Source organism: Hyla sarda, chromosome 4 (genome assembly GCF_029499605.1).
Source record: "Hyla sarda isolate aHylSar1 chromosome 4, aHylSar1.hap1, whole genome shotgun sequence".
Lineage (NCBI taxonomy): Eukaryota > Metazoa > Chordata > Amphibia > Anura > Hylidae > Hyla > Hyla sarda.
The window spans coordinates 57232350-57376528 of record NC_079192.1 but is presented as its reverse complement, the minus strand read 5'-3'; the positions used below and the strand labels follow the sequence as shown (position 1 = coordinate 57376528).

Here is a 144179-nt window from a genome sequence, read left to right as displayed (position 1 = left end):
ATCAGGCGCCTTCTCACCACGAGGAGACTCAGAGGAACGCCACTGCAGCGGAGCTTGTCTGTTTGCCAGCAGACTTCTCCGTGGAACACCAGCCCGACGGTGCAAAGAGGACATCAGGACCCGAACCACCGGCTTGCCGCGGTCAGCAAACCAGCAGGACCATCTCAGGGCAGACCCTTCTGACACCAGAGTGGGTGAGTGGACTTCTACACCATACAGGCCACATAGGCAACATTCAGTGCAGCCCAATAATATGCAATCTGTGTTCCAGATAACTGTATCTGGGCTGGCATATTACATGTGTAGATAGGACTGTATCCACTCATGCCTGCTATATGTGTATTGCAACGTCTTCTCTTATTTTACTATACTGAGTGTGGTCATCGCATTATAATGCCAGATGTAAGAGTAATCGCTATATTCATAACTGCACATTGCTCTCCATGGAACAATAACTACACTACTTCTAGTAAAGCTCAACCTCTGGGGAAACATTACATTACTTAATAATAATGATCTGCTGAACTGTGTCACTTCCTTATCACCCAGAGGCATAGCTTGAAGCTCATGAACCCATATACATAACATATGCAGGACAAACATGTTAGACTCCGCAATTTTCCAGTGAGTGCTGTCCCCTCCTCTACACAATCTTCCCATCTATAGGCCCCTAACTGTTATAAAGCCTTCTTTGGTGTCCTGCACAGTAAAAGGGCAAGTAGGTTGGTAGCCAGGTAGGTAGGTAACTAGGTAGATAGATCAGGAAGCCAGATATGTAGATAGGTGACTAGCCAAGTAGGTAGGTAGGTAGCTAGGCATATAGGTAGTTGGCTAGCTAGGTAGGCAGCCAGGTATGTACATAATTAGCTAGTTAGGTAGCCAGTAAATCCCCCAGATAGCTGCCCCCTATATGAAAACCCCCTATGTAGGAAGTAGGTAGCCCCCTTATTAGTTTGGTAGTTTGTCCCCTTAATAGCTAGGCAGGAACATAGTAGATAGTCCCCCACAGTAGGTACAGGCAGCAGTGTTCCCCCACAGAAGGTACAGGCAGCAGTGTTCCCCCACAGAAGGTACAGGCAGCAGCGTTAGTCCCCCCCCCCCCCCCCCCCCCACAGTAGTTACAAGCAGCAGCATTTACCTCCATTAGGTACAGGCAGCAGCGTTCCTCCACAGTAGGTACAGGCAGCAGCATTCCCCCACAGAAGGTGCAGGCAGCAATGTTCCCCCACATTAGATACAGGCAGCAGAGTTCCCCCACATTAGCTACAGGCAGCAGAGTTCCCCCACATTAGCTACAGGCAGCAGAGTTCCCCCACATTAGCTACAGGCAGCAGAGTTTCCCCACATTAGCTACAGGCAGCAGAGTTCCCCCACATTAGCTACAGGCAGCAGAGTTCCCCCACATTAGCTACAGGCAGCAGAGTTCCCCCACATTAGCTACAGGCAGCAGAGTTCCCCCACATTAGCTACAGGCAGCAGAGTTCCCCCACATTAGCTACAGGCAGCAGAGTTCCCCCACATTAGCTACAGGCAGCAGAGTTTCCCCACATTAGCTACAGGCAGCAGAGTTCCCCCACATTAGCTACAGGCAGCAGAGTTTCCCCACATTAGCTACAGGCAGCAGAGTTCCCCCACATTAGCTACAGGCAGCAGAGTTCCCCCACATTAGCTACAGGCAGCAGAGTTCCCCCCATTGGCTACAGGCAGCAGAGTTCCCCCCATTGGCTACAGGCATCAGAGTTCCCCCACATTAGCTACATGCCACCAATGCACAGCAAATACTTCAGGATGCATCTATTATGCATATAAATGTATTCATAAGGTCATACTGACCACAAACAAGAGATAGAGATATACTGAAGTCCAGTGAGAAATATAAATGAAGAGGACTAAACCCCAAAAGTTAAAAGGTGGCATAAGGTTGGGAGATGGAAAGAATCACACAGTGTTTGTGACAAATATATGGGCTGTAAGACAAAGATAATAGGAGAGAGACAGAGAGTAAAAGAGAGACATATATAGAATGTTTGAGGAAAAAAAAGAGATAGAAAGAGACTAACTGAGCAAGGCAAAGCAATGTGGGGTCCAAAATCCAAATAAACTGAAGGAGCAACAGAGAGAGCTCAAAAATTATCAATGGAAATCAAATTTATCAACCCATGGAGGTCTGGATATGGAGTCACACTCAAAATCAAAGTGGAAAACCACACTACAGGATGATCCTACTTTGATGTAATGTCCCTAAAACAAGTCAAAATGAGGCTCAGTAGTGTGTGTGGCCTCCACATGCCCGTATGACCTCCCTACAATGCCTGGGCATGCTCCTGATGAGGCGGCGGATGGTCTCCTGAGGGATGTCATCCCAGACTTGGACTAAAGCATCCGCCAACTCCTGGACAGTTTGTGGTGCAACGTGGCATTGGTGGATGGAGCGAGACATGATGTCCCAGATGTGCACAATCGGATTCAGGTCTGGGGAATGGGCGGGCCAGTCCATAGCATCAATGCCTTCCTCTTGCAGGAATTGCTGACACACTCCAGCCACATAAGGTCTAGCATTGTCTTGCATTAAGAGGAACCCAGGGCCAACCGCACCAGCATTTGGTCTCACAAGGTGTCTGAGGATCTCCTCTCGGTAGCTAATGGCAGTCAGGCTACCTCTGGCATGCACATAGAGGGCTGTGCGGCCCCCCAAAGAAATGCCACCCCACACCATTACTGACCCACCGCCAAACCGGTCATGCTGGAGGATGTTGCAGACAGCAGAACGTTCTCCACACCGTCTTCAGACTCTATCACGTCTGTCACATGTGCTCAGTGTGAACCTGCTTTCATCTGTGAAGAGCACAGGATGCCAGTGGAAAATTTGCCAATCTTGGTGTTTTCTGGCAAATGCCAAATGTCCTGCAAGGTGTTGGGCTGTAAGCACAACCCCCACCTGTGGACGTCGGGCCTTCATACCACCCTCATGGAGTCTGTTTCTGACCATTTGAGTGGACACATGCACATTTCTGGCCTGCTGGAGGTCATTTTGAAGGGCTCTGGCAGTGCTCCTCCTTGCACAAAGAGGGAGGTAGCGGTCCTGCTACTGGGTTGTTGCCCTCCTACGGCCTCCTCCACGTCTCCTGATGTATTGGCCTGTCGTCTGGTAGCTCCTCCATGCTCTGGACACTACGCTGACAGACACAGCAAATCTTCTTGCCACAGCTCGCATTGATGTGCCATCCTGGATGAGCTGCACCACCTGTGCCACTTGTGTGGGTTGTAGACTCTTTCTCATGCTACCACTAGAGTGAAAGCACCTCCAGCATTCAAATGTGACCAAAACATCAGCCAGGAAGCATAGGAACTGAGAAGTGGTCTGTGGTCACCACCTGCAGAACCACTCCTTTATTAGGGGTTTATTGATTGTCATTCAGTGTTGCTTCCTGAGTGAACAGTGTGATTTCACAGAAGTGTGACTGACTTGGAGTTACATTGTGTTGTTTAAGTGTTATTTTTTTGAGCAGTGTATTTCAACAGTGTGTAGCCTCATGTTTTGGCCTAAGTTAGCCCTGGTTCTCAAGAGTGCTTCAACAAGTTCTGAAAGTTACGCTGTGCATTGCAAAGCACTTCATCAAATTTTGAACCACTGAAAAGGGGCTACACACTTACAAAGGCTTTCTTCAACCATGCAGGGATGCCTAATGTTATAGGTTTAATAGACTGCACCCATGTGGCCCTTATACCACCAGCCAGAACCGAACGCACGTACAGGAACTGGAAAATGTACAGGTCGATAAATGTACAAGTTGTGGTAATCCCCTATTTTATCTGTACATCTATGATGGACAAGATAATTGCATACAATGACAATTATGTGTGATGTCCTGTTTTGGTGCTTCTTCCCTGTATATTATTACTATTGAGTAATTTAATATATACACGTTCTATTGATGCTCCTCGGTACCATCCAATTGGATTTAACATGTTGTGGAATTTTTGAATAATGATAATTATCATTTTAAGTGTTATCTATTAAAAGTATTAAAAGGGATTTTGTTAGATTTGTTGTTAGCCTGTTTATACCCAAAACCACTATGAGTTAATTTTCTCTGTAAACACTAAGCCCCTATTTAAACCACACCGATGTGGTCACAAACTTCCCAGGATCCTGCCATGATTCCTTTCTTCAGAAAGAGGCTACTATGGAGACTCCCGCTGACAAAACGGACTATGTTCACTTGTCTGTGGACAACGAGACTAAACGCCTTGGCTAAGTGTCTATCCAGTATCACCTTACCACTCTACCCATTTAATTCAACCATTGCCAGGGCCCATGAAATCCAAATTGCTGGAATTTTACTCGATTGGTGTGTCTTGGCTTTGTTACATGTCTAGGATCAGCGCTAAAATCCTGTGCAGCCAAACTGTTGGCTCTCCCTTTCTTGCCGTTGTCAAACTTTGGAATCCAACACTAAACACCTATCATTTAAACGGGATATTGGGTGCTTTTCAGAGTTATTGATGCAAGGGAACCAAGGGAAATATTTTGCCCACTTAGTGCTTTCCTGACACCTGGCCCAGACTTGGAAGAACAGCATATGAAGTCCATAGTGTGGTACTTCACAATACCTTCCTCAACTTTACAATGGAGCAAACCATCCTCTATGCACTGGTCCATAGTGATATGCCCCCACCTCGTCCAGCATATTAATTGTCACTCCTTTGGAAATAACTGAGGCCTGCTGTCCTGGTCAACACTTGCTGCCATAAGACCTAGCCAGAACCCAAAGTACAAATGTACAGTGTACACTGGTTAGCAAAGGGTGAAAGTGTTATTTTAATATTCCAACATATGCAAACTAATGTTAGCTTGGCACTTTTACACACCTGAAGGCTACTGAGGATGAGGAATGTTAGTGTTGAAAACCTTGTCCAGTAAGGTGATTCCGAATGTGTACGTAATAGACCAAAAAGAACACCAAGCTTCTTTTTTGGTTTGGATTTCAAGGCCAATATTTGGCTTGCATTGTTAAGGTAACCTAAAGTCAGATTGTTTTTTGAAATGTCAAGGGTCACTAAAAAGGTGGCAACACTGATTTGCACAAACCCTATAATCATTAATGATGTTCTGTTTTGAAACCTTATAAAGTGACAATGGATATAGATTAATCCCTTCATGACCCGGGGCTTTTCCGTTTTTTCACTTTCATTTTACATTTAAAAAATCATAACTCTTTCAATTTTGCACCTAAAAATCCATATTATGGCTTATTTTTTGCGCCACCAATTCTACCTTGTAAGACATCAGTCATTTTACCCAAAAAATCAACGGCGAAACGATAAAAAAAAATTATAATTGTGTGACAAAATTGAAGAAAAAACACAATTTTGTAAATTTTGGGGGCTTCCGTTTCTACGCAGTACATTTTTCAGTAAAAATGACACCTTCTCTTTATTCTGTAGGTCCATACAATTAAAATGATATCCTACTTATATAGGTTTGCTTTTGTCGTACTTCTGGAAAAAATCATAACTACATGCAGGAAAATGTATATGTTTAAAATTGTGATCTTCTGACCCCTGTAACTTTTTTATTTTTCCGCGTATGGGGCGGTATAGGGGCAAATTTTTTGCACCGCTATCTGAAGTTTTTAGCGACACCATTTTTGTATTGATTGGACTTTTTGATCGCTTTTTATAGATTTTTTTTCATGATATAAAAAGTGACTAAAATACCCTATTTTGGACTTTGACCGTGTGGTTTAATTAACAATATATTTTTATAATACGGACATTTCCGCATGCGGTGATACCACATGTTTATTTTTATTTACACTGTTTTTTTTTTTTTTTTAATGGGAAAGGGGGTGTGATTCAAACTTTTATTAGGGAAGGGGTTAAATGGTCTTTAGTAACTTTTTTTTTTCACAATGTTGTAGCCCCCATAGGGGACTATAACACTGCACACACTGATCTTTTACATTGATCATTGTTATCTCATAGGATTCTGCCACTTGACTGCTCATGCCTGGATCGCAGGCACTGAGCAGTCATTCGGCGATTGGACACGGAGGAGGAAGGTAAGGCACCCTCCTCGTGTCCTCCAGCTGTTCAGAATGCTGCGATTTCGGCGCGGTGGTATTGAACAGCCCACTGAGCTAACCGGCACAGATTAGCTTTCCCTTTAGACGCGGCGATCAACTTTGAATGCTGCGTCTAAAGGGTTAATAGCACGCAGCACAACGATCAGTGCCACGCGCTTAGTCCCTGCTGTTGCTAGGTACATCCTGGGTCGGGAAGGGGTTAAGTCTTTGGCTGCTCACCCCATATTTGAACCAACAAACTCAAGCCGAAAACAAATTTAACTGTGGCCACAAGAAAACACGGTCCATGAACGAGCGTACCTTTGGATTTCTAAAGAGCTGCTTCCGGTGTCTGGATTACACAGAAGGAGCATTACTGTACAAGCCGAAATGCGCTTGCCAGATTATCGTCCCATGTTGCCTGTTTCATAACATTGCAGTTAACCATCATTAAGGCGATGTGGCAGACGATTTACGTGAGGGCATCAATGTAATGATTCCAGCATGGCATCCATTTTTGCAAAGTTAGGACAGTTTCTGGGTTGGAGTTTACCAAATACATGTATGTCACAGTTAAAGATAAGTTCACATGTCTTCATTTTTTACTTTGCTTGGATTGACCAGATTTGTGCCAAACTGTTGTTCATTGGCCTGACAACAAGCAGTACATGAAGGGTTCCTTTAAACAAATAACTTCTAACATGAGTCACACTACCAAAGTTGAATGTTAACCATTTAGGTAAATGGCAACTTTACAGAAGGGGCGGAAAGAATAAATATCTGAAACATCCTAACGTGTTTTGGAGATCAGGTTGGGAGCTTTTTAGGGCTGTGTGCTATGTGTTGGAGAGGGGTCACTTCCATGCGTACTGTCACTTAGGCATTGTTGAGCCACCTCCACATTGCAGCACAATGTCAAAGTTTGAGACCTGTACAGGCGGCTGTAATGTGGACATGAAGTAACTGTTGCCTATCAGCTTTGTTCCTTAAAATATAAATGTCAAAAACTACCTTTAGTATGGTCATCACTGTGACAGAAAGATAAGAAAAAAAAATGAAAACGCCCCCTCCCATAGACTTGCATTGAGGGGGCGGGGTGTGACATCATGAAGGGGTGGGGCTATGACATCACGAGCTCCCGGTGCCGGCTCCAGCATTCAGCACAGTTTGTTCCAAACGCAGAGCAGCAGAGTACCCCTTTAAGTCCCAGAAGCTTCAAGTTACACCTCTTCTTCCATGCAAGCAGACTGAAGAACTACAAGTAAAAGAATCTGCACACGTGTCTAATGTTTATAGGGCATTGACCAGTTCACACACACTGCTCTTCAGTTCCAAATAATTGCCAGTAGTATGTGTAAATAATGGCGCCATCTTCACATGTCACAGCAACTGGATTTCTAAGGACGTGGCTTCTGAAATACAAGATTGGCAGGTGGGCAATTTGTTGTGTGGAAACCTCCGCATTGTGATTGGGACAATGAGGCAATAGACTGCGTTGCATAACTGTTCCACTGTGTGAAAGATCTGCACTGCTTGCTTTCAGCTGCCAAAATATCTCTCTATAGAGAATGACTGCTGTGCCACAACTAGAGGTTTCCAACAAGGTTCAGTGATTGGTTATTTTGCAATTAAATGGCTTACGAGGTTGCTAATGTACTCAGCTCAGATCTCACACGCTACGAGTACACAAGCCATTATGTTATTCCTTGGAATATAGAATACAGCCGCTACAATCATAATGAATAGTACAAAACAAACAACAAACACACAATTGTAAGACACTAGGCAAAAACGTGACTCAGCGTGCACTAAGCTGTCTTATGTACAGTATATTATAAAGGAGGCCATTTTATAGCTGACTGAATATGTGGTAGGCGGGAGCTGAGGGCACTTGAAGGCATTAAGAATAGAAAAATCATGCTGTAATTCAACCAGAGGATTTCGGAGGAGTCAAAGAATGGAGTCTCAGCTCTTGTGGTTGTTTTGTCCTTCAGCAAGGATTTATCATGTCAGGCTACAGAAACAAATTCCCTTCAATATGCTTATCCAAAGCAACTCTACATATATCAACTGGAAAATGGATTTAATTCCCCTGCTGCCTATGTCAACCTATGTGCCATACAGAGGGAACACCCAGGCAGCTCAAAAGTCTAATTTGACTATTATTTCTAAACTTCAATATCTCGGCACTAAAGGGGTAAATTAACTAGGGTATGTATGGGGAGTGAATAAAACTTAGCTTTTAATAATTACTCAAGCATAAGACACAAGTATATAGTGAGTGTTCTATAGATAATGTCAGTTGATGCATTACCATCCAATAAGACACATTCCAAATATAGACAACTGTTAAACATATGAATAATGCTTCTTATCATAGCAAATCAGAGATAGAGTCACTATCCCAAAATGATTGGTCTCCAGGAACATTGGGCAGTTCCTGGAGACCAATAATTTTGGGATAGTGACTCTATCTCTGATTTGCTATGATAAGAAGAATTATTCATATGTTTAACAGTTGTCTATATTTGGAATGTGTCTTATTGGATGGTAATGCATCAACTGACATTATCTATAGAACACTCACTATATACTTGTGTCTTATGCTTGAGTAATTATTAAAAGCATATTTTTATTCACTCCCCATACATACCCTAGTTATTGGACTGGGAGATCTGCCTTATTTTAGGTTGATAGATACCTTACCTTATTAATTATATATATATATATATATATATATATATATATATATATATATATATATATGGGTAAATTAACTATTAAGAGTTATGTACGGATTCAGGTCAAAAGCCCAAGGTCCCCTTTAATGAGCGGAACATTGGGGCTCTGCCCTTTCGACAGGGACCATGCTGGCATACCTGCAGGAGGTGTACATAGGTTAACGCAACTTTGCAAACACCCTTGATTTAACTGTTTACTACTGTCTGCATATCCTATACAGACCTGTGTCTCCAAGGTTACAGACTACAAACAAACCTTGTGAAGTCAGTATACTTATATTGCACATCCATAGAAGGCACACAGGGTGGCTTGATTTATTGCACTTCAGGAAAGCTGGACCTATATGGACAATACTCTGCTGTTACGGTCTGAGCCGTGTAAGCCAAGGCTGGACAAACTTTTATACTTATATTTCATCTGTATATATTACAGATTCATTGAAGAAGTGGGTAGATGAACAGGAGTATGGCTCCAGTATGAGACTATACTGGCTTCGGAGACCGGAGCTGAGTCCTGAGACTGCGGGGGCCGGAACCGATGCTGGACCGGGGGCAGCTTTGTGTGTCGTGTCGGGATGTGCAGGAGAGGCGGTTGGAGCAGGTGTGATAAGTATACATTAGACATGGATTCTTCTACAGGGAAAACAAACTTCATGAAGAAGACAGGTGCAGCTTCTGTAGAGTTTGTTGCAGATTCACAGGCATTAGCCAGTATACTTTCCAACACTGGAGTGACCATTGGAAATTGTGGAAAACTGAGCTTGGCACAGAGGGTCACTGTGCAGGGTAGAAATGTTTCTGTAAAGAGCATCACTACTTCTTCTTCTGTCCCTATTGCAACACAACCTGCAACACCAAAACCTTGCTTTGGGCGCATGTCAACCATTGCTGGGCCACTTAAAGGTAAGCGTTTTGCAATAGATTTTTTATTTTCTATTTTAGCAAATATGTGAGGCTGTAAATTATAATGCATGTGTATTAGAACAACTGAAGTTGTCAGGATTTAACCTCTGGGTGGACTACCCTGCAGGGGCATTTCAGTAATAGAGGAAAGTACCCTCTCTATAGGCAAAAGATTTTACAAAGACCACCAATGTTGAAATTCATAGATAATCAAATAACATTGAAGGGATGCTGTGTCTGGGAAAAAAACTGGGAGGTGATGAAAATTCCAGACTGCCTGTAGTTACTCCTTGTCATTCGCAATATAAGAAGAAAAAAAAAAAAAGCAGTATTGCTAAAGATTGCCTTAAAAGGGGTACTCTGTTGCTAGACATCTTATCCCCTATCCTTTGGATGAGGGATAAGATTGTCTGATCGTGGGGTCCAGCTGCTGGGACCCCCGTGATCTCCTTGCAGACACCCGGTGTGGCTTTACTTGGTGCAGCCTTAGTTGGGACACTTTGCTATTGGAAGTATGCTACTAAGTAAATTGGTCCATATGGGATTTTAGGGATTAACCCTTTGATTGAAATGTTTACATACAGCATGTATAGGCACTTTATGTAGCTGGTCAATATATGCAGTATTACAGTTGACCTCCAGTTGTGTATTTGTAGGATCATCTTTGTATTCTTATTTCTCTCTTTTAAATGGTTTTAAATGTATGTCCTTTACTTCAATTAATAAAGACTAAAGTTTTTTGTTATTATATCCCAGTATACCTTGTTTTGCGTTGTCTTTTGTCTTTGATTTCATATGGTATGGGAACCAATACAGACATTGGTACTTTGTATGCATATATTTGGAATGTGTCTTATTGGATGGTAATGCATCAACTGACATTATCTACAGAACACTCACTATATACTTGTGTTTTATGTTTGAGTAATTATTAAAAGCTAAGTTTTATCACTCCCCATACATACCCTATTTATTGGACTGGGAGATCTGCCTTCTTTTAGGTTGATAGATACCTTACCTTATTTATGATATATATATATATATATATATATATATATATATATATACATATATATATATATATAGATATATATGTAAGAAGGCTAAAAGGTTTAGCCTGAATTTGTGGGAGGGGCATTGGGGGCTTTAAAACCCGCGGAGTCTGCTTCCCTTTACGCCGCGGGTTTTCGCATGTGACGTCACGCGCTGGTGAGTATGCGCCGTGGGTCCCACTGGGATCAGCGGCGGCGCGTGTCCTCCTCCTATCTCCTTCCCGGGGCTCCGTAAGTATTCCAGGCTGGGCGGCGCGGCCCAGCCTGGCGCAACTAGGATACCTGCTGCATGGCATTGCTCACCGGTCCCGGCGGCGCTCCCTGTCTCGGTGATGCTCCGGTCAGCAACGTTTCCGGGAGGGTCCCCGAGTCGGTGAGTCACGTGGCAGGCCCGGTCGTGGCCGCTTCTGGCATAGTCCTGTTCCTCGCTCCAGAGCGGCCGCTGTGGGGCTATCAGCAGCAGCACTTTTTTTATGCGTGTCCTTACGGCTGCTTAACTCTGCATATGTTCGGCACGCTCCTGGCTGCAGGCTCTGCAGATGTTCGGCACGCTCCTGGCTGCAGGCTCTGCAGATGTTCGGCACGCTCCTGGCTGCAGGCTCTGCAGATGTTCGGCACGCTCCTGGCTGCAGGCTCTGCAGATGTTCGGTACGCTTCTAGCTGTAGGCTCTGCATATTTTCAGCACGCTCCTAGCTGCAGGCTCTGCATATTTTCAGCACGCTCCTAGCTGAAGGCTCTGCATATTTTCAGCACGCTCCTAGCTGCAGGCTCTGTATATTTTCAGCACGCTCCTAGCTGCAGGCTCTGTATATTTTCAGCACGTTTCTGGCTGTACAACTCTGCAGGGCAAGGCTATGTCTGTTTGTATTCATTTTACTGTTTATTACTGGCTGCTTCACCACATGATTAGTCACTAGTATTGTGGTGTACTGGATTGTCCGGGCTGCTTGAACTTCAGTTTCATCCGTATTTATTTAATTTGTCATAATCGCTAGGTGTGGATCTGTATATCATGATACATATTTTACATGTCGTCGTATTTCAATTTATTTGATTGCGCATTAGCAGGGGGTCAGTCGCGCCCTGATCATAAAAATGCCTTAGGGCGCATTTTGGTAGCATGTCCCTCCATCTCCATTTAATTACGTCATTATACTTCCAGCTGGATCCGTGGCATTTATTAGCATGCTACCTGTTGTCTAGCTGCATGAGTGTTGGTTGTTATCTTTGCATATTTTCTGCTAGCTTCTGATAGTTTTTTCCGCATATTTTCAGTATGGCCTTGTCTGTTTAACTCTGCATAATTTAGCACGCATCAGGTATCTATTTCTGCATATCTCTGTACATTCCCGATCTTCTACCTGCACCTTTCAGCACACTACCGCTTGTCCAGCTACGCTTATTTTCCGCACGCTTTCGCTAGTTAAGCTCCGCATAATCTAGTATGGCCTCGGCGTTCTAACACTACATACTTAGCACGCTCCCCGGTGTCCATCACTCCCGCATGTCCAGTTCTGCAGATTTTCTGCACAGCTGCGTCTCAGCACGCTTCCCTTTTCTTAGTTCTGCATTCCTCAGCACACTCTCCTGGTCTAGCTCTGTGTATGTTTCGCACGCCTTCGCTTGTTTAGCTCTGCATATTTTCGGTACACTTCCAATGGTTTTGCTCTGCACTCTTCAGCACATTTCTGCTTATTAGCTCTGCGTATTTTCAGTATGCTTCCAATTGTCAACACTACATTTTTAGCACACTTCTGTTTGATTAGTACTGCACGCTCCTGCTATTTAACGCGGTACAGGGGGTACGCCCGAATAATTTTATGTTGGATCATAGCTTGGTTTCTTGTCATTTACGCAGGTTCTTAGCATAGTTGAAGGTATGTTAATTGAGTTGGTGGGACAAGCCAGTCAGCACTCAGGTTGCAGTCTGCATTTCCGTCATAATCCAGAATCAGGTTGCCTGGTTCCATTCTGAGTATACTTAATTAACCTGACGTGGCCATAAGTACAGGTAGGTTACCTCAATCTCATTCACGTTAAATGAGATCAGAGGGAGAGATAATATGTTTATTGTTTTTCAGATTGTGGTCACCCTTCATCAGTTCAAGTTGAGCTTCACCAGTAAGCGGCGGTGGCACAATTTCACTGAACAACAATATCGTATTGTCAGGTAATTAAAACTCTTAAGTCCTTATACCCATCACGTTCTTGGGCAACGGTAGTCATTTCATCCACTGACCCAACTCGTCATTGGGTCCTCGTGTGGGTACTAGGTACCTCGTACGGACAGGTTCTTATGTTGTGTTTCATTTTCAGTTAGGTGCGGTTAGTTCTGCGGCATACGGACAATTTTAGCTTATAGTCACCATAGGACTTGGTAAGTGATGTTCTAGGGGTGGTAGTGGTCTAAACGGTACTCCCAATTTACATCTGTCTCTTGTTTAGTAGCTTGAGCGTGGGCAGTCATCGTCTGGTCGGTGAGGACCTTGTCAGCAGCCGGTGAAGTGCATTAGGGTCAGTGTCCAGGTGAGCAGGGTTGTAGTTAGGGCGAGTTTATTGGATGTATACTGTTTTCTTGATGGTACGCTGATTTCCGATTCTATTGTCGGTGGATTTCAGGAATATCGATCTTCAGGTAGTGTAGTCATTTTGTTATTTTACCCATCACGTCTTTGGGTAATTCATCTTGTTATAACCGATGACCCATCACGTCTTTGGGCCGGCTTCGTAGTTCACAGAGTTGTTTTCACGTGTCACTTAGCCGTCATGTTTAAGCACTAATAGCACTTGTCACTGATCCAGGTCTGTCACGACTTCAGACCTCTCGCTCCAGTCTTGGCCTGTTTCTATTTGGTGGGTTAACTGGTGGTCTTTTCGGTAAAGTATTACGTAAGTGAGCTTGTCAGTTGTCTGTTATTAGTGTCTGGAGATGGTTACTCAGTTTTTCTGTCTGTATTGTTACTAGGATGTCTCATGCATCAGATATCGAAGATGGAGCCTCTATATTGGAGAATGCATCCAGGGCATCTGAACACGGCAGTATACCGTCTCTCCGTAGCTGGACCATCCCTAAGTTAACCGCTGAACTCGTTCGTAAAGGAATTCCGTTTCCTGCTACGGCGAGGAAAGCCGAACTATACCGGCTGTTGATTAGAGACCAGTCCGGGCCTAGTGAGCAGGCGGGTCCTAGCAGCGGGGAAGTGTCGTTACAGACAATCAACACCTCTATCACGCAACTTCACACCTTGGTGACCTCCTTGTGTGCCAGGGTTGATGCCTTGGAAAACAAGGGGTCCGGGGTGCCGGCTCTGGCGCCTGTCTCTGCTGCCCCATCAGTTCCCACACAGACTCTAGTGGCTTCGGCCGGGCCGACCATGGTTATTCCAAACATCACCCCAGCACACTTTATTCCGGCCAATATAAAAAAAGACATCCTTGACGGTAAGGACATCAACCTGGCCTCTCTCCTTATCGCCTCTCATGATTTAGCGGAAAACAAAACGATAGCTTGCGGTGAGGTCTCCGTTATTTTGAAGGCCAAGGATGTCAGGCTGAGCCGCAAGTTATCGTTAGCTGAGTTCAGCATGGCCTTTGCCATTTACAGGGACATCCTATGTTCCGTCAAACCAGAGAGGCGAGAGGAGCTAGATATGTACTTGTATAAACTGACTGAATTTGCACACAAGTATGGGGGATCGGCGTTTTACGACTACCACAAGTCATTCTCTGCCAAGGCAGCTGGGGCATTAGTCCAATACAATTATACCATCAACTGGGCAGTTGTTGACACAGAAGTCTTCTGTAGTCATTTTGCTAATCTCAAAGCCCCTGCCTGTGTGCACTGTCAGTCGTTTACGCATACCTCGGATTGGTGTCATTCATTAAGCAACAGGCCAGAGGAGGCTCCAGGCGCAGCGGCGTCTACCAGTCAGCCTAAGACCATGAAGTCATCAGGGTTAACTGACAAGTTGGGGCGTCCTATAAAATACCTTGGTAAATCCCAAGTTTGCAACAACTTCAACTATGGAGTTTGCAATTACAACCAATGTAGGTTGCTGCACGTTTGCGCAAATTGTTTTAGAGCACACCCCAAGTCGTCTTGTCAACAGAAGTCAAGGGCATGACTATCGATGGTGGACGTGGCTTGCCTGGAGTCCTTTTTGTCTGAGCACCCAGACAAAGCTTTTGTCGAGTTCCTGGTGAGAGGTCTGTCTTCAGGCTTCCACACTGGGTTTGTCACGTTGCCTCATGAGACACATGAATGTGGCAATCTGAGGTCCGCCCTGAATAATCCTAGCATTGTGGATACTCTCGTCAAAGCAGAGGTAGACAAGGGTTTTATGATTGGTCCCTTCGATACTTCACCCTTTGATGTCTGGCGGGTTAGTCCCATAGGTTTAGTTACTGGAAAATTCAATAATAAACACCGTCTGATATACGACCTGTCGGCACCTTACTCTACCACCACGCCTAGCATGAACTCCCTGATTCCCGCGGGAGAGTTTGCATTAAAATACGCCTCCATAGATCAGGCCATAGCGGTAATCTTGAATATGGACCCACAAGCATGGTTATCAAAACTGGATATTTCAGACGCTTTCAAATTACTGCCTATCACGCCCCATCTATGGAAATGGCACGGCGTCAAGTGGCGTAATCAATACTACTTCGCGGTGAAATTGACCTTCGGCTCCAGGAGTAGCCCGTGGCTATTCGACAGATTCGCCCAGGCACTACATTGGCTATTAGAAGAAAGGTTTGATTGTACACACATCATACACTATCTTGACGACTTCCTTTTCATAGAACCAGGTCCTTTACCACCCAAAGACCTTGACGTTTCATTAGCAGTTCTGCAGCAGCTGACGGTCCCAGTCTCGGACAAAAAGGTTGAGGGTCCTTCCAAGTCTCTCACATTCTTGGGCATAGTGCTGGATACACAAAACATGGAGGCCAGACTGCCACTGGACAAGCTTGCCCGCATCAGACTAGTTGTTCGCAATTTGTTGCTCTCTCCTAGGGTAGCGAAAGGTGAGCTGCAGTCCATACTGGGCATGTTTAACTTTGCAATGAGGGTAAACCCCCAGGGGCGGACCTTCATTTCAAGGTTGCTTGATTTAATGACTTCAGTCCCGGGACAGAATAACATGGTAGTTCTGGATGAATATGCAGTGGCTGATCTAGACATGTGGACCACATTTCTGTCAGACTGGAATGGCATTTCTTTCTTCACGCGTGGTGTTGACAATTCTTCTCCCCTTGTTTTTTCTGATGCATCATCATCCATAGGCTTTGCAGCCATTTGGGGCAATCGCTGGCTTGCTGACAAGTGGCCAGCGGAAGTCTCCCAGCTAGCTGGTTTTGATAGATGCTCAGCTTTGTTTGAATTGTACCCTGTGGTAGCCGCCACCAGGGTTTGGAGCCATGAGTGGTCTCGAAAAACTGTGCTTTTCGTGTCTGACAATGAGGCTACGGTTAATATTCTGTTGAAAGGAAGGTCATCATCATCCATGGTGATGTCACTGTTAAGAAGACTAGTGTGGTTGTCCTTAGTGGGTGAATTTCGTTTTTCTAGTGCGCATATCGAAGGTGTCAAAAATGTTGCAGCGGATGCCCTGTCCCGGCTTAATTTTCAACTCTTCTTTCAGATTTGTCCGGAAGCAGATCCGACAGAGTCTCCAGTGCCGACATTCCAGGAGTTAGTGATGGGCTGAAAGCATTTATCGCTATAGCACAGCATCTGATCAACTCTTCCCTATCTCCTAACACCCGGAAAGTGTACCACACTGCATGGAAATGGTTTAGCAAGTTCTGTGCTGCCCATCCACTTGATGACCATCTTTCAGTATCATTCATGTTAGGGTTCAACGCGTTTTGCCATTCTAACCTACATCTTGCGCATAACACCGTTAAGATCTACCTATCAGGCATACAACACATTTTATCATTATCTTACCCCGACAGAAGTTCACTGTTCTCATCCCATGTGGTCAAGGCAGCACTCAAGGGGGTGGCCAAAAGCAAGGTACTTAAATCTCCCACTAGGCAACCCTTGCCAGGAGAGTTGTTTCGGCAACTATTGGATGCATTGGATTAAGCCCCATACGGTTTAATTAACAGTTTGTGTTTGAAGGCAGCTTTATTTCTTGGCTTTTATGGTTTCCTTAGACCTGGGGAGTTCACGGCCCCTAATCGCAAGTCGCCTCATTTGAAGCTGTCTCAGTTATTTTGGGCATCCGATCACTACGTGCTCACACTACTCAGTACCAAGACGTCTCTACCAGGGCACCCATTGGTGTCAGGTACTTTCCCACGGCACACAAATGGTGCCCGGTATCTGTTTTTCACGCATTATTGGCTATTCGCAAGCTTGATAGTTCAGACAGCCCGCTTCTGTCATTCGATAATACGGCTTTGACCACGTCCGTGTTTGTTCGATATTTACGGGCCATCATCAAGTCGCTAGGTCATGACAGTTCCATGTTTTCTGGCCATTCCTTACGCATCGGGGCGGCAGCTTCCGCCTCCAAGCATGGCATACCGGCCCACATGATCAGAAAGCTGGGAAGATGGAAATCGAGTGCATATATGCGTTACATCCCCAACCCAAAAAGTGAAATGAGAAATGCTTTTTCTTCACTTGTGTTGTAAATTGTAATAAAGCTATCTCAAGCACCGAACACAAGTAAGAAGGCTAAAAGGTTTAGCCTGAATTTGTGGGAGGGGCATTGGGGGCTTTAAAACCTGCGGCATCTGCTTCCCTTTACGCCGCGGGTTTTCGCACGTCCCACCCTGCCCTCCCTCTTCTGCTTGCTATAATTATCACAGGTATGCCCTCTAATTTTTCAGGTGTACCCCTACGCGGCAGTATATGGCACAACTCAAACTGCCTAGTTAGATAGAGGTTTGGTTGGTTAGGGTTCCTAGTTAGGCAGGCTCGCTATCTCAAGCACCGAACACAAATATATATATATATATATATATATATATATATATATATATATATGGATAAATTAACTATTAAGAGTTATGTACGAATTCAGGTCAAAAGCCCAATACAGCCATAACTTTATATTACACCCTTAAAACCTGCTGACAGGTCCCCTTTAATGAGCGGAACATTGGGGCTCTGCCCTTTTGACAGGGACCATGCTGGCATAACTGCAGGAGGTGTACATAGGTTAACGCAACTTTGCAAACACCCTTGATTTAACTGTTTACTACTGTCTGCATATCCTATACAGACCTGTGTCTCCAAGGTTACAGACTACAAACAAACCCTGTGAAGTCACTATACTTATATTGCACATCCATAGAAGGCACACAGGGTGGCTTGATTTATTGCACTTCAGGAAAGCTGGACCTATATGGACAATACTCTGCTGTTACGGTCTGAGGTGTTCTACTTCCCATGTAAGCCAAGGCTGGAAGAACTGTTATACTTATATTTCATCTGTATATATTACAGATTCATTGAAGAAGAAGTGGGTAGATGAACAGGAGTATGGCTCCAGTATGAGACTATACTGGCTTAATGTGTAGGCTGTAACCATGGAACATAACCCCAAACAGAAGCCGAAGACCAAAAAATATTTTATAGAGTATTTGGACAGGTTGAAACAGCTTATATATTAGAAAATACCTACTTTAAATTTACTATGGTAGTCCTGAGCACATACTTGAGAGAAGGTGCATGGCACAAATCTCTCCTGGCTTGTTCTAGTGATCAGTGGGGGAGCGAGCACTCAGATCCTGACATATCAAAACTTCTGACATGTCTCTACAACAATTTAAATATTTTTCCTGTTATATCCTCTTAATTGGCAGATGTTCCAAGACTTGCACCCACTGGTGGGGGAAGTGAGTTTACAGGGCCCAATGCTATTATGGGATATAGTGGCGACAAGATAATGTCACTGATCTGTGCATCTGTGTCTCTGGTCACGTGGCAGCAGTATGGTAAGGTGTGGGCCAAGTCAGTGAGTATAGTAAGGGGCAGAGATTTTGCACAAGATAATAATATGAGACTGGAAGGGGTTCTGGAATTTTTGCTAAATTGTGTCAGGATGGGGCCTCTGGTATTGTGGAGCAGTGGCGGGTTGCAGGTAGCTCCTTGGTTGGGTTGATGTAATCAGATCCTTTTTAGTCAGGAGAGCGAATATGGGGTGAAGGAAAGCCGCTGTTCAGAGGGATAGGAGACGTCCTATTTTTTATCAGCTGCTTTGTAGATTGATCTTATCCTGCCTGTTAGTATGTGTGTTTTCCTACGAGCCACCTTTGTTTTGCCCTTTCCTTTTTTGGGGATTTGCGCATGTCAGAGCTCGTCTCTCCCCTCTTCCTCGGCCAGTTTACTTTTTGAGGACATGTTTTTTCCAACGGGTCCCTTATGCTGTGTGTACACAGATTGAAAACTGATACATGGGGGAGGGGGTCGTGGCTAGTTATTAATGGAGTGCCAGGGGCAGTTTGTGTGGTTTTTGAAACTTCAAAAAGATGCCTCTGTTTTTCTTGTTCTCATGAGAATGGCGTTCTACTCCCCTGGTACCAATTTTAGTCTGTTTTTTTGGTAATGCTACGTGGTGGTGGGTGTTGATCACGGGAGATTGGTACTCACTCTTTTGCATAGGAGTCGCAACAGAGGCGACTACTGCGGGTTTGTTGGAGATGGAGATAATTCAGCTTGGCCAGTGCCGTTCTTCCTGTTATGCTAGGTACATCCATCCTGAGCTGCTATTGTGGTTTGAGCTCTCTCCCTTCAGCTCCGGATTGCTCGTTCGTTTCGATCCTCGGCCACTCCTACATCTTCTGGATGTCTGCGAGAAGGAGTGTTCTTCATCCTCTACCTCTCCTTTCCTGCTTGACTCCTCTCCTTTCTCTATTAACCCCTTAATGACGTCCCCTCCCCAATAAAAATGAAAAACGTCTGGTACGCCACTGTTTCCAAAATGGAGCCTCCAGCTGTTGCAAAACAAAAACTCCCAGTATTGCTGGACAACCGTTGACTGTCCAAGCATGCTGGGAGTTTTGCAACAGCTGGAGGCACCCTGTTTGGGAATCACTGGCGTAGAATACCCCTATGTCCACCCATATGCAAATACCTAATTCTGGCCTCAAATGCACATGGCGCTCTCACTTTGGAGCCCTGTCGTATTTCAAGGCAACAGTTTAGGGTTACATATGGGGTATCGCCGTACTCGGGAGAAATTGACTAACAAATTTTGGGGGCTTTTTCTCCTTTCACCCCTTATGAAAAGGTGAAGTTGGGGTCTACACCAGCATGTTAGTGTAAAAAAATAAATTGTTTACACTAACATGCTGGTGTTGCCCTATACTTTTCATTTTGACAAGAGGTAAAAGGGAAAAAAAAGCCCCCCAAAATTTGTAATGCAATTTCTCCCGACTATGGAGATACCCCATATGTGGGCGCAAAGTGCTCTGGGGGTGCACAACAAGGCCCAGAAGAGAGAGTGCACCATGTACATTTGAGGTGATTTGCACAGGGGTGGCTGATTGTTACAGCGGTTTTGACAAACGCAAAAAAAACAAAACCCCACATGTGACCCCATTTCGGAATCTACACCCCTCACAGAATGTAATGAGGGGTGCAGTGAGAATTTACACCCCACTGGTGTCTGACAGATCTTTGGAACAGTGGGCTGTGCAAATTAAAAATTTCGCACAGCCCACTGTTCCAAAGATCTGACAGACACCAGTGGGGGTAAATGCTCACTGTATCCCTTGTTATGTTCCTCAAGGGGTCTAGTTTCCAAAATGGTATGCCATGTGGGGGTTATTTTGCTGTCCTGGCACCATAGGGGCTTCCTAAATGCAAAATTTGCTCTCAAAAAGCCAAATATGACTCCTCTTCTGAGCATTGTAGTTCGCCCATAGTGCACTTCAGGTCAACTTATGGGGTACCTCCATACTCAGAAGAGATGGGGTTTCAAATTTTGGGGGGTATTTTTTGCTATTAACCCTTGCAAAAATGTGAAATTTGGGGGGGAAACACGCATTTTAGTGACATTTTTTTTTTTTTTTACGTAACCAAAAATCGTGAAACCCTTGTGGGGTATTAAGGCTCACTTTATTCCTTGTTACGTTCCTCAAGGGGTCTAGTTTCCAAAATGGTATGCCATGTGGGTTTTTTTTGCTCTCCTTGCACCATAGGGTCTTCCTAAATGTGACACGCCCCCGAGCAAAATTTGCTCTCAAAAAGCCAAATATGACTCCTTCTCTTCTGAGCATTGTAGTTCACCTGTAGTGCACTTCTGGTCAACCACCATACTCAGAAGAGATGGGGTTACAAATTTTGGGGGGTATTTTCTGCTATTAACCCTTGCAAAAATGTGAAATTTGGGGGGAAACACACATTTTAGTGAAATTTTATTTTATTTTTTTACATATGCAAAAGTCGTGAAACACATGTAGGGTATTAAGGCTCACTTAATTCCTTGTTACGTTCCTCAAGGGGTCTTGTTTCCAAAATGGTATGGCATGTGTTTTTTTGTTGCTGTTCTGGCACCATAGGGGCTTCCTAAATGCAACATGCCCCCCAAAAACGTACTCTCCAAAATCCTCTTGTCGCTCCTTCGCTTCTGAGCCCTCTACTGCGCCCGCCGAACACTTTACATAGACATATGAGGTATCTGCTTACTCGAGAGAAATTGGGCTACAAATATAAGTATACATTTTCTCCTTTTACCCCTTGTAAAAATTCAAGAATTGGGTCTACAAGAACATGCAAGTGTAAAAAATGAAGATTGTGAATTTTCTCCTTCACTTTCCTGCTATTCCTGTGAAACACCTAAAGGGTTAAAAGGCTGACCGAATATCATTTTGAATACTTTGGGGGGTGCAGTTTTTATAATGGGGTCATTTGTGGGGTATTTCTAAGATGAAGACCCTTCAAATCCACTTCAAACCTGAACTGGTCCCTGAAAAATAGGGAGTTCTGAAATTTTGTGAAAAACTGGAAAATTGCTGCTGAACTTTGAAGCCCTCTGGTGTCTTCCAAAAGTAAAAACTTGTCAATTTTATGATGCAAACATAAAGTAGACATATTGTATATGTGAATAAAAAAAAAATATTTTGAATATCCATTTTCCTTACAAGCAGAGAGCTTCAAAGTTAGAAAAATGCAAAATTTTCTAATTTTTCATAAAATTTTGGGATTTTTCACCAAGAAAGGATGCAAGTTACCCAAAAATTTTACCACTATGTTAAAGTAGAATATGTCACGAAAAAACTATTTCGGAATCAGAATGATAACTAAAAGCAAACTGCTGTCTGGGCATGCTGAGAGTTTTAGTTTTGCAACATCTGGAGGGCTACAGTTTGAGACCACTTAGTGATCTACAACCTGAACCCCTCTAAATATTGCAAAACTACAAGTCCCAGCATGCCCACACAGCAAACAGCTGTCTGAGCATGCTGGGAGTTGTAGTTTTGCAACATCTGGAGGGCCACAGTTTAGAGACCACTGTAAACTGTGGCCCTCTGGATGTTGCTAGGCAACAACTCACCTAGCAGGACCCGTATGAATTGCTGCCGCCGCCACACATGGGAGATCCCCGCATGGAGGATCGCGCTCCGGGATCCAGGTAAGGTACCTTCGGCGCCGGTCACTGGACAGTTCCCCCGTTTTGCCTGGACACCGATAGGTGGGCAAAGAGGGGGAACCGAACTTTAACCCCTCCTCCCATCGGTCGGTCGCTCTGCCACCAAACTCCTATCCCTTCAGGGGGATCGAGGGTGTCTCTCGGACACCCCCTATCCCTCTTATTTTTCCCTCTTTATTTATCCCTTCCGTATGACCCGGAATTGCGCAGATCGCAGGTCTGAATTGACCTGGGATTTGCGCCCATCGCGGTCATGGGGGCGTCTCAGGACCCCCCTCGGCAATGTGTCGGGACTCCTGCTGTTAGATAACAGCAGTCATCCCGGCCCGATCACCGCTACCGGCGACGCGGAGCTCCCGGAACCCCGCAACGTACATGTACGTCGCCGCGCGCCAAGTGACACTTCGCGGCGCCGTACATGTACGTTGCTCGTCGTGAAGGGGTTAAACATAAAAATGTATAATGCACTGTTCCAAATTATTACGCACAGTAAGTTTCAAAACACTTTATAGGTTGTAAAGAACTTAAAATTGGCATGGATGTAAACTGCCTCCCACCCTCATAGATCTTTTGCTAGTGGATGTTCCAAAGGTTCTCAATAGGACTGAGGAGAGGATGGAGGCCACATTATGATTTTCTCTCCTTTTATCCCTATAGCAGCCATTGATGCAGAAGTGTTCTTTGCAGCATGATGATGATTTTTTTACGGAAAGCATAGTTCTTCCTTCTGTACGAGGGAAGAAAATGGTTAGTCAGAAACTCCACATACTTTTCAGAGGTCATCCTTACACCTTTGGAGACCCTAAAGGGGCTGACCAGCTCTTTTTCCATGATTACGGCCCAAAACATGACTCCACCACCGCCGTGCTGACGTCGTAGCCTTGTTGGAACAGGGTGGTCGTCCATCAACCATCCTCTACTCCACCCATCTGGACCATCCAGGGTACTCATCAGTGAACAGGACTTTTTGAAAATGAGTCCATGTATTTTTCTGCCAAATGTAGCCGTTTCTGCTTGTGAGCATTGGTAAGTGGTGGCCAAATAGAAGTCTTATGCACAGTTGCAAGACTCTGGAGGACTCTACACTTTGATGTTTGTGGGACTTCAGAGGCACCAGCAGCTTAAAATATCTGTTTGCTGCTATGTAATGGTATTTTAGCAATTGCTCTCTTATCCAATGCATGGATCTTGCAGAAATCTTCCTCAATGTGCCTTTATCTGCACAAACCCATCTGTGCTCTGAATCAGCCACAAATCTCTTAATAGTGCAATGACCACGCTTAACCCCTTCATGACCCAGCCCATTTTCACCTTCATGACCTGGGCATTTTTTGAAAATCTGATCACTGTCACTTTAAACATTAATAACTTTGGAATGCTTTTACTTATCATTCTGATTCCGAGATTGTTTTTTCGTGACATATTCTACTTTATTTTATCGGTAAAATTTCACTGATATTTGTATCCTTTCTTGGTAAAAAATCTAAAAATTTCATGAAAATATTGAAAATTTTGCATTTTTCTAACTTTGAAAGTCTCTGCTTGAAAGGAAAATGGATATTCCAAATAAATTACATATTGATTCACATATAAAATATGTCTACTTTGTGTTTGCATTAAAAAATTGACAAGTTTTTACTTTTGGAAGACATCAGAGGGCTTCAAAGTTCCGCAGCAATTTTCCAATTTTTCTCAAGATTTTCAAAATCTTAATTTTTCAGGGCCCAGTTCAGGTTGGAAGTGGATTTTAAGGATCTTCATATTAGAAATACCCCATAAATGACCCCATTATAAAAACTGCACCCCCCAAAGTATTCAAAATGACATTCAGTAAGTGTTTTAACCCTTTAGGTGTTTCACAGGAATAGCAGCAAAGTGAAGGAGAAAATTCTAAATCTTCATTTTTTACACTCGCATTTTCTTGTAGACCCAATTTTTTTATTTTTACAAGGGGTAAAAGGAGAGAAATCACCCTAAAATTTGTAACCCAATTTCTCTCGAGTAAGGAAATACCTCATATGCGTATGTAAAGTGTTCGGCGGGCGCAGTAGAGGGCTCAGAAGGGAAGGAGCGACAATGGGATTTTGGAGAGTGAGTTTTTCTGAAAGGGTTTTTGGGGGGCATGTCCCATTTAGGAAGCCCCTATGGTGCCAGAACAGTGGACCCCCCCACATGTGACCCCATTTTGGAAACTATACCCCTCATGGAATGTAATAAGGGGTGCAGTGAGCATTTACACCCCACTGGCGTTTGACAGATATTTGAAACGGTGGACTGTGCAAATCAAAAATTTTATTTTTCATTTTCACAGACCACTGTTCCAAAAATCTGTCATACGCCAGTGGGGTGTAAATGCTCACTGCACCCCTTATTACATTCCGTGAGGGGTGTAGTTTCCAAAATGGGGTCACATATGGATATTTATTGTTTTGCGTTTGTCAGAACTGCTGTAACAATCAGCCACCCCTGTGCAAATCGCCTCAAATGTACATGGTGCACTCTCCCTTCTGGGCCTTGTTGTGCGCCCCCAGAGCACTTTGCGCCCACATATGGGGTATCTCCGTAGTCGGGAGAAATTGCGTTACAAATTTAGAGGGTCTTTTTTCCCTTTTACCTCTTGTGAAAATGAAAAGTATAGGGCAACACCAGCATGTCAGTGTAAAAAATTTATTTTTTTACACTAACATGCTGGTGTAGACCCCAACTTCACCTTTTCATAAGGGGTTAAAGAAGAAAATACCCCCCAAAATTTGTAAGGCAATTTCTCCCGAGTACGGCGATACCCCATATGTGTCCCAAAACTGTTGCCCTGAAATACGACAGGGCTCCAAAGTGAGAGAGCGCCATGCGCATTTGAGGCCTGAATTAGGGATTTGCATAGGGGTGGACATAGGGGTATTCTACGCCAGTGATTCCCAAACAGGGTGCCTCCAGCTGTTGCAAAACTCCCAGCATGCCTGGACAGTCAATGGCTGTCCGGCAATACTGGGAGTTATTATTTTGCAACAGCTGGAGGCTCCGTTTTGGAAACAGTAACGTACCAGACGTTTTTCATTTTTTGGGGGGAGGGGGGCTGTGTAGGGGTATGTGTATATGTAGTGTTTTTTACTTGTTATTTTAGGTTAGTGTCAGTGTAGTGTAGTGTTTTTAGGGTACAGTCACATGGGCAGAGGTTCACAGCAAGTTTGCCGCTGGAAGTTTGAGCTGCAGCGCAAAATTTGCGCCATCTCAAACTTGCAGCACTCACTGTAAACCTCCGCTCATGTGAGTGTACCCTGTACATTCACATTGGGGGGAGGGGGCAAACATCCAGCTGTTGCAAACTCCGAGCATGCCCTTTGGCTGTCCGTGCATGCTGGGAGTTGTAGTTTTGCAACAGCTGGAGGAACACTGGTTTGGAAACACTAAGTTAAGTAATAAACTTTCAAGTGTTTTGCAACCAAACTTAGTGTTTCCAAACCAGTGTGCCTCCAGCTGTTGCAAAACTACAACTCCCAGCATGCATGGTCTGTCAGTGCATGCTGGGAGTTGTAGTTTTGCAACAATTGCAACAGCTGGAGGCACTGAGGTAGGAAACGGACAATGTTTCCCAACTAGTGTGCCTCCAGTTGTTGCAAAACTACAACTCCCAGCATGCCCAGACTGCCAAGGCATGCTGGAAGTTGTAGTTCGGCAATATCTGAAGGATCAGATGTTGCCGAACTACAACTTCCAGCATGCCTGGGCAGTCTGGGCATGCTGGGAGTTGTAGTTTTGCAACATCTGGAGGTCCACAGTTTGGAGACCACTGTATAATGGTCTCCAATCTGTGCTCTTCCAGATGTTAGAGAACTACAACTCCCAGCATGCCTGGACAGACTGAGCATGCTGAGATTTGTAGTTTTGCAACATCTGGAAGAGCACAGATTGGAGACCATTATACAGTGGTCTCCAAACTGTGGACCTCCAGATGTTGCAAAACTACAACTCCCAGCATGCCCAGAAAGCCAAAGGCTGTCTGGGCATGCTGGGAGTTGCAGTTTTGAAACTCTCAGAGGCAGCAGTGAGATCGCTTTACGGCGATCTCACTGCTGCCAATGAAGATGCCGCCCTGCTGCCGGAAACTCACCTCCGGGACGCAGCGCAGCCGGGACCGCACGGAGGACGCCGTGACCGCACGGAGGACGCCGGGACCGCTCGGGACACCGCTCCGACGGGTAAGTGATGCCGGGGGACGGGACAGGGACACTTAGCAGAGCGGTGTGTGTCCCGATCCCCGTGATCGGGACTCACACACCGCGCTGCTAAGTATTCTGATAGCGAAACGCTGCTATCAGCTAGTCAGATTTGACCAGCTGATAGCAGCGATCGCTGGGGGGGGTGGGGGACGAAACCCCCCGTGGTCGCACGGTAAGATGGCTGGCTATCAGTGATAGCCACCATCTTTCCGGGCGCTGCGGGATGCCGCGAGTAGCGGCAGTAATGTCCATGACGTACCTGTATGTCATGGGTCGGGAACACCTTGCCACCCATGACGTACAGGTATGTCATAGGTCGGGAAGGGGTTAAGTTTTTGTGAAATATCTAATGTTTTTATACCTCGTGAGAGGGAATTGAACAATTTCACTCTTTTCAGCAGCAGAGAGATCCTTTTTCTTCCCCATATTGCTTGAAAATGGTGCTCTGCTTAATAATGTGGAACACCCACCTTTAGTAGTTTTTCCTTAAATTGGGCTAACCTGGCAATCTAATTATCACAGGTGTCCTAGATTGTTTTCAGTGATCAAAAAATCCCTGAGACACAATGCCATCCATGACATAGTAACATAGTAACATAGTTCATGAGGTTGAAAAAAGACCAGAGTCCATCAAGTTCAACATATAACCCTACTGAGTCCCTACTGAGTTGATCCAGAGGAAGGCAAAAAACCCTTATACTAGAGGTAAAAATTCCTTCCCAACTCCAAATATGGCAGTCAGAATAAATCCCTGGATCAACGTTCTGTCCCTATAATCTAGATACATAACCAGCGATGTTATTAGTCTCCAAAAATGCATCCAGACCCGTTTTGAACTCTTTTACAGAGTTCACCATGACCACCTCCTCAGGCAGAGAATTCCACAGTCTCACTGCTCTTACAGTAATGAGTTATGAGTTAAACTGAAAAAAAATTTTGTGACACAAATAGAATTTGCTAAATAATTTGGAACAGAGTGTATATATCCTGTGATTCCTGATATTGGTTATTTATGGCTTTCAGACTTCTCTTCTGGGTTTGCATCTTGGTACTACAACATTTCCTGTTACGCACTTGGCTAGTTGACTTATTTTGTGTTTGTTTAGTATTTTTCTGTTAGTTTGTGTGCCTCCTGACTGCCCCCGACTTGTGTCTGCTTTTTGTAGTTTATTGTGTTGACTGTTACTGCCATCACTTCCGGCACCATGTTACGGACCCGCTGCCTAGGGCAGGTACGTAAGTAGGCAGGGACAGAGGCTGCGGGTGATTTCAGGGCTGCACTCTTTCCCTACCCAGACATCACAAGTTTATAGACAACTTTATTGGTCACGCCTTTTGGCAGGAGGATTTTGTCCTCGTAGAGGCATTAGAGTTGTTTACGGATGCGGCTTGGTCATCAGGTTTTGGGATTGGAGTGCAGAAACATGGCGTAAATATTGGGTTCGGAATAAAGTTTTTGCTTATATTTTAGTTTGAGTTGTTTCCTATAGTTGTTTCTTTAGCATTGTGGGGTTCTTGTTTCAAGGATTAGTGTCTGTTAATTCACATGGATAATATAATAAAGGTGTGCTGTATCCGGTGAACTGCCTTTCTTCTTAGTGCCCCTTAGTTATTTAACTAGTGAGACATTTAGTTTTTCTCTGTTTACGTTCAAGCATTTGGATTAACAGCCCTGGTTCTGTTAATTCGGTGGCAGATGCGCTTTCCCGTTTTCAGTTCAACAGCTTTCAGATGCTGGTTTGTGGGCAGAAGTGACAGGCGAGAAGTGCCTGGATTTTCTATGAAACTTCATATGGTCATGATGACAAATCTGCTGCCACAGTTGATTGCTAGGTCAAAATAGACAGGTTATCTGGCAGCATGGCAGAAATCGGAGAAATGGGCCCTTCATTTTTCTTTTCCTGTATATCAATGCATAGACAGCTCCAGGAGAGTACAGCATGGGAGCGGAGGGGGTCCATGATGGGGCAGATCAGGGGCAGGAGGTGGTTGGAGTAAGGGGGGGGGGTCAGTGTGAAGAGAGCCAGCCCGGACAGCAGTTGTGCAGCTAGAGTATTTTGTCGCTGCTTACTTTTGCCAAGAGGTCTACTGACTTGGAGGAGCTGCTGCAGTCGGTCAGGGATGAAGCCTTGCTCCGGGGGCCGGGCTGGCTGGAAGAACAGCTGCTGGGGGCCCCTCAGGTCGATGTGGCCTGGGTGGGCAAGCGGTCAAGTGGCCAGAGATCTCGGGCACCGGAGAGTCTCAGCCCGGAGGCTGTTCACCGCACCCACCGCCGTGATGATAGCCCCCTCCAGGACTCTCCTGCATCCTCTGCCCGGCCTGTGTCATCTGCTGGCAGCAGGGAGGAATCCACGCAGCTAGCAGCGGGTGGCGGCATCTGCAGACAAGAGTGCAGCCACCCCCAGCCTGGGGAGAAGAGGTGGCGAAGAGGATACTGTGGCCGGGCCCTGCACTGAGGAACCGAGCGCAGGGTGGGCCGATCGGTTGGGACAGAGGCGCAGCGCCTCACCGCTGGCCTGGCAGGGCACACTTTCTTCAGCTGCTGCAACCTGTGGGAGGCAGGCTGGAACTTCCATATGCGCAATGGCCCCTTATGATAAGGGGGTCAGCAGTCTTCATGTCTGCTGCATGAAGGGGGCCTGTGGAGAGGCAGGCTAAAGTCCGAGGGGGGGGGGGGACAGTGGCGGGGCCTGCCCCTGTTGCTGCTGCCAGCTTGTAGGAAGTTTCCAGTGACAAGGAGGATGGAGGGGCTGCCTTGGGGCCTACTATTTCCAGTGACAGCAAGAGTGGAGTCTGTGGTAAGTGGTGTAATGGAGCCGCCTGCTGTGGATGTGGGCTGCGGGTCTTTGAGTCAAGGTGCTACCTCCAGGATTGAAGATGATGTTCTGGAGCATTGCGGATTGCTTGGATCGACAGACGCTGGGCCGCCTGTCCCAGAGAGGTTGGGTGAGTGGGGGCGGTGTGTGGAAGGATTTAAATGCTTTGTTGCGAGATGTTCTGGTGTTGTTGCTGGATAGAGTGACATCTGGGGTTGGGTCTCCGGTGGTGGTATGGGGCACTGGGGGTGTGGGGGGGGGTCAGCCGGGGGGGGGGTCTGCTGATGCAGGTGTCTTCGTGGTTGCGTACCCTAGTAGTGGTGGGAGTGGGGCGCCGGTGGTGCCTGCTGTGGTTTCTAGGGCTAGAGAGCAAGTGCAGTTGGCTGACTCGACACACGGGGAGGTCTATGTGTGCTTTGAGCGCCAGCTGGGGTCACATTTGAAGGCAGATATGTAGAGATCTTTTCCTTGTTGCCACTGGAAACGTTTGATCTGGATAGGGTGAAGCCTGATGAGTCTTAGAAGGAGTCGGATGATCCCTTGCATGTTTGCCAGTTGGCTGCATGCATTTGCTTTATTGGCTAGCGTGATTGGTGAGAAAGTGTTGGAAAATTGTTTGGGCTTGTTTTGTCACTGTTGTCACGCTGCAGGGGGGTGGGCAGTTCTTTCAGGATGGGAACGGTCCTTCTGGATCCGGGTCCGGCCGGCCAGCGGGAGCCTATAAGGGGTGTTGTTGGCAGTTTAATGAGGTGCAGTGCAAGTTTGGCGATGGATGTAGGTTTACACATGAGTGCTCCGGATGTGGGAGCTCCCACAGTTTGTCCCACTGTTTCCGTAAGGGGAAGAGCCGTGAACCAGAAGAGGGGCGACCCCGGTGAGGATGGAAAAGGTGGTGCCATTTCTCAAGCGGTACCCAAATAGGCGGGTGGCGGCTTTGTTGCAGGTCGGATTTGAATTTGGTTTCTGGATTCTGTGTTCCACGGTTCGGCCTGGGGGCGAGGTGCGCAATTTTAGTTCAGCGCTAGGGCATCCTGCGGTGGTGCAAGATAAGTTGCTTAAGGAGGTGAGTCTGGGCCGGATAGCTGGCCTGTTTTCATCCAAACAACCCCCCCCCCCCCCCCCCCTCTTGGCTGATCTGCGCCTTTCTCCCTGGTTACTAAGAAGGAGCCTAATAAGTTCAGGCTGGGCAGGTTCCTATGAAGGAGCCTAAAAAGTTCAGGCTCATTCACCATCTTTCCCATCCGTTGGGGGAGTCGATGAATGATGGTATTGAGCCGGCACATATATATGTCTTTTGATGCATCTTGGGTGCCTGATCCGCTTCTGGCCAAGATTGACATTGAGGTGGCGTTCCGGTTATTGCCTGTGCACCTGGACAGTTTTGCTTTGTTAGGCTCTTGTTGGGGGGGGGGGGGGGTGAGTTTTTTGTTGATAGGTGCCTGCCAATGGGGTGCTCTATTTCTTGTGCGTATTTTTAATATTTCAGCACATTTTTGGAGTGCGTGGTGTGGTCTGAGTCTCAGGTGACCTTGGTTCTGCACTAACTGGAAGATTTTCTGTTTCTCTGTCCGGGGGGTTCGGCAGTGTGTCCTATTTTGATCGAAACCATGCAGAAGGTGGCGGCCTGCTTTGGGTTGCCCTTGGCGCCCAACAGGACAGCGCGTCCTGCTACAGACCTGAAGTTTTTGGGCATTGTAATTGATACAGTGGCTATGGAATGTCGGCTCCCTGCTGACAAGGTAGCAGAGTTGCAGGTGGAGGTGGCTGCTCGGGCGCGGAAGATACAGCTGCGGGATCTGCAGTCTTTGCTGGGCCGCCTCAATTTGACGGGGCAGGTTTTTTGCCGGCAGTTTTGCCATCCTCGCCACTATGTGACGTTGACGGCTGATCTGTTGACGGATTAGGGAGTCTGGCGTGAATTTTTGGAAAAGTACAATGGGCAGTCAGTTGGGGCGGCAGGTTTCCAATTGTGATCTAGAGTTGTTCACGGATGCGTCTGGTAGCCATGGTTTCGAGGATTATTTGCAGGGCCAGCGGTGTGTGGGGGCTTGGCCCGAGTCTTGGAGGTAGGCGGGCTTTCGTAACATGGCGCTCCTGGAGCTTTTCACTATTCTGGTGGCGGTGAAAATATGGGAGGAAGAGACTGCATCACCGGAAGGATTGCTTTCGGTGTGATAATTTGGATGTTGTGCAGGCTATTAATGCGCAGACGGCAAATTCCCCGTGCGGTTATTGCGGCAGTTGGTGTTGCGGATTTGTACCTTAATGCTCAGTTTGTTGCCTTGCATGTGCCTGGGGTACAAAATGAGATCACTGACTCTCTCGTTTCCAGTGGGACAGGTTCCGAGAATTGGTACTGGAAGTGGAGGTCTGCGGAATTCTCTGCCCGGAGGAGCTGTGACGCTTAGTTTATCGGCTGCCTTTGCCTTAACCATAGGTTGGTCTGTGGAAGTACATGGGCCAGTTACAGTAGGTGTTGGCGGTAGTGGGAGTTTTGTTGGGCCTTGGGATTGGGAGGCTGCAGTTTTGTTTTTTGTGGGCCGTTTGTTCGGGGATGGTGTGTCCCCTTCTGGACTTAGCTTAGTGCGTCAGGCGGCTAGGGGTTTTCGGTGGGGGGCAGCTGCGCGGGATGTGCGGAGGCCTGTTTTGTTTGAGTTGCTTGGAGATTTGGGGGGCATTTTGGCGAGTGTGTGTGTTTTGGGTTTTGAAGTGGCCTTTTTCTTTTGCCTTTTTTGGGGGGGCGTTTCGGGTGTCGAAGTTGGTGGGAGGAAAGGTCTGGGCTGGCGAGATGTGTGTGCCGCTCTAAAACTGATGAGTTGGGTAGGGTATTTGTGGTTCGGATGACACCATTGGGTGACTCGGTGGTGTGCCTGGTGGGTTATTTTCGGGCATATATGGCGATTCGCCCCTTGGTGGGGGGGTGGAACCGCTGTTGGTGCATGAGAGGGGTGAATTTTAGTTGCGATTCCAGTTCATTAGGTTATTTTGTTGGTGTTTGGGGGTGTTGGGTCGGTCTCCGGGGAAGTTTAGTTCTCACTCCTTCCGGATTGGGGCAGCCACTGAGGCATCTCGGTAGGGTTTGGGTCTGGAGGATATCCGGAGGATCGGCCGGTGGGAATTTGATAGGTTCCGTATTTATGTGCATCCTCATCTGTTGTGAGTATTGGGCACTGGGTTGGTGTTGTCATACATTATCCTGTGATGTTTTCTTTGTTTTGCAGGAGCTACTCCCTGTCTTGTTTGGATTGTGGGTCATTCCTACGTGTGGCGTGGGGCCTTGAGAGCTGATGTGCGTCCAAATGGGCGACAGTTTTTTTTTTTCAGGATGAGGTGCAGGTACGGTGGTTAGGAAAAGGGGGCTTGTTGTTGGGGGCGGGGGTACTCCCGCTTATACAGTCTTATGTGAAATTGGATCGGGCCCCTGATGTTTTGGTTTTACATGCTGGGGTTAGCGACCTGGGGGGGCGTACCGCTAGGTCTTTCATGCAGGATGTTAAGTTGAATTTGTTGAGACTTTGGTTGCCCTATCCGGGGGTTTTGCTGATTTGGTCTGATGTTGTGGCGCGTTTGGTGTGGCTTTGGGCCAGGTCGGTTCACAGCATGAACAAGGCTAGGGTGAAGGTGAACAGGGTGGTGGGCCACTTTGTGGTGCGGCACCAGGAGTTGGAGGAGGCTTCCTTTGAATTTTTGGGGCCCGATGGGGTGCATTTGAACCCCATCAGTATGGATTGCATTAAAGTGTTTTTAGGTCTGTTTTAAGTTTCTATTAATAAAACACCTCATTCATATACTGTTTTGGTTGAAATTATTTTGCAGAGCAGGATAAGTAGGGCTCCATTTTAGTCCCTTGGACAAGTAGTTGTTTTTTTACATTTCCACACCCTTATATATATATATATATAATGTTCCTGAGTTTACCCCTCATTTTTCTAATCTGATGTCTGCTTTGCCTTTTACTTATTTTAATATTGTGTTTATTTTTTATATATGTTTAATAAAGTTGAATTAATAATGAGTATTATATTCATTGTTATCTTGTGGCCTATTTTTTTTTTTTGGGGGGGGGGGGTGATAAATATGGTGGCCATAGATAACAGACCTAAGAGCCATTTCCTATTTTATTTTATTCATGTTATTACAGGTGCCACAAACATATTCTGGATACAAGTCACATTTGCCAAAAAATAAAGTGTCTTAATTTTTTTGATCCAGACTTGTTTGCATACTGTAGATGTCGGTCAGAATGAGTGTGGACTTACTACAAATTATACAGATTTCTACTTATTTTTTTTTAGTGGTTAGAGGCTTACCATTAAGAAAGCAAGATCCTATACAATGACTTTTAATAAATATACATTACAATACTCAAACAATTGTAACCAAACCAGACATGTGGACTGTTGCTAATCAGAAAAAAAGCGTGTCTAATTTAAATACGCTATTTATATGTAAGGCTGGGTTTCCACGTGGCATTTTTATTTATTTATTATTTTTTTAAAAAAAATTTGAGGGGGGGATGAAAAATATAAAGAAATAATTTTCACTTTTTCTTTCTGCTGGATACACTTCTGGCTTTGTCTTGAAAACTGCAGTGGAAGTTTTCAGAAAAACTGTCAAGTGGAAATGCCAAGTTGATTACTCAGATTCCACACATTAATCCATTCTTCCTTAATTAGGGATTAACTCAGGACAGGAAGCGGATCCACATAATGACATCTGTAGAGATTAAGAGGTTCGAGATCTCTGGTCTCACCCTTCCAATAGGCCCTATAAATTGTCCTTTACCTAACAGCAGATGTTTCGCCCTGATAAGGCGCACCCCCACTTCAACTGTCGACTGACCGTCAATATTCCCTCCGTTTACCCTACACATCACAGTGATCCTAAAATTCTAATGAAGAATGCTGATACATTAAATGTATTTCAAATTAACTCTCAAACCTCCCAGCTTAGTCCATTTGCATTTAAAGATAGAAGTGACCACATTGCTGAATTATTTCATGACTTTAATTTCCAACTCTGTACCCTGCCCCTAAATCTTACAGAGAGGGATGAACAAATCTGCACTTATTTCAAGGCTTGAGGTCTACCCAAAGTGATACCCACTGACCTACAAATATTAAATATTTCCTTAGAGTTACAGAACACATTAAAAGATTTGCCAAATGGGAAATCACCTGGGCCAGACGGCCTATCATGTGCTAGTTACCGCCCAATATCACAACTAAACTTAACATACCTCCAACTAACTAAACTCAACTAACCTTAAAATATTCAAGAAAATATTGGTAAACATCTCTGGGTGATGTTCTCTCTAGCTTTATTCATAAAGACCAAGTAGGCAAATGTCATCTCTGGTCAATTCCTCTCTGCTATCTCAAATCTTCACATATCACCCTCTGCTCAGTTCCATCTCCCCCATGCCACATCGCCTAAATTCCAAATATTGAATGGAACAAGACAAGAGTGTCCTCTGTCTCCCCTTCTCTTCGTTCTTATCATTGAACCCATAGCTGCCTACATTCGTAACAGTCCCGACATACAAGGTGTCACAGTTAATTCACAAGAATTTAAGATATCTCTTCACTGATGACATCCTCTTGACCCTATCCAATCCCCATATATCACTATCTGATCTACATCTAGCCCTGGAAAATTATGCTAATCTTTCAGGCTACAAAATTAACGCCAATGAGACAGAGGCACTACCAATTAATATCCCTGAAACCTAACTATCGGTCTCGAAACAGGAAATAAAAGCCCTTTTAGACAGATGGTCCTCACTACTGCTATCTCTCCTGGGTAGAGTAGCGGCGGTTAAGATGTCTATTCTACCCAAACTCTTATATCTCTTCAAAACCCTATCTATCCCTATACCCAGAAGTGCACTAAAAAAAACTCCAGACCACCATACTTTAAAGGAAAACTGTCACATGTTTTGTCCCGCACTATCCACGTGTACCTGTGGATAGTGCGGGAGACGCTGAACATTTTGAGTCCTACCTTGCTCGGATACGCTGCGCCGTTCGCCCCTTATAGCTCTTTTTCGGTGTACTCAAATTAGCTGCTAACTGGCACAGGCGGGGTTCCAACTCTGTTCCAATTTCCAACTCTGTACCCTGCCCCTAAATCTTACAGAGAGGGATGAACAAATCTGCACTTATTTCAAGGCTTGAGGTCTACCCAAAGTGACACCCACTGACCTACAAATATTAAATATTTCCTTAGAGTTACAGAACACAGGCCAGACGGCCTATCATGTGCTAGTTACCGCCCAATATCACAACTAAACTTAACATACCTCAAACTAACTAAACTCAACTAACCTTAAAATATTCAACAAAATATTGGTAAACACTCAGGATCTCTGGCACAGGCGGGGTTACTGCCTTCAACTGGCACTGTGACGTAACCGCCACCCGGCCCGCAGCACCGCCCGGCTAATAAATATTCATATATTGCCTTACTATCTCCGTCTCATCTCGGCCGAGTCCCGGACGATACTGCGCATGTGCGGGATTTCTCACTACACCCAGAAGCGGTCTCCAGCGTTGCTCCAGACAAATGAAGCAGCGCTGAAGACCGCTTCCGGGTGTAGTGAGAAATCCCGCACATGCGCAGTATCGTCCAGGACTCGGCCGAGATGAGATGGAGATAGGCAATATATGAATATTCATTAGCCGGGCGGTGCTGCGGGCCGGGCGGCGGTTACGTCACAGTGCCAGTTGAAGGCAGTAACCTCGCCCGAGCCAGTTAGCAACTCATTTTAATACACCAAAAAAGAGTTATAACGGGCGAACGGCTCAGCGGATCCGGGCAAGGTAGGACTCAAAATGTTCAGCATCTCCTGCATTATCCACAGGTACCCGTGGATAGTGCGGGACAAAACATGTGACAGTTTTCCTTTAAGTTCATATCTTTCTCAGTCCTAACATCACAAAAGAAAATAAAAGGGCCTGGCAGTCCCTTACTTGTTCAAATATTAGGTTGCGTTCACACGGCCGTCTGTCCCCTTTTAGGTTCCGTTCTTGCAGGCTGTAAACAGATTTAAAACGGTAATAAAAAAAATCCTATTCATGTCAAAGGGATTTTATGACAGACAGGAGGCTCGTATCAGATGCATATTCCTTCTTTAATTTGCCCAGTAGCAGAAATTGCGTGCGATATGCATGCTAGGCAATGCCAATACCGCGATGTCGGCAGAATGCCGCAGATCCATACTGATGCGGTTAGACCCACAACTAACACATCTGGCCAATGAGGAACCGGGCCCATCTGCGGATGGGCTTTTGTTTGGCGAGTCGTTCATAAAGAACATAAACAAATTTTTCGGACTATTCTCTAGCCTCAACAAGGCCCAGACCTCTTTTAAGAAGTCTTCCCAGGGCAAGGTTTTCGGAAAGGCTGGAAGGGGTAGGGGTCACCCTTCCAGCCGCCGACCTTATCATCGACCCTATAACAGAGGGGCTATACAATACGCTCCCGATAGACAGCACTATGCCACAGTACCCACGACACAACATGTCACGCACTTTTTCTGAACAAGGCGACATATCTGATTCTGATGACCAGGATATAGGCAAAATGGTAAGTTTTCAAAACGTATTCAATTTATTATTCTAAACATGTTTTTATTTTTTTTTTAGACTTATTTTTTGGCTATTACAGGAACAAGAGAGTTCAGCAGTCCCAATATGTGGAACTGCAGCAGCCGCCACAGCCTAGAATTTTTTATTTTTTTTCTGTAAAAAAAAATTGTTTAAGGCTCCAGGGCAATCATTAGTCTTTTGATATGCTTTCTACAACATTGTCCTGGACTTCTAAAGCATCTCTTGCACAAACATGTTTGTACTTTATTTGAAACATAGATATTCATTACTAATTTATTAGTAATTTTTTCTCTCCTTCTAGGGCTCTACCAGGGGCAAGATCCAAGAGCATGGACCTGTCCAGGAAAGGATGGTTATAAACTGAGTTGTTGATTGAGATGGTCCATGCTTGTCCTGCACTTTGGGACAAGTCAGTTCCCCAGCACGCAGACCACACAGCCACAAGACGATTGTGGGAGGACAAATACACCCACATCGTCAACCTGGGACCTTACAATTGGGATTAGCTGTCTCATGCCCAGAAATCCAACTTCGGTAAGTATTTTTTAACTTTAAAAAACTATGTGTTCGAGTATTTGCTTCGGATATGTTCACAATGTGCTATATCTGCATACTTTCATTAGGACATTCCACATTCAGAACATATCCTTAATAATCTTTTTTTTATGTACTCAATTTTTTTAGGCAAACAGATCCAATGACGTTGGAATTCGGTCCGCAATAGTTTCATCAGAGCCGCTCCTGAAAAGTCACAATATAAATACTAGGAACAGCTACAGTTTCTACACTGGTGCTCTGATCTCAGACAGTAAGTATCGTTCAAATTTTTGACATTCATTTTTTGGTGATTTTTGTTTAGAATCTTAAAGGGAACCAATCTTCTGATTTTACCCTAGATAATGCATTGCAAAGCGTTATTTAGGATCAAATTGTTATCCATACCATCCCCGGGGGACGTTCCCGACTGCGGGGATGGTGAGTATATGAACTTCTAAACTTCTCAAAGCTGGCCCTGTCTCCTGGGTGCTGAACACCTCTCAACTAGTCTCATGTCTTCAGCTGTCAGCAACGCCCACTAGCCTTGACTGATGGACCCACCTCATTGCTCTGCTCCATAAAAAGACATAGCAGAGCGATGACTAGGTGGACAAGGTGAGAGGAGCTTCCTGCCCAGGGGACAAATTACAGGGCCAGCAGTGAGCAGTTTATAAGTTAATATCCTCAACATCAACGCACTCAAGAACATCCCTTGGGGATGGTGAGGAGTGTTATATAGGGTCAAATCTGAAGAATGTTTAAAAAAAACTTTAAAACAAGTCTAGGGGAAAGCTTTCAATTTTGACCATAGCAACCAATCTCATTGCTTCTTTATTTATTGGTTGATATGGTAAAGTTTGTAAATTCCTTCGCTAGACATTTTTGAAATGTCACCTATTGTTTAATGATGTACATAGACTAATTTGTTTTTGTTTTTTTTGTTTTTTTCCAGAACGGCGTCAAAACATACCACCGCAGACATCAGGTGAGTTGGCCACTGAGACCGGGGAGAAATTGGTTCTCAATCGGACAATGCTCCCCTACTACCATCTCCCTCTGCTGGACCTGTGGGTCAGTGGTCCAACAGGGAAGATCTAGTAGGAGACGTCAGAGCGCCCATGAAGATCTTATCAAGGTGTTGCAAGACGCTCTGATAAGATGAGACCAACAGATGACAGGGTTGAAGGATGAAGTCACCCGACTTGTTGCACGGCAGGAGGGGGCAGTGTCATTAACAGGTCCCCCTTCACCCAGTCGTCTGTTTCTTGATTCATTGGTCGCTCTGATGGAGCAGCTATTGATTGAGAAACAATTTTGGTTCCGAAAAATTTGCACAAATGCCATGAATGAACTCATTGCGAAAAATTCTGCAAACTAGTCTCTCATCTGCATGACTGCTGCAGTTGTTCTCCGTGGAGTGTCTTGCAGTCCAGGCAGCGATGACTCCAGGTCGTGATACTCTATGAGGAGGGGCTCCTTGGTTAACTGAAATTATGAAGAGATTGAAAGACACATCACAAAACCAATGTCAAAGGCAACAACAAAAACGTCTTGCGCGTGTCAGTCTATAGTTGAAAATCCTCTGCCGAAAGTTCAGGCCACAGTTTGCATATGGCTTCAGCAAGTTGCCACACATCTGGAAAGCCTCATCACCCCAACAACAAAGGGCATCACAGGTCTGTCTGTTCCAAGAAAGGGCCTTGCTTCAGCGATCTCCCCATTGCAGAGTTCTTGAAGACCCTGGAGTCGTTTGTGCGGCCAAAGGAGCCAATGTCCACTGCAACAAACTTTTAGTTGACGTCCGCTATCAATCAGGATGATTGAAAATAATTTTTCATGGTTGTAATATTCTGAGCCAATGTTAGATGGCTTTTGGATGTGCTTTCCGTCCACGGCTCCAACGCAGTTTGGAAACTGAGCAGGTTCCCAGAAGCTGTCTGCAATATGGATCCGGTCTTGAGGTGAAGGCTGCGGGAGGCAGTCCCATAAAGCTCCTGGAGGCAGTCCCATAAAGCTTTGCAGGTGTCCCGCACTATCTACGAAATGGTGGACTTCCCCAAGTGGAACTGGAATTGTAGGGAAGCGAAGCTTTCTCCAGGAGCCAAAAACCTGCAAATTAATGGGGAAAAAAATTAGGATGTACTGCAAAATATTTTAAAATTTATTTTAAAATTAACATTGAAACTGTTAAATAAATCACAAACCGTAGGGTGACTATAAGGCGCTCCTCTGGCGAAAATCTTCAGCGACATATCCTGACAAATGCTGGAGGAGCTCACTGAAACTGGCCAAAGAAAGGAGGAGAAAACTGAAGAATTTCTCTGGATGATGGTGCAGTTCTTCAAAGAGTGTGGCATACACTCCATGGGTCGGTCGGATTGATGTGATAGGATGGATCCAGAAATTCTTTTGCTCCGCTTCTTGCCATTTCAACCGCTGGACCCTCCTTAGTAGGAAGTCAAATCTGAAAGTAAAATGAGCAGGAAACATTTTCATTTAAGGGAATGCTCAAGTGCAGCAGCAGAACCATCCGACATATACTCTCCTCCTCAGGGTCTGGTCCAAGATTTAATTCCTCTGTGCTTTCATCCCTTTTTTCATATCCTTTACTAGGTCTGGAAAAGAGCAAGGAGTTAAAACATGGAAAAAAGGTTACTCAAGGGTTACAAAAAAAAAAACTGGCATAAACGGATTAAAAACAGGTAAAAACTGATGTTTACCCGTTTTTTTTAACGGGTCGAAAACGGAAGTGGTCATCCGTTTCTACCCGTTTCACCATCCGTTTGCATCCATTTTTTTAAATCCCTTTTTATACTTTAACAGAGTAGAACGGGACAGACGTCCGTGTGAACGCACCCTTACATAGCAACGCACCTCCATAGAATCCCATCATGGTCTACGTTTCATTTAATAAATGGACTGAGAGTAAGAAGATGTGAATTTCATCATCATCTAGTCTTTTACACCGCCTAAAACCTCAAAAAACTTGTTAGGACCCATGAAAATAATGAAAAACTTATGAGACTGATCCACCTCTAACTTCTCTTTAAAATGGCATAAAAACACTCCTAACACCTCTGCTTTTTAATCATCTTGTCCCTTATAGTAGTGATACTGAAGTAATCTCCCCGTGGATAAAAGCTAAATTATTCCAGGTAGCAGATATAGTTGAAGAGATAAAGCACACCCTCTTACCTTTTCAGACCCTCAAAAATATTTAATCTCCCCAGTACCTGACATCTTTTTTTATCAAGAAATTCGCCAATATCTCTTATACATTCCCTCGGCCACAGTACTCCCCCTTCCAACTCCTTTTGAAATGCTCTGCAGAGGTGTTACTTCCACTAGGGGCATGATCATTAGAATATATGACATACTGGCCTCACTTACAGATATATTCACATGTCAACACCCCTATATGGATAAATGGGATTCCTATCTTGGAAAATCTTTTCTTCCACACCATTGGCAAACGATTTGGACACATGCTTCTAAATCTTCCTCATGCATCACCCATAAAGAAAAACAGTACAAAATCATCATTCACTGGTATTATACACCAGAAAAACTCCAACATTTTTTCCCTCAACTATCTCCTTATTGCTGGCGGTGCAATGTTGTGTTGGGTTCCCTACCTCATATTCTTGGGATTGCTGTTTGTTACAACACTTCTAGCTGGAGGGCCAGTCCTTGTTCAGGAGGACTGTCGGGGTTCAGGTCCCTTTTGACCCGATGACCTACCTTCTAAATCTCCCACCTACAAATCTGACTAATGGCCAAATCAGATTGTTTCTTCCTATTTTGACCACTTCAAAATGTTTAAAAGCACAGTGGTGGAAACGCACTGATGCTCCACTTACCCCAGCGCTACTTAATAGAATCAGTGAAGTATGGTGCATGTAGTATCACTCGGCTGTTACAGAAAACAAATTGCCCCTCATCCAGAAGGTGTGGCAACCATGGGACCTGTTTGACGCTTCTAACATCTTTTACCGCTTTATTATTTTTATTCTTCTAAATACCAGTTTCATCTTAAGATCCAAGACAACTCATAAGGGACCTCAGAAGGGTAATTACTCACGTTGACTGATAGATGAGGCAAACATGTATCTCCATAGATAGAGGAGACTCTAAGATAATCTTTTCTAGCCGACCACTCTTGCTGGCCCTCTCAGTCGTAGACACAAAGCTTCCATTCCAAAGCTATATGCTTTAGAACAAAATTGTCCTATGATACCCACTATGTTCAACAGAACTAATAAGCTCTTTACGTAATATCATGACTGTCCACTACCATAAGAACTCTATTGTTGTGATAACTATGTGATACAATTCCTTTGGTCTATACAACTCGCCAAATTGTTTGGATACACAGGTATGCCTTGGCAACGTATTATCAAATGTTGCGGTACTAATTCCCTCTAATTTTAGTCCCCCACTAGAAGTAAACTGGATCATCTATACTTTGACTGCTGTTACTGCTATTAGTAGTTTCTTGCATATCATACCATTCAAATGCATGCACTTTGCAATAAGCTGACTTTCTTGCAGGACTTATTCCAGCACATTTTTGCCGGTTTTATTTTTAAAAGGGAAAAAAAATGCTTTCATATCTGATCCCACATAAAGTATTACAATACAGTTGTTGTTAATGTATTTTATGTGACATGCTCTACAAAAAATGTTAGTTTTCTATAAGGCTCCTTTCACACTGCCGTATACGCCCAGTAGGTGACGTCCATTAGGAAGATAGCGGGAGAACAATTTGCGCATGACACGTCTTTTTCTCCCATCATCGGCCGCAACAGGAGTTATAACGGACATTAGTGGAATCCCATTTAAATGAATGGGAGTCTCTTTGCCCATTATAACTCCCGTTAGGCTCTGTTACAATAACGGATGTTAATGGCAGACAAAGTAGAAAGAAAAAAAAAAACTAACATCCGTTTGTAAGGGAGCCTCTTCACTAATGTGAAATAAGTGTTATCACCTCCGTATGACTAATAAAAAGACATTTTAGCTTTACTTTCTCCACTTGACAATGTTCTCTTCACATATCCATAAAGAAATGATAAAAATGTGATTACTTGTTGCAAACAATAGGGGGAGTATACTAAACATAGGCTGGGTTCACACCTGTATTTGTTTTCTCTGTCGGCTTTCTGTTTGTTTAATCCGTTCTAGTGGAAAATGGAAATAAACTGATTCCATTGATTTCAGTGGGTCAGTTTTTGTATCCGTTGCCATCTCTGGTCCAACAGATAAAAAAAAAAAAACACTTCTCTTGGGGCATTATTACTGTATGGTGGAACAGTGGGACATAACATGGGGTTTTAGTAATGAGTGGGGTACTATTGGGGCATTAGTGATTGAGGGGGAACGTTGAGGCATTATTGGTGAGGAATTAATTACCATATATTAGTCTAACAGGGGCACCATACTCTGCAGAGATGGGTCGCAAATGAAAGAAGTCATCATGGCAGTCAGATGGAGAAGAAAACACAACAAAAAGATGTCACCTTTAAGTCTATGGATGTAATGGGTGCAGGGCACTGTATGGGAGTAATATTAGTTATATTCGTCTTTGAGGTAAATACCGTATATGTGGTCATGGTGTGGAGAGATTATTTGACCATGTAAAGTTACACAGTTGTATATTGTAACGCCGAGCGCTCCAGGTCCCGCATCCATCCCGGAGCGCTCACGGCGTGTGTCCGCCTGCAGCGCCCCGGTCTGTCCCTCTGACCGGAAGCGCTGCTACAGTTCCGCCGGCGGGGATGCGATCCACGTGGCGGCACAAGTCCGCCCCCGGGCCGCATCCTGTTCCACTTACCTCCCTCTGTCTTCTGTGTCCTCCCGGCGCATGCGGCCCCGCTCTCTAGGGCACGGGCACGCGCACGCCGGCTCTCTTAAATTTAAAGGGCCAGTGCACCATTAATTGGTGCCTGGCCCAATTACTGTAAAACGTATTAAACACCACTTCCTCTTCCTGTCCTTTGCCGGATCTTGTTGCCTAGTGCCTTGAGAAAGCGTTTCCTGAGTGTCCATTGCCTTTGTTCCCAGAACCCTTGCTGTTGCCCCTGACTATGAACCTTGCCACCTGCCCTGACCTTCTGCTACGTCTGACCTTGCCTTGCCTTGTCCTTTTGTACTGCGCCATCTCAGCTGCCAGAGAGATTGAGTAGCTACCGGGTGGAACGACCTGGGGGTTACCGCCGCAGCAAGTCCATCCCGCTTTGCGGCGGGCTCTGGTGAATACCAGTAACCCCTTAGACTCCGTTCCCCTGGTACGGCCCACGCCATCACCTCTCTGGCACAGGGGATCCACCACCAGTGTCCTCACCATCCGCCAGCCCGGATCCTGACATATATACTGTACAAATTATTTGGGGTCATGGCTGACATATAAACAGGTACTGGTTTCTTAATATCCATAAGTAATATCTAGACAGAGGATATTGATAAGGAAGTGTACCTACATCTGTGTTTTACAGCTTGTTTTATAGCAATGCATCCTAAAAATAGTTTCCTTGGGGCTCATGCACCCAGATCATTTTAGATCCTAGCAATGTCCCTGGGTTTAGAATTAAATTAAAGGCTGATGTAGGAGTTAACTATTTCCAAACCAGTTGGAAGCCCTTTGGCCTTGTGAAGTTTCATTTTTAGCTCAGCGCCATAGGCAATATTCCTTTTACCAAACTTATTTCTTTTCTGCTCATCAGTGATACATATGCTTTATATGCCTGTTCCTACATTAGTTTTATGCTGCCATCTTCAGGGGGTTACTGGTCGAGCACTGAATTATTGTCTCATACTTCCAATATTAAAACAAACCTACATGTATTTCAAATATCAGTCATTAAAAATTCTAATTTGGATTAAACCCTTTGGCCTTCACAGCCAGCCTGACATAGCCCCAATTCTCAAATCTGACACGAGCATCCATATGTGGGAATAAAATTATAACATTTTTGCCCAGTTATTGGTCTCCAGCGAGCAGGGGAACCCCACTCCCTAGACTGAATCAAAACCCCCTCTCCATCTTGTTTATGGTCCATTCAGCCACCCCACCTTGGGAGACGCAGAACCTCCTTTTGCTTTCCTTTGGAGCATCTACTGGAGCAGATCCGCCAGAGGACCCAGGAAGAGGGATTGCACTGGCTCTCGAACATGCTGGACCGAGCCACTCCCCCTGCTGCTGCCGCATCCACGTCCGCTGCTCCGCTCAGGTCCACCCGCCCCTCCCGGGCTCCACAGTTCCTGAGCCCAAGCATCCAGCCGGGTAAGAAGAGAAGCCAGCCCCCTGTCTGGCAGCCACTTCAGCCACGCCGCAGTAAGTGCTCCCGCACCAGATGGCGGCAGCTCCTACAACTCCCCATACCCCTCTCCTCCTCGGCTTGCTGCAGATCACTCCCCATTGGCCTTAGCGCACCCCCCGCTTTTCCGGCCGGAGTAGGCCCGAACAAGAACTGGTCCCCACTACAACCCCGGCCCCAACGGAACCATTGTTCCTCCAACCCCCCCTCTCCCTTTACATAGTACTTCACCCCCCCCCCCCACGGGCTGCTTGCCTTCTCCTCCGTCCACTCCACGGAACACAAGGGCTGTGACTGCAACTCCCCCTCCTTCACCCAGCCCTGGCAGTTCCAGCGACAAAGATGCTCCACCAAGCTGGGTACACAGCAGCACCCTCCACACCACCCAGGACAGAGCTACACCCCCCATGATGGCCGGCGCCTCAGCTCCTCCAGTGCCAGGGTTGAGCGTTGCAGCCACACGGCAGACCGCTCCCCTCAGGCGCACGGACCTCCCCAGCGACATCCCATGCATCATCCCAAGACCACCCAGAAGACCTCCCACGCGTGGACACTCCGATTGGTGAGTATGACTGGGGCATGGTTTGGGGAAGGGAACACACATCAGGGGAGACAAGCAAAAACAACATCACACACAATAACTCTCATATTTGATAGGTTGTCAGCCCCTACCGATGTCCAAAACAACTCTCCTTCCTCAGAAGCAATAAATAATATTACAGCCTCCTCACAAGACTCCACCCCCTTCGAATCACAAGTAGGTCCTGCACTAGCTTGCTCCGTATCACTGCTCAGCTGGCATCTGATGGACGAGGCTAAAAAACAGATTTGGTCAGGTGAATACGTTAATGTCTACACTCTAGTTCCCGTGGATAGGGAGTATATAGATAAACACTTTAAACGCCCAGGCGACAACGAGAAAGAAAAACAAAAAACCCTCCCTCGTACCATCAATAATTGGTTACAGGGATTCGCCATCTATGCCAGCACCTTATGTGAACGCTTTCCAGAACTGCCCCCCCTTCGCATATGTGGACATAATATGAGGTGCTTGCAAAACATATGAAGGATCATGTTGGTCACGTTATGACGAACAATTTAGGAAACGCATGCCCTCTAGGCCAAAATTGACTTGGGACAGCCAAGATGTGAATTTATGGCTATTAGTTATGACCCCCAACTGCCCAATACAACAGGCCCCCTTTCTGCACAGGGCCGGTGCCGATTCTGGGTCACTGGCCTCAAACCCCTCCACAGAAACCCCTCCACGGAAAAAGGTACATGCTGGTTATACAAGCCACTGCAGATGGTATTCAGCGTGATGATTTAAGCACGAATGTTCTTACTGCGATGATGCCAACCCATTGAGAAAGGTGTCTTGACGGAACGCATGCTGCTACATAATATTGCTGTATATGCCAAAGAGCCAAGTAAAGAGCATTTAAAAAGCATCACAAGAGTGCCGGGATTTCCTAATTTTTCTATTACTGACCTATCCACGGGCCACCGAGAGTAATACTGCAGTGCCGTTCATTTTTCTCCAACCCAGCAGTACACTGTTTTAAAAAGTCCAAGACAATGAACAGTAGAACACTTCCAGCCAATAATGCCTTCCCTAGGAAAGAGGACTGCAGTGAACAGGCTAAGGATGGACCTGTGGCTCGCCCATTATCCTAGAACACGTGAAGCAGCCATTCTACATGATGGCTTCACGGTGGGTTTATGGATTCCATTCATCCCTAGCGACAGTCCTACCTTTGCAGACTATTTAGGCCAAGAAAATAACTCACAAACTCCAAATGAACAGGGTAGCTGGTCCATTTCAATACCCTATAAAAATCAGTATGTAAGATTATGCATATAAATCAGACCTACAAGGGGTCATATTTCCTCCCAGCATAAAGACAAAAAAGGAACCTCTAAATAAAGTATTTATAAAGGTGTAAGGGGAGTGCTAATTAAGACATAACTTTTATTGTATGCATCCATAAAATACACCCAATGTGCAATGTGAACCTATTCCCAAAATAAGGATAAAATCATGCGACACATGGATGCATACAATAAAAGTTATGTCTTAATTAGCACTTCCATTTCAATACCCCCCTTTAACAATCTCAGAGTCTCCCCACTGGGGGTCATACCCCAAAAAAAGCTGGGAAAGTATCAGCTAATTCACCATCCGTCGTTTCCCAAAGGAACTTCGGTTAACAACGGAATCGAGAGGGATGAATCTAAATTCCAATACACCTCTTTTGATACAGCCCTTTACTGGTTACGGAAATTAGGACATGAAGCCCTTATGCCAAAATCTGATATCCAGTCAGCCTTTAGGCGACTACCAGTGCATCAGGACTGTTTACATTTACTGGGTTTCTCCTTTCAAGGTTCCTATAATTAAGATAAGACACTCCCAATGGGATGTGCAATATCCTGTTGTTATTTTGAATTATTCAGTTCATTCCTGGAATGGGTTGTCACAGAAAAGGCGGGATATAATCCATGCTACACTATCTAGACGACTTCATAGGCCCTCCAACACAGACACGGCCCTACATGCCCTCAGGATTTTCCGTGATACCCTCACTCACTTCAGTGTTCCAATCGCTGAAGAAAAAAACAAAGGTCCATCAAATGTGATACAATTTTTTTGGCATCAAAATAGATACCATCCGCAAGGAATTTCGCCTGCCCCTTAAAAAGATGCAGGAAATAAAATCTAAACTGTTTGATATACAAAAATCCAAAAAGACTACACTTAAACAATTGCAATCGGGCCACTTAGCATTTGCTTCCAGAATCATGCTGATGGGCAGGGCCTTTTGCCGTCGGCTAGGCATGGCTACCAAGGGCATCCATGCACAACACCATTTTATCAGGGTTACCAAGCTTATGAAGGCGGACTTACATGTCTAGTCCTCCTTCCATTCCTGAAATAATGGTTATTCATGTTGGCAGGCAAAGGAGGTATCTAATGTAGATTTCAATGTATTTATTGACGCCTCAGCAGTTTTGGAATGGGTGGTTATTTCCAAGGCCAGTGGTTTTTGCAAAGATGGCCCCCCGAGTGGCAAGGTTCCCCTCTCCGTGGCAACCTTACATGCCTAGAGTTGTTCCCAATTGTTGCAGCAGTGGAGGTATGGGGTGATGATATGAGGGACAAGAGAATCATATTCTGGACAGACAATATTAGTGTAGTCCATGTCATTAACAAATTTACCTCATCCTCCCTTCCTGTGATATCCCTGCTCCGCAACCCGGTACTAGATATCAACATATAGTTTAGGGCAAAACATGTCCCGGGTATTCAAAATGACATAGCAGATTCACTATCCCGTTTACAGATCAACCGTTTCAGAACCTTGGCACCGGAATGCAAAAGCCATAGAAACACGAATCCCTTCCTCATTATGGCTCCTCGTTTCAGACACTTTTTGACACTGCTGGAAAATTCTTTAGCCCCTTTAACCATCAGGGCATTCACCAGAGTCTGGCATCAATGGATATCGATGTTTGGCTGACAGAGAAAGAGGGCTAACAGACCACCATAGAAGCTCACCACAACTCTGGCTTACTTGGAAGCCTCGCGTCTTCAAGGTTGCTCAGCATCATCAGTCACCAAGTCTCTAACAGCCATAACATTTTTATGCCGGCTTATGCAATGGGAGGAAATAGTGCAACAATTTCATATCAAAAGGATAGTACAGGGATGGAGAAGACTTAGATTAAAACAAACTGACATCAGAAAACCCATTTCCCCAGTCATACTACAACAGATAGTTGCCACCCTTCAACACGTGTGTTCCACCACATGCAAAGCAATAATGTTCAGGTCTGCATTTACTTTATGTTTCTTAGGGGCATTCCATATAGGGGAACTGGTCTCTACCAGATCGGACGTTCAAGGGGGTCTTCAACTGGGCTCAGTTTCAATGGGTCCGAAATCCCTTTCCATACTCTTGCCAAAATCAAAAACTGACCAGATGGCAAAAGGAAAATACATATCACCCAGGACCACCGAGGGCCCATGTTGCCCAGTCCAGGCATTACAACATTATTTGCGCATCAGACCTCGCATGGGCAACTCACTTCTTGTACACCAAAACGGGTCAGCACTATCTAAGTACCAGTACAGACATGTACTACGCTTGGTGCTAAAACGCCTAGGCCTGCCAGACCACCTATATACTTTGCACTCATTCAGAATAGGAGCAGCAATCAGGTTTCTCTGGCATGGAAATAAAAAAGATAGGTAGGTGGAAGTCAAAAGGTTACACTACCTATGTGCATCCTAATTTGTTCTAATTCCCCTCCTCCAGGTCCCGTCCCGATACGAGGTTTGCCGCATTGGGGGAGTGGCTATCAGGCACAGGGAGATCGAAAGCGGTGGCAGGGAATTAAAAAGAAGGGATGGCATTCACCTCAATGAAATTGGAGTAGACATCCTCAATTCAGATTTTCAAAATGGCATCGACCAGGCTCTGGCCTTATGGGGCCGCCTCGCTGACTAGGTTTAGCCGGGCGCTAAAATGAAGGCCAGAAGTAGTCCATTGGGAAGTTAGACATAGAGATGGTACCCCAGGGTATTTATAGGCTGTCAAGAAGAAGCTATGTTGTTGCACAGAGACCATGGATGCCATGACTGCCTGCAGCAGAGGCACACATGGCTTCAGAGGTGAACCCCAGGTCAAAAAGGGGTATGTAAAAATATTATAACATTTTTTCCCAGTTATTGGTGTCCAGCGAGCAGGGAGCCCCCTTCCCAGATTGAATCAAAACCGACTCTTCTCCTTGTTTATGGTCCCACACCTTGGGAGAGACAGAATCTCCTTTAGCTTTATAAATGTATTTACTGAGTCCTTGACGTACCAGTACAACCTCTCCCCCAAGAAGTGACCCCATGTCAAAAACTGCACAGTTCAAAGAATTTATCTAGATTCGTAAAGAGAATTATGGTGCTACAGGTGTGTTGCATAACAATAGTTAAACCTTTAAATATTTTATAAGCTGAATTTAAGATTTTAGAAACTCACCCACATGAAGCTCTAATCTTTTGGGTGGAAATATGACTGGCCTCAGAAGTGCGCATATGAGGCCTAATTTTGGTCAATTACAGTGTTACCAACAACTACAGACACTCTGTGAAACATTAAAACAACCTCTAAAAAATTACACCATTTATGACCTAGACATCATTAAGAGTTTAAATAGTAAAAAGCAAATGTTGCAATTGTTCAACAGAGGCACCATTTCAGTGCCAGTTTGCATGCCACTGTTAAAAGTCCCCAGACTTTAGTAACACCATACTTGTGGCACTAAAAAGACAGGGATCAGGAGTTAAAGAGACCTAACTTGTGAATTAAAGCATAGGCCGACACATGCAGAGCCTCTGAGGTGAAATAAAAAGAAACACCTTGGTAGGGCCAACATTTTTTATACTTTACCCCTCAGGGAATGTATCAAGGATTATAGTGGGCATTTTTACCCTACAGATGCTTTTTTTTTTTTTTTTTTTTTTTTTTTAAACAGATGGTGAAATGTGAAAAAAATTTGCAATTATTTCAGCGCCAATATTTTGTGTTTAGTTTGTGCGACTCAGACCCCTAATTATTACAGTGGTGGAAAAAAGTATTTGATCCCAGATGTTTTGTACTTTTTCCACTGACAAGGAAATGATATGTCTACAATATTATACGTAGGTTTAACTTTAACATTAGGCGACTATAAAATCTAAAAATCCAGAAAACCACATTTCAAAAAAGTTCTGAATTGATTTTCATTTTACTTAGTGGAATAAGTATTTGATCCCCTCTCAATCAGCAATATTTCTGTCTCCCAGGTGTCTTTCAATGAGCTGAGACTAGAAGCACTACCTAAAAACCATGGCCAAGACCAAGGATGTTTGGGACAAGATTGTAGAACTACACAAGGCAGCTGGAATGGGCTACAAGACCATCACCAAACAGCTCGGTGTGAAGACAAAATAACTTGCAATCTCCTCAGTCGGAGGCTCCCTAAAAGTTCTGACCTTGTGGAGTTTTAATGATCATATGAATGGTAAGGAATCATCCTAGAACTACATGGGAGGTTCATTTCAATGATCTCAAAGCAACTGGGAACATAGTCACCAAGAAAACAAATAGTAATACACTATGCAGGAAAAGTTTACCGATGAACCTAAGAATGATTCAGAGGTTCATTGGTGAGCTTTGGGAAGGCCTGTACATTTTGTTGTTATTTACACAGTATTAGCCAAACAAGTGCAGATGTGAAATAATATAAAAAAAATAAAAAAAAAACACCCAAGACACAACCCGAATTTTAAAAACGACACGCTTAAGTAATTTATTACGGGGTGTAGTCAGCATTTTGACCCCACTTTTGTCAAAGTATGACTAAAAATATATTGTTGAAAAAAAGTTATCACATTCATCACATTTCAGTATGTGCTTTCTTACATGATATTTTTATGCTGGCATTTTATATTATTTGGACTTTTACCTTCCTTACATTTATATTACCCTATATTAATCGATTACTGTATTCGTTATATTACACTTGTTACAGGTTGACACATCTTTTGTCACCGATCCTGATGTAACTATCTGATTCCTTTGTGCTTGCGTCTCTCAATTTGTCACTTATACAGTATATATATTTACATGTAACATTGTTTCTGTTGCCTACTCAATGGTAACATAGTCACCCATTTGGCCCAGGCGTTTTTAATTAGCAGGAAACTGCATAAGGGTTTCCTCCTACCATTCTCCTAGCCCTCCGGCAGTGAGCACATGGTAGGTTTCATGCTGGTGTGGTTCTCTGTGACGGCCGTTGTTTCTGTGATGCTTTGTCTGTGGGGTGGAGTGGCCCAGAGCCAGGGACTTAGTCGGGCAGCAGTGGGACTGCCTGGCCACTGGGTCGCTCCCCCCGTTGGGCATGGGGTCTCGGAGGCAGTGGTCGCCGCTGGGGGCTACACCAGTGTCAGGTCAGCGACCCACTCTTACAAGGTGGCCTTGACGTGGCGAGTGGGCTTGTACTTTTTGATCAAAATGTATACTAACAACCGGTTCGTTTTTGAAATTATGCTGAGAAGCAAATAGATAAAATTACAAATGGTGGATGTGTGGCTGTCTTTCTCTTTTTGTTTTTTATCACATTATTTGTTTGTACTACACTATATTGCTAACATATATTTGACATCTCAACACCAAGATTTATATGCCCATTTATTATCTTAAAATTTTGCCTTAGGTTTTTGGTATTGATATGCTGTGGGTTGACGAGAATAAGCACTATGTCGGGTCTTATGGCACGTAGACACCGATATATTCCATAGTTTGGATGTGCTAATGCACTTGATTCCTAGAGGCAGATGTTGTGCCAGGGCATTGGTTTATTCCTACTAAGGGTAATTGTGGTCACATGTTAAAGTCACAAGAAAAGTATATTTCAGTTGTGAACACCTGAATTCTCCCGATATACTTCATGTTAGATTCACATGTGTAATTATTTCCCTACTTGTATACTTTACCCGCTTCAATATAGAGGCATTTATAAGGTGTGTTTCATCTGTGCCAAGCCACCCCTAGATAAAGCTGTTAAATTGAAATGTACGTCAGGACGGGTGGATACATAGTGCACTTATCAGGCTAAACTTGTTACGCCGAGCGCTCCGGGTCCCCGCTCCTCCCCGGAGCGCTCGCAACATCCTCGCTACGGCAGCGCCCCGGTCAGATCCACTGACCGGGTGCGCTGCGATACCGCCTCCAGCCGGGATGCGATTCGCGATGCGGGTGGCGCCCGCTCGCGATGCGCACCCCGGTTTCCGTACCTGACTCGCTCTCCCTCGGTCCTGTCCCGGCGCGCGCGGCCCCGCTCCCTAGGGCGCGCGCGCGCCGGGTCTCTGCGATTTAAAGGGCCACTGCGCCACTGATTGGCGCAGTGGTTCCAATTAGTGTCTTCACCTATGCACTCCCTATGTATACCTCACTTCCCCTGCACTCCCTCGCCGGATCTTGTTGCCCTTGTGCCTAGTGAAAGCGTTCCCTTGTGTGTTCCTAGCCTGTGTTCCAGACCTCCTGCCGTTGCCTCTGACTACGATCCTTGCTGCCTGCCCCTACCTTCTGCTACGTCCGACCTTGCTTTTGTCTACTCCCTTGTACCGCGCCTATCTTCAGCAGTCAGAGAGGTTGAGCCGTTGCTAGTGGATACGACCTGGTTACTACCGCCGCAGCAAGACCATCCCGCTTTGCGGCGGGCTCTGGTGAACACCAGTAGTAACTTAGAACCGGTCCACTAGCACGGTCCACGCCAATCCCTCTCTGGCACAGAGGATCCACCTCCTGCCAGCCGGCATCGTGACAGTAGATCCGGCCATGGATCCCGCTGAAGTACCTCTGCCAGTTGTCGCCGACCTCACCACGGTGGTCGCCCAGCAGTCACAACAGATAGCGCAACAAGGCCACCAGCTGTCTCAACTGACCGTGATGCTACAGCAGCTACTACCACAGCTTCAGCAATCATCTCCTCCGCCAGCTCCTGCACCTCCTCCGCAGCGAGTGGCCGCTTCAGGCCTACGACTATCCTTGCCGGATAAATTTGATGGGGACTCTAAGTTTTGCCGTGGCTTTCTTTCACAATGTTCCCTGCACTTGGAGATGATGTCGGACCAGTTTCCTACTGAAAGGTCTAAGGTGGCTTTCGTAGTCAGCCTTCTGTCTGGAAAAGCTCTGTCATGGGCCACACCGCTCTGGGACCGCAATGACCCCGTCACTGCCTCTGTACACTCCTTCTTCTCGGAAATTCGTAGTGTCTTTGAGGAACCTGCCCGAGCCTCTTCTGCTGAGACTGCCCTGCTGAACCTGGTCCAGGGTAATTCTTCCGTTGGCGAGTACGCCATACAATTCCGTACTCTTGCTTCTGAACTATCCTGGAATAATGAGGCCCTCTGCGCGACCTTTAAAAAAGGCCTATCCAGCTACATTAAAGATGTTCTGGCCGCACGAGAAATTCCTGCTAATCTACATGAACTCATTCATCTTGCCACTCGCATTGACATGCGTTTTTCCGAAAGGCGTCAGGAGCTCCGCCAGGATATGGACTTTGTTCGCACGAGGCGTTTTTTCTCCCCGGCTCCTCTCTCCTCTGGTCCTCTGCAATCCGTTCCTGTGCCTCCCGCCGTGGAGGCTATGCAAGTTGACCGGTCTCGCCTGACACCTCAAGAGAGGACACGACGCCGCATGGAGAATCTCTGCCTGTACTGTGCCGGTACCGAACACTTCCTGAAGGATTGTCCTATCCGTCCTCCCCGCCTGGAAAGACGCACGCTGACTCCGCACAAAGGTGAGACAGTCCTTGATGTCAACTCTGCTTCTCCACGTCTTACTGTGCCTGTGCGGATATCTGCATCTACCTTCTCCTTCTCTACTATGGCCTTCTTGGATTCCGGATCTGCAGGAAACTTTATTTTGGCCTCTCTCATCAACAGGTTCAACATCCCGGTAACCAGTCTCGCCAGACCCCTCTACATCAATTGTGTTAACAATGAAAGATTGGACTGTACCATACGTTACCGCACGGAGCCCCTCCTAATGTGCATCGGACCTCATCATGAAAATATTGAGTTTTTGGTCCTCCCCAATTGCACTTCCGAAATTCTCCTTGGACTACCGTGGCTTCAACGCCATTCCCCAACCCTGGATTGGTCCACAGGGGAGATCAAGAGTTGGGGTACCTCTTGTTTCAAGGACTGCCTTAAACCGGTTCCCAGTACTCCCTGCCGTGACCCTGTGGTTCCCCCTGTAACCGGTCTCCCTAAGGCCTATATGGACTATGCTGACGTATTTTGCAAGAAACAAGCTGAGACTCTATCTCCTCACAGGCCTTATGACTGTCCTATTGACCTCCTCCCGGGCACTACTCCACCCCGGGGCAGAATTTATCCTCTGTCCGCCCCAGAGACTCTTGCTATGTCTGAGTACATCCAGGAAAATTTAAAAAAGGGGTTTATCCGCAAATCCTCCTCTCCTGCCGGAGCTGGATTTTTCTTTGTGTCCAAAAAAGATGGCTCCCTACGTCCTTGCATTGACTACCGCGGACTTAATAAAATCACGGTAAAGAACCGCTACCCTCTACCTCTTATCTCTGAACTCTTTGATCGCCTCCAAGGTGCCCACATCTTTACCAAACTGGACTTAAGAGGTGCTTATAATCTCATCCGCATCAGGGAGGGGGACGAATGGAAAACGGCATTTAACACTAGAGATGGACACTTTGAGTATCTGGTCATGCCCTTTGGCCTGTGCAACGCCCCTGCCGTCTTCCAAGACTTTGTTAATGAAATTTTTCGTGATCTCTTATATTCCTGTGTTGTGTATCTGGACGATATTCTGATTTTTTCTGCCAACCTAGAAGAACACCGCCAGCATGTCCGCATGGTTCTTCAGAGACTTCGAGACAATCAACTTTATGCCAAAATGGAGAAATGTCTGTTTGAATGTCAATCTCTTCCTTTCCTAGGATACTTGGTCTCTGGCCAGGGACTACAAATGGACCCAGACAAACTCTCTGCCGTCTTAGATTGGCCACGCCCCTCCGGACTCCGTGCTATCCAACGTTTTTTGGGGTTCGCCAATTATTACAGACAATTTATTCCACATTTTTCCACCATTGTGGCTCCTATCGTGGCTTTAACCAAGAAGAATGCCAATCCTAAATCATGGCCTCCTCAAGCGGAAGACGCCTTTAAACGGCTCAAGTCTGCCTTTTCTTCTGCTCCCGTGCTCTCCAGACCTGACCCATCTAAACCCTTCCTATTGGAGGTTGATGCCTCCTCAGTAGGAGCTGGAGCGGTTCTTCTACAAAAAAATTCTTCTGGGCATGCTGTTACTTGTGGTTTTTTTTCTAGGACCTTCTCTCCGGCGGAGAGGAACTACTCCATCGGGGATCGAGAGCTACTGGCCATTAAATTAGCACTTGAGGAATGGAGGCATCTGCTGGAGGGATCAAAATTTCCAGTTATTATTTACACCGATCACAAGAATCTCTCCTATCTCCAGTCTGCCCAACGGCTGAACCCTCGCCAGGCCAGGTGGTCTCTGTTCTTTGCCCGGTTTAATTTTGAAATTCACTTTCGCCCTGCCGATAAGAACATTAGGGCCGATGCTCTCTCTCGTTCCTCGGATGCCTCGGAAGTAGAGCTTTCTCCGCAACACATCATTCCTCCTGACTGCCTGATCTCCACTTCTCCAGCCTCCATCAGGCAAACTCCTCCAGGGAAGACCTTCGTTTCTCCACGCCAACGCCTCGGAATCCTCAAATGGGGTCACTCCTCCCATCTCGCAGGCCATGCGGGCATCAAGAAATCCTTGCAACTCATCTCTCGTTTCTATTGGTGGCCGACTCTGGAAACGGATGTTGTTGATTTTGTGCGGGCCTGCACTGTCAGTGCCCGGGATAAGACTCCTCGCCAGAAGCCTGCTGGTCTTCTTCATCCTCTGCCTGTCCCCGAACAGCCTTGGTCTCTGATTGGTATGGACTTTATTACAGACTTACCCCCATCCCGTGGCAACACTGTTGTTTGGGTGGTCGTTGATCGATTTTCCAAGATGGCACATTTTATTCCTCTTCCTGGTCTTAGTTCAGCGCCTCAGTTGGCAAAACAATTTTTTGTACACATTTTTCGTCTTCACGGGTTGCCCACGCAGATCGTCTCGGATAGAGGCGTCCAATTCGTGTCAAAATTCTGGAGGGCTCTCTGTAAACAACTCAAGATTAAATTAAACTTTTCTTCTGCTTATCATCCTCAATCCAATGGGCAAGTAGAAAGAATTAACCAGGTCCTGGGTGATTATTTACGGCATTTTGTTTCCTCCCGCCAGGATGACTGGGCAGATCTTCTTCCATGGGCCGAATTCTCGTACAACTTCAGAGTCTCTGAATCTTCTTCCAAATCCCCATTTTTCGTGGTGTACGGCCGTCACCCTCTTCCCCCCCTCCCTACTCCCTTGCCCTCTGGTTTGCCCGCTGTGGATGAAATAACTCGTGATCTTTCCACCATATGGAAAGAGACCCAAAATTCTCTCTTACAGGCTTCATCACGCATGAAGAAGTTTGCTGATAAGAAAAGAAGAGCTCCCCCCATTTTTTCTCCCGGAGACAAGGTATGGCTCTCCGCTAAATATGTCCGCTTCCGTGTTCCCAGCTACAAATTGGGACCACGCTATCTTGGTCCTTTCAAAATCTTGCGCCAAATTAATCATGTCTCTTACAAACTTCTTCTTCCTCCTTCTCTTCGTATTCCTAATGCCTTTCATGTCTCTCTTCTTAAACCACTCATCATCAACCGTTTCTCTCCCAAACTTATTTCTCCTACTCCTGTCTCCGGTTCTTCTGACCAAAAAGGTCAGAGGAAAAAAATTTTTTTTAGTGGACTGGGAGGGCTGTGGTCCTGAAGAGAGATCCTGGGAACCTGAGGACAATATCCTAGATAAAAGTCTGGTCCTCAGGTTCTCAGGCTCTAAGAAGAGGGGGAGACCCAAGGGGGGGGTACTGTTACGCCGAGCGCTCCGGGTCCCCGCTCCTCCCCGGAGCGCTCGCAACATCCTCGCTACGGCAGCGCCCCGGTCAGATCCACTGACCGGGTGCGCTGCGATACCGCCTCCAGCCGGGATGCGATTCGCGATGCGGGTGGCGCCCGCTCGCGATGCGCACCCCGGCTTCCGTACCTGACTCGCTCTCCCTCGGTCCTGTCCCGGCGCGCGCGCCGGGTCTCTGCGATTTAAAGGGCCACTGCGCCACTGATTGGCGCAGTGGTTCCAATTAGTGTCTTCACCTGTGCACTCCCTATGTATACCTCACTTCCCCTGCACTCCCTCGCCGGATCTTGTTGCCCTTGTGCCTAGTGAAAGCGTTCCCTTGTGTGTTCCTAGCCTGTGTTCCAGACCTCCTGCCGTTGCCCCTGACTACGATCCTTGCTGCCTGCCCCGACCTTCTGCTACGTCCGACCTTGCTTTTGTCTACTCCCTTGTACCGCGCCTATCTTCAGCAGTCAGAGAGGTTGAGCCGTTGCTAGTGGATACGACCTGGTTACTACCGCCGCAGCAAGACCATCCCGCTTTGCGGCGGGCTCTGGTGAACACCAGTAGTAACTTAGAACCGGTCCACTAGCACGGTCCACGCCAATCCCTCTCTGGCACAGAGGATCCACCTCCTGCCAGCCGGCATCGTGACAATACTCTTCTCTGGAATGTTGTTTATATGAATGCTCTGTGCAAATTTGACTTATGACAATGTCATTATGACATTGGTTCTGGACCTTTAAATACATATACTTGTGTAATTTATGCCCAACCATTTTTTTTTCATGCATTGAGGCTTTCCAGGACTCCCACTGATTGTCTTGTATTCATTCACTCATATTTTTTTTATTTTTACATTTACTATAATAAATCTTTTAAATCTTTAAGGAGTTTAGCATATTTTAATTATAAGTTATGGACATTCAGCTATTTTTGTATACTGCAGATTTGCTTTAACCCCTTAAGGACTGAGCCCTTTTTCACCTTAAGGACTCGGCCATTTTTTGCAATTCTGACCACTGTCACTTTAAACATTAATAACTCTGGAATGCTTTTAGTTATCATTCTGATTCCGAGATTGTTTTTTCATGACATATTCTACTTTAACATAGTGGTAAAAATTTTTGGTAACTTGCTTCCTTTCTTGGTGAAAAATCCCAAAATTTTATGAAAAATTTGAAAATTTAGCATTTTTCTAACTTTGAAGCTTTATGCTTGTAAGGAAATTGGATATTCCAAATATTTTTTTTTTTTATTCACATATACAATATGTCCACTTTATGTTTGCATCATAAAATTGACGTGTTTTTACTTTTGGAAGACACCAGAGGGCTTCAAAGTTCAGCAGCAATTTTCAACTTTTTCACAAAATTTTGAAACTCACTTTTCTTCAGGGACCAGTTCAGGTTTGAAGTGGATTTGAAGGGTCTTCATATTAGAAATACCCCATAAATTACCCCATTATAAAAACTGCACCCCCAAAAGTATTCAAAATGACAGTCAGCGTTTTAACCCTTTAGGTGTTTCACAGGAATAGCAGCAAAGTGAAGGAGAAAATTCACAATCTTCATTTTTTACACTCGCATGTTTTTGTAGACCCAATTTTTTAATTTTTGCAAGGGGTAAAAAGGAGAAAATTTTTACTTGTATTTGAAACCCAATTTCTCTCGAGTAAGGACATACCTCATATGTCTATGTTAATTGTTCAGCGGGCGAAGTAGAGGGCTCAGAAGGGAAGGAGCGACAAATGGTTTTTGGGGGGCATGTTACCTTTAGGAAGCCCCTATGGTGCCAGAACAGCAAAAAAAAAAACACATGGCATACCATTTTGGAAACTAGACCCCTTGGGGAACATAACAAGGGGTAAAGTGAACCTTAATACCCCACAGGGGTTTCACAACTTTTGCATATGTAAAAAAAAAAATAATTTTACCTAAAATGCTTGGTTTCCCAAAAAATTTACATTTTTACAAAGGGTTAAAGCAGAAAATACCCACCAAAATTTGAAGCCCAATTTCTCCCGATTCAGAAAACACCCGATATGGGGGTGAAAAGTGCTCTGCTGGTGCACTACAGGTCTCAGAAGAGAAGGAGTCACATTTGGCTTTTTGAAAGCAAATTTTGCTCTGGGGGCATGCCGCATTTAGGAAGCCCCTATGGTGCCAGAACAGCAAAAAAAAACACATGGCATACTATTTTGGAAACTAGACCCCTCGGGGAACGTAACAAGGGGTTAAGTGAACCTTAATACCCCACAGGTGTTTCACGACTTTTGCATATGTAAAAAAAAAAAAAATTTTTTACCTAAAATGCTTCTTTTCCCAAAAATTTTACATTTTTAAAAAGGGTAAAAGCAGAAAATACCTCCCAAAATTTGTAACAATTTCTCCCGAGTACGGCGATACCCCATATGTGACCCTAAACTGTTGCCTTGAAATACGACAGGGCTCCAAAGTGAGAGCGCCATGCGCATTTGAGGCCTAAATTAGGGACTTGCATAGGGGTGGACATGGGGGTATTCTACGCCAGTGATTCCCAAACAGGGGGCCTCCAGCTGTTGTAAAACTCCCAGCATGCCTGGACAGTCAGTGGCTGTCTGGTAATACTGGGAGTAGTTGTTTTGCAACAGCTGGAGGCTTCGTTTTGGAAACCGTGGCGTACCAGACGTTTTTCATTTTTCTTGGGGAGGGGAGGGGGGCTGTGTAGGGGTATGTGTATATGTAGTGTTTTTTACTTTTTATTTTATTGTTAGTGTAGTGTAGTGTTTTTAGGGTACAGTCACATGGGCGGGGGTTCACAGTAGTTTCTCGCTGGCAGTTTGAGCTGCGGCAGAAAATTTGCCGAAGCTCAAACTTGCAGCCGGATACTTACTGTAAACCTCCGCCCATGTGAGTGTACCCTGTACATTCACATTGGGGGGGGGGGGGAACATCCAGCTGTTGCAAAACTACAACTCCCAGCATGTACGGTCTATCAGTGCATGCTGGGAGTTGTAGTTTTGCAACAGCTGAAGGCACACTAGTTGTGAAACACCGAGTTTGGTAACAAACTCAGTGTTTTGCAACCAGTGTGCCTTCAGCTGTTGCAAAAGCTACAACCCCCAGCATGTACGGACAGCGGAAGGGCATGCTGGGTCTTGTAGTTATGCAACAGCTGGAGGCATACTACTTTGGCTGGGGATGCTGGGGGTTGTAGTTATGCAACAGCTGGAGACACACTGGTTTGCTACTTAACTCAGTGTGCCTTCAGCTGTTGCAAAACTACAACTCTCAGCAGTCACCGACAGCCAAAGGGCATGCTGGGAGTTGTAGTTATGCAACCAGCAGATGCACCACTACAACTCCCAGCATGCACTTTAGCTGTTTGTGCAAGCTGGGAGTTGTAGTTACACAACAGCTAAAGGTACACTTTTCCATAGAAAAAATGTGCCTCCAGCTGTTGCAAAACTATAAGTCCCAGCATGCCCATAAGGGCATGCTAGGAGTTGTGGTGGTCTACCTCCTGCTGTTGCATAACTACAGCTCCCAGCATGCCCTTTTTGTATGCTGGGAGCTGTTGCTAAACAACTGCAGGAGGCTGTACCATCAGAGACGTCCCCGAACAGCCTGTAATTCCAGGTCATCGGGTCACTGGAGACCCGATTGACCCGGAATCTGCCGCAGATCGCTGGACTGAATTGTCCAGCGATCTGCAGCCATCGCTGACATGGGTGGTCATCATGACCCCCCTGGGCGATATGCCCCGATGCCTGCTGAACGATTTCAGCAGGCATCGGGCACCGGCTCCCCTCCAGCTAGCGGCGGGGGGCCAGGATTTGACAGGACGTACTCAACCGTCCTGAGTCCTTAAGGGGTTAAACTCATTCTTTTCCACTGTATTCACAGTGGAATGTCAGGTAAAATACAGCAGGGAAAGGTAAACTCCCCAAAACGTGGCACCAGTTTAACCAAGAAAGAGCAGTGCTGCCTCAAAATAGACAAATCACCAGGTCCAGATGGCATTCATCCTCGTGAGTAAAGGAAATAAAGAAATGTAATAGACTGACCACATTTTTTTCCTTCCTCTGGATCCACTGGGGGGGAGGTGATCCACTGTGGAGGTAGCCAGAGGGCTTACATCTGCTTCCTTGGTGGTCCCGGCTCTTGCATTGATAAAGCCTGGCAGGACCAGGCTTTATCAATGGAGCGCATATCACATAGATCAATGGGGTTCTATGAACCCCATTGATCTGTATGATGAATCTAATGATTCCTCCTAAAAGTCCCCTAAGGGGTCTAATAAAGTGTAAAAAAAAAAGTTTACTAAAAGTAAAAAAAAAAAAACACATTAACCCCTTCCTTATTAAAAGTTTAAAACACCCCCCTTTTTCCCAAATTCCATATAAAAAATATATATCGCCACGTGCGTGAATGTCAGAACTATAAAAATATAACGTTAATTAAACCGCACGGTGAATGGCATATATGTAAAAAAAAAAAATACCAATTTCCACAATTGCGTATTTTTGGTCACTTTGTATACTCTAAAAAAATGTATCAAAAAGTCCCATTAAAACAAAAATGGTACCGATGAAAACTTCAGATCACGATGCAAAAAATTAGCCCTCATACCGCCCCATATACGGAAAAATTCAAGTTATAGGAGTCAGAACAGGACGATTTTAAACATACTAATTTTGGTGCATGTAGTTATAATTTTTTTCAAAATAGTAAAATAAAGAAAAACCTTTATAAATTGGGTATCCTTGTAACCGTATGGATCTACAGAAGAAATATATGGTGTAATTTTTACCGAAAAGTGCACTGCATAGAATCGGAAGCCCCCAAAATTTACAAAATGGCGTTTTTTTCCAATTTTGTTTCACAAATATGGGGTTTGGGTTCACCGTAAATTTGGTGGTGAAATGATTGATGTCATTAAAAAGCACAATTGGTGGCGCAAAAAAAAAGCCCTCATATAAGTCTGTAGGTGTAAAGTTGAAAGTGTTGTGATTTTTAGAAGGTGACGAGGAAAAAAGGAAAGTGCAAAAATGCAAAAAACCTGTGGTTCTTAAGGGGTTAATTCTATTTTGATTTCCTGGTTATAATTTTTTATTTCGATTTTCAGTACATCATTATCGGGGATGTCGCCTCGTCCAAGTGGTTTTTCAACATTTTGTAACGTTACGAAAACAGTGTATACCTTGAGGGGCTTCACCATTTGTGCAACTATCATTACAGTCAGTGGGCGTTACACAAAATGCTTAACGTTCCCTCTTTGGCTTGTTTCGGATCTCTAGACCCCTTCCTGCGGTCGTAGACATACCAGAGGTGGTCGGAAAAGTAAATTGACGAGCTATGAGGCGATTCCTTGTACTTCAGTTACAGGCATTCATTTTTTGTCTAACATTTGTCCCGGAAGGTTCCAAAGCGAAGTTCAATGAAATCTTCTTGTTTGATACAACTCATTGCTCTCTACTGAGGTCAGAGGGTATCTCATACACTTCTGTATAAAGTTTTGGCTTTTTGGTAGGACTCCCACGATATTATTTTTTGCTGCTATATTATTGGTTACTATATTTTCATATTACGTTTCAAAACATATTTTTTTATGGATAACAAGTATGTTTCACAGTTATTTGCCCATAATGCGTTTTTCCTTAGTCTTGTTCACATACAGAGGGCACCACCGTGAGCACTGCCACCTTTCCCCAGGCCTGGAGCCCTCTCATTACTAACTAGAATGGCCATGGACGTTTCTCTCATAATTCTTCCCTATTGTCCCCTATACCCGGCGGTCCCACATGAGGCCTATCAGAGCTGCGGCGCTCACACTACACACGTCTGCACACAACGCGGTCCAAGCCGCACTGAACTGCTGGAATAGTCCCATCCCACGTGACACGCATAGTACCGCCCCCCATTCTACGGAGCGCCGCAGCGTCCATACACGCACGCTGATTAGGGCCGTCACCATGACGACGCTGTTCACGGCGCGTTCAGCGCTTCCTGACTCTGTGATCTGGGGTCGGCAGGAGGGGGAAGGCAGCGGGCCGCTGAATGGGGACTTAGGGGGGCACTTTCAGGCCGGCACTGCTTTCTCTGTTCCTTCCCATCTTGTGTTGGAGCCCATGTTTTAGAACCATAGTTTAACCCACTGTTTCCCAACATGTCCCTCTCCAACTGTTGTAAAACTACAACTCCTATCATGCAATGACAGCTGAAAAGGAAGTCAGAGCATGATGTGAGTAGCTGGAGAACCACAGGCTAGGGACAATGACTTAGACCAGTATTTCCCAACTTGTGGCTCTTCAGCCGTTTCAAAAACTACAACTTCTGTAATGGCTTGGGGCTGTCAGTGCATGATGGGTGTTGTAGTTTCAAAACGGCTGAAAGGGCCACTGGTTGGGGAGCAGTGGTCTCACACTGTGGAATTCCAGCTGTTGCAAAACTACAACGCCCAGCAGCCTGGACAGCCAAAGGCTGTCCAGGCATGCTGGGAGTTGTAGTTTTGCAACAGCTGGAGGCACCCTGATCTAGGCTTACTGATCTAAACATATGTGCTTTGTGGCTCTCCAGCTATAGTAACCTTACAATTCCCATCATGCCCTTACAGCCGCGTGCAGTTAGGACATGCTGGGAGTTGTAGTTTGGCAACAACTGCAGGGAACACTGTCCTAAGGCATTATTGTGCACAGGCACATCTGTTTTCAGGAGAATTTACGAAGTACTCTATGGCTGGATGCTACATGTGCTTCTGTATGATGCTCTAGTGGGACGTTTCTAGTAGGAAAGGGCACAATGAGGCTCTTATTCACACTGCAGTGTCCGACTAAGGTTCCCCAATGCATACCTCCATGGTATAGCAATGACAGATGCCAGTTAAAGGGTACCATTCATCGAAAAAACTTTTGATATATTATAGATTAATGTGTGCAGAATAACTTTACAATAGCATGTTATTAAAAAATATGCTTCTTTCTAATTAATTTTCCACTTTGAAAAAAATGACCACTGGGGGTCTCTCTACCAGTCCTTTTTTATAGATTTCAGACTCATGCAGGAGTCCTAAATCTCAGACTGCATCCGGGACACAGACAAGCGCAACATTGCTCCCTGGCAGTGAGCAGTGGTGAGTTTTGTCTGTGTTCCGGATACAGTCTGAGATTTAGGACTCCTGCATGAGTCTGAAATCTATACAAAAGGACTGGTAGGGAGACCCCTAGTGGTCACTTTTTCAAAGTGGAAAATTAAATAGAAAGAAGCATATTTTTTAATAACATGCTATTGGAAAGTTATTGTGCATACATTAATCTATAATATATCAAAAGTTTTTTTGATGAAAGGTACCTTTTAAAGTGTAAGTCCAAAGTGATGAGCCCATGTGACTGCACATAGTTCCCTTTTCTGATGAACAAGACTCATGCTCTGAACTTCACTAAGTGTAGTATAGCTGCCTCCGCAACTGGACCATCCTTCATGCCCTGCATCTTCCCATGCTGGAGCTGAAGATCACTCAGGCTTACAACTTTAGACTTACCCTTTAACCCCTTAAGGATCCAGCCCATTTTCACCTTAAAGGGGTACTACCGTCCTGACAACTTATCCCCTATCAAAAGGATAGGGAATAAGTTGCCTTATCGCGCGAGGTCCCGCCGCGATCTCGCACACAGCACCCCGCTCTCATCAGGCACAGACACAGCACCCCGCCCCTCAATGCAAGTCTATGGCAGGGGGCCGAGCTGTCTCGCCCCCTTCCATAGACTTACATTGAGGAGCGGAGCCGTGACGTCACAATACTCCGGCCCCGTGATCGGCAGTCATCAGACCCGGAGCGATGTTCGCTCCGGGGCCTGATGAGAGCAGGGTGCTGCGTGCGAGATCGCGGGGTTCCCCAGCGGTGGGACCCCGCACGATCAGGCAACTTATCCCCTGTCCTTTAGATAGGGGATAAATTGTCAGCACGGTAGTACCCCTTCAAGGACCCGGCCATTTTTTGCACATCTGACCACTGTCACTTTAAGCATTAATAACTCTGAGATTCTTTTACTTTTCATTCATATTCTACTTTTTTGTCGATACTTGCATCATTTCTTGGTGAAAAATTCCAAAATTTGATGAAAAAATTGAAAATTTTGTATTTTTCTAACTTTGAAGCTCTCTGCTTGTAAGGAAAACAGACATTCCAAATAAATTATATCTTGATTCATATATACAATATGTCTACTTTTTTATTGCATCATAAAGTTGACAAGTTTTTACTTTTGGAAGACATCAGAGGGCTTCAAAGTTCAGCAGCAATTTTCCAATTTTTCCAAAAAATTTCAAAATCTGAATTTTTCAAGGACCAGTTCAGTTTTGAAGTGCATTTGAAGGGCCTTCATATTAGAAATACCCCATAAATGACCCCATTATAAAAACTGCACCCCTCAAAGTATCCAAAATGACATTCAGTAAGAGTGTTAACCCTTTAGGTATTTCACAGGAATAGCAGCAAAGTGAAAGAGAAAATTCAAAATCTTCATTTTTTTACACTCGCATGTTCTTGTAGACCCAGTTTTTGAATTTTTACAAAGGGTTATAGGAAAAAAAGCCTCCAAAATTTCTAACCCAATTTCTCTCGAGTAAGGAAATACCTCATATGTGTATGTCAAGTGTTCGGTATGCGCAGTAGAGGGCTCAGAAGAGAAGGAGCAACATTGGGATTTTGGAGAGTGAATTTTCCTGAAATGGTTTTTGGGGGGCATGTCACATTTAGGAAGCCCCTATGGTGCCAGAACAGTAGAAAACCCCCACATGGCATACCATTTTGGATATTACACCCCTCAAGGCACCTATCAAGGGGTCCAGTGAGCCTTAACACCCCACAGGTGTTTGACGACTTTTCGTCAAAGTCGGATGTGTAAATGAAAAAACTAATGTTTTCACTAAAGTGCAGTTTTTTCCCAAATTTACAATTTTTTACAAAGGGCAATGGGAGAAAATGCCCCCCAAAATGTGTAACCCTATCTCTTCTTAGTATGGAAATACCCCATGTTCGGACGTAAAATGCTCTGCGGGCGAACTACAATGCTCAGAAGAGGAGTCACATTTGGCTTTTGGAAAGCAAATTTAACTGAAATGGTTTTTGGGGGGCATGTCGCATTTAGGAAGCCCCTATGGTGCCAGAACAGCAAAAAAAAAAAACACATGGCATACTATTTTGGAAACTACACCCCTCAAGGAATGTATCAGTGGGTACAGTGAGCCTTAACACCTCACAGGTGTTTGACGACTTTGTTAAAGTCGGATGTGTAAATTAATAAAGAAATTTTTTTTTCACTAAAATGCTGGTTTTTCCCCAAATTTTACATTTTTGCAAGGGGTAATAGGAGAAAATGACTCCCAAAATTTGTAACCCCATTTCTTCTGAGTATGGAAATACCCCATGTGTGGACATCAAGTGCTCTGCTGGCGCACTACAATGCTCAGAAGAGTAGCGCCATTGAGCTTTTGGAGAGAGAATGTTTGGAGTGGAAGTCAGGGGCCATGTGCGTTTACAAAGCCCCCCGTGATGCCAGAACAGTGGACCCCCCCCCCCACATGTGACCCCATTTTGGAAACTACACCCCTCACAGAATTTAATAAGGGGTGCAAAGTGTATTTACACCCCACTGGCGTTTGACAGATCTTTGGAACAGGGGGTTGTGCAAATGAAAAATAGCATTTTTCATTTTCACAGAGCACTGTTCAGAAATCTGTTAGACACCTGTGGGGCGAAATGCTCACTGTACCTCTTATTACATTCTGTGAGGGGTGTAGTTTCCAAAATGGGGTCACATGTGGGGGGGGGGGTCCATTGTTCTGGCACTATGAGGGCTTTGTAAACAGACGTGGCCTTCAATTCCGGACAAAATTTCTCTTCAAAAGCCCAATGGCGCTCCTTCTCTTCTGAGCATTGTAGTTCACCAGCAGAGCACTTTACATCCACATATGGGGTATGGTCTTACTCAGAAGAAATGGGGTTACAAATTTTGGGGGACTTTTTCCTATTTTCCCTTGTGAAAATGAAAAATTTAGGCTAACACCAGCATTTTAGTGAAAAAAAATTTTAAAAAATTTTTCATTTTCCCATCCAACTTTAATGAAAATTCTTCAAACACCTCTGGGGTGTTAAGGCTCACTATACCCCTTGTTACGTTCCGTGAGGGGTGTCGTTTCCAAAATGGGTCACATGTGGGTATTTATTTATTTTTTGCGTTTAGGTCAGAACCGTTGTAAAATCAGCCACCCCTGTGCAAATCACCAATTTAGGCCTCAAATGTACATAGTGCGCTCTCACTCCTGAGCCTAGTTGTGTGTCCGCAGAGCATTTTACTCCAACATATGGGTTATTTCCGTGCTCAGGAGAAATTGCGTTACAAATTTTGGGGGTCTTTTTTTTCCTTTTACCGCTTGTGAAAATAAAAAGTATGGGGCAACACAAGCATGTTAGTGTAAAAATTTTACAATTTTTTTACACTAACAGGCTGGTGTAGCCCCCAACCTTTTCCTTTTCATAAGGGGTAAAAGTAGAAAAAGCCCCCACAAATTTGTAGTGCAATTTCTCCCGAGGATGGAAATACCCCATATGTGGCCCTAAACTGTTTCCTTCAAATACGACAGGGCTCCGAAGTGAGAGAGCGCCATGCGCATTTAAGGACTAAATTAGGGATTGCATAGGGTTGGACATAGAGGTATTCTACGCCAGTGATTCCCAAACACGGTGCCTCCAGCTGTTGCTAAACTCCCAGCATGCCTGGACAGTCAGTGGCTGTCCAGAAATGCTGGGAGTTGTTGTTTTGCAACAGCTGGAGGCTCCATTTTGGAAACACTGCCGCACAATACGGTTTTTCATTTTTATTGGGGGGGGGGACAGTGTAAGTGGGTGTATGTGTAGTGTTTTACCCTTTATTATGTGGTAGTGTTTTTAGGGTACATTCACACTGGCGGGCGTTTATGGTGAGTTTCCCGCTAGGAGTTTGCGCTGCGGCAAAAAATTTGCCACAGCTCAAACTTTGAAGCAGAAGACTTACTGTAAACCCGCCAGTGTGAATTTACCCTGTACATCACATGGGGGGGCAAACCTCCAGCTGTTTCAAAACTCCAACTCCCAGCATGTACTGACAGACTGTGCATGCTGGTAGTTGTACTTTTGCAACAGCTGGAGGCACATTGGTTGGAAAACCTTCAGTTAGGTTCTGTTACCTAACTCAGTATTTTCAAACCAGTGTGCCTCCAGCTGTTGCAAAACTACAACTACCAGCATGTACTGATCGCTGAAGGGCATGCTGGAAGATGTAGTTATGCAACAGCTGGAGGTACGCAATTAAAACTCCCAGCATGCCGAGACAGCTGTTTGCTGTTTAGGCATGCTGGGATTTGCAGTTTTGCAACATCTGGAGGTCTACAGTTTAGAGACCACTGCACAGTGATCTCCAAACTGTGGCCCTCCAGATGTTGCAAAACTACAAATCCCAGCATGTCCAGACAGCAAACTGCTGTTTGGGCATGCTAGGAGTTGTAGTTTTGCAAGATCTAGAGGGCCACAGTTTAGAGATCACTGCACAGTCATCTCCAAACTGTGGCCCTCCAGCTGTTGCAAAACTACAAATCCCAGCATGCCCAAACAGCTGTCTGGGCATGCTGGGAGTTGTAGTTTTGCAACATCTGGAGGGCTACAGTTTAGAGACCACTGTATAGTGGTCTCAAACTGTAGCCCTCCAGATGTTGCTAGGCAACTCACCGGCTTCTGTAGTCTGCAGCAGGGAGCCAGCCGCACGTCATCGCCGATCGTCGCCTCCGCCGCCGCCAATGGGTAAGTGACCTCCGCCGCCGATCACAGGACAATTCCCCCGTTCTGCCCCCACCATTGTGGGTGGACAGAACAGGGGAACCGAACACTAACTCCCTCCCCCCGCCCCCGATCTGCTATTGGTCGTTGCTTCTTGACGAGCAGGGATAGGAGGGGTGGCACCCCTGCCACCTCACTCCTATCCCTTCAGGGGGATCGTGGGTTTCTTGGACAACCGCGACCCCCCTTATATTCCGGGTCACCATAGACCCGTATGACCCGGAATCGGCGCAAATCGCCGGTGTGATCGCTGACATGGGGGGTTTGCACGGGTTTGCTGACCTGGGCATTTGCACGGGATGCCTGCTGCGTGTGGCAGGGACCGGAATTCCCTCAGGCGTACAATTACACCCTGGGTCCTAAACGATCAAAAACCCAGGGCGTACGCCCTGGGTCCTTAAGGGGTTAAAGGGCGAAAAGTTCTTTCTACAAATATACTGTTACGCCGAGCGCTCCGGGTCCCCGCTCCTCCCCGGAGCGCTCGCTACACTCTCGCTACTGCAGCGCTCCGGTCAGATCCTCTGACCCGGTGCGCTGCGATACCGCCTCCAGCCGGGATGCGATTCGCGATGCGGGTGGCGCCCGCTCGCGATGCGCACCCCGGCTCCCGTACCTGACTCGCTCTCCGTCGGTCCTGTCTCGGCGCGCGCGGCCCCGCTCCCTAGGACGCGCGCGCGCCGGGTCTCTGCGATTTAAAGGGCCACTGCGCCGCTGATTGGCGCAGTGGTTCTAATTAGTGTGTTCACCTGTGCACTCCCTATTTATACCTCACTTCCCCTGCACTCCCTCGCCGGATCTTGTTGCCATTGTGCCAGTGAAAGCGTTCCTTGTGTGTTCCTAGCCTGTGTTCCAGACCTCCTGCCGTTGCCCCTGACTACGATCCTTGCTGCCTGCCCCGACCTTCTGCTACGTCCGAACTTGCTTCTGTCTACTCCCTTGTACCGCGCCTATCTTCAGCAGTCAGAGAGGTTGAGCCGTTGCTAGTGGATACGACCTGGTCACTACCGCCGCAGCAAGACCATCCCGCTTTGCGGCGGGCTCTGGTGAAAACCAGTAGTGACTTAGAACCGGTCCACTAGCACGGTCCACGCCAATCCCTCTCTGGCACAGAGGATCCACCTCCTGCCAGCCGGCATCGTGACAGTAGATCCGGCCATGGATCCCGCTGAAGTTCCTCTGCCAGTTGTCGCCGACCTCACCACGGTGGTCGCCCAGCAGTCACAACAGATAGCGCAACAAGGCCACCAGCTGTCTCAACTGACCGTGATGCTTCAGCAGCTACTACCACAGCTTCAGCAATCATCTCCTCCGCCAGCTCCTGCACCTCCTCCGCAGCGAGTGGCCGCTCCAGGCCTACGACTATCCTTGCCGGATAAATTTGATGGGGACTCTAAATTTTGCCGTGGCTTTCTTTCCCAATGTTCCCTGCACTTGGAGATGATGTCGGACCAGTTTCCTACTGAAAGGTCTAAGGTGGCTTTCGTAGTCAGCCTTCTGTCTGGAAAAGCTCTGTCATGGGCCACACCGCTCTGGGACCGCAATGACCCCGTCACTGCCTCTGTACACTCCTTCTTCTCAGAAATTCGAAGTGTCTTTGAGGAACCTGCCCGAGCCTCTTCTGCTGAGACTGCCCTGTTGAACCTGGTCCAGGGTAATTCTTCCGTTGGCGAGTACGCCGTACAATTCCGTACTCTTGCTTCAGAACTATCCTGGAATAACGAGGCCCTCTGCGCGACCTTTAAAAAAGGCCTATCCAGCAACATTAAAGATGTTCTGGCCGCACGAGAAATCCCTGCTAACCTACATGAACTCATTCATCTAGCCACTCGCATTGACATGCGTTTTTCCGAAAGGCGTCAGGAGCTCCGCCAGGATATGGACTTTGTTCGCACAAGGCGTTTTCTCTCCCCGGCTCCTCTCTCCTCTGGTCCCCTGCAATCCGTTCCTGTGCCTCCCGCCGTGGAGGCTATGCAGGTCGACCGGTCTCGCCTGACACCTCAAGAGAGGACACGACGCCGCATGGAGAATCTCTGCCTGTACTGTGCCGGTACCGAACACTTCCTGAAGGATTGTCCTATCCGTCCTCCCCGCCTGGAAAGACGTACGCTGACTCCGCACAAAGGTGAGACAGTCCTTGATGTCAACTCTGCTTCTCCACGTCTTACTGTGCCTGTGCGGATATCTGCCTCTACCTTCTCCTTCTCTACTATGGCCTTCTTGGATTCCGGATCTGCAGGAAATTTTATTCTGGCCTCTCTCAACAGGTTCAACATCCCGGTGACCAGTCTCGCCAGACCCCTCTACATCAATTGTGTTAACAATGAAAGATTGGACTATACCATACGTCTCCGCACGGAGCCCCTCCTAATGTGCATCGGACCTCATCACGAGAAAATTGAGTTTTTGGTCCTCCCCAATTGCACTTCCGAAATTCTCCTTGGACTACCCTGGCTTCAACACCATTCCCCAACCCTGGATTGGTCCACTGGAGAGATCAAGAGTTGGGGCCCCTCTTGTTTCAAGGACTGCCTTAAACCGGTTCCCAGTACTCCTTGCCGTGACTCTGTGGTTCCCCCTGTAACCGGTCTCCCTAAGGCCTATATGGACTTTGCGGATGTTTTTTGCAAAAAACAAGCTGAGACTCTACCTCCTCACAGGCCTTATGACTGTCCTATTGACCTCCTCCCGGGCACTACTCCACCCCGGGGCAGAATTTATCCTCTCTCTGCCCCAGAGACTCTTGCTATGTCTGAGTACATCCAGGAAAATTTAAAAAAGGGCTTTATCCGCAAATCCTCCTCTCCTGCCGGAGCCGGATTTTTCTTTGTGTCCAAAAAAGATGGCTCCCTACGTCCTTGCATTGACTACCGCGGTCTTAATAAAATCACGGTAAAGAACCGCTACCCCCTACCTCTCATCTCTGAACTCTTTGATCGCCTCCAAGATGCCCACATCTTTACCAAACTGGACTTAAGAGGTGCTTATAATCTCATCCGCATCAGAGAGGGGGATGAATGGAAAACGGCATTTAACACTAGAGATGGACACTTTGAGTATCTGGTCATGCCCTTTGGCCTGTGCAACGCCCCTGCCGTCTTCCAAGACTTTGTTAATGAAATTTTTCGTGACCTCTTATACTCCTGTGTTGTTGTATATCTGGACGATATCCTGATTTTTTCTGCCAATCTAGAAGAACACCGCCAGCATGTCCGTATGGTTCTTCAGAGACTTCGTGACAATCAACTTTATGCCAAGATGGAGAAATGTCTGTTTGAATGCCAATCTCTTCCTTTCCTAGGATACTTGGTCTCTGGCCAGGGACTACGAATGGATCCAGACAAACTCTCTGCCGTCTTAGATTGGCCACGCCCCTCCGGACTCCGTGCTATCCAACGTTTTTTGGGGTTCGCCAATTATTACAGACAATTTATTCCACATTTTTCTACCATTGTGGCTCCTATCATGGCTTTAACCAAAAAGAATGCCAATCCTAAGTCATGGCCTCCTCAAGCGGAAGACGCCTTTAAACAGCTCAAGTCTGCCTTTTCTTCGGCTCCCGTGCTCTCCAGACCTGACCCATCTAAACCCTTCCTATTGGAGGTTGATGCCTCCTCAGTAGGAGCTGGAGCGGTCCTTCTACAAAAAAATTCTTCCGGGCATGCTGTTACTTGTGGTTTTTTTTCTAGGACCTTCTCTCCGGCAGAGAGGAACTACTCCATCGGGGATCGAGAGCTTCTAGCCATTAAATTAGCACTTGAGGAATGGAGGCATCTGCTGGAGGGATCAAGATTTCCAGTTATTATTTACACCGATCACGAGAACCTCTCCTATCTCCAGTCTGCCCAACGGCTGAATCCTCGCCAGGCCAGGTGGTCTCTGTTCTTTGCCCGATTTAATTTTGAAATTCACTTTCGGCCTGCCGATAAGAACATTAGGGCCGATGCTCTCTCTCGTTCCTCGGATGCCTCGGAAGTAGAGCTCTCTCCGCAACACATCATTCCTCCTGACTGCCTGATCTCCACTTCTCCAGCCTCCATCAGGCAAACTCCTCCAGGGAAGACCTTCGTCTCTCCACGCCAACGCCTCGGAATCCTCAAATGGGGTCACTCCTCCCATCTCGCAGGTCATGCGGGCATCAAGAAATCCGTGCAACTCATCTCTCGTTTCTATTGGTGGCCGACTCTGGAGACGGATGTCGTGGATTTTGTGCGAGCCTGCACTGTCTGTGCCCGGGATAAGACTCCTCGCCAGAAGCCCGCTGGTCTTCTTCATCCTCTGCCTGTCCCCGAACAGCCTTGGTCTCTGATTGGTATGGACTTTATTACAGACTTACCCCCATCCCGTGGCAACACTGTTGTTTGGGTGGTCGTTGATCGATTCTCCAAAATGGCACATTTCATCCCTCTTCCTGGTCTTCCTTCAGCGCCTCAGTTGGCAAAACAATTTTTTGTACACATTTTTCGTCTTCACGGGTTGCCCACGCAGATCGTCTCGGATAGAGGCGTCCAATTCGTGTCAAAATTCTGGAGGGCTCTCTGTAAACAACTCAAGATTAAATTAAACTTTTCTTCTGCATATCATCCTCAATCCAATGGGCAAGTAGAAAGAATTAACCAGGTCTTGGGTGATTATTTACGGCATTTTGTTTCCTCCCGCCAGGATGACTGGGCAGATCTTCTACCATGGGCCGAATTCTCGTATAACTTCAGAATCTCTGAATCTTCCTCCAAATCCCCATTTTTCGTGGTGTACGGCCGTCACCCTCTTCCCCCCCTCCCTACTCCCTTGCCCTCTGGTTTGCCCGCTGTGGATGAAATATCTCGTGATCTTTCCACCATATGGAAAGAGACCCAAAATTCTCTCTTACAGGCTTCATCACGCATGAAGAAGTTTGCTGATAAAAAAAGAAGAGCTCCCCCCATTTTTTCTCCTGGAGACAAGGTATGGCTCTCCGCCAAATATGTCCGCTTCCGTGTCCCTAGCTACAAATTGGGACCACGCTATCTTGGTCCTTTCAAAATTTTGTGCCAGATTAATCCTGTCTCTTACAAACTTCTTCTTCCTCCTTCTCTTCGTATTCCTAATGCCTTTCACGTTTCTCTTCTTAAACCACTCATCATCAACCGTTTCTCTCCCAAACTTGTTTCTCCCACTCCTGTTTCCGGCTCCTCGGACATCTTCTCCGTAAAGGAGATACTGGCCTCCAAGAAGGTCAGAGGGAAAACTTTTTTTTTAGTTGATTGGGAGGGTTGTGGTCCTGAAGAGAGATCCTGGGAACCTGAGGACAATATCCTAGACAAAAGTCTGCTCCTCAGGTTCTCAGGCTCTAAGAAGAGGGGGAGACCCAAGGGGGGAGGTACTGTTACGCCGAGCGCTCCGGGTCCCCGCTCCTCCCCGGAGCGCTCGCTACACTCTCGCTACTGCAGCGCTCCGGTCAGATCCTCTGACCCGGTGCGCTGCGATACCGCCTCCAGCCGGGATGCGATTCGCGATGCGGGTGGCGCCCGCTCGCGATGTTCACCCCGGCTCCCGTACCTGACTCGCTCTCCGTCGGTCCTGTCTCGGCGCGCGCGGCCCCGCTCCCTAGGGCGCGCGCGCGCCGGGTCTCTGCGATTTAAAGGGCCACTGCGCCGCTGATTGGCGCAGTGGTTCTAATTAGTGTGTTCACCTGTGCACTCCCTATTTATACCTCACTTCCCCTGCACTCCCTCGCCGGATCTTGTTGCCATTGTGCCAGTGAAAGCGTTCCTTGTGTGTTCCTAGCCTGTGTTCCAGACCTCCTGCCGTTGACCCTGACTACGATCCTTGCTGCCTGCCCCGACCTTCTGCTACGTCCGACCTTGCTTCTGTCTACTCCCTTGTACCGCGCCTATCTTCAGCAGTCAGAGAGGTTGAGCCGTTGCTAGTGGATACGACCTGGTCACTACCGCCGCAGCAAGACCATTCCGCTTTGCGGCGGGCTCTGGTGAAAACCAGTAGTGACTTAGAACCGGTCCACTAGCACGGTCCACGCCAATCCCTCTCTGGCACAGAGGATCCACCTCCTGCCAGCCGGCATCGTGACATATACCTGCTTAAATGGATATTCTGTGATTTTATTTTTTATTTGACTATGCTACAGGTGGTGTAATGTTAGTGTAGTTCATAATATAGTGTATGTACCTGTGTTTCATGGTGGTTTCACAGTTCTGTGATTTTTGCCCCAACGTTTATTTTTAACAGCATACAAAATTAGTGTCCTCTCAGGTTTTCCTAGGTTGCAGTGCGGCCCAAGATTTTACATCACTAGTCAGATGTTCAGAGGGAGACTCTTTGCTTCAGTGGGTTGAGCTTGAGTGACCACTTGGGGGGGAGAATTGCAAGAATTGTAGTTATGTAGCAGCTGGAGGCACCCTGGTCAGAAAACACTGGTCTGGTGCATTGAAGAGATCACTTAAAAACAAGGAATCATGGGATTTGTAGTTTGAGGGAATGAAATCCAACAGCAAATAGCCAGTTCACAAAAAGATAGCCTCAGCATTAGGGTAATCTCACAACACAGCCATTCAGCACAAGACAAGGGTGGATCCTTCCTAAGAATGGCCATTACTGTCTGACAGGTAAGTACTAAAATCTCCTTATGGTGGATAACCCCTTTAAACAAAAAACTAATTGTACTTTATTCCTAAGTCCCCTGTAGCTTTGGTATCGCTGCTTCCATGGTCCACCTCTTAATTTTAGAGGTCAATACATGAGAAGAGAAGCTCGGCCAAGGACTCTGGACACAGTAGCGGCCAGTGAACTTCACCTCCTGGTGCTGGGGCCCAATAAGTCACACTGCCGCTCAGGCAATTGCAGTTAGTGATTACCTGAGCGGCACTCTGACGTATTGACTCCCAGCACCAGGAAGTGGAGCGCAGTAGAGTCTGGGAGCAGTGATACCAGAGGCTACTGGGACCAAGTGAGAGGTAAGTATAATTATATATAATTTATGGTCAGGCACACAGCCTGTGCATGTTTATAGAAAAACTATATTCATCAGACAACCCAGTAAAGACCCTTTTACACAGACCAATTATTAGCTTATTCCCTACAGCTGGCCTGTATAAAAGGGTCAGCGTTCAGCTCCTTTGTCAGCTGATTGGATATTTTGTGCCTCCAATAAAATCTTTTTGTGTCGAGGTTTCCACTTGGTGTTTTCAGGCATTTTTTGAACATGAAAATAAAAAAACACCACAAATAACTGCCATGTCATTTTTCACTTCCAAGATGCAGTTCGTGTGGCCTTTTTTTATTTTTTATTTTTAGTGGGTTTTAGTCTTTTTCCCTGCGTTTTTATCATGAAAAGTTAAATGATTATTTTATTATGTGACTAGGATTTCTGTTGAAGAAATGGGGTGAAAAAACAGTACTAAACACACAGAAGAGAAACACCGAAATTTTGTCAAAAAAAACCCAATAGTCTCAACATGCTGTGATTTTGGAAAACTACCAGTGAGCCCAAAACTGCAAAAGAAAAAAAAAGGCCAAAGATGAGTGAAAAAAATTCAAAAGAAAAAAAATGTACATTTTTGTGTAGAATTCCACAGAAGAGTTCCACATAGACATTCCGCTGCAGCAGAGTCCCATTGTCCCATTGTCGACATTCCATTGTGTGAACATAGCCTTAGTTGCTAGACGCAGCCACTAGGGCCTATGATTCATGGCTGGGAATCTCACAGTTAAATTATTCTCCCACTGGGTAAAGTGCCAATACACATACTATAGAATTAAAAGGGAGCCTTTCACCAGGTTTTACCCTATAAGACCGCTCACACTTTGCTATGAGTTCTTAAAGGACAAGTATCATGTAAAAAAAAAAAACTTATCTCCTATCCAAAGGATAGGGGATACGTTTTACATCTTGGGGCCCCCTGCGATCTCCTTCCTGTTCGGAGCCCTGGCTCTCCTATACAGCAGCATGTCAGGGGATTCAAGGGGATTATTAACTAAATCGGTGATTTGTATGTTGGATATTGGCAATGTTCTCTAATTAATAACACATATCTTAAGGTGTGATAAGAGGGAACATTAAACAAATTCAGGGTCCTGTAGTAACACAACATATTTCTGGGTGTGTCAAAGATTATCACTATTATCACTATATTGTTCATACAGGATATAAGACTTTTGCTTTTGTGTTCCTTGTTTAAGGGTAACTTTATATTGCATTAGTGATTTGTCACTGTTAATCAATAGCATTGCTCTTATAGGTAATGGTTGGTTGTATTGCATACATGATAGTTATTAGACACAGATTGTAAAGCATATTGTAAGTCTCCTGTTGTACATGTGTTGTTAGATTGTGATTGTACCTTTAGTTGTGTGTGCTATAACTCTCCACTATATTCTCTAGTGTGGGAGGGCATACACACAAGTGTTTGTACGAGATACCCCAGTGTAGCCTGTTTGTGTATGTGTTAGTGATTGTCCTGCCACCAGATACTGTACTTGAGATTCTGTTGTTCAGAATGAGTTTCCTAAGAAAGAAGTTGAATGCATTGATGAGGATAGAAGGCCCAAATTTGGGGCTGTACAAAATTGGGTTACCACTATGGGAAAATGGAGTGTTATAGCAGAATAGCTTGTACGTTATTGTGCACCGATGTACCCAGTGATGGGGGAAGAGATAGGAGGTATGGCATTATAGTTGGATTTAGGGTTCATCCCAAAAATGAGAGCCGAGCTGCGGCTGAGGTTGGTTGGAGTCTTTAACAAGCCCTAAAATGTGAGGTGCAGAGAAATGAGGCACTTGAGAAAGAGTTGCAGACAAAAACCCAGAGTATCCTTGTTAGAGATGGGCAGATACGCATGCTGGAATCAGAGTTACTGGAATGGGAAAACCAATGTATAGATACTGATGAAAAACTGGCTCAGTCTTATGCTGAGATCCAGGAGCTGAGGAATAAACTTGCTACAAGGTCACAATTAGAGACTGGTATGAAAAGTGAGTTTCCCAAAATGGTATCTGGTGTGGCCTCTTCCCATTATTCACAGCCACATTCCACAGCAGATTTACCCTCTGAAAAGGTCTGTGTTTCATCAAGCGCAAATAAGGGGGCGCTAGAGAGTGAGATTGTAGAAGTTCCCAGTGCTGGTTTTGAATTACAGAAATTGAATAGCAACAATGTAAAGTACAAAGCGAATTGGAGCAGATTAGGAGATGTTAGAAATGTCTTTAGCAGTGAAGCGGTATAGATCATCTATGAGGGATTACACCAAGAAAGCATATACAGCTAAAATGGTAAAGACTTGTCTTGCATGTGGTGTTGTAGGCCATATTGCTAGATACTGTAAAGCCACATAGTAACAAAACTCAAAGTAAATACTGTTCAGCTAAATGTAATAGATGTGGTCTTAGTGGCCATATCTCCACAAGTTGCTATTCTACTGGAAACATGATGCAGAGGGAACCAGGTAAATCCAGAAATATACATTCTCCCTCCAAGCAACGTTTTCCAGAGAAACCACTCAGCTTGCCCAATAAACCTCACTTGTCTATTCCCATGAAAGATGACATTACAAAATACATTTTCCTACAAAAGGTTAAAGGTAAGCTTATGGAGTTATGTGCACAAGTAGCCATACTCTTACAGAAACCGTATATACAGGCGGAAACCTCCATGCCCCCTGTTGATCAGGCAAAAGTCACCCAAGCTATTCCATTAGATACTTAGGTATCTGCACGGTTAGCAAACGGGGGAAGGGAGACTAACGAGTACAAAATTGCCACCTACCTTTTGCATGTAAATAATGTTTCACTTGTTTTGTCTTTCAGGAAAAAATGGAGGCACATAAGATACTGACTGTATGCAGCTAAACTTTCTTTTCTGGCCACTAGGGCCATACCATAGGCTTACATGTAAATATGGCAATACTTTTGTTAGTTTAGTTTGACATTTATAGGAGCCTACCCAAATTTGTGGGGAAAACAAATTAGCAATAAACTAACTAACTACTTTGATTTTTCAAGAGGTGGGGGAGGTTTAGCAAAAGCTAGTCCTTCCACTAGAAGGCAATATGCCTAGAGCGACTGAGGTAACACTCACACTCATAAATTAGTTAGCAATGGTTGGAATAATGCTGGGAAAGTGAGTATGGATATGCAGAGTGGAGTACAACTATGGCTAGTGTGTGGGTTTACCCAAGGTCCATTGATCAGCACAAGCAGAAGGGAGAGAAAGAAACTCTGATTGGCCTGGTGATACTAAAATTGTATTGTTGGAAAGTGACTCTAAACCTGTTTATTTTCCATTTAGCAGATTAGTGGCAGTGTAACCCCACTCAACCCATGGACCTCCAATCATCCATATGAATCCAAGCTCACCACAAAGAGATGACCAGATGACCAACGCTTCTAATGGTGTGAAGAAGGCTACCCATTCCTCAGCATCCCGTGGTTGGAAGATGACAAGGATCAAATCTTCAAGACTGGGTTTGGATGACATCGCGAGACAGGAGAACCCAGAACCAAAGGATTCCCTCCAACATATTTTGGAAAAGGCTTTTGGACACCAAAAAGGATGCTATAAATAAACTGTCTCAAGAGAAGCTACAAATGAGGACAGTAGCTCCATCAATCGCCTAAGCCCTAGACTATCCCTTTACTGCCAACAGTAGAGTCTGTGCTACAGCTACATAGTAAACAATGAGGGCGACATAAACCATGATCTATTTAAGCTGACAGCAAGAATCTAGGGCTACCTGTTGTTTATTTAATAGACTTATGAATACTGAACTTGGTGGAGTACAATCCGGCAGGCAACTCTAATGTGGTTTTGTGGTATAGGACCAAGAGGTGGAATGTTATGGCAGTCTATTTTATTGTCCTCTACCAGAAAGCCACATGGATTTAGTTAGACAAAGGCAAGAGGTAGGATTTTCTTTGAGAGGGTCTCCTTAGGAGTAATTATTTCAGAAGACTTAAAGGTAGGAAGACAATGTAATAGAGAAGCAGGAATCGCTAGCAGAATGCTTGGATGTATAGGGAGAGGTATAAGCAGTAGAAAGAGAGAAGTGCTCATGCCGCTGTACAGAAAACTGGTGAGACCTCAATTGGAGTATTGTGTGCAGTACTGGAGGCCGTATCTCCAGAAGGATATAGATACTCTAGAGAGAGTTCAAAGAAGAGCTACTAAACTAGTACATGGATTGCAGGATAAAACGTACCAGGAAAGGTTAAAGGACCTTAACATGTATAGCTTGGAAGAAAGAAGAGACAGAGGGGATATGATAGAGACTTTTAAATACGTAAAGGGAATCAACATGGTAAAGGAGGAGAGCATATTTAAAAGAAGAAAAACTACCACAAGAGGACATAGTTTTAAATTAGAGGGGCAAAGGTTTCTGCAGTAATATCAGGAAGTATTACTTTACTGAGAGAGTAGTGGATGCATGGAATAGCCTTCCTGCAGAAGTGGTCGCTGCAAATACAGTGAAGGAGTTTAAACATGCATGGGATAAGCATAAGGCTATCCTTCATATAAGATAGGGCCCGGGACTATTCATAGTATTCAGATTATTGGGCAGACTAGATGGGCCAAATGGTTCTTATCTGCTGACACATTCTATGTTTCTATGTATGTTTCTCCTAGGCATATAAACAGGGGCCTTTTGTAAAATTAGTCAAAGACCACCTGTGGGCTGTATAAGGGGCGGAGAAGACAACATAAAAGGCTTTGGAAATAGAATGAAGGTCTCTTTTTCTTCTGGGCCAGCAACGATAACACCTTCCATTCAACTTCCTGTTTGGGCCTGATCCTTAGACAAAGGACTGCAGCCTTTTCCATGCCTGTTTTTGTTGCTTATACTTACCGTAAAGGTTCCCCGAAGCTAAGTATTTTCAGTTATATTCTTTTGTGTGTTTTATATATATAATAGTTGTACAGATTAAGGAAATTCCACCCAAATAATTGTTGTATATGTGTTTCCTTACAATGCAGATTTAAGTTTCTAGCTATTGGTATTATCTTTTTTCTCTCTCTTAGTTAGTTGTATATTAAACATCTTTATTTCTGCCAGTATTTGGGTGTGTAGTGTTAATTTGTGCATTGGATATTAGGATATAACGCTTCCAAAATTCCTAACTAATAGGTTGGTCTTTGGGGTGCTATGAATGCATTTGGTCTCCAGTAATACTGCTAGCCTTTGGAGACAAATCCAATTCTACCCTAGAGCCACGAACCGCAACACCTATCAATTACTCCTGCCAACGTGTGATCACAGGCAAACGTCAGTGACTAGTTACTGTTACTTAGTAGTCATGAGTATACAGTGCTTTTTCTATGGATTGCAAGAATGGCCTAATATAACACAGACATGATAGGAATGAGGATTTATACACCTATAACACAGTGGGATCGGTCCTTATGGTCCCTATCATAGTTCAGAGACTGAAATCTTACGTAGTTTATTCTAAAATTGCAATTAAATAAGCCAAGTCCCTGTGAGAGGTATTTCTGCGTAAACATCCCCAGATATCCCTGTGGTAGATCTCAAGCTTATTTCCTTTCATTTCCTTGCAGCTAACCACGCCATAATGACATCCTGGCCTACCGCCACACCGAATGTTACAATGTTAAAGGAGAATGAACAGGATTAGGAGCAATTAGGAACAGTACATTGTATTTTATTATGGCGACACTAACCTCATTCTATGGGTCTGGAAACCATTGTCTATCTTATTTGTTAAGTACTTTATGACTTCTGTGGATTTTTAGGGATAATGGTGTTTTTTTGCCTCAAAAATGTATAAAGCAGTTGTGATCCAAGTGTTCCACTTAGAAAGAGACATAGTTGCAGAAATCCCTAGAGAACTGTTTCCTTTTTTTTTTTTTTTTTTTGTATTACTAAGAATGTAACCGTAAAGGAGTTATCTGGTGGGAGGATTAACTATGCCCATTGTGTGGGATATAAAAAATAAACCTCTACTTACCTCCAGCACTGCTCCGGTCTCCCCGATGCTGCCATCTTTCTCAGCTGCTTTCGGGCTCGGGAAGCACCCAGGCCCAATGTGTCATACTGCCGCTCAGCAATGTGCTGGCTGCAGCGATGTCCTGCCTCAGCCTGTGATTCCCTGAGCGGCAGTATGACATGTATGACACACTGGGCCTAACAGTCACGCTGCAGTTCAGAAAGATGATGGCATCGGGGGACCGGAGCATCACAGGAGCGTTGGAGGTAAGTAGAGGTTTATTTTTATTTTTTTATATCTAACATAATGGACATAGGTAGAAACCCCACCCCCTCATGCCAGATCATAATAAATTAGCTGGTCGATTTTTCTCCTGAAAGGAGATCTCGGGAGTACAAACATATGACCTATCCTAAGGATCACAGGGAAGCCAACCGATGGGACCTCCCCCTCGATCTCCTGTGAGAGACCCGGAGATTGCCGAGTTCAGCGCTCCGGCTCTCCTATAGAGCTGCATTGAGGGGGGGCGTGTCAGCCGCCGTTTCCTGCGGTGGTCATCATGCCCCATTCAAGAGGAGAGCCAGGGCCCTGTATAGGAGATCAGGAGGGTCCTTAGGATAGGGGATAGGGTTTTATCCCGTAGTTCTTTAAGCCCCTGCACATGGCAGCGGCATAGCAGACTCTGTACAGAGGTGATTTGAGAACAGTATGGTGCCTCTATTCCATAGCCAAATTTATGAGGTGGGAAAAGGGTAAGTAACAAACAAGTACATAATCATAAATGCCTAAAGCTACCTACACTACCATAAAACTTCCATATGAAACCTAAGTCAGCCTAGACTACCAGGGATGTTACTATTGAAGCCTAACCCACCCCCAACCCAATAGGGTTGTTCCCATTCTTCCCATAGCCATGTGACATGAATACTACCCAAGAATACCAGTAAAGTTTCCAGAAATACTAGTGCGAGTGGCTCTTAACCCCTAAGCTAACATAAATAATTACAATCATAAATAAATTACCCTAGGGCAGTGGTCTGCCGTTGGCTGTCCGGGCGTGCTACAAGTTTTAGTTTTGCAACATATGGTGATCCACAGTTTAGAGACCACTGTCCAAGATTTAAAAAAATCTTCTTTCTGCTAATGATGCAAACATATATGGGGTTTTTCTTTTTCCCATTTCTTGGTTTGCCCTCTACATACTTTGTTATACCTTACTGCTATCGTTCTTCACATGCTAGAAGCACTGGGGCCTTTGTACTGAGGAATGACTCACTTATGTAGCAGTATACCAATAAATATAAAAGCCACAAAAGGCCTCCGTGAATTAATTCAGTCATTTCACCAGTGACATTTCCAACAAAGCACCAAATATCATGTATATAATATAAAAAGCTTTGAAACGCTACAACGCATTTTGATGAATCACCATGCCCTGATGTCTAACCTGTCTCCTCATTATGTAGCTGATTCATTGAATTTACTTTTGACAAGGGTATAAATAAAAAGAAATATATATATGAAAAAAAAATATCCCTCTAAATGCATAAAAAACACCAGCAGAGAGCTCAGGACATGTGTCATGACCAGGGGGACATGGAGAGTGAGCCCTAAACTGACCCTAAAAACACTCTCCCTGCTACTTGCACATCCACCCTAAATGGTGGATCGACAACTTGGAGCCAGTCCCTCCCTCCCTCCCTGCGCTAAAGTGCAGTGGCGTAAAAACAAATAATATAAATAGTCGGTCACAGGCCAGAAACAGCATAACTACCAAAAAACCAGACCTAATATAATTATACAAACAGGGCAAAATATAGTGTACTAACAAACAGTTCATAAACCCAAATCCAAATAAACGTCAGATATGATACAATGAACTAGACTATGTATGCAACAAGTGTACAGAAGAATCCAAGAGATGAAGGTGTTGAAGGGAAGAACTGAATGCAAAAACTCCAAACTGATAAGGAACATAGAACACTGTTCACACTGGGACACAGAGCAGAAACAAACTGGACACCCACTCCACAAAAGGAGTAAACAGCATAATAAAGCCAAATAGACTACTAGCCGGCGGGCACACTCCACACCGTGTAATCAGGATACTGACACATTGTGCACATGGTCCACGTTCTGCACAAGGCACTAATTCTGCACATGGTCCACCTGCACAAGGCACTAATTCTGCACACGGTCCACCTTCTGCACAGGGCACTAATTCTGCACATGGTCCACATTCTTCACAAAGCACTATATAGGGAGAGCTAATTACCTTTATTGGATTATCTTCCAGACTTACTGTCACCTGTATGGTCTTTACTGCACCTCCCCCTGTGATGTCCTTCTTATAAAAGGAGACACTGGTTCCCCAATAAAGAGAGATTGATTTTTATACCTAAAGAATGGTGTTGCCTGGTTCTTTGGGGAACCAGTTCTTTGGATAAGGGAGGAGATGAGGATTACAGTTTCAATGCGGAACCCACCCACCCCAGGACCCGATATGACTACCTTCCTGAAGCGTTTGGTGAAGGATCACACCAACATCCTGGACGGAAATGGTTTTTGGACTGGCAAGTGGTCCGTGATTGTGCGCCTGAACAAGGACTCTTCATCCCCAGATGGGGTTCAACACCTGCCCCAGTCCTTTTCTTTGGGGAACTCTTCAGGCCTGATTTTCTACCCGGACATGTCGCAGGCCTGCAGGCGATGTGGCAAGAAGGGCCATGAGAATAAGGACTGCAAGGAAGATGCCTGCAGGTTCTGTCGAGTGACAGGACATTTGACCAAGGACTGCCCAAATACCAAGACCTGCAACCTTTGCGGAAAAGCAGCCCATACCTACAAGGACTGCCCTCAGAGGAAAAGAACTTGGGCATCTGTTGCAGCAAAAGCCCCAAAGCCAGCCCCAGCTCTGGAGCCAGCAGCACAGAAGGCCAAGAACAAACCGGCTAAGAAGGAGGGTAAGAAGGCGAAAGCCGTCACCGCACCAGCCCCTACCCATCCCACCCCTGCCCAGGCCCTTCCCACCACTGCCACCGCGGCCCTTCCTGTCCTCAGCCCTTCTGCCCTGGCCCCTCCCACCGAGGGCACAGCATTCCACTATCCCCTCGTGAATTCAGGGCCGCCGTCTCCCGCCCCCTGCCCCACCGTGCCTGCTTTCTCTCCTGGCCCAGCAGCACCTAACCCACCTCCAGCTGCTGGTGCCCCGTCTTTGGAGGAATATCCTCTGCTTCCTCCCCTGGTATCAAGCAGAGGAAAAGAAAAGGAAACGACAATGCAGAAATTGAGTCCTACAAAAAGAAGATCATTGAGGCCTGCGAGACTCCACTGCATTTAGATGTTGAGGAAGAGGAGATGGAGCAGGCCATGGCACAGAAGGTGGAGCAGTTGTTTGCTGACCAAGAGGTCCACCAGCTGTTGGATGTGCCACAGAACCCTGTCTATACACTAAAATGTGAATGGGCTCAGCACCATTTGATCCACAGGGGGTGCTGCTATACTTATCAAGTACAACATAACATCCTAAAAGAAAAAGAAATACTCAACACAGCCCACACCCACAATCTTTATATCTCAAAAAGTCTTTATTTGTACATGCAATCCATATAAGAAAGCAGACAATACAGTTAAAACCATTAAAAAAGGCCAAAAATGGCCACCTACACAAACAGGGGGAGTCCCCTAACGGAGGGGAACCCCACCCAGGGCACCTGGCTATTGCAATATATGAATATCCGTCACAATGGTAATAATAAACAGTACCACATCAATGCATAATTCACCCCAAGACACATAACCCATATAATAATAGCATGCAGTAATAATGTGGGGTAGATAACACAGGACGGCTGATGGAGGAATGACCTGGCAGGTGCCCCCCTAGGACCCCACGTGTTCCGTTGCCCATCTCAGAAAGTTGCCGACGGGAAACTGAACACGTGGAGTCCTAGGGGGGCACCTGCTTGGTCATTCCTCCATCAGCCGTCCTGTGTTATCTACCCCACATTATTACTGCATGCTATTACAGATTGTATATGGGTTATGTGTCTTGGGGTGAATTATGCATTGATGTGGTACTGTTTATAATTACCATTGTGACGGATATTAATATATTGAAATAGGCAGGTGCCCTGGGTGGGGTTCCCCTCGGTTAGGGTGCTCCCCCTGTTTGTGTAGGTGCCCATTTTTGGCCTTTTTAAATGGTTTTAACTGTTTTGTCTGCTTTCTTGTATGGATTACATGTGCAAATAAAGATTTTTTGAGATATAGAGATTGTAGGTGTGCGCTGTGTTTCGTATTTCTTTTTCTTTTTGGATGTTATACAGAACCCTGTCTTTGACAAGTTTTTGGAAAGAAGTCTGTAGAATCCACGGAAACTGTGCCCGCCCGACCGGAGTGGTAACTAGTATTGTCTGCACTAACCTTCTTTTTATTCCCCATGGCTATTCTCAACATCTTTAGCATTAATGTGAGGAGTATTAGAGATAGGATTAGACATCAGACTGTGCTTACCTTCTTAGATTCTCAGATGTGTGATGTGTATATGTTGCAGGAATGTGCTTTGCCCTCTTCTAGGTCTTACAACCATCTGGCCAGGCACTGGTCCCACGGCCCCTTCTACTGGAATGGTGGGGGCAACAGCAGGTCTTCAGGGGTTGCCATCCTCGTTGGGGGAGGTAGTTTTACACTCGACTCTGTCTGGGAGCTCGTCTGTGGGAGACTTCTTGTCGCAGATGGCTCCTGGGCGGGGGAGCCCATATGTCTCATCAATGTGTATGCCTCTCCTGACAGGGGTGGTCACCTGGAGGTTTTCCAGACCCTGCGGACCCAGCTCGCAACCACTAGGGCAGTGGTGTTGGGTGGGGATTTTAACTGCATCATTGAAGCGGACGGGCGCCGTTCCAGCACATCTGCCAGACTGGACTCTTCCTCCAAGCTGCTGATCAAGATGGTGACAGAGGCATCCTTGCAGGACGCTGTGGGGTCCATTGGGAAAGGCTCCCTAAATTATACATGGAGCCTCCCCAACGGCTCACTCCGTTCTCGGATAGACTTCATATTCAAGTCTAGAACGGTCACACAGGTTAAGCATTCTATGGTCCCCTGCTTCTTTTCTGACCACAGGGCCATTCGATTTCAGGTGGTTGTGGGCCAGGGTTTCCCATCTGGCCCTGGCTCCTTGAGGTTGAATTGTGCCCTGTTGGCGCAGAGGGAGGTCCTGGAGGAACTTAGAGACGCTTACATTGTGTGGCGAAATGATAATGTTTCTTCAACTGTACTAGCGATTAGTGGGAGCATGTTTAAGTCGAATTTTGCTGTTTCTTTTAGGCAAAAAACAGACAACAGGCGTGTGAGAAGAAGTTGGACTTTAGGAGGCTGCAGCGAGAGTTGCAATCACAGCAAGACCTGCTCCGGTGCAGCTGGGACGTCAGAGAGGAGCTGGAGGAGACCAAAAAGAGCTTGAAAAGGCACTTTGAGGAGGAATCCAAGCGAATCATCTTTCATGCCAAGGTGCAGAACCTGGAAAAGGGGGAGAAATCTAACTCTTTCTTTTTCAGGGAGCTCCAAGCCGGCCACACGCCCCTGACAGAACTGAGAGATGAGACTCGACACATGTGGAAGGGCAAGGAGGAGGTGATAGGGGTCATCGCAGACTACTACCACAATCTCTACACCCCAAAGACATCCAACCCCGAAGCCGGCGAGAGGTTTCTGTCAGGTATCACTAACTTTGTTGATCCCGCAGGTGCCGCGGCCATGGACGATCCCTTGATGGTGGGGAAGCTGCCCTCTGCCACTAAATCCTTTAAGCCCAACAGGACCCTGGGCAGTGTCGGTCTCCCGGATGAGCTCTATGTAGCGCTGCGGACCTGATCTGTCTGGACCTGTTGGAGGTGTACTAGGAGATGGTGGTGGGGGGCAGAATGCCTCCGTCGATGAGGGAAGGGATGATCACTATCCTGTATAAGCGGAAGGGGGAGAGATGTGACTTTCATCCCATCTCTCTCTTGAACGTGGACTACAAGATCCTCGCCAAGGTGCTAGCTAACAGGCGGAAGTCTGTCATCGGGCAGATCGTCCACCCGGACCAGACCTGCGGCATTCCCACAGGATTGCCAACAGCCTTGCCCTTGTGAGCGACACAGTCCATTACATCCAGGACCATCGTGCCCCTGCCGCCCTGGCCAGTCTGGATCAGGAGAAGGCGTTTGATCGTGTCTCTCATGCTTTCATGGGCAGGGCTTTGCACAAGCTGGGTATGGGGAAGATGTTTTGCTCGTATGTTAACGTAATGTATCTTGACATTTGCAGCACGGTGCTGATGAACAGCTGGAAGACTGAGCCCTTTCCTGTACTTTCCGGGGTCCGACAAGGTTGCCCTCTTTCACCTCTTCTTTTTGTTTGTGTTATAGAGCTCTTCGCTGAGTCTTTCCGGCAGAATGGAGAGATCAGAGGTGACTGCACACATCCAGACCTGCGAGGACTTCGGCAGAGCTTCAGGGGCAAAGTCAACTGCGGGAAGTCGGAAGCTATGCTCTTTGTGGAATGGCACCTGGCTTCTTCCGCCCCCTTCCCTTTTACTGTTAAATCAGACTTCATCCAAATCCTCGGAGTCTGGTTTGGGAAGGAAGGCGTGGCACTCAAGTCCTGGCAAAACCGACTGGCTAAAATGAACTCAAAGATCGCAATTTGGAATACCAGACAGCTCTCGATTGAGGGCAAAACACTTGTCTTGCAGAGTGAAGTTTTGCCTGTGCTACAGTACACCACACAGGCCTGCCCCCCCCCCCCCCCCCTTGCCACCGTTTGCAGGGCCATCACCCAGACTGTGTTTCACTTCATCTGGGGCAAAATGGACAGAGTTAAATGGACTGTTATGTACAAGGAGCCCAGCAAGGGTGGGAAGGGAGTCCCCGATATCCCCACTCTGCTGCAGGCTTTTTTTGCATGTGTCAGTGTGCAGTGGACTCCGTGGGCAGGTCCATGTCCCGTCTGTTTCTCGTGCCCCACTGGAAGAGGATCGGCTGGGACAAGTGGGACAGCTCCATCCCTTACAACTGGCACCCTTCCTGGTACTATGAGGATGTTGACTGGTTCATAGGGGAACACCAACTGGAGGGACTCGAGCCCGACTTGTGGAAGCCTCAGACTGTTTACAAGCTCATCAGAGCTAAGGACTTAGAGCCAGTTCCAGGGCTACCTAAGGCCACGGCAGAGATTGTTTTTGACAATGTAGCCTCTGCAAGGCTAATCAATGGACACAAGGACTTGTCATGGATGGCCATTCAGGGGGCACTATCTCTGAGGTCATTCATGCATGTCAGTGGCCTGTGCAAAACCAGCTACTGCCCCATGTGCCCCTATGTGGAGGAAACATCTATGCGCGTCTTTTGGCAGTGCCCCTATGCGCAGGGCCTATTGAATGCCCTGGAACCTGAACTTAGAGACTTGGTACCCAGGAACAACCTATCGTACCATTCGGTGCTTTATGGACTTTTTCCTGGGGTTCACGACATGGAGGCCATCCAGGAGGCTTGGCACCTTATGAACTGTTTTAAGGACGCTATATGGCTGGCCAGGAATCGCCTCATCTACAACAAGGAAGACATGTCCGTCCAGGACTTCCGCAGGCTTGTCCACAGCTGGCTTAGAGACTATTCCATCTTGGACTGTCCGGACGTCGATGAAGAAGAGGATTAAAGCCCCTCTGCTTTCCATACCTCCCCATACGTTTGCCCATAAGTTTGACCCTGTGATCCGCCCTACCCCCATTTGACCCCACGCCCCTCCCCAATCACAGAATGTAATATGTTGTTGATTTTCGATATCGAGTGATGGAGCGGAGTGTTAGTGTAGCATGTGGTACGGTGTATAGCTAAGGGAAGCTGTGCTGTATATTGTACTGTCATGCTTTGTGTGATTGTAATTTATTGTATGACTTGTGATGATGAATGACAAATAAAGCTCTTTCAATACCTGATTCTCTGAATAAGGGGACATGATATTCTCTAGTTCTGCCTAAAGATATTGCCTGTGGTATGCTGGGGCTTGTCGTCTGGAAGGGAAGTCGCTCTTTGCGCAGGGGACACTGAGAGGTCCCTAGTTAGTCCGTCACAACCAGTGGCGTTGCGACCGGGGTGCGGGGGGTGCGGCCCGCACCGGGTGACACCATCCTGATGGGGTGACACCAGGTACGCCGCCGGTCCTCAGTTGCGCTGCCTGTCTCCATACTAGCAGCCCCCCACGGCCCCCACTTGCGCTGCCTCTGTAAGAGCATCCCCCCCCCCCGGTCCTCACTTATTGCGTCTCCGTACTAGCACTCACACCCCCCCACCCCCCCGTCACCTGCACAGTGAACCGGCCTGCGCCCCCACGTCTTCTGTTGCGCCGTTCCGACGTCCCTCCGCAGGGCCGGCGCAGGAGGATGTGACGTCACTCGCAGAGCGACCGGAGAAAAGGAGCGCTGCGCTGGATGGGTGAGTGAGTGTCTGTCTCTCTCTGTCTGTGTGTGACTGTGTGTGTGTGTGTGTGTGTGTCTGTGAGTGTGTGTCTCTCTGTGTGTGTGACTGTGTGTGTCTGTCGCAATCTCTGTCTGTGTGTGGCTCTCTGTCTGTGTGTGACTCTCTGTCTTTGTGTGACTCTGTGTGTGTGACTCTGTGTGTGTCTCTCTGTGAGTGTGTGTCTCTCTGACTGTGTGTGTGTGTGTCTCTCTCTCTATCTATCTGTGTGTGTGTGTGTGTGTCTTTGTGTTGTGTGTGTTTTGTGTGTGTTTTTTTTTGTGTGGGGGGAGGGGGGGTTTGTTTGAACCAGCGATCTAATGTGGGGAGACTTTGACCTATTGTGGGGAACATGCAAGGGAACCTGCGGCCTAATGGGGGGGAAACTACTACCAAATGTGGGGAATCTATGCTACCTAATGTGGGGAAACTGCTACCTAATGTTGGAAAATTGCTACCTAATGTGCGAAGGCTGCTACATAATGTGGGAAAACTGCTACCTAATGTGGGGATTCTTTGCTACCTAATGTGGGGAAACTTTTACCTAATGTGTGGAATCTGTGCTACCTAATGTGTGGAATTTGTGCTACCTAATGTGTGGAATCTGTGCTACTTAATGTGGGGAAATTACTACCTAATGTGGGGTAACTGGTACCAAATGTGGGAAATCTATGCTACCTAATGTGGGGAAACTGCTACCTACCTAATGTGGGGGAACTGCTACCTACCTAATGTGGAGAACTGCTACCTACCTAATGTGGGGGAACTGCTACCTACCTTAAGTGGGGGAACTGCTGCCTACCTAATGCTCCCCCCCCTGGCAGTAGCACCCTCATCATCCACCAGCAACCCCCCCCCCCCCCCCCAGCAGCAGCACCTCCATCAGCAGATCCTGATGTTGGATGATGGGGGTGCTCCTGCCAGGAGGATGATCCTGCCGATGGACGATGGGGGTGATACTGCAAGGGGGGATGGCCAGTAGCACCCTCATCATCCTCCAGCAACACCTCCCCAGTACTAGAACCCCCATCATCAACTAGCAACACCACCAGATTTATATTCAGAGGGTACAGTATGTGGCAGATTTATATTCAGAGGGTACAGTGTGTGGCGGTATATTCAGAGGGTACAGTATGTGGCAGATTTATATTCAGAGTGTACAGTATGTGGCAGATTTATATTCAGAGGGTACAGTGTGTGTTGGTATTATATTCAGAATGTACAGATGTGTGGTAGTATTATATTCAGTGAGTATGGTGTATGGAAGGTTTATAATCAAAGAGTATAGTGTATAGTAGGATTATATTTAGAGGATACAGTGTCTGGCAGGTTTATAATAATTATTGTTTTCATATAGAGGATGAGAATGCGCTGACATAGTGAGGAGACGTCTGGGCGTCACATTCTACAGACAGAAGTTTTAGCTGGACCAGGCGGTATGTACCATCTGAATTAGATAAGGAAAGACTATAGAGAAGACGTCACTTGTAGTCACTGATATCATTGTGTATTCTCCTCACTATAGAGAAGACGTCACCGGTAGTCACTGATATCATTATGTATTTTCCTCACTATAGAGAAGACGTCACCTTTAGTCACTGATATCATTGTGTATTCTCCTCCCTATAGAGAAGACATCACCTGTAGTCACTGATATCATTGTGTATTCTCCTCACTATATAGAAGACGTCACCTGTAGTCACTGATATCATTGTGTATTCTCCTCACTATAGAGAAGACGTCACCTGTAGTCACTGATACCATTGTGTATTCTCCTCACTATAGAGAAGACGTCACCTGTAGTCACTGATACCATTGTACATTCTCCTCTCTATGTCCTATCAGAGCTGGAGTCACTTGTCAGTTCTACAGTTATGATGAGTGAAACTACAACTCCCAGCATAATCTCACCACTGCATAAATGGGTACTCTACTGGAAAAAAAAAAAAATTAATCAACTGGTGCTACAAAGTTAAACAGATTTATAAAGTACTTCTACTTAAAAATCTTAATCCTTCCAGTACTTATTAGCTGCTGTATAAGTGATTCACAGGAAGTTCTTTTCTTTTTTAATTTATTTTCTGTCTGACCACAGTGCTCTCTGTCCATGTCAAGAACTGTCCATAGTAGGAGCAAATCCCCATTGCAAACCTCTCCTGCTCTGGACAGTTCCTAACATGGACAGACAGAGCACTGTGGACAGACTGGAAAGAACTACACAACTTCCTGTGGAGAATACAACAGCTTATATAAGTACTGAAAGGATTAAGATTTTAAATAGAAGTAATTTAAAAATCTGTTTAACTTTCTGGCACCAGTGGAGTACCCCTTTAAGTAATTCTGGGAGCTCTATATTTAAATGGTGAAAACTTCTTTAACACTTTCCCATTCTGTGGCAGCTGGTATATCTGATTATTATACTGGAATTTCTCACAATGCGCTACAACAGTGGTGTCTGTCACAACAGGCTAAAAACTTACTGAGGGGGGGGGGGGGGGAGGTATGGGGTGACACCATTTTCTACCGCACTGGGTGACACCAAACAGTACTCCTTTTTTGTGCACCTTTTGGATATATGCCCTTTTTGCAAACTGTGAAATCCAACGTTGTGCTGTTTCCAGTGCAGTGGATGTTATTTAATATGCACACTTTTTTTTTGCAAAAGGACGCATAAAAAGAAGCATCAATAATTTTTTCAATTCCTCTTCATCTTACATCATTTTTGTGACCTATGTTATGGAGGGGATAGAACTAACAGAAAAAAGTTTTAGTGCATTTCTGTTACGCAATCTTTATTAATTAAAATGCAATATATTTTTCCATGCTTTCCGCACTAAAATTTTATAAGAAACACAATGGGCCCTTAGTGTAATTCTTAAAAATAATACACTTGACATATTTTTATTTTATTGTGTCCACTAGGAGGAACCCAAGTTCTTGAATTCAATTTTCACAATCACAAATATTTGCTAAAGAGTTTTTAAATGTTCTCACACAATAATAATAAAAAAATAATAATAATAACAATGATTTCTTTATTTATAATATATCAGATTCCGGTTGCCGTGACGGAGATCATGGGGGATAAGATGTTTAAGGGTGTAATACCCGTTTTAGTTTAGATTATTGATACCTTAGGTCAGTGGTCTCAAACTGTGGCCCTCCAGATGTTGCAAATCGTCAACTCAGTCATTGAGAAAGGGGACTCCCCCCTCCCCCCCCCCCCCCCCCGAAACGCATCTGGCCTTCCATACAGATCTTATTGTTACGATCTGCCACCTGAATTACTGACACTAATATATACATGCATCTTTGCAAGCGCTGCAACCCCTTGTCCAGTGTACCGCCACATAGTGTGATACGCACCCAAACAGCAAAACAGCAACTGCCGCATGAGGACTCCACTGCCTGGAGCGCACAGACTTTCCCTGCTGCCCGGACTTACTTTCATCGAGCCGGACGCCGTTCCGTGCCATCCAGCAGACAGGCAAGTCCGGCACCAGCTGACAGCCTCCACACCAGGATGGCAGACCCTCTTGCAACTGGAGTTGCGCATCACGCCAGGACCGCAGGTAACATCTGCCAGCAGGCCGGGTGCAAACCCGTACCAACCTGTGAGCAAGCTTTACTTTCTATTATACTAACCCATGGATTTAAAATACAAACTGTTACCTTCTGTTAAATTAGTAGCAGTGTAACGCCAAGACTTTGAACAGTGTAACGCCAAGACTTTGAACAGTGTAACGCCAAGACTTTGAACAGTGTAACGCCAAGACTTTGAACAGTGTAACGCCAAGAATTTGAACAGTGTAACGCCAAGACTTTGAACTGTTATCAGTGTCTAAAGTGTACCACACAGGACATCTTGTATATAAGGTGGCAGGTTTAAAAGTTATTTTACTACATTTTAACCAATTTTGTACTGTATATTCTTTCACTGCTATTTTGCACTACGGGTATAGTGCAACTCAGTACCTCGGTATAGACTAAGCATTTATAATTATCCTTTTTTCCTTTTTTAGTGTGCAGGCACCCATATTCCAAGTTACCCTTTCAGGGTCCGATCAGCTCAAAAAAAAACATGGTGACCGGACACTTAACTCCTTCCTGCTATGGGACATATGCATATGTCCCAGCACCCGACATGTTCGCGCGCTGGGACGTATGCATATGTCCCCACGATCTCCTGCGCTGCCGCTGGTAGCTCAGGAGATCGGCGGCGGGACCTGGCTGTCAATCACAGCCGGGGACCCGCCGCAGCTGCCGGGGCTGCGATCGCACCGGTCCCGGCAGCATTAACCCCATAGATGCCGTGATCAATCCTGATCATGGCATCTATGGTGTTGACAGGGGGAGGGTGGTCGCCTTGTTCACCAATGGCGGTGCCGCCATACTATCGCTGGTCGCAGCTGGTTGCTATGGCAGGAGGAGGTCACATGATGACTCCTGTCTGCCAGCTACAGAAGCCTGGATAGGAATGTGGAAAAGGTGTTCCCCTCAATAACGGCGCTGGTCCATGAATAGATGTACAGTGGTCCCTCAATATACGATGGTAATTCGTTCCAAACGAGCCATCGTTTGTCGAATCCATCGTATGTTGAGGGATTCGTGCAATGTAAAGTATAGGAAACTGTACTCACCTGTCCCCGCCGCTCGAGATGGTGTCCCCGGGCCTCCGCTGGGCTCTCCGCTGTCTTCTTCGGTCCTCCGCTGTCTTCTCCGGTCCTCTGCTGTCTTCTCCGGTCCTCTTCTGTCTTCCGCAAGGCCTTACTGGGCCTGCGTAGTGACGTCATTACGCCGCTGCGTACGCCATTCCTATTGGATGACGTGCGCAGCAGCGTATTGACGTCATCGGAGAGGGCCGAGAAGACACCGGAAGACCAGCGCTGGACCCGGAGGGCACCCCGGAGCGTCGTGGAGGGGTAAGTAATACTTACCGCACCACACGGGGAACATTAAGCTGCTATCCGGCAGCAGCTTAAGCATTTGGCGCTGCTGGATAGCACTTAATGCGATGGCCCCGACATAAAAAAGCATCGTATGTCGATGCTGACATCGACATGCGATAGCCTCTGAGAGGCCATCGTATGTCGATTTCATCATATGTCGGGGCCATCGTAGGTCGGGGGGGTCACTGTATATGCATTTATTATAACATTAAAAGCAACGCGTTTCAACCCCGGACAGGGGTCTTCATCAGGCTGGATCGCAAAGGCTGCAGCATGTGCAGCCGATCAGGCTATACTGTGCTGCAGTAAAAATGTATTGAAGCATAGTATACCCTGTAAAAAGTAAAAAATAAAAATAAAAAAAATCCTTAAATAAAAGTATAAAGTGTAAAAAATAAAAATGCCCCTTTCCCAATAAAAGCCCTGTAGTGTCAGAAAAATAAAAAAAACACAAGTCATATACATAATAGGTATTTCCACATCCGTAATGGCGTATACTATAAAGCTATCATGTAAATTATCCTGCACGGGGAACGCTATTAAAAAATAAAATAAAAAGCAAAAAATGCTTAATTCACCAATTTTGGTGCAAAAGCAGAATAAAAAAAAGATCAAAAAGTTGCAAGTATCGCAAAGATGAAACCAATAAAAAGTACAGCTTGTCCCACAAAAAATAAGCCATCACTCAATGGCGCCGGATGAAAAATAAAAAGTTATGGCTGTCGAAACATGATAACACAAAAAAGACAAAAAAATTTATTTTGCTCAGAAAAAGGAAAAAGAACATAAAAAGCTATATAAATTGGGTATCGCCATAATTGTACCGACCCACAGAATAAATATAACATCACTTTTACTGCACAGTGTGCACCATAAAAAAAATTATGAAAAAACAACGCCAGAAATTTTCCAGTTTTTCACAGTATTTTGGAGTTTTTCACAAAAAATGCTTCATGTGTTAATAAAAATGCACCACTTATATAAAGTACAATATGTCACGAAAAAAACAATCTCAGAATCGCTCCACTCAGAAAAAGCGTTCTAAAGTTATTACCATTTAAAGAGACACATGTCAAATTAAAAAGAAAAGAGCCCGGTCATTAAGGTAAAAAATGGGTCCTTCCTTAAGGGGTTAATGGGTTGGATGCAAATGGCAGTGGGAACCTAGCTTATTATGTTTTTGATCCAAACAAAGGTTTTTGCATGTGCACAGTGAGATTTCAAGTTCTACTGGCCTTAAGCGTAGCGGGGATGTGGTATATGCGTGGTAAGCAGCAGTGCTGGAGATCTCAATATACACATGAGTAAGGAGGCCCTACGTACTAAGGATAAGGAAAAATTTATATTTATTAAGTGGGTGTGCTACAGTAAGGTGTTCCAGCCGAACCAAAGCCCCCGCGTGGCTAGGTAATGCCTCAAGTGCACCAAACACCCTAAGTTACATGTTTACATTTATCTCTCGACAATAGAGGGACGGAAAAAAAAACTGTAAAAGTTAGAGTAATCAGCATTACCTGCACTATTAGCCTGTACCAGCAGGTTATTGCGGGTGACGCTAACATCAATAACATGCCTGCTTCTCTCAGGTTGTCCCTGGTCCTGCGCACATTGTTGATAATGCACAGGTGCAGGGGTCAGAGGGAGGAGCTGACTCTCTAGTGCTTGTCCTGCTCCTACCCTGCCTGTCTGGCAAAAGATAGACATATGACCAAAAAAATTGCTTGTCCAGGGTCCAATCATAATGAAAGGCAGCACTAAATACCTAACACCCAGGTTGAGGTACATGATCTCTGTCCTCTCCCAGTCCTAAAAGTCTTTTTGGCCATCACACAGGCTCAATTTGGCTGTTTTTGGCCAACTAATCCTGCCATCGCCCCCAAACCTGGAGACATCTCAGTCCACATTAACAGTGGCAACAAATTCATCTGCTTATTTTAGGTACTTATACTATGTGCCGCTTGTATCCAGTGTGTTAATGACATGTCTAGCATGTGGTGTCCAGTGTGTTAGTGACATGTCTAGCATGTGGTGTCCAGTGTGTTAGTGACATGTCTAGCATGTGGTGTCCAGTGTGTTAGTGACATGTCTAGCATGTGGTGTCCAGTGTGTTAGTGACATGTCTAGCATGTGGTGTCCAGTGTGTTAGTGACATGTCTAGCATGTGGTGTCCAGTGTGTTAGTGACATGTCTAGCATGTGGTGTCCAGTGTGTTAGTGACATGTCTAGCATGTGGTGTCCAGTGTGTTAATGACATGTCTAGCATGTGGTGTCCAGTGTGTTAGTGACATGTCTAGCATGTGGTGTCCAGTGTGTTAGTGACATGTCTAGCATGTGGTGTCCAGTGTGTTAGTGACATGTCTAGCATGTGGTGTCCAGTGTGTTAGTGACATGTCTAGCATGTGGTGTCCAGTGTGTTAGTGACATGTCTAGCATGTGGTGTCCAGTGTGTTAGTGACATGTCTAGCATGTGGTGTCCAGTGTGTTAGTGACATGTCTAGCATGTGGTGTCAAGTGTGTTAGTAACATGTCCAGCATGTGTCTGGTGTGTAAGTGGCATATCCAGTGTGTGTCCGGTGTGTTAGTGACACATCGGGCGTGTGTCTGGTGTGTTAGTGACATGTCCACATGAGTGTGTAAGTGGCATGTGTGCTACTGTAAGTGTTCAGTGTTTTAGTGACATGTCTACCATATTCAGTGTGAAACAAAAAAAGAATGGATCTACTCAAAATACGTGAATATATTTTATTAGACAAAAACAAAAAAAATTATAAAACATGTAAAAGAGGAGGAATGAGCAGCAAGGCCAAAACAAGATCAGAACAAGATCACAAAGCATATACAGAGGGATGATACATGTAATGTACAATATACAGTATAGCATATTGGTTTATTATAGCAACTAGCCACACAAAACGATCCTATATGAAGGATCGATAACAAACTAAGTGCAGTGGTTGTGACAATTGAAACATGTAAAGACAGAACATTAGAATACAGACAAGATACCAACCACAGATGTAAGTCCTGGAATGGCGCCACACATTTGCAGTGTGGGTGATGACAATGTGAATCACATACTATAAATTACATTTCTAACCACATAGCAACAAAAGTAACAACCACACATAATCATCAGAAGAATAGGACATTGTAATTATTGTTGCCACGGATTTATTAATGAATTGTATGAATGCATTCAACCAACCGGCAAAATGTAGAGATTAGGGCTATGAAATCCAGTCCATGGGGTAAGAGTAGAAACATAATCTGTGTATGGTCTCACAATTAGATTTGCAGTTAGGAAATGAGTGAAGTCATGTTACTGGCAGTCATACATTTATTTGACATGACTTCCTAAATACGCCCTGAGAATCTGGAATCCATCAGTGCCCGTGATACGCTATATGTGACTGCCCTTGGTCCCCTGCCAACGGAGAGGAATTTACTTACACCCAGCGCAACAATAAAATAAACATACATGCAATACTGATATACAGACACTAGAGAGCGATATACACCAGTCACACAGTGGACAGACATACAAAGTGCAAGAGTGCAATCAGCAATTAGGATGCATTCATTGGAATCAGTACATAAACGGGCATTATTATATATTCATTGTCCTTAGGATACAGTGGGTAATTGCCCAGTTGGCACCGGAGCCGCGCCACAGATAGGTCTGGTAATTGCAGCCAGAGTTTCCACATGTAAGATGAATATTATCTAGTACAAACACATGGGCAGCAATGTGACTGAGACAAAAGAGCCATGATGATGAGGACAATTTGATTGAACTTACCTGCCCATGAGTTATTATGTTATTTTGCATTAGTTTTATGCCAAAGTATCACCACTTGAAGCCATATTTTTCATTTTCAGGTACATTGGGTGTTTACAGGACATGGTAGAGTACAATATTTGCAATTCTCATCTGGCTTTAAAGGTTATTAATAATAGTTTGTTTCTATTTCTTTATCTTCATGCAGTGGTTACAATGGGCACCGAGGGCAGACATACCATACTTCATGGGTAGATGGTGCCATAAAAATTGAAAGGCGCTGTGACCCTTTTTTTTTTTTTTTTTAATCAAGAACAAGTGACAAACCTATTTGAGGAAAAACCATCAGGGGGGCACAGATTACATTGACTGGGCTACTAGACCATGGGAAGATTTGTACATGAGGCTCCAAACTAATACCCATCAGACACAAAAAATAAAAAGGAGAATTTTAAATAAAGGTTCAGTCAAGGACATGAAAATTTACTTACCGAAATTTTTATTTCCTGGAGTCTGTAGGCAGTACAAAAAAAATGGGTTAAAGCCCCCAAGGTACAATCAGACAAAGACAGGTTTATTAGCAATATATCAGTTAAACACTTAAGTTTTCACACTATAAAGCCGAGGACCAGACAATGAGCCAGTGTATTTTTATATAGCAATAAAAAGTTTTTATGAGTGGGAAGCTTGTGCTGCCTATGGACTCTAGGAAATGAAAATTTTGGTAAGTGAATTTTTGTTTTCCTGATCGTTCTATGGCAGCACAATAACAAATGGGACTTGAAAAGCAGTACCCTAAGTGAGTGGAACACTTTTTTTTCTATAATTTGAGACCTCCGTATGTCTGGCCTGTAATATTTCACAAATGTGGAAGTGATGTGAAGACTTTACATATTTGATCCAATGGAACATGCTCCACCTTAGCCTAGGAGTTGGCAACAGAACAAGCCTACTAAGGGGCTCAAAAACTGATCTGGTTCACGGCCTTCTTCTGTGTCCATTTCTATAGTAACTGTTGTGGCATAAAAATGCAGATCTAAATTTCTGGTGGCTTTGGAAGGAACACCTCAAGAGGGTGATGCTATCTAAATCTATCCGTGGAAGATTTGAGTCTGATCCATAGGGGTCTGTTTTCCTTGTTTCTGCTATCAAACTAATCCAGATCAGAGGAGACTAGAGGTATTTCTATAAGTGACTGTCAGGAAGCGTCACATAGGCTTCACATACCGTGGTGTTGGGCAGGGAAGAGTGAGCCCTAAGCTGACCCTGAACATTTTTCCCTGCCTGCCTTCTCAACCGCTCTAATAGTGGATAACAACTGGGCGCCGCTCCCTTCCTATCTAAAAGGGGCGTCATAGTCAACATTATAAACGGACTGTACAAGGTCGGGGTACACGTCAAGAACATGAGGGGCTAATAAAATAACCAACCTTAGGACTAAGGACCTAACACACAGCAGGAATGCTAAATAGCAACAAACAGAAATATCAAGGCAAGATATAGCATATTGACAATCTGTTCAGGAACCAGAGACAAGATAAGCCGTATATATGAAAATATTAACAAGACTGGATAATAGCATAAATATAATACAGCTAAACAGGACCAGGATATGCAGGGGATGAATGGGTTAACTGATGATCAGACAATATACACGTCAGTTTTACTAGAACACGATTCACACTAGAAAGATACAAGAAAAACTTCAAAATCCAAACTCTATAACATGGAGGAATACGGGTCATTCTAAACATTAATACTAAATAATGAGCACTGGACTGAGCACCGGATTAGTCTAAACAGACTCCAAGAACTAAACAGGACTGATAACAGAATACAATCTGAACATGGGTGTAAACAAGGTACACTAAACACATACAAAGCATAACACTAAAACCCTGAGCAAAGTACAAACATAAGACTAAAATCTAGATACACGGATACAGGACAAGAAGCCATCCTGAACTCAGGAGACATGTGACAGACACAGACTAACCTGCTATGTCAAACATAGTGCGATTAGCAGACAGGAATACCAGCAGAGCTGGGGTCTAAATAACCCCACCTGGGTGTTTATTGGAAACATTAACACTATCCTGACCAAAGCACACAACATGAAAATACTGGTCAGGCATTAAAAGCAGGTGTGAATACACACCAACGCAGAAAAAGAGGAAATACAGACATTACAGTGACAGAAATAACTGAGAGAGAACTCTCATGAAATTGTAGTCATGGTTCTGGCAGCATAAAACTGTTGACCAATGTCCTTGAAGATCCTCGGTTGCTTGGACTGGTGACTAGTGTTAAGTAGTGCCCTCTCCTGTTAACTGGCAAGTTATATGCTGTGACGCTGGAACACAGAGCTACTACTCTATAAAGAAGAGGTAACAAAGAAGAGTATCCAAAAGGCTGAGTGCACATGGCCCACATATGTTGCCTCAAAGACCTGCATGTCAGAAAGCTGGAAGGCAGGAAGGCTTGTTCATCATGGAAGCATTGGTGGGCTTTAGGCCAGAGTGGCTTGTCCATTGATCATGGGAGCGCATGGAGCGGAGGGGACACCCTAGTGGAGTAGTAGCGTGACAGGGGTTTTAGGGCACCTAGGGGATACATTTTACTTAGGGTTGTTTAGGGGTTAAAAGAGAGAATTTTGGAGGCTAGTGGTCATTGGGGGACCTAGCGTGAGGGGAGGAGTAATGGAGGTATTTAAGGGATCAGCTGGGGAGGAGTCAGCCAGCAGCAGGAAATTTAAGGAAGAAGTACCACCCGCCTTCCCTTTGTGTGTTTTGGTGAGAGTGATTTTGGTGGGGGCAGGCTTAGGGTACTTGAAGGTGTTAATGGTTAAAAAATATTATTAAGAGTATGGAAATGGAGGAGAGTTTGCCAGTTGTTATCGTACAGCTGGAATAGGCCTCCTGGTGGTGGTTACGGGCCCCAGCAGTTTTTGTAGGTGATAGGTACTAACTGTCGTGGGGGCCTGTGGGTCAGAGAGATGCAGCCAAGGGTAAGTGAACATTTAGTGCCTTTGGTTTTGGTGACATCTTGAATACATTTGAGACCTTCAGGGACCCTTCTTGTCATGCCGGTTATTTTATGTATATCTGTTGATATTGTTAATATGGTTATTTATAATATTTATAATGTTATTTTAATAGTGTTAAAATAAACGGGATAGAAAGCCCATTTTTCTCCAACCACGGTGTATGTGTCTTTATGGGGAAAAGGGAGGTTGGAGGATAACGGGTGTGGGTGTTGTTGTTATATGGAATGGGTTACCCTAGGTAAACATCTAAAATCCCTCCAGTCAAGAGGCGGTGGGTAGAAGGCCTGGAAATGTGCAACAAAGAATCTGTGAAGATATGGACCCACTGCATTGCTTGTAGGAGACATACAGGTAAGAGGTGCAATCAAACAATACCTAAAAAGGTCTAGAGATTGTGACCATGAAGCAGATGGTGAATAGACTTTGTGCTTTAGAATTGTGGGCTAGAGTAGCGTGGCCATGGGAAGGGCCAGCTTGTGATGCTCAATAGAAGCTGTCACTGAGGGGGCATAAGCTGTTGGGCTTTTTTAAGGGTGCGTGTTTTTAGTGTATTTCTCTGGGCGGAATATATTCATCTTTTTGCTCATAGTACTTTTTTTTATTTTAATAAAGTTGATTTGAATATTGATGTGCAGTATTTTTTGTAGGGTAGGATTGATGATTTATTGATACTGCTTTTATAGCTGATGTTGAAAGTGTGTAGGTTTGATAGGGATGTGTTATACTCTTATCTGAGGGGGAATTTAGGTTTACAATATAGCAGAACATTGTCTGCCCTAAAGCCTGAGGTATGGCCTGGACAGACCAGTCCTCTGGTGTAGTGGACAGGATAACAGTTTATGGTGGGTTTAGGTGTAGTAGGACTCTCACAGTAGGGCTGCATGTAAAACTGACCCTCTGGTTAACAGACCAAGAAATGTTGAGACCGGTATAATAAGAGTTGATATGTAATTGGGTCACATTTTAAAGGACATTGTGAAGTCAACACTGACCTGATTAAGGTTCTGGCCTTATTTTTTAGAATACTGATCTAGTTCAGTTCCAGAAACATACAAGTATTCTGTAACTTCTTTTCTTTATTACAACCACTAAGTTTCTGAAACCATTAAAGCGCATCTGCTCATGCAGCCTTGTCCATGAGTTATCTCTTGTTCATGACTCATGGACAAGCCTGATGCTGCTGTAGGACAGGTTAATATCCCATTATTTATGGGGACCCCTAGTGGTGGGATTTTTAAGTGCTGTTTTCTTAATTAAATATTAAAAAATAACATTTTAACAACCATTTAACAAAAGGGTTTAATTTTCATCAGTAACAACATATAAAAAGCTTTTGGAAAAGTTGTGCCCATTTAAGCATGTTGTAACATTGTTCAATAAAACATAGTCCTCTGTTTCATCAGTCCAGTTTTCCACTATAGCGAAAGGAATGTCCGGTGCGGTCTTGTAGAATCAGCTTTGCTTTATTTCATGGTGCAAGACATAGATGGTTTAAAACGGTGCCGCGTTTCGGCTATGTGTCTACAGCCTTAGTATGACTAAGGGTCTATTCACACGGCAGAATTTCCTCAAGTGAAATTCCTCCTCAAATGAAAGCCCAATACACTTCTATGGCAGTACTTCTTACGTAGGAGAAATTGATACCGGCACTAGTAACCCATTCAGAGGCTTCTTACATAGATGTACTATCCATGGGGAGCAATCAGATGTACTCATGCAGCTGTCGGTACTCGCGGTGCAAGTGTACAAGCAGTAGAAAGAAGCTATGCACACTATTACCAAAAGAATGATATGCGGCACTCACCAAGTTTCCAGCAAAGGTGTCTTCTTTATCCATAAAGGATAAAAGCACGCCAGCAGGTACAGCGGGAGAGCGGGTACACAGACATGCGGGGGGAGTGGCAACCCCCCCCCCCGCATGTCTGTGTACCCGCTCTCCCGCTGTACCTGCTGGCGTGCTTTTATCCTTTATGAATAAAGAAGACACCTTTGCTGGAAACTTGGTGAGTGCCGCATATCATTCTTTTGGTAATAGTGTAGATCACTTCTATGGCAGGCCACACTCCCATACACACTACTGCAGAATTTCCATATGGATTCCGCACTAATTCCACACAAAATCCACAGAAACGGAATTGGGGCATATGAGCGGAAATTCTGCCGTGTGTATAGACCCTAAGGCTGTGGACACATAGCCAAAACACGTCACCGTTTTAAACCTTGTATGTCTTGCACCGTGAAATAAAGCAAAGTTGATCCTACAAGACCGCGTTGGACATTCCTTTCTCTTGTGCATTATCTGGGGATTGAGGGTGAGCCGATATCCATTTGGTGTGGGAGTTTTCCACTATTTCTGTTATCATATTACATGCTGTTCTAATCTCTCTTCATAGACCAACACAGACTCTTTCCAAAGGAATACTTCTGCCCCTGGTCCTTTTTTGCAACATGGAACATGACCACTTCCTCTAGGTTGGTGGGGAATTAATAAAATAATCTGTGCCATAAATGCCCTTTGCTAGAATACCCTGTTAAGGTGGCGATATCTTTTTCAACTTGGTGTACTACTTGGGCACCTATATCTGTATGTGAAGTCTGGGGCAACAGATACATGTGTAAATAAATGTGCACAATGGTAGATCCCGCCATCCTGTGGAATTGATAACATATCATCTCAAATGACAAACTACTTGGCCACATGGGACTAAGGTCACCCACTCTTGGTGCCCAAATATGATATCTGCAAGCTGAATTTCCTTCATTAGATGCCCATAAACTACTTTTCCTGCAATTCCTGACAAATGATCATACAAACAAAGCACTGACAATTTTTTTTTGTTGGCCCAGAAATGGACCTGCATTCAAATGTTAAAGGGGTATTCCACCCCTAGACATCTTATCCCCTATCCAAAGGATAGGGGATAAGATGTCAGATCGCCGCGGTCCCGCTGCTGGGGACCCCCGGGATCCCCGCTGCGGCACCGCGCTATCATTACAGCACAGAGCGAGTTCGCTCTGTGCGTAATGACGGGCGATACGGGGGACAGAGCAGAGTGACGTCATGGCGCCGCCCCTCGTGACATCACGGCCCGTCCCCTTAATGCAAGTCTATGGGAGGGGGCGTGACAATCACCACGCCCCCTCCCATAGACTTGTATTGAAAGGGGCGCGCCGTGACATCACGAGGGGCGGAGCCGTGACGTAACGATGCTCTGGCCCCTGTAGCGCCCATCATTACGTGCAGAGCGAACTCGCTCTGTGCTGTAATGATAGCGCGGTGCCGCAGCGGGGATCCCAGGGGCTCCCCAGCAGCGGGACCGCGGCGATCTGACATCTTATCCCCTATCCTTTGGATAGGGGATAAGATGTCTAGGGGTGGAATACCCCTTTAAGGCATTGACCATACAGATTCAAGATGGGTAATAAAATAACTACATTTTTACAATGTATTTTGTATTTCTTTTACTTTCAGTAGTAGCCTTTACAAGTTACTATCATACGTTAAAAAGGGTGAATTTCAGAATATTACTAAAATACAGCCCCGGGATTATTGTTTGGCATGATGATAAATGGGAATTGAAGACAGAATTGCAATGTCTGCAATTATTATCCATCAGAGGTTAAAGTCTCCAGAGTGGTGAGGAAGAGATGTGACCACCTGACCTTTATAGTGAATGGCCAGTCGGGGGCCTGGTAATGGACTGTCACTTGCAAAGATTGCCATATAAAATATCTTATATATGACTTGTAGTTCTAGGAAAATACAGTCCCCTTACAAATATATTACGATGCAGCAGAACTGGCAGATGTGAATGAATAGAATTCTAATTAAAAAATAATAATAATTCTGTAATTCATTAGTATTTTTGCCTTAAAGGGGTATTCCAGGAAAAAACTTTTTTTTATATATATCAACTGGCTCCAGAAAGTTAAACAGATTTGTAAATTGCTCTCTGATGACACCTGTCTCGGGAAACGCCCAGTTTAGAAGCAAATCCCCATAGCAAACCTCTTCTAAACTGGGTGTTTCCCGAGACAGGTGTCATCAGAGAGGATTTAGACAGTAAAGAACAACCTTAACTTCAGAAGCTCATAAGTACTGAAAGGATTAATATTTTTTAATAGAAGTAATTTACAAATCTGTTTAACTTTCTGGAGCCAGTTGATATATATAAAAACATTTTTTCCTGGAATACCCCTTTAACATAGTGATATTTGTGAAACCAGACAATACTGTGACTTATAACCCAGCAAGGACATCTTTAGTGCCAGGGAACCAACCAATAACTTGGAGGGCTCATGACATCGCCTATAGCAACATCTAGTACCTAAAACAATAGGGTTCTGAGGAAAACCTAAAGGGGTTGTTTCATTTAGAAAAATATTTCTCCTTTAAATCATTCAGGTCAACAATTCTTATTTTCCTTGGATTGTCCTACGAAAGCTTGTTGACAATTGTATATTGTATGAAAAGAGATGTCACTTAGGCTAAGTTCACATTAACGTTTTGCTCCACTAGGCTTTTTTTTTTCTGCACCGAACAGAACCTAAACAGGACGGAGCATAATGGGCGCCACCGGATCCTAATGGATCCCACCGGCTTTGAATGGGGTCTGTCGGGTTTCTGTCAGGTGTCCATTGTTTCACAGGAGTTTAGCAGAGTAAAAAAAAAAATTGATTTCAGTATTTTTTTCTTCGCTCAAGTCCTGTAGTTTAACGGACTCAGCCAGAGGAGCTTCTCTGAACTGAGCTCAACGCTGGTGTAAACTAGGCCTAAGCCATTTTATATTTATTATTCCTGAACTAAGCAGGGGTATGGTTTTAAAGGGATTTTCGGTATCTTTAAAATATTTTCTACAGGCAGCGACCAAACTAAAGAATATATAAATTACTATACTTCACATAAATATCTTGTTCACTGTGTATGTGATGCAGCTGCTGAACACTGACTTCAGTCTTCACATGTCATACATTTAGGAAGCAGGACGAGACTGGAGACTTCTGAGGTGACTGACTGGCTGCAGTGTCACATGCATAATGTACGGAACATGGTCACAACACTTCTGGTTGGGTACATGCTCCGGAGCAGCAGTAACCTGTAGGCGAAGAATAGTTTTTGTATTTTTAAACCCAGTCCCTGCCTATAGGAAACATGTTCCCAAAAGTTTTTTTTATTATTAGAGGTTTAAATGCTAACAGAAAAACAAAATATTACGTAACCAACCTAAACCTAAGCTAAAGATGCAGACGAAAAAACAAAAGAAGGCAACTCTTCAAATGAGGGAAGGAGTAGAAAAGATAAAAAAGAACAGCACACTCAGAGGTAGTCCTTGACATCAAGAGTAAACTGTGGTAGAGAGAAGTCAGAAAAGACTTGGCCAGCATAGTTGACTAGAGCATAAGTAAGACTCGCCAAGAAAAAGGATCAAGGACATAAGTGGCAAAAAGGACCCTGCTTTAAATAGACAAAAAGACATTTTGAATATTTAATATTAAGAAACCAGCTCCTGAAAATCCCACCACTAGGGGTCCCCATACCTACTGGGGTACTAACTAGTTCTGCAGTAGCTTCAGCTTGTCCATGACTCATGGACAAGGCTACATGAGCAGGCCCACCAATCACCTCTCACCACCACAAGGAAGAACACGGCCATATCCCATGAGAGTATTTCTAACACTGGGAGCTAATGAAAAGAGGGATTTATAATAAATATAGGTAATAGAGGCATAAAAATGGCATGTACATGGTCAGGATTAGTTTTTTTGTGGCATCTGACAGAAACGCTTAAAGATGGACCAAGATTTTCAAGGGTGTTTAGTCTTTTATCATTTAGTATTGGGTGTCTGCCCTAATGGCTAGTGGATAGGAGATTAGGGAATACAACTTACTTTAACCCCATTTTGTCCTTAAGGACCAGGCCAATTTTATTTCAGCATTTTCGTTTTTTCCTCCTCCCCTTCTAAAAATCAACTCTTTTATATTTCCATCTACAAACCCATATGAGGGCTTGGTTTTTGCATCAGCAATTGTACTTTGTAATTACATCACTTTTTACCATAATAAGCGACCCAAAAAATATTATTGATGTGAGAAAATTGCAATTTTGCAAATTTTGGTAGGTTTTATTTTCACGCTGTACACTTTTATGGTAAAAATGACATGTTTTCTACCCACAGGTCAATACGATTAAAATAATACCCATGTTATATGCTTTTTGTTATAAATCTCAAACTATTTTAACAAAATTAGTATGTTTGAAATTGCCCTATTTTGACAACCTATAACACTCTAATTTTTACATATACCTGGCAGTATGAGTGCTAATTTTTCGCGTCGCAATCTGTAGTTTTTATCGGTATCACTTTTGCTTAGGTTTGGTTTTTGTTAACTTTTTATAATTTTTTTTTGGAATAAAATGTGACAAAAAAAAGCAGCAATTTTGGACTTTTAAATTTTTTTACACTTACCCCGTTCACCGTACAGGAAAATTAACAATATATTTCGATATTTCAGACTTTTACACACACGTCGATACCAAATATGTGTATTAATATTTTTTTCACGCTTTTTTGGGGGTAAAATGGGAAGAACTGCTGATTTACATCTTTATTGGGGGAGGTGATTTTTCAAATGTTTTTACTTTAAAAAAATGTTTTTACTTTTTCTTTAATACACTTTAATAGTATTTATAGCAATTATTTTATTGCTAACACTGTTCAGTACTATGCATAGGGCATAGCACTGATCAGTGTTATCGGTCATCTTCTGCTCTGGTCTGCTCGATCTCAGACCAGAACAGAAGACCCCGGGAGACGGACGGAACCAGGTGAGGGGACCTCCGACCACCTGCTGGATGATCGGATCCCTGCGGCAGCGATGTGGGTGATCCGATTGTCCATTTTAAATACCGCACTGCTGCATATGCCGTGATCTGTATTGATCAAGGCTTCTGAGTGGTTAATGGTGGACATCCGCACGATCGTGGATGTACTCCATTACCAGAGGGTCCCAAGTTGCTGAGAGCAGCCGGGACCTGCCGCGCATGACCCGGTCCGGTGCTCACGGTCATGGCGGAGTGTAAATGTAGGTCATGGTGCGTCAAGTACCACTGCACCATGACGTCCATTTACGTCCATTGTCGTTAAGGGGTTAACATCTGTAGGTGAAAGAAAGAGATACTGCTATGAGCACCATGAAGAAAAGTTCAGTTTTGACCACTGAGTAGAGGGAGGAAAAACCTTAGAGGGGTACTCCGGTGGAAAGCATTTTTTTTTTTTATCAACTGGTGCCAGAAAGTTAAACAGATTTGTACATTACTTCTATAAAAAAAAATCATTTTTTTTTTCTTTTTTAATTTATTTTCTGTCTGAGCACAGTGCTCTCTGCTGACACCTCTGCTTTTCTCAGGAGCTGTCCAGAGTAGGAGCAAATCCCCATAGCAAACCTCTCCTGCTCCGGACAGTTCCTGACATGAACAGAGGTGTCAGCAGAGAGCACTGTGAACAGACAGAAAAGAAATTCAAAAAGAAAATAACTTTCTCTTGAACATACAGAAGCTAATAATTACTGGAAGGATTAAGATTTTTTAATAGAAGTAATTTACAAATCTGTTTAACTTTCTGGGATCAGTTGATTTAAAAAAAATGTTTTCAGTGAAGTACCTCTTTAAAAGTTATATGTATGGCCAGATGCACACGTGTGTGTGCAAAAATTGATCTTCAACCTGCTTGTGGTTTAACTGGAATCTAACTTGTAGCACCTGGTCAATCCTTACCTATCGGGCCCAATTCGGGGTGGGTGTGCCATGTCTGCATGTCTTGCACGTCTCTCTCTTCTCCACATTTTCTTACTGGTATGGCATGTAGATAATTATACATCTATATCACATGCAGGATCTTTGCCGTCACATGACGTCTATATAAGCCTATTACATAGGACACTTCTACCCTGAGTATATACACTGCTCAAAAGAACACTAAGGGAACACTAAGATAACACATCCTAGATCTGAATGAATGAACTAATTGTATGAAATACTTTCCTCTTTACATAGTTGAATATGCTGACAACAAAATCACAAAAATTATCAATGGAAATCAAATTTATCAACCCATGGAGGTCTGGATATGGAATCACACTCAAAATCAAAGTGGAAAACCACACTACAGGCTGATCCAACTTTATGTAATGTCCTTAAAGCAAGTCACAATGAGGCTCAGTAGTGTGTGTGGCCTCCACGTGCCCGTATGACCTCCCTACAATGCCTGGGCATTCTCCTTATGAGGTGGCGGATGGTCTCCTGAGGGATGTCCTCCCAGACGTGGACTAAAGCACCCGCCAACTCCTGGACAGTCTGTGGTGCAACGTGGCATTGGTGGATGGAGCGAGACATGATGTCCCAGATGTGCTCAATCGGATTCAGGTCTGGGGAACGGGCGGGCCAGTCCATATCATCAATGCCTTCCTCTTGCAGGAACTGCTGACACACTCCAGCCACATGAGATCTAGCATTGTCTTGCATTAGGATATGCAAGCATATGGTCTCACAAGGGGTCTGAGGATACCTCTGCCAAGCACATGGAGGGCTGTGCGGCCCCCCAAAGAAATGCCACCCCACACCATTACTGACCCACCACCAAACCGGTCATGCTGGAGGATGTTGCAGGCAGCAGAACATTCTCCACAGCGTCTCCAGACTCGGTCACGTCTGTCTGTGAAGAGCACAGGTCGCCAGTGGCAAATTTTCCAATCTTGGTGTTTTCTGGCAAATGCCAAACATCCTGCATGATGTTGTGCTGTAAGCACAACCCCCACCTGTGGACGTTGAGCCCTCATACCACCCTCATGGAGTCTGTTTCTGACCATTTGAGTGGATACATGCACATTTGTGGCCTGCTGGAATTCATTTTGCAGGGCTCTGGCAGTGCTCCTCCTGCTCCTCCTTGCACAAAGGCGGAGGTAGCGGTCCTGCTGCTGGGTTGTTGCCCTTCTACAGCCTCCACCAAATCTCCTGATGTACTGGCATGTCTCCTGGTAGCGCCTCCATGCTCTGCACACTACGCTGACAGACACAGCAAACCTTGCCACAGCTCTCATTGATGTGCCATCCTGGATGAGCTGCACTACCTGAGCCACTTGTGTGGGTTGTAGACTCCGTCTCATGCTACCACTAGAGTGAAAGTACCGCCAGCATTCAAAAGTGACCAAAACATCAGACAGGAAGCATAGGAACTGAGAAGTGGTCTGTGGTCACCACCTGCAGAACCACTCCTTTATTGGGGTGTATTGCTAATTGCCTATAATTTGCACCTGTTGTCTGTTCCATTTGCACAACAGCATGTGAAATTGATTGTCAATCAGTGTTCTTCCTGAGTGGACAGTGTGATTTCACATAATTGTGATTGACTTGGAGTTACATTGTGTTGTTTAAGTGTTCCCTTTATTTTTTTCAGCAGTGTATAAAGCACATACGTTAATGACACCATCCTGTCACTCGATTGCATTGTTCATACCCAGGACATCATCTTACCACCTTGTCACACGCTGTCCTTCATTTTCATGCTTGGAGTTGACTGCTGACCTTTAAATGTCACCTACTCTAAATGACATGTTGATGAGGTGACAAATGTGACCTTTGAGTCGGGGTTGTGGCACTGAGTAGGTTAATAGTGCGATGCCCTGCAGGTTTAATTTAGCGGGTGAACATCGTGTGGGTGGACGGAGAGATGACCTGAAGGTTATATGGCTGATACTATGCACTACTGTATGTGGTTTAATGGAAAACAGAGCAACGCTCTGCTTGGTTATTGTACGAAGGACGTAAAAGATGTTCTGTATGATTGTTACATGGCATTTATATAGAAGGGCGGAATGTCTTATAGCGGAAACATAATGCAATCTACAACGTGTAGGAATGAATAGCAACGTTCTGCATAGGCCTTAGCAGAGTTGATATTGCGATGTGCTGCAGATCTCGGAGAAGACAGGCTGAGCAATGTCTTTTTAATGCAGGTAATTATTGAGATGAATTTGGTGAGGTGGTTCCCAGCATCGTAGCGTAGACATTGATCTGTGATTGGGGCATCGATCGGGTTATTATATGAGAGCAGCTTAGTCATAAACTCAACATAATGAGACAAGCTTCGCTGCAGCTCTCTATACCATCCCGCATTGTCATATATCACAATGAGACGCACAGGCAGCAGATGGAAGGGAAGCAATTTTATATCGGGCTAATAAGAATGGCTTATAAATTTTGGTTATAGCTGCGGCGTAGCTATAGGGGATGCAGAGGTAGTAGCTGCATCCGGGTCCAGCTGCCTGAAGGGGCTCAATGGTGTCTCTGAAGCCACATAAGTATTATCAACGCCATTGGATAGCTTGGGACCTGTTACACGTTTTACACTGGATCCAAGGTGTTTCAGGTTGCACTTCTAGATAAGGACAAGATAAGGCAGAGGAAGAGAAGAATATAAAGGAGTCAAATGAAATGGTTTTAAGGATAAATCAGAGGAATTATACCATACTCCAGTGTTTCCCAACCAGGGTGTCTCCAGCTGTAGCAAAACTACAACTCCCAACATGCCCGGACAACCTTCGGCTGCGGAGGGTTGCGGATAGGGGATAAGTTGTGTAAAGGCTGCAGTACTCCTTTAATTTAAGAAAATACAACAAAAACACAAGTGCACTCACCGCAGGGTACTTGTCACTACATTCCGGGATCCAGGTGTCAGGTAGCTGGATCTGAGCGTGGACGCATGATGTGAGCGCTCAGAGGCAACGCCGGCAGTTTCTCAAGAAAGTGTGTGCTTCTTCCGGCTTCGGATAATCGGAGTGTACTTACATTTCTGTTGTATTTTCTTGCTGATTCTTTGCCTTGAGTATATGCACCCCGCAGGTGTCATCACATCTATTGACCGCATAGGCTGACCGCTGATCTTAATTAGGTGATTTACCCGTCTAGTGTGCCCTCCCTTTTCTATTTTGCACCGGTCTCCTTTAATTGAATACATACTTAATGAGGTCTTGCATAGTGTCAAGGGTTAAAATTTCTTGCATATATTCTACACAGTTGAATGGTATTTTGGTCACATGCTACTTCTAGCCAACTCCCTAATGCAACCGCTCTATGCCAGAAGGGGTTACACCTTGCACTGCTGTCAACCAACCTGCGAAGATGCTCATTTGGCAGTTTCAGTAATTTTGGACTTTTGACTTCAAAGCTGTAGCCTACAAAGCTGTATTTAAAGGGGTACTCCACTGCTAGACATCTTATTGCCTATCCAAAAAAGGGGGGGTCCCCCGCAGCGCCCAGCATTGTAAACAAAGGCCAAGTTCCACGACTCGCCCCTTCTATTCATGTCTATGGGAGGGGGCATGTAGGAAGACACCCCCCCCCATAGACATGAATGGAGGGGGCATGGTGTGATGTCACACCATTTTGTATACGGGAACAGTGCACTACTCTGCCACGTGACATATAAAAAAGTGGGACTACTACACCTAGCATAACCCTCATCATTCCCCCAGTGGCTAACACACTGTCAAATGATTATGTGAAGTGGCGTAATAGAGTAAAGACGATAAAATATATCTCAGGAGGTAGATCAAAGAGGTGGGGCTTAAAACAGGGGCAAGACAAACCAGTTCAGTATCTTTAATGCACTGGGCCACTGGGGACCATATATTTACTCCTGGTGATCCGGTGTTTCAAAAAGAGTTGCAACTGTATGACATGCTGTAGGGGAGCAGATGATACAATGCTACCAGGGAGTGTATGGTCACCAGCTGAGTTATCACTATATGTCATAGAGAACCGGGAAACAGAAACTCATTGGAAAATTACTGAGAATGATATTACTGTTATGAATCAAATGGCATTTATGGTCAGTGATGGGGAAAATGTTGCTACTAAATATACCTGATGATATGGGACGAGTAAATCCATTATCATTATCACAATATTATAGACTACGTCCATGGGGACATGTTATATGGAGGATTTATCTGAAAGAATTAAATAGGACAATCGAAAAAGAATGTGTCGCTTCATGACTGTAAAAGGGAATAAAAAAGAAATACAAAAGGCGCTCTAAGTCCTGTTATCTCGGTAAGCCAGTGCAGAATGAACAAGGAGTACACTCACCTGGTAGTGTCGTTCTGTGAACTGGTTCCCCCCAAAGTATCTGGAATAAAGGATGGATCATTTCATGGACAGCAAGTTCAATCATGTGAGATTTTTTTAGATGAATAAATACATAATATATAGACTACGGGTTTCTAAGGTGTTGCACACTTCTTCAGCTGCATTCCCAATCCGTTTGCTGCCTACGGCTGCCGAGTCTGGTTGGGAAATTTCAAAACCGGGCGCTCCCGTATCCCAGCCGGACTCGTGCAGCTTCTCATTTACTTTAATGAGCCGACCGGAGTCAGATAGTGACTCCATTAGGCTTATTTTTGCCCCATATCCGGTTTTGTGACCGACTTAAAACCGTGATATACTACGATTTTGGGTCTGGACACAAAACTGGATATGAGGCAAAAAAGAGCCGACCGAAGTCACTGCCTGACAACGTTCATCTCATTAAAGGGAATGGGTTTTGGGGAAAAAGAGAGCTACACCAGCTCACCCCAACATAATGGCCAGAGCACAGATGTAGGTGCTGGATGGTACACCAATGCAACGCAGAAAAAGGAGAAAATCCAGTTCAAGGATGCTTTAAATCACGGCTTTATTTCAGTCCAGTGCACATAGACAGGTAGACAATGACGCGTTTCAAGTGCAGGTGCGCTCTTAGTCATATACTGATTACACAGATACACAGGCTTATATAGGGGAAACAATTCCCTCGGGTCACGCCTTGTGGGTCGGGGGAACCGTTAACCCCTCAGAGGTACATGTTTCACAACAAAACTTTTTTTTAAGAGGATTTGAATAAACTTGAAAGTTTTATTGTGAAACATGTACCTGTGAGGGGTTAACGGTTCCTCCATCCCACAAGGCGTGACCCGAGGGAATTGTTTCCCCTATATAAACCTGTGTATCTGTACAATCAGTATACGATTAAGAACGCACCTGTGCTTGAAACGCATCATTGTCTACCTGTCTATGTGCACTGGCCTGAAATAAAACTTTGATTTGAAGCTGAATGGGTTTGTGCCCCAGTCAGGCTGGGTTACTGGAGCTCCCGGTTTTGAAATTTCCCAGCCGGATCCGGGAGCCGTAGGCAACAAACATAGTGTAAATGCAGCCTTCCTCAGATCAGGACCTTCGAGGAGCACCAAATTTGAAAGCATCTTCTTGTCCAAGGTGACTGTGTATCTTTACTTTATGACTGGTAGGGATCCAAGACACCCTGAGACACTTGAGAAAGAATGGGACACAGTGATAATTTAGGGCCCTATTACAAAGGGCGGTTATCGGTTGAACAGACCAACATCGCCCTGTGTAATAGTGCCAAAAATCTACCGACAAATGAGAAGTAAATAGAGTATAAATTATGGGAATTATATGAGAATATACTGACTTACTATGACCCTAGTGTAAAACATGTTGAACTCAACATGTCCTTTTGTAGGTCAAATCATGTGGTACTCATTTCTCATGGAGTTGGTGACCTAGATAATAAATAAGGCAGATAAGGGTATTGAATAGTAGAATTAAGTGAAAAATACTAGAACTACATTACTAAGCAGGTCTCTGTAGATAATGCAGGAGCAACAATACACAGGTATAGCATAGGTGTTCCTCAATAAGATGGTTCATAGATAGTAGGAAAAGTTGTGGCACTCGCCCTCTGTGTAGAATAAAACACAATTATTTTCTTTATATATATCCGAAAATCAGAAAGTGCAGGATGATACAGACAAACAGACGCCCGTGGGCGTCTGTTTGTGTGTATCGTCCTGCACTTTCTGGTTTTCGGATATTTACAAAAACAACTACGTTTTATACTACATAGAGGGTGAGTGCCATGAACAGTTCCCACTATCTATGTATGTGGTGACCCACGGTGATGGCGGCACCACGGGGTGTAGCTGTGTAGATGGATGGGGCAAGATGGTATTAACCCCAGGGGCAAGGTGTTATTAACCCCTAATGTTCACGACGCCAGAATGGTTTTTGGGTACATGTAATACTAATACATTTCCGTAAGAGAAAGAATCTCCCCAGATCACAATTAGAATAGTTATAAGCAAGAATTCACATGTAATGTTCATGCTGCCCGGGCTCCAGGCTCTGTCTTTGCTGCTGCATAATCAGAATTTAAAAAAATATAGAACATTTCAGAAGATGATCCAGATTTAAATGTGGCAAAAAGCACATCTCCCATATTCTCCCGTCTCTGAGGTGTTCAGACATGGCCCCCGGGCAGCCTATTAAATAGGAACATTCATGCAGACATAAGAGATGAGTCCAACCAGGAAAGCAGCGCAGTGATGGTTCTGGGTCCCTCTCATGTCCTCTGCCCACCCTACATCACCCTAGTCAACCCGCACCCCGTAATGGACACCTAGTACCCACCCCATCCCTCTGCTGCCCTATTATGAGGTCTGATGAGGCCTACGTCCAAATCTTCTATCATTGTGCGCATAACTGCAGTGTCAGGACCACCAATGTGTTTTACGAAAAGGACAGAGATAATAGGGGATGATGGGGACGATGTTCCTTGTTGCACACTCACATATACACACACGGATTAGGGTCTGGGTGTCTCGCTGCTCCTCTCGTCTGCTCCCTAACCTGATTATCTTGCTCCAGATGCCTTTATGATGCGGCTCATTAGAATCCTAATGTGATCAGCCTCCGATGTGCTGACAGGGGCCGGCTGACATGTCTGGAGCCTCCCGCATCCCGTCTCTACATAGCTAAGAGTCTGCGGTGCTTAGGGCACAACAGTCTGTCTTTATATAGCAGATCGGCGCAGTGTAGACTTAAATATATCACATTTTCTTTTCCTACCTAGGTAAATGCTGTGCTGGCATTCACGCCATGTTTTTCTGCAGTTAAACCATTGGCAGCTATTACAGAGACTATGGACAATTATTCTAGTCACCTCACCACCTATATCAGTGTTTTCCAAACAGGGTGCCTCCAGCTGTTGCAAAACTACAACTCCCAGCAGAGAAGAGGGGGTTGTCCCCGACATTTTCAAAAACATATTCACTAAGGTTTCCACAGAAAATGTGGTAGATTTGAGCCGAGGAAAACCCCACAGCTTAAAGCAAGTTAAAAAAACAAAGCAAAACGTTGGGAAAAGTTTAAAATGTAGGGAAACATTAGTAAATGTTTTGAAAACACTGATATAGGTGGTAAGGTGACTAGGAAAAATATCTGTTGGAAAAATAAAACCACAAAGAAAACTACAGGGTGGGCCATTTATATGGATACACCTTAATAAAATGGGAATGGTTGGTGATATTAACTTCCTGTTTGTGGCACATTAGTATATGTGAGGGGGGAAACTTTTCAAGATGGGTGGTGACCATGGCGGCCATTTTGAAGTTGGCCATTTTGAATCCAACTTTTGTTTTTTCAATTGGAAGAGGGTCATGTGACACATCAAACTTATTGGGAATTCCACAAGAAAAACAATGATGTGCTTGGTTTTAACGTAACTTTATTCTTTCATGAGTTATTTACAAGTTTCTGACCACTTATAAAATGTGTTCAATGTGCTGCCCATTGTGTTGGATTGTCAATGCAACCCTCTTCTCCCACTCTTCACACACTGATAGCAACACCGCAGGAGAAATGCTAACACAGGCTTCCAGTATCCGTAGTTTCAGGTGCTGCACATCTTGTATCTTCACAGCATAGACAATTGCCTTCAGATGACCCCAAAGATAAAAGTCTAAGGGGGTCAGATCGGGAGACCTTGGTGCCCATTCAACTGGCCCACGCTGACCAATCCACTTTCCAGGAAACTGTTCATCTAGGAATGCTCGGACCGGACACTCATAATGTGGTGGTCACCATCTTGCTGGAAAAACTCAGGGAACGTGCCAGCTTCAGTGCATAAAGTGGGAAACACATCATCATGTAGAAATTTCGCATATCCAGTGGCCTTGAGGTTTCCATTGATGAAGAATGGCCCCACTATCTTTGTACCCCATATACCACACCATACCATCAATTTTTGTGTTCCAACAGTCTTGGAGGGATCTATCCAATGTGGGTTAGTGTCAGACCAATAGCGGTGGTTTTGTTTGTTAACGTCACCATTCACATAAAAGTTTGCCTCATCACTGGACAAAATCTTCTGCTGCGGTGTGAGTTGGATTCAAAATGGCCAACTTCAAAATGGCCGCCATGGTCACCACCCATCTTGAAAAGTTTCCCCCCTCACATATACTAATATGCCACAAACAGGAAGTTAATATCACCAACCATTCCCATTTTATTAAGGTGTATCCATATAAATGGCCCACCCTGTACACTCCACTCTTAGTAAATCAGGGCCATTGTGCGCTGGAATAAGTTTTAGAAACAGGGCTTGGCTTCTAGCTGACTGTCAATCAAACAAGGATAGGGATGGGAGGGGAAGCAAGGAGGAGTTCCATCCCTCAGCACTCCAGGCGCCTGAGACACACATCTTTGACTCTTTGCACAAGAAAATAAAAGCAATTTTTTACACTTGGAAGCACAGATAGTTATACAAGCGTGGAAAAAATTGTTGGTAAAAGGAAACTGACAACCGGTTCAACCGCACTCAACACTGTACACAGAGTTATAGTGCAGGCAAACCGGTGGTGGAGATAGACCCGTTATTAGCTGGCATTGCTTATATGTTAATTGCTGGCTTTGTGCAACGAAGGCGGAACTTGGCAAGGAGGCAGGGATGGTGGGTATGCCAGGCCCCGCCTTCAATCTGCGTTGTTCTGTCAGAAGTAGAGAGGTGTTACGCCGATCTCTCCTAGCTCTAGCTTCATGTGCGGTTCCTGGACCAGCCGACCAAGCATGCAAGCATTTCATAGCATTGATGCACAGTGTCTCCAGACAGTTAGAGCTGTTGTACGAGCTGTGGTATCCTCGCGGTAACAGAGCATGCACTCCTTTGATTGACACGCTTACAGCCGGAAGTATGTTTGGTTGAACGATACAATGTGCTGATGTCTTAATGTTCTTGTACAGTGTTACACTGTTGAGACTGGGCTGGACGCGTTTCACGACCACCCTAGGTCCATTCTTCAGAAGGTAAGTCATATTTATTTGAGAAGTGAAATTTCACAGTTTTTAAATAAGGTAGAAGAGAGGACACACATATTGCGCATAGTAATGTGTTCCCTATACCTGGCACTGAAATCCTTAAAGTGTGTAAATTCCTTTGATTAAATTACCCCTAATGTGGATTTACCTAAGGATTTCCAGCTAATGTGATCAGTGGAGGGTAATTTTTCCTGTCACCACACAGCATCATTTACTGTCATGTTGTCACCAAACGTTTGCCCCGGGCTCTAACTGACTAAATACCTCCCCGCTAAAACCACAATCTCAGCAGCTGTCCATCTTGATTCCCTCCATTCTACTCTGGACTCGTACCATCCAACTTTACAGGCATCAAAATGAGAAGCCAGTTACTCATCTTCCTGTTTAAGTGGTTTTCCAAGGCAAATTCAGTGATGGAAATTGATGTTACCATAGGCTATAAATGTGTAATAAGTTGAGATCAAACCCCTGGGATCTGGGACCTGGTTCCTGGCTTAACCATGAGTATAGTTTATTATATAGTAATATTTTTCTCTAATCTCTATCTTACTAGGGATTGTTGACAGACCCTGCTATAATAGGGCACAGCCGTCTAGAGTATGTAGTATGTGGTTTTGCCTCCTCCCTCTGGATGATTCCTTAAAGGGGTACTCCAGGATTTTTTTTACTTGACTATGCTACAGGGGCTGTAAAGTTAGTGTAGTTCATAATATAGTGTCTGTACCTGTGTGTGATGGTTTTCTCACAATTCTTCTGTGATTTTCACCCCAATATTTATTTTTAACAGCATACAAAATGACTGTTGTCTCAGATTTTTCCCAGGTTGCAATGCGGCCGAGACCTGACTCACTGGTTAGCTGATGACAGGGAGCCTGTCTGCTTCGATGGGTGGAGCGATCACTTGGTGGGAGAGAGATCAATCTGCAACTAATGCAAAGCTGTAGGCACCCTGATTGAAAACCACAGGTCTTTTGAATAGATGCAGCTCTTTTATGTTTCAATGGGTGAGGTGGCTGATGTGTCGGAGGGAGGAAAATGGGATTATGGGATTTGTAGGAAAAAGAAGAAAACAAACAGGAAATACCAGTTCACAAAAAGCTAGCCACAGTATTATGGTAATCTCACAACATAGCCATTTAGTCCAAAGACAAGCGCAGATCCTTCCTAAGCATGTCCATTACTGTCTGCCAGGTACGTACTAAAATCACCTTATGGTGGAGAACCCCTTTAAAGCTGCATTGTCTGCACAAAGATGGCTCTGGTGATTTGCATGATTGCGAGATAGTCCAGCTACTGTGTGGTTCCCAGCCAAGCCACCCAACTCTTTTCTAACAAATACAGTATAATGACTCGGGAAGGTGGCCAGTGCAGCCCCTTTATTAAATAACATAGTTAGATACAAACGATCAATTGTACAACATAAACAACCATGTAATAAACATTTCACAGAAACATTTATAAACAGATTCCTGAGAGTTCAGAAGAACCATAGGAGGGGAACTTGAAGGCATCATGTTATGTCCTTGAAAACGTTGAGCAAATCCCCTACTTTTTTCTATACTGTCGCCCTACTATACTGTCGCCCTGAGACGCCTGACCTGAACATAAACACTCCTATAATGGGGTCCATGGGAGACCCTGCACACAGGAATTAACTAAGGCTACATTCACACTGACGTTTGTTTCCGGCATTGTGAAGCTCGTTATTTTAGGATCGAGAATGGAGGGAGAAAAAAATTGTGCTTGCACCGTCTTATTCTCCCACTATTCTCTGTGAAAATAGCGGCACCCGATGGACCCCATTGACTATAATGGGGTCCATCGGGACCCATTATTACCCGTTATGACCCGTCAAAATGATGGCTGTCAAACGCCCCCCCAAAAAAAGAGAGAGTTTGACGGCCTTAATTGACGGGGCATAGTGTCAGGGCTTTAGTGTGAAAGGGGCCTAATCCATCTGCGTACCAACTATGCTCCCAAAAAAATACCATTCCAAAGAAAGGGGAAAGGTTTTCTGCCCCCTTGATGATCACCTTCAAATACCCTTTCTACTCTTGGATCCATTTCTTAAAATATTACAAAAAGGTGGGTAAGAAATGTTCCCTTTGTCCTTCTCCAAAAGTGGCCCTACTTTCCTAAGCCCATTCCTTTATACTCTTAGGCCTCACTCCTCTGTACATATCATTAACCCCTTCCCTACCATTCCCTATCTGTTTCTCATACTACGGTCAGGAGTTTCTGTCTCTCTCGGGCCCACTTTCTGTAAGGTGTCATCTTAACTGCAGGCAGTAGTAGTTTCAAGTGTCCCTATAGGAGCACAGCTACATGGGCATGGGCATCACCCATGGCTTATGCTGTGGATTGGAGTGGGGATATATATAGGGTTGCCACCTTTCTTGCAAAAAAAAAATACTTGCCATGCTAATTTGCATAATAAATTTTATATGCGTGACTATACAGAATATACATATGAGGTGGGAAATTTTGTCCTATTCTAACCCCCATAACTTATTTTCTCTTATACGGGCCTGTATGAGGGCTCATTTTTTGCACCCTGATCTGCAGATTTTAACAGTACCGTTATTGTTTGGATGTGACTTTTTGATTGCTTTTATTTCTGTTTAATTTGGGAGTTGCAGTTGGTTACTAACTACAACTCCCAGCATGCTCTGAGACAGCCTGTGGCTCAGCAGCTGCCCCAAACAAAAACTACAACTCCCAGCATGTTGGACTATATAATAGTATATAGTATAGGTCAGTGTTTTCCAACCAGGGATGCCTCCAGCTGTTGCAAAACTACAACTCCTAGCATGCCCGGACAGCCGTTGGCTGTCCGGGCATGCTGGGAGTTGTAGTTTTGCAACAGCTGGAGGCGCTCTGGTTGGGAAACACTGGTATAGTATATGGTGCAACACTCCGGGAATGTTGGATTAAGATACTTTTAATATAAAAATACCGGTTGGGTGGTCAAAATACCGGCTGTGCCGGTAAAATACCAGCTAGGTGGCAACCCTAGGTATATACCCTATAAGCTGCTTCAAGAAAAGGCTTTGCAACAATCCACTCTGACTTGGCCAGGGTATTTGGACCCAGGGATAGGGTAGCAAAGTAGGAAGAAGAAAAGCCATGCGACCACTCTGACTTTTGACCTTCCACTCCTGGCAGCCATCATTGATGCTCAGCTTCCCTACATTCGTACTCGTAAACATTGATCACATAAGAATATACTGAAATACATTCTTATAGGTAATGATACTTTTTACCAATCAGTGTCAGATAACTTTTCCCCCCTAAATCTCCAGGAGCGTTTGACTTTGCTCTTTGTATTGAACTCTCCGTCCATTAAACATATAATTATGATCAGATCCAGCTTTCCCGGGAGTATAGACACTCTTAGGGTTATCAGATACGAGCTGTGTCAGTAACTGTGTTATGTGGAGTCTAAACATTGCCAGAAATTGCCGTAGTCCTGGGTTGTAGCAGTGACATGGCGGCTGGGCGCACACAATGGGGGACAGTATGAGTGTCGCTCCGCAGATCAGATGTCAGCAGTTCCCAGCAGTGGAGAGGAGCAGATCAGTGCTAACACAGTTAGAATGGTAGAAGTAAAAGGGTTTAATTATATAGGGAATGAAAGGTGATTGCAGACATATAGCACTATCTCTCCCAGTGTGTGTGTGTGTTTGCAAAAAAGCTGTGCTCCATAGATCATTACACTTATAGTTTAATCTTGAATCATTTTTAATTTTTGATATTCCACATTTCTAATTGAGCCCTTTAAATTCATGTCCATGTGAACTATGATAATGTATATACATAATAGAGGAAGGGGGTTATCTGTTAGCTGCAATTCACATTTCACACTGCTGACACTGTTAGATAAGTAGTTGTCAAGCAAAAGAACCTCTGAGTGGCGCTGCTGTTTCCGAGGATAGGTGTAATGAACCAAATCCGGAGAAGTATAGGTTTAAAAAGCTGGAAGGTTTATTGTAAAACAATAAAAACAATAAAACCAATACGGGATAAGATTACGCGTTTTGGGGGAGACACCCCCTTCTTCAGATCAGTGTCCCTGAAGAAAGGGGTTGCTCCCCCGAAACCAATACAGGATAAGATTACGTGTTTCAGGGGAGCCACCACCTTCTTCAGATCAGTGATCTGAAGAAGGGGGTGGCTGCCCCGAAACGCGTAATCTTATCCTGTATTGTTTTTATTGTCTTTGTTGTTATACAATAAACCTTCCAGCTTACTGTCTGGCAGGTAAGTACTAAAATCCCATCACCTTATGGTGGATAACCCCTTTAATAAAGTTTACCGGTCATTTCCCGTGTAAATAATATAATGTTGTCTGAATGGCTCAATGCCATCAGGTTTGACACGGTCGCTCATTTTGATAAGGTTTGGGGTCCTTGGACTGACTCATCTCGTGCAGCTGATATGTCATATCTTTCGCTCTAATACCTACCTTGCTAATCTACTCTGTGTTATTTTACATTATCCAGATCACTTTCCCTTCCTTCCCTTTTAGTTTTTGATGACCTCCCTTTACTGTTCTAGCTCATATTATTATTTTCTGCCTACATTTAAGGAGTACCCCTCCATTGTCCCTCCCATCTACCTTTCTTTTATCTGCCTCCTCCGGATTCTCTATATTTCCCTATATCGTTTTATTGTTATGTATAAGTGGCATTTTTGCTACTATTGTTGAATTCTTTTGTTTATGTCTTGCATTTTAGGCAGATTTTGGCATTTTTATTATTCTTTGCTGCCAATTGTATCCTTTTGACACTAAAGTGTCCTGTCAATTACAAAAACTTTTGACATGTCCTAGGGACATGTTAAAAATTTTCATAGTTCTGGGTCTGTGTTCAGATTGCGAACGATGAAGAATTAACCAAGAGAGAGGCGTAGAGGTGCACAACGCTCTCGCTACTATGGCCCATATTTATCAAAGAATGTCTGCGGTAGAGATATTTTCCCACGTTTATTTGAGTGGTGGGTTTGACTAGCGTGCATCTTATTTATCAAGGATTATCAAGGATGATGAATTTTGCGCAGCTCTGCTGTGGTGGGATAAGCTCTACCACATACACTTTTTTCTAGACACTTGTGAGGGAGGGAAGTAGACACTTTCACGGGTCCTGAATTTGGCAGGTTAGGTGTTTTTACTTACTTTCACAGAGCTGCCGGGACGTTTCTTCTTGCATTTTAGACGCTACAATCAAATTTGATTGCGGTGTCTAAGGGGTTAAAGCCGGGCATCACCGTGATCGGTGATTTCTGGCATTAGAGATGGGTCCTCATGGCAGATAGCTGCCCGGACCACCCAGCTATGACCCGCGCTCAGCTCCTGATCGCATGTCATAGAAGGGGAGTGGGACGCTGTCATCCTCAAGAGGTTAAAGGGGTATTCCGCCCCTAGACATCTTATCCCCTATCCAAAGGATAGGGGATATGATGTCAGATCGCCGGGGTCCCGCTGCTGGGGAGCCCTGGGATCCCCGCTGCGGCACTGCGCTATCATTACTGCGTAGAGCGAGTTCGCTCTGCACGTAATGATGGGCAGTACAGGGGCCGGAGCATCGTTACGTCACGGCTCCGCCCCTTGTGATGTCACGGCCTGCCCCTTTCAATACAAGTCTATGGGAGGGGGCGTGGCGGTCGTCACGCCCCCTCCCATAGACTTGCATTAAGGGGACGGGCTGTGATGTCACGAGGGGCGGCGCCATGACGTCACGCTGCTCCGTTCCCTGTATCGCCCGTCATTACGCACAGAGCGAACTCGCTCTGTGCTGTAATGATAGCGCAGTGCCGCAGCGGGGATCCCGGGGGTCCCCAGCAGCGGGACCGCGGCGATCTGACATCTTATCCCCTATCCTTTGGATAGGGGATAAGATGTCTAGGGGCGGAATACCCCTTTAAAGGTTGAATTGCGGAAGGTAGAAGTGATTCTCACGCCTACTGGTAGGTGGTGTAGCTTTGTGCCTAAAAAAGTACTTTTGCGCACAAAATAGGGACTTTTTACAAAAGTCGCAAATGATAAATACGTGACCACTGCAGGGTTAAAAAAAAAAGTTCTACAGGTAGGCAAAAATAGTAAAACTGTCTATATCAAAAGGCGCATAAAAGTCTCAAAATATACTGCTTGCGCCTGAACTGCGCCTAAACATAAACAAAAAAAAAATGCTCTAAAAGCAATGATAAATCTCCCACTATGTGTCTATAAGACATGGACAACCCCATAGACACGCATTGCAAGTCTGTCCAGGTCAAGTGACACAGAGGCAGGAGAGAATCCCAACCAAAGTAAATGGCGTGCGGGGGAGCGGGCGGTGCTGGAGACTCAGGTAACGGGCCGTATCGCGCGCATGCGCGCGATACGGCCTGTTACCTGAGTCTCCAGCACACGCCCGCTCCCCCGCATGCCATGTACTCGTGGAGGATGGAATAAAGACACATATTTATCTGGTCAGTGCTCCGTTTCTACTTTGTTCTCTTAAAGTGATGTGTACTGCCTAGCACTTTTCAAGTTGAGCGCTACATTACCGGACAGGTGTCATAAAATTGCTGTGGTGTGAATACTGTTACAACGCTGCACTAGCCAGGTTCTATACAGAAAGGTGCAGGGTCCATTCTTTTTACATTGGACTGATAAAATAAGATTGAAATACCATTGTTATGACTGCTGGAACTTAAAGGGAACACCAATCGGGAACCTCTGCTCAAGAATAAGTCATGAATTTAAGTTTGCCGGGGGGGGGGGGGGGGGCTAATCTGTAAAACACCTGCTGATTTCAAGAATGAAGACTTCTGTATCCCCTCTTGATTTTCTCCTTGCATAGCAGAGCTTCAGGCCACCCAGCCATGCAGTGAATGGAGCTTTACTGGAGAGAGGTCCCTTTGCAGGATAAATAGTAAAGGGGATACACCAGTGGTACTCCTGTCTGGGCATTTATGGCATATCCTCTGGGACTCGCACCTTTCTATCATGAAATTGAGGATCCCCGTCCACTTTCAGCCTGGATGTAGCCACCATAGGGGGTTTGGAAGACAAAAACACAGTTTTTAAGTTGCCATAGACATTATTAGTCGTTGGGTAAACAGCGTAACACTAGAATTTACACGATTTCAGTATCTCCAGTGCTAAAGGAATAGAGTAGCTCGAGATTCCAAACTGTTTAACCAACTCCCTATAACTTCTGATTGCTGTAACCAGGCTGAAGGTCACAGGAGGGCCTAATTCTCGATTTAGATAGGTGCAGCTCCCAGAGGAAATTTCAGAAGTGTCCAGATGAAAATACCCCTTTAATCTCTATGGGATGAGCAATTGCAAGTGCCCTCTGACTCCACTTAGATTAAATTGTTTAAGGGAACCAACCTCAGTGAAAACATTGATGGGATTCCATTGTTTATAGTGGACTGGAGCTGAGATCTGTATTGGACTTAAAGGGGTACTCCTGGTGCCAGAAAGTGAAACAGATTTGTAAATCACTTCTATTAAAAAATCTTAATCCTTCCAGTACTTTTTAGGGGCTGTATACCATTAGCTCTACCCCTTTAATAGAGCTAAAGGAGTTGAGACCCCCTTTATTAGATCACTCTTTTTCAGGACATATTAAAGAGGGTGTCTACAGTCTACCCCTTTCAATTTAAAGTACATTATTTGCTAATAATACTTTCTGCAGAGTTCCGTAGAAAGTATTTCTTGCTTTGCTGGTCAGTTTATCACAATTGCTTCACAATTAGATGACGAGGAAAGGAAAATTAGATCATACAAAATCATTGCACAGATTATGAGGGAACAGATGTTGGCAGAATGATGTTATATTACTCAGTTAATAGCAGGTTATTCCATTAATTATTGCTCCCAGTGGAGCGGGATCACAGAATTGAAGCAACAACATCAGAATGTTTAGCTGAACAGACACCAACAAAGTGTCAATTACAAGATACAGCCAAAATCCTAATAGAACTAAACAAAGAGATCCCATTGGAAATGATCATTTTGGTGATAAATTCATCAGATAATTGTTCATTTATAACAATAATTTGTTTTCCCATAGTCCTTACAGCAGCACAGATGGGTTAATCTACCATCTCTACTGGTAGGACCAGTGGAACTTTTTTTCTAAAATATAGGTAAATTAAGTAGTTAATTAATTAACAAAACTTATTAGCTCCCCTATAAACAGGAAGACCACCCCCAGCACAGATTAGGATTTAATGAGGTACTCTGCTGACACAGCGTTAGGAACGTTTTGTTCCAAACGCTGGGTGCGGCTGCAAGAGGTCATTACGTCATGGCCAGGCCCCTTGTGATGTCATGCCACGCCCCCTCAATGCAAGTTTATGGGAGGGGGCATGGCATCTGCCACACCCCTCCTATAGACTTGCATTAAGGGGGCGTGGCAGTGACATCACGGGCGTTGCAGTGACGTCACGACCCCTTGCCCACCGCACCCAGCATTCTAAACGAACGCTGGGTGATGCACAGAGATCGCGGGGGTCCATAGCTGTGGGATCCCAGCGACCAGACATCTTATCCACTATCCTTTGGATAGGGGATCAAATGTCTAGGGGCGGAGTACCCCTTTAACAAGAAGAAGCCCAATATGGGAGGACTCTCATGCAGAGTTGAACGTAAAACTGCTCGCCCAGAGGCTGTGTACTGAGGAACTCTGGCATCTAAACGATAGTGGGAAATAAAAGAACTCAAAGAACTAGCCTTGCAGATTAGGTCCTGTGGTACAGATCTTCAGACCTTATGGCAGTACCTGAAATCAGTGGCGTAGCGTGGGTTGTCAGCAGCCGGGGCAAGGCAAGTCATTTGCGCCCCCTAGCCCATGGATTTTAGCACTCGAGTCTCTTCCACTAGATTAGTTAAAGAAGACCCTTACCCCCTAAGCACATGTATTGTATGTTATGAAAATACTGATGTAATTAAAGTAAAATGAATCTAAATACAAGTTTATTTTCAAACACTTTATTGAGTGCAAACATTACACATTCTCCACATTTTCAGCAGGTCTATGAATACAAATCTGCAAATGTAGTAACCTAGCATGGGCCGTGCTATTATATGTCGTCTCACAACCATCGTAAACGACAAAAAATATCAAGAACAAAAACTAAACATCAAAAGTGGAAAGTGTCCAGTGGATGAAGTGTAACAACCTAGTAGTTAACTGACAGTTCCCACTAACCACTTCTTTAATAAGGCAGCTATCTTTATCAAAGCCCTGGGAATTAATATCTTAAAAGTCATGATTTATGGAGAACTGGAGGCGTGTGGCGGTTCTGGCCTTTACTATACTGCACTTGCAGGATGAGATAAGACAATTAAGACTTTAGACTACATTTTGAGATTTGACTTGAGACTGACTTGACTTGTTACTAACTGGACTTGAGACATACTTGACTGTGGAAAACTTGCATATTCTTTGAAGCACATTCACGCTCTCCAGCACGCGAGACATCTCTGAGACATCTGAAACTCCAGAAGTTAGTCTGTTACTTTGGACAGGCCACCCAGAGGATTCCCTAACCTAGTCCTTCCTTTGCTAGAGGGCCCATCAACTTTGTTCTTGTCCCTAAAGCATCCACATATGTTCATATTACCCCTGTTGCGGGACACGCCATAAGGTTCCAGCTTGTTTCCTGAACCTGAAATATTGTTTTGGATGCAGACTCCCACTAAATTTGTGACAGATGCTGCTGAGTGATGGTAATCCTTCTATGGCTAAGGCCAGACCATGACTAAAGTGTGCTTTAGGTCCCTCCCCTGTCCTTGGGGACTGGGGTGGAAACAGGACAGCCCTTAGGCCTGAATTGGCTGAAGGGTGGACATGTGAGATGTTACCAGATTTACACAGTGAAAATAAGCATTATAAGGATTTTGGGAACAGACAGTTAATCCCTTGCACTACAGTTAGACTCAGTACATGCAGGATACATATAAAAGCATGAAAAATACACATATACACATGCATAAAAACACATTTAAAGACATATGGGGGAGATTTATCAAAACCTGTCCAGAGGAAAAGTTGCTGAGTTGGCCATAGCAACCAATCAGATCGCTTCCTTCATTTTTCAGAGGCCTTTTCAAGAATGAAAGAAGCGATCTGATTGGTTGCTATGGGCAACTCAGCAACTTTTCATTTGGACAGGTTTTGATAAATCGCCCCCATAGACCTGAAATTAAGCTTTGGACCTTTGAGGAAACAGCCACCCAAACAGTGTTCTTGGTAGCAAAGGATCACCACGATCCTGGATACCACAGCCGCACATCTCCTGCCTTGTCCACCATGTTCCATACTGTATTGCTGTTACTACTACTATTACTACTACTAGCCTTACACAGCCAGACATCTCCTGCCTTGTTCATCATGTTCTATACTATACTGCTACTACTACACTACCCTTATACAGCCCACATCTCCTGCCTTGTCCATCATGTTTTATACTGTACTACTACTAATACTAGCTTTACATACTGTACTGCTGCTGCTGCTGCTACTACTACTAACCCTACACAGCCATCTTTCTCCTGCCTTGTCCATCATGTCCTATACTGTATTACTACTACTACTTCTACTACTATTACCCTTACACAGCCGCACATCTCCTGCCTTGGCCATAATGTTTGATACTGTACTACTACTACTTATACTAGCTTTACATACTGTACTGCTGCTGCTACTACTACTAACCCTACACAGACATCTTTATCCTGCCTCCTCCATCATGTCCTATGTTGTATTAGTACTACTACTACTACTATTGCCTTTACACAGCTGCACATCTCCTGCCTTATCCATCATGTTTCATACTGTACTACCACTACTACTACTACTAATACTAGCTTTACATACTGTACTGCTGCTGCTGCTGCTGATGCTACTACTACTAACCCTACACAGCCACCTTTCTTCTGCCTTGTCCATCATGTCCTATACTGTATTACTACTACTACTACTATTACCCTTACACAGCCGCACATCTCCTGCCTTGTCCATCATGTCCTATACTGTATTACTACTTCTACTACTATTACCATTACACAGCCGCACATCTCCTGCCTTGTCCATCATGTTTGATACTGTACTACTACTACTTATACTAGCTTTACATACTGTACTGCTGCTGCTACTACTACTAACCCTACACAGACATCTCTATCCTGCCTCCTCCATCATGTCCTATGTTGTATTACTACTACTACTACTACTACTACTATTGCCTTTACACAGCTGCACATCTCCTGCCTTATCCATCATGTTTCATACTGTACTACCACTACTACTACTACTAGCTTTACATACTGTACTGCTGCTGCTGCTGATGCTACTACTACTAACCCTACACAGCCACCTTTCTTCTGCCTTGTCCATCATGTCCTATACTGTATTACTACTACTACTATTACCCTTACACAGCCACACATCTCCTGCCTTGTCCATAATGTTTGATACTGTACTACTACTACTACTAATACTAGCTTTACATACTGTGCTGCTGCTGCTACGACTACTAACCCTACACAGCCATCTTTATCCTGCCTCCTCCATCATGTCCTATACTGTATTACTACTACTACTACTACTACTACTATTGCCCTTACACAGCCGCACATCTCCTGCCTTGTCCATCATGTTTCATACTGTACTACTACTAATACTAGCTTTACATACCGTACTGCTGATGCTACTACTACTAACCCTACACAGCCACCTTTCTCCTGCCTTCTCCATCATGTCTTAAACTATATTACTGCTAATACTACTACTATTACCCTTACACAGCCACACATCTCCTGCCTTGTCCATCATGTTCCGTACTATACTGCAGACCTACTGCAGCAGTACACATAGTTAATTCATTTGAAAGAACGCCAGATTAATGCTCCACAGTCCTAAGGCACTTTATTGTACCGGTAAGCATAGTAGATCAAATGATGAACGTTTTACTGCCCATCTTGCATCAGCTGGAGTTTACTGAACATCAGTTGGCTGTTGCTGAATATACAGCAAAACTTAGTATCAGATACAGGAGGCTGTATGTATGGGGGATTATCCATGTATAGGATTATGGTCCCCTTATTTGGAGTGATGTACTTTTGATGTGTTTTATGAGTTTTACTGGTTTAGATGTGTATATATTGTATATTGTGTGTTTATTTTTATTGTATGTTATGTACATATATTACTCTTATACACTGAAATAATACATACATTTAGGTGCACTACTGTGGTAGATGTAGACAGTGACATATGACTAACCCTAATGATGTTAAAATTTGAGACATTATCCAGTATATCCTTATATGAAGGACATACCTGAGTCCGCACACCAATGCCAAGGTTTCTCAGGTGGCACGGGACCTAACACTAAACCTACCTGTGATGTATGGGCAATACCAGGGGCCAGTGGGCAATTATAGCGGCATTAGGTCCGACTCACAGCCTGCTCCCATCTTGTACATGGCGGTTTATAAACTCCAAATCTAATGCTCCTTAATCACTATTATAGGCAGCATTTTGGTGCATCTGTGAGGCCAGCAACATAGCAGCCTACTTGGGTGGGGCTCATAGCCTTCCTCCCTCCTCCCATTGTATGTCTGCTTAGCCGCACTGGAGTGAACTGGGAGCAGGCTGTGAGTTGAACCGGATGCCGCTGTAATTGCCCACTGGCACCTGGTATAGCTTATACGGCACAGGTAGGTTTAGTTTTAGGTCCTGTGCTACTTGAGAAACCTTGGCGTTGGTGTGCGGGCTCAGGTATGTCCTTCATATAAGGATATACTGGCTAATGTCTAAATTTTAACATCATTTTGAGGGTTAGTCATATGTCACTGTCTACATCTACCACAGTAGTGCACCTACATTTATGTATTATTCTATATGTTACACATCCACACCTTTCATCTGGTGTAGGAGGCCCTTGTGGCACTTGTAGTCTGCTGCAGGCACAACTGCATTTGGGGTTCAGCATTTCCTGCCATTTGAAACCACGTTTTTTTCTTGTTGTTCAAACCTTATACAGTGAACACATACTGGTCAATATACTCATTATCCAAATAATGCTACCATAAAACCACCAAACATAGTAAACACAATATAGACCTAAAATACTCAGTTAAAACTGTCTTTCTCTGTCCTGATAATACAGCTTTATACTTCCCCATTTGGGTCAACATAATGCCTATACAGCTGATTTAATACGCCCACATAGAGCCTAAATGATATGAAATCATTGCTGTCTAAAAGAGGCCACATAATACTAACATATAGCCACAAAAAGGACATCAAATAGTGTTGCTTCTAGACCTATGTCTTCACGGGGTGGCTAGGAACTGGGGACCCTGCTGGGATCTGCACAGTATCTGTGGTGGGTCCACACAGTAGAAGTAAATACTCTTTACCAGTCAATCTATACTGATCCTCTGCGCACTAACTATAAAATATTATGCTAGTTATTCTTGCTCCCTCTGGATCCTCCGCAGACTGACTACCTATGGTATTACTTGGCTCACACCTGAGCAATCTGTAAGTCTTCATTACTTGTCTGTTTCTGTAATTATTGTCAAGGGCTTGGTTAGCTACCACCGAGAGCAGTAAGTGACTGTATCCTCCCAAATTAATTGAATAATGCAGCATTTTAAATGAAACATCTGCTTAGGAATACATTGTGCATAACGTGATCTATTATCTGTGGAGACCATCTTCTGGCAATCCTCCCAGATGTAAGTGGACCAGGTCCAAGAGAGATTCCATAATGGTGGCTGTAGGGGACGAAGATTGGCTACTCCCCAAGGGTCTAGAAATAGACTTGAGGGATAAGTGCTGTATCTCTGGGTATCTGGGTTCCTGCCAAAGCTCCTTCAAGATAAAACACATGGCCTATGTGGAGACCGTCTGCTCTTCTTCAGCCTGTTGTTCTTAATGGAAATTACCCGCTTCTGCTCTGTCCGGACATGGTGAATTGTACACAACAAATAACATGCAGCTTGGATACTCTCAGCTTGGAGCACAGAATCTCACAATATCAAAAATATATTAGTAGTCGAAAAAGGATGCAGGGTCTGTGGTAGATTTCAATGTAGACTTTTATTGTCCCGAATAGACATAATACAAGTTTAAGGAATTCCCTCATTAAAAACATAAATAAATCAGGATAAACAAAAAGTTGAGAAACCCAGACAAGGTCCTTTTTATGGGAAGAGGGTGCGGTCTACTTCACCTTTAACCAGGGAATGATAAAGCCCTTTGCTGTGGTTGATCCCTACAAGAAAGTCTTCTTTATTACTCCATATTTAAATGAGCACCATCAGATCTGAAAACTTTTTATATGTTGTTACTGATGAAGACTAAAGACCTTTTGTAATATGATTATTTAAAATATTTTGAATATTTATTAAAGAAAGCGGCTCCTGAAAATCCCACCACTAGGGGTCCTCATACTTACTGAGACACTAACCAGTTCTGCAGCACACCCCTTCCACTGAGAGGATTTCTAACATTGTGAGCCAATGAAAATAGGTATTTTTTTATAATAAATATAGGTGATAGAGGCATAAAAATTACAGTACAGACCAAAAGTTTGGACACACCTTCTCATTAAGAGTTTTCTTTATTTTCATGACTATGAAAATTGTAGATTCACACTGAAGGCATCAAAACTATGAATTAATACATGTGGAATTATATACATAACAAAAAAGTGTGAAAATGTCATATTCTAGGTTCTAGCCACCCTTTGCTTTGATTACTGCTTTGCACACTCTTGGCATTCTCTTGATGAGCTACAAAAGGTAGTCACCTTAAATGGTCTTCCAATAGTCTTGAAGGAGTTCCCAGAGATGCTTAGCACTTGTTGGTCCTTTTTGCCTTCACTCTGCGGTCCAGCTCACCCCAAACCATCTCAATTGGGTTCAAGTCCGGTGACTGTGGAGGCCAGGTCATCTAGCGCAGCACCCCATCACTCTCCTTCTTGGTCAAATAGCCCTTACACAGCCTGGATGTGTGTTTGGGGTCATTGTCCTGTTGAAAAATAAATGATGGTCCAACTAAACGCAAACCGGATGGAATAGCATGCCGCTGCAAGATAATGTGGTAGACATGCTGGTTCAGTATGCCTTCAATTTTGAATAAATCCCTAACAGTGTCACCAGCAAAGCACCCCCACACCATCACACCTCCTCCTCCACACCAGCACACCTGTGAAGTGAAAACCATTTCAGGTGACTACCTCTTGAATCTCAACAAGAGAATGCCAAGAGTGTGCAAAGCAGTAATCAAAGCAAAAGGTGGCTACTTTGAAGAACCTAGAATATGACATATTTTCAGTTGTTTCACACTTTTTTATGTATTTAATTCCACATGTGTTAATTCATAGTTTTAATGCCTTCAGCGTGAATCTACAATTTTCATAGTCATGAAAATAAAGAAAACTGGTTGTTCCCCATGCCCAGCCTAAGCAGTGGTGATTCCTTTCTGGGAGCGGTGAGCTGACATATTCACTTTCTGCTGCCTTCTTCCTGTTCTCCCTCCTCTTATCACTACTAAAAGTTCCATGCCTTAAAAAGTACCTACCACCATAAAAAACTAAAGACATATCACTATGTTATGTCAGAAGTTTTCCAAAGTATTGCTCAAATAGTATCTATATGTTGGGGTCTGGCCACCACATGGCTACCACTCTTCAATATAACATAAAAGGCATTGCCAGGACACTCATCTCCTCCCTATCACACTCCATACTTATTTGTGCTTACACCCTTTATTTCTGTCTGTGACCTCCCATGGTCAGGACTTGTTTTAATATGTCTCAAACTGGACATTCTTCTAAGACCTTTATGTTAGGATCAGGAGTGAACTATAATCATAACCGGCTAGTTTTAGTAGGGTTATTCCCTTATTTTGGCGCACTGTGTCTGCGCCAATGTGCGACAGTGTGCACCAGGAAACTCTGACAAACCCAACATTGCATTGTTAAACGCTGAAAAAGGGGCATGGTCGCAAAGGGGGTGCGACCCAAAAAGGAGCGTGGTTTCATAGCCCAAGCTAAGTACTATTGAATTCACAGAAATTCCTATGAATAAATGGCTGGAAATTTCCACTTGGAAAAAGCTGGTCAGAATTTCCTGACTTGTTAATCTGTGACTCCCCATAGTAAATAGAGAGGAATCCTGCAATTCTGAAACAACATTTTACATTAGTAAAAACCCAACACACAGTAAATGAGGGCCATTGTTTGGACTTTGTATGGCATGACCATGTAGGTTCTGTAAGGAAGTAATACTTAAATACTTTATAGTATTTAGTCATTATAATGTGCTACAATGCAGCCTGTATATGGCAGTATTATCTTGGAACTATGAGGCACTATTATGTGGTCTGTTATTACAAGAACATGTAAAAATACCACTTTACTTGTTGCCCACACTCCATTTTCTCAGGAGGGGTCCCATAGGTTACCCTGTAGGTCACATGTCACTGGTACCTTCCCTTGTTACAGTCACATGAAAACAGTTCTTAAGGTATATAACATTTTATGTACAATGCATTACATAACATAGGAACTTAGGATTTATTATACAAGACACAGGTGCAGGGGGGGGGGGCAGGAGTCACAGAATGCAGTCTGCCTGACAAGGCAGCTAGGTTACATGGGGGGCAACTCCTGTATTGGGCCACCACAAACTCCCCCTCTTAATAACAGCCGTCCTCGGCACCCAGTCCTGGAGGGCGGACACTGGGTGATAGTTATAGCAATAACAGTTCCTGGGGCACTTCAGAAATGTCCTTCTCAGGGCTGGTGAACAAATAACTGGGGAAGAGTCCATGTGGCATTGATGGTAATGTCCTTACATGCTCAGTTTATGACAAGGGTATTTGAGAACTGGGATTATGAAACTTGTGGAATTTTTAAGACTTGCAACTGCATACGTGAACACATATTTATTTGGATTGGGCTGCCGTAGGCTTTTTACCCAAATGCCTTAGCTGCTGGGGCCCTTCGGCTATAGCTACTTCTCCCTAGAACATTATATAAACAGATACATATTTTCTGACAATATATACCCATTTTTACCTACATACATAGTAGCTCTGTCTCTGCACGTGTTTACCTAGGCTTCCAGGAGAACTCTCCAACTAGTAGAGCACCCTGTACACGATGGACAGGAAAATAATTAGACATAAGACATTACTGACTATTATGGACTGGGTAATATGCATTGGTTAGCTACAGTCCTGACTAGACATAACATTTGATTAGTTATATACACAAAATACTAGGTATACTATAGACTTATCTGTACATGAACTGAAATTAGCATTATTTATGCTTTACTGACTATTTGTATACCATGCAGGGATAACTTTTATACAACAGTATTATTATTCTCTGTACCTAGCTGGTAACTATCCCTGTGTAGACCTTTGGGATCTGCACAACACCACCTCTGGAGAATCAGGAACCCTCTGAGCTTCTGGAGCTTCAGCTGGCTATTCTTCAGCAAACTCAGGAGCTGGAATTGGTTCAGAACTTGCTGGACTCAGGATCGCTGGCACTTGTACCAGAGACATTGGAGACATTGTTGGTGCTCTGGAGACAGGTGTATAAGCTGGAGCCAAGTGTGATAGAGCAGGGACTGGAGTGTTGACTAACGTTGGTTGACTTAGTCCTGGAGACACATAGAAGAATGCTGGCTGATTTGGAGAAAACATGGGGAAATCCATGGAGGGTGGATCCCCTCGCCAGGGACATACTCCCATGCTGGTCGGACATCTGGTGGGAGTTGGTGATGGAAGTACTGGCAAATCTTCTTTTTGACAGACTTTGATAAGAATTCGGTGAACGACTTGTGGCTCATACCCAGGCTTCTGCACTTCATACACATTGGACTCCCAGATGGAATCTAATTTGTTTGTTCTCGGGAACTTCCGTAGCAAGACTTTATCACCCACCTGGAGTGGTTTGGCGGAGGCATGGCGGTTGTGGTCTTCTTGTTGTCTTTGTCAGGCTTCGCCCATTTTCATGCTGACAACCTCTTTGGTCTCTTGAATTCTTCTCTGATGATCAGAAACCCCTCATGCTTGTGGAGAATTGTTGATCGGTGCCTGCAACCCAAATATCCAGTCTTTCGGCAGTTGCCCATGCCCCCATAACTTGACTTTCATCTTGTAGAGTCTTCCAGGTGTCCAGGTCTTCTTTAACATTTTCGGACCGGACTGTTGATAAAATGGGGGCATCTCCACGTCTTCCCACACGTCTTCAACAGGTGGTTCTTCGCCATGGGTCATCTGAGACAGTACATCGGCATTGACGTTTGACTTGCTGCTTCTGTACTTGATGGTGAAACTGTAATTGGCTAATCTTGTAGACCATCGCTGTTCAATAGCACCTATCTTGGCAGTATTTAGGTGAGCCAGCGAGTTATTATCCGTGTAGACAGTAAATGGTGTGGCAGCCAAATAATCTTTGAACTTTGCTTTCACGGCCCATACCAGGGCGAGAAGTTCCAATTTGAATGAGCTGTAATTGGCATCGTTCTTCTCTGCTGCTCGCAGGTTACAACTGGAGTAGGCAATCATTCTCACTTGCCCATCTTGAACTTGGGACAGGACAGCTCCCAGACCTTCAAAACTGGCATCAGTATATAGCCAGAACGGCTGACTGTAGTCTGCTATACGCCAAGATGAGTGGTTCTGTCAGCAGACTTTTAAGAGCTCGGAACGCTGTCTCTTGCTCCTCGGCCCATTCAATAGGTAGTTTTCCATTGTAATTCTCCTTCGCCGTACCCCGTAGGAGAGCTGTGAGGGGTTCTGCATTTTGGGGTGAAGTGTGGGATGAAGCGGCGGTAGTAGCCGGCGAATCCTAGGAAACTCCTGACATCTTTCACCATGTGCGGGGTAGGCCAATTCTTGACAGCATCCACCTTTTCAGGATTTGGCTGAACTTCCTCTGTGCTGACAACATGGCCCAGGTAATGGACTTGCTCCCTGAGAGCAGTGCTGAGCTTGTCTGTGTCCCAACTGCAGTCTGAGATTTAGGACTCCAGCATGAGTCTGAAATCTAGAAAAAAAAAGTCTTGCAGCCAGGACTGGTAGGGAGACCCCTAGTGGTCATTTTTTCAAAGTGGAAAATTAAATAGAAGCATATTTTTAATAACATGTTATTGGAAAGTTATTCTGCATACATTAAGCTATAATATATTAAAAGTCAATCACAGCCGGAGTCACAGCCGGAGCATCTATGGTGTTGACAGGGGGAGCGCTCTCCCCTTGTTCTCCAACGGCGGCACCACAATACAATCGTGGGTCGCTGTTGGTTGCTATGGCAGCAGGAGGTCAGATCATGACCTCCTGTATGCCTGCTACAGGCACAGGCTGTAGTGTCTGCAGTTCAATAGGTCATACTGTGCTACAGTACAAATGTATTGAGGCATAGTATAACCTGTAAAAAGTGTAAAAAAATAAAATAAAAAGTTCTTCAATAAATGTATGAAGTGTAAAAAAAAATAAAAAAATGCCCCTTTCCCAATAAAAGCCCTGTATTATCACCAAAAAACATCAAAAACACAAATCATATACATAATAGGTATAGCCACATCCGTAATGACGTGTACTATAAAACTATAATGTAAATTATCCCGCACGGTGAACGCCGTAAAAAAAACCATTAAAAAAGCGCAAAATTCGCCAATTTTGGTACAAATAGCGGAATAAAAAAGATCAAAAGGTAGCACATAGTACAAAAATGGTAACAATAAAACGTGCAAGTTATGGTTGTTGGAAAATGAATGGCAGAAAAAGAATTTTGCTCAGAAAAGGAAAAAGAACATAGAAAGCCATATAAAATGGGTATCGCCATAATCGTACTGACCCACAGAATAAATATAACATCACTTTTACTGCACAGTGTACACCATATAAATAAAAATAAAAAACGCCAGAAATTTTCCAGTTTTTCACAATATTTTGAAGTTTTTCACAAAAAATGCTTCATGTGTCAGCAAAAATGCACCAGTTATATAAAGTAAAATATGTCACGAAAAAACAATTTCAGAATCGCTCTGCTCAGAAAAAGCATTCTAAAGTTATTACCATTTAAAGAGATACATGTCAAATAAAAAAAAAAATGGGTCGGTCCTTAAGGGGTTAAGAGAACTGATGAAGTGCTGGGGCAGCTCCAGTTTGACTGATGGGGGTACTACAGTGGGCACTCCCCCTCTTTTTTGCAGGTAACCTGTGATGAACAGTAGTGTTGAGCACGAATATTCGAAATGCTAATTTTTATTGCGAATATCGGCACTTCGCGATTTCCCAAATATTTAGAATATAATTATATATATTCGTAATGACAATTTTTTTTAATGCAAATGTTTTATGCAAAGTTATGCTAATATTGGCACTTCCAGACTTGACACTGATCCCTCCCTTCTTTTAGGTGAAAGATATAATCGCGCATGCGCACTATAACTATAGTTACATACATAGTTAGTACGGTCGAAAAAAGACATATGTCCATCAAGTTCAACCAGGGAATTGAAGGGTAGGGGTGTGGCGCGATATTGGGGAAGGGATGGGATTTTATACTTCTTCATAAGCATTAATGTTATTTTGTTCCAGAAATGTATCTAATCCTGTTTTAAAGATGTTAATTTTTCTTGCTGTGACCAGTTCCTGAGGTAGACTGTTCCATAAGTTCACAGTTCTCATGGTAAAGAAGGCGTGTCGCCCCTTGAGACTAAAATTTTTCTTCTCCAGGCGGAAGGAGTGCCCCCTCGTCCTTTGGGGGGGTTTAACCTGGAACAGTTTTTCTCCATATTTTTTGTATGGGCTATTAATATACTTATATACGTTTATCATATCCCCCCTTAAACGTCTCTTCTCAGGACTAAACAATTGTAACTCCTTTAATCGCTCCTCATAGCTAAGATGTTCCATGCCCCATATTAGTTTAGTCGCGCGTCTCTGCACCCTTTCCAGCTCCATAGTGTCCCTTTTATGGACATGTGCCCAAAACTGAACAGCATATTCCAGGTGAGGCCATACCAATGCTTTATAAAGGGGGAGTATTATGTCCCTGTCCCTTGAGTCCATGCCTCTTTTTATACCTGACAATATCCTGCCGGCTTTGGAAGCAGCAGCCTGACATTGCATGCTATTCTGTAGTCTGTGATCTACAAGTACACCCAGATCCTTCTCTACCAGTGACTCTGCCAGTTTAATCCCCCCTAAGACATACGATGCATGCAGGTTATTAGTACCCAGATGCATAACTTTACATTTATCCACATTGAACCTCATTTGCCAAGTGGATGCCCAGACACTTAGTCTATCCAAGTCATCTTGTAACTTATGCACATCCTCTATAGACTGTACCGTGCTACAAAGCTTGGTGTCATCTGAAAAGATAGAAACAGAGCTGTTAATACCATCCTCTATATCATTGATAAATAAATTAAACAACAGCGGTCCCAGTACAGAACCTTGGGGTACACCACTAATTACCGGGGACCAATCAGAGTACGAATCATTGACCACCACTCTCTGGGTACGATCCATGAGCCAGTATACAACATGACAATAATGACAGATTCGGGCACCGGTGATTGATACTGATGATCGGTGGTGATTGCGGAGCCTGTGATGCAGCGTTGCTTTGTGGTTGACCTCCAGAGACGGGCGCAGCAGTCAGAATCTCCAAGATGGCTGCGCCCAGGGAACTTCCTGTCTAGGTCTGGTCAGCAAAATCATCCCCTGTGCAATGCAGGGTGGCTCTTTGGTTCCTCCTCGCTTGATTGAAGAGGCATCACCACTGGGGACTGACGTGGGCGGAGCTGCAACTGCTCGCACGCGCGGGAAACACTGGACCAGATTAACTCTTTTAGGTACAGAATCTATACAGTTCACAATAGCAGATAACAGTCTTTTCTTTTCCTCCCCCTCTATTTTACATGTGCCTTGGAATACAATGCCTTTTCAATGACAAAGTCCCGTTGCATAAGGCGTATACCCGTATCCTGTTTGTAGGACACCAAAAGTTATGGAGAGGGTGTGATGAGGGCAGATGGAATTACCCTAGGGGCAGATGGCGTTAACCCCTTGTGTTTGTGACCCCAGGGCGTTGTTTATCCTGTACACCGATGCCAAGTTATGGAACAACGGCAGTTTTACTGAGTCAGACAGGTGTAACAGTCTATACAGATTGGCTAGGCCCACGGAGGTGACCAGTGACTTCAGAGACCACAGGGCTTGCTGGTACTTATCTTGGACTTGAACAATTTGATGCAGGACCATGCTGACTTGAGACAGATTTACTTGAACTGATTATGACAGACTTTACCCCTTTTGTAGCTTACCAGCTTTTGATTTGGACCTGGGGGGTAGTGGACTTGTGGATCCGTGGCTGCGTGGTAGACTTTAGGCCTCCTCTGGACTCCAGACACACACCTAGGACTTGACCTTACTGCAACTCAACTAAGCAGGAAAAGAGCATTAGCTAGCTCCACCCAGGGCTTATATGGGGGAGACTCAGGATGGGTCCCATAGGTTACCCTGTAGGTCACATGTCACTGGTACCTTCCCAGATTTCAATCACATGACAATAGTTCTTAAAGGTATATAACATTTTATGTACAATGCATTACATAACATTGGCACATAGGATTTATTATACAAGACACAGGTGCAGGGGAGGGGGCAGGGATCACAGAATGGAGTCTGCCTGACAGGGCAGCTAGGGAACAAGGGTGCAACTCCTGTACTGGGCCACCACACCTGTTTTAGTGCCTTTGCATTACTATACTTCTAGTTTAGGGCGTACATGCCATAGAGGCACAGCATGTGGCCCCATGGGACCTCCGCAGTATGATCTAGCCCTTTGCTACTGACATACAAGAACCCATGCAAGGCTACCCTTTCCCTGTTTTCCAAAAGAACATTCTAGGTTATGTTTTTGCTATGGGATTCTTTCTTCTCGTATCCCATGTGGCACTATTATTTGTTCACCATTAGGTACTTTTACCTCCTTATTCATGTGAACCTATTAGAAAAATAATAGCATGCATAATGTCGATCTCTTATACCCTCACGTAAATTATTGGAGACTTTAATAACTATTTGTCTCCATACATAGATCAATTTCATGCCAAAACAGCCAATGTACACAAAATGCATACCCTATTGGCCCGGCTAATGGGGCTAATGGATGAATTTGGCTTGTGTGACCTTTGGCGGAGCAGAAATCCATGAACTTGTCAATTCTCCTGTTAATCCACCTCACACCGTTCCATCTCCGGAATAGATTTACCACTGAGCGCACGGACTGTCTTCTTACATTGAGTCTCCTACGAAGCGCGGAACCTGTCGGATCGTTCTCTGCTGTTCGTCTCTTAAATAAATGAGGAGTGAAGAATGGGGAGGCAGCGGTGGGGGCTACATCTTCTGGATATCTTTGGTAGATAGTAATAATAATCTAATTCTATAATTTTTGCACTGTTTTTACATAATCTGCAAATGTACATTATTTTAAGATAGTGTTCTCTGCAGGCACAGATACATTTGTAGACCATCCTAGAGCTGTTTACTACCCCCACAGTGGTCATTGCCTCCCAGCTGCGCTAGTCCCAGTGTATTGCTGATACCAGCCTACGGCATGGCAAGGGCAGACCCGAAATCTTACTGTTAACTATTTCATGCTCAATGTATATGTATTCACTGCCTATGCGCAGATATTTTCCATTTTTTCCATGTCTTGTGCATCTGACCTAATAATGCACTGGAAACTCAATTATCATGACTAATGACTGAAAGCCTGATAAGAATCCACGCTTCATTAAGATAAGATGAAAACAGAAGGAGGACGGATTCACAGCAAGTCACTTCAGAGTTAATTGCTTCTTTTCTTCAAAAATGCAGATGCAGCAGAGCCGAGTTTCCTAAAGGTAGCATAGCGCTGTTTGTCAGTATGCACTCCTTGTAATATCACTGTTTGGTAAGCCAAACACCAATCGTAATGTTATGGCATATCCTAATAGTATCCCATGACTCTATCAGATGGGAACACCTTAATGAGTAAGATTTACATAGCACAGCAGTTACAATGGGCTTTGCTTTATCTGGAAAACTGGTGCATTTTTGGTATTGCTTTATTGGCCCCAATGCAAAATCGATAACAGGCCCCACAACCTACCATGTGCCTTTGATAATGCCCTCCCTATAGCTATGCCACCTACTGCATGCTGGTCATCAGTGGCACACATACAAGAGAGGAGACTCCATATGAAAAATGACAATGGGGCCCCATTATGGTGCCAGGTTTTGCAGCACAGGGCAGAAGGGCACCTACGCCTTTACACAAATATACTCTTTCCATAATCCTCGGGCAGGGGTGGGATCCAGCCTATTCTTCCTTGGAGAGCAGGGGCAAACCGATGACTAAAATA

The 144179-nt window shown here is 44.7% G+C and overlaps 1 protein-coding gene across 4 annotated transcripts; it reads right to left on the bottom strand.

Moving 5' to 3' along the window:
- Positions 1 to 38489: 38489 nt before the first annotated feature.
- Positions 38490 to 117332, bottom strand: LOC130367983 (uncharacterized). Of its 4 annotated transcripts, none has more exons than XM_056571112.1 (4): positions 117257 to 117332; positions 114659 to 114698; positions 39768 to 40178; positions 38490 to 39672 (listed from the first exon to the last, which is right to left on the bottom strand). In XM_056571112.1, exons 3-4 carry the CDS (start codon positions 39927 to 39929, stop codon positions 39181 to 39183), a joined length of 654 nt encoding a protein of 217 aa, XP_056427087.1. In that variant the 5' UTR covers positions 39930 to 40178; positions 114659 to 114698; positions 117257 to 117332; the 3' UTR covers positions 38490 to 39180. The 4 variants fall into 4 exon arrangements, with proteins under 4 accessions (XP_056427087.1, XP_056427086.1, XP_056427084.1 ...); XM_056571111.1 differs by lacking the exon at positions 117257 to 117332 and adding an exon at positions 99958 to 99979 and having other exon boundaries at positions 114659 to 114696; XM_056571109.1 differs by lacking the exons at positions 114659 to 114698; positions 117257 to 117332 and adding an exon at positions 62639 to 63337.
- Positions 117333 to 144179: the final 26847 nt, after the last annotated feature.

Coding starts and splice junctions, on each gene's coding strand:
- LOC130367983 (XM_056571112.1), bottom strand. CDS start 39,929: ATGGAGTGTATGCCACACTCTTTGAAGAACTGCACCATCATCCAGAGA. Junction 39,673..39,767: donor CGCCTTATAGTCACCCTACG/GTTTGTGATTTA, acceptor ATTAATTTGCAG/GTTTTTGGCTCCTGGAGAAA.